The 104755-nt window shown below is 38.9% G+C and overlaps 2 protein-coding genes across 5 annotated transcripts; one reads left to right on the top strand and one right to left on the bottom strand.

Annotated features, from left to right (window-relative positions):
* Window positions 1-3343: 3343 nt before the first annotated feature.
* slc38a9 (solute carrier family 38 member 9) lies at window positions 3344-56575 on the bottom strand. Of its 2 annotated transcripts, XM_003216181.3 has the most exons (16): window positions 56448-56575; window positions 51952-52051; window positions 51212-51359; window positions 45403-45535; window positions 43759-43880; window positions 43562-43625; window positions 43352-43445; window positions 40887-41057; window positions 38799-38858; window positions 36219-36413; window positions 35290-35397; window positions 22479-22585; window positions 17379-17492; window positions 15256-15404; window positions 9037-9126; window positions 3344-7891 (listed from the first exon to the last, which is right to left on the bottom strand). In XM_003216181.3, the coding sequence occupies exons 3-16, from the start codon at window positions 51313-51315 to the stop codon at window positions 7726-7728; spliced, it is 1677 nt and encodes a 558-aa protein (XP_003216229.1). In that variant the 5' UTR covers window positions 51316-51359; window positions 51952-52051; window positions 56448-56575; the 3' UTR covers window positions 3344-7725. The 2 variants fall into 2 exon arrangements, with proteins under 2 accessions (XP_003216229.1, XP_008100989.1); XM_008102782.3 differs by lacking the exons at window positions 51212-51359; window positions 51952-52051; window positions 56448-56575 and adding an exon at window positions 49555-50430.
* Window positions 56576-65801: 9226 nt separating this feature from the next.
* On the top strand, window positions 65802-96856 carry ddx4 (DEAD-box helicase 4). 3 transcript variants are annotated; one of them, XM_008102851.3, is made up of 21 exons: window positions 65803-65959; window positions 66092-66223; window positions 67468-67522; window positions 71237-71323; window positions 73095-73136; window positions 74884-74937; window positions 76730-76816; window positions 77089-77169; window positions 77453-77491; window positions 77821-77868; window positions 77973-78017; window positions 78387-78529; window positions 82785-82937; window positions 83561-83715; window positions 85222-85351; window positions 86584-86750; window positions 89358-89503; window positions 90283-90382; window positions 91274-91544; window positions 91628-91735; window positions 96438-96856. In XM_008102851.3, exons 2-21 carry the CDS (start codon window positions 66128-66130, stop codon window positions 96516-96518), a joined length of 2088 nt encoding a protein of 695 aa, XP_008101058.2. In that variant the 5' UTR covers window positions 65803-65959; window positions 66092-66127; the 3' UTR covers window positions 96519-96856. The 3 variants fall into 3 exon arrangements, with proteins under 3 accessions (XP_062828473.1, XP_062828474.1, XP_008101058.2); XM_062972403.1 differs by lacking the exon at window positions 73095-73136 and having other exon boundaries at window positions 65802-65959; XM_062972404.1 differs by lacking the exons at window positions 71237-71323; window positions 73095-73136 and having other exon boundaries at window positions 65802-65959.
* The last annotated feature ends 7899 nt before the right edge of the window (window positions 96857-104755 follow it).

The raw sequence follows: 104755 nt of genomic DNA, 5'->3' as shown, positions 1-104755 counted from the left end.
TTACTTTAAAAATTATAATAATTGACATAGCCTCGTTGTCAGTGTAGATTCTAGCATTATAAGTGCATACTCATCCTATAATCTTTCAGCACTTTCATTGGCATTTATGAAATGATGTCTTTGAATTATTGCCATCCAGGAAAATGTAAAATCTTAATGTACAGACGACATAACCTGTCTATAGTTCTCTAGGGTTTCTTTCTTGGCCACACTGGCAATGCTGAGGATTGAACCTGGCACAGTCTACATAAGTATGCCTTATCCTAATCAGTTTCCTAATGGGGAAAGTCTACTGGTATTGCATATACAGTACAAGTAACAAAGGACAGAAAACCAATATTCTCCAATATTGCATCTTGCATCAAGTCATCAAAATGGTACAATCAAGTCCTCCACATTTGTGAGTTTAATGTTTTTGGATTTGATTAATTTGATTCCTCTGGGATCTCTAGGTCCTCCAGCATGATTCTATGATCAACGTCTGTTAGACATTTACCACAGGGTTGCCTCAGAGGTCTAAAGATTCCTAGAGAATATTCTCTCAGATTAAAAAAAAAGTTTTCCTACTTTCGCAGGGGTTCTGTAGGGGCTACTGTGCATGTTCTCTAAAAATGAGCCTTATCCTATCACTGTTGTGATTATGATCCAGTTCTTCTCTATTATTCATTCTGTTTTTAGCAGACTTCCAATCCCAACTTCTTTGCTTTCATTTAAAGGTCACATTCCTTCCAGCGTACTATATACGGGAACACACAAGAAGGGCAAACCACAGCAGAAGACAATATAGTCCCATCTTCTGGTTTACCCTCTCATCCTTCCTGAAATAATTAATTGGCTACATATCCCCACTGATAAGCTTAAAAGAAAATAGGATGAGATATATGTTCTGAATTATGGCTCATTTGTATTTAATTGCCAGACACCACAACTGAATTATTCTTAGCAAGAGCAGAAACTATGTAAGGAATTGTGTGAGAAACTGGAAATGTGTCAGAACACACTAAGGCTATATCCCCATCATCTGAGTATATACATTTTTTGTGATTCAAGTTTGAATCTGTAGCCTCCTCACCTCCACATATTATTTTCTTTTGGGCACTTAAGCTTCTCTCAATATCATATACTCCTAAAAGGAACTGAAGGTCCAACTTTGTACCTATTATCATCATCCTACCAACTGGCTTCCCAAATCCAGTTGCCATTTTAAATACAAAAACCAGATAGACGTGCAGCGTAAAAGTGTGTATTTCTACTTATAGTCAACACATGCAGCATCCATATATTTGCCACCAGAGCCTGAGAAATCAGAAGCAAAACATGTAGATGATGACATAAAGGAAACACAAGTTTGGTGACGTGATGGCTGTGTGTGTACAATCTAGATTGGGTGGCTTTGGGAGAAAGGTGTGGAACAAGTTCCTGATTGGTGTTGCCACTTTTTATATGTCCAGTGCTACTTGCTAGGATGCATGCTTCTGACATTAAAAATTCCTGTATTTTTGCACTGTGAAGCAATGTGGGTGGGAAGCAGGCAATGGTAAATCACTTTCTCCAGAATGGTTTGTTATTACCTTCCTCCCTCCTTTATTTTTGTGCTGGGAAGCATTGGAGCAGGGAAGATCCCTGACTCTTCCTTTCTGCTCAGATCTTCCAGCACAGCTTCAGCTTTCCTAGCCAAACCAACAGTCTTTTGGCAAAGCCCTGTTGGGGAACCCTCTTGCTCAGAACAAAGTGCACAGACACAAGATCAACAAGGAGGGAGTCCATCAGGTTACCTCCTTACCACTGATGACATGGCTGGACACATGGTTTTGACATCTAAGCAAGCAACGTCCCCACTAGGACTCTGCAGGGAAACTGTTTGGTCAGTAAGGCAGCAGCAGGCAGATCACTTTGGAGAAGAATAAAAATGGTTCTCATTTAAATCTGGGGTGTGTAGAGGAACAAAGTTTCAGTATGGTTTATTAAAGGTAGGTATGGCACGAAAGAGGTGAGTCTGAGGCAGCTTCAGGCCTGATTAATCTGAATTATAGGTGGGTTGTTTTGGTGATGTACGCAAGCACATAAAGAAACTGGTTAGACAGAGACATAATTATATATGAAGTATCAGAGAGCCAGCATGTAGTGGCTTGAGTATTAAACTATAACTCCAGGAAAAATTCACCCCGATCTAAGCAGTGAGAGCAGAACTTGGGGCCCATTCTATCCAGTGTCAGTTGCTGGTAAAAATCTTTAATTACTGGCTAAAGATTCTTCAAGTGGACCCAGGGAGACTTCCTAAACTCTGCCTAGAAGAACAGTTAGGTCTTCAGCAACCTAATCGCTGGGCATTCCAGATTTTCCAGCTAACGAACCACCTAGGCTTTTCACCTTCCCATCTACTTTCCCTAGGACATTTGGCCCAGGAAATATTCAAACAAAGAGTTCTGATGTCAGTGCACAAATGGATATAGCTTTGTTGCCCAGCTTCAAATCTCTAGACTGGTTAGCAAAAATAAAACAGTATTTGGCACAGAAAGGTATCTTAGGATGAACCTCACACAGGGACAGAGAATCACTTTTACCAGAGCTAGATTCAAGCAACTTAATTCTATGCCAAGAATAGGACAATTTCAAAAAATATCTTTCCAAGAAGGAATGCACATCTGTGGTTCACCAGCCATAGAGGTCATTGTGTATATTTTGTTTGATTGTTGACAATATGCCAAGGTGATTCTCTAATATTTTACAACCACTTTTGGATAGAACAATAAACTGGGATCCAATTGCCTAACTGTGCTATTTTCTCTCTGGGGAGGATCTACACTGAGTCCGCTGCATAGCCAAATTATTACAAAAGTTGCCCATGAGAGAGACCTTTTTCTCTCACAAAACGAAATCCCTTGTCATGGTGATGAACTTATCTAAATTCTCTGACAGATTATTTTTACACTTGCCACTCTACTCCCCTTTTCACTTGTAATTTAATCCAATTTTACCAACCTTATTATGTAATCACATTTTATAGTATTTTAATTTATTTTAGCAAACTATTATGAGCTTTAGGATAGTGAGTTGTATTTATTTGTCTGTGTATTCTTGTCTTTTGTCTTTTATTGTTGATATGGTCAGTGGGCTAATCAAACAAATCTATCAGTCTATCTGTAACTCCAGGAGACTAGGGTTCAAAATCCGACTTGGCCATGGAAACCTACTAGGTGACTGTGGGCAAGTCGCATTCTCTCAGAGGAAGGCAAAGGCAACCCTCTCTGAATACATTTTGTCAAGAAAACCCTGTGATATGTTCATCATGGGGACATCATAAGTCAGGGACAACTTGAAGGCACACAACAGAAACAATCGATTTTCTGGGTTATGTATTTTATTTCACATTGTTATCAAGATAACATTTCATCATAAAAAACTTTATAAAACAAGAATGTAGCTACTAACCTACGTAAAAAGATGAAGAGCAAATTCTAAAACATGTAGCATCTCATAGTGTTTAACTAGAACTTGCCAATGGTATTCACACAGACAAGACTGATCAGGTTCCATTGCTTACTAAACGAAGCTTCTTAAAATACATATAAAAATATAGATTCCAACAGTTGCAAAATACAAGGGATGAGCCAGCTATCAATGCCCTTGTCATGCACATTTCTAAATAAATGGCAGTGTGGCAAAGGCTAGAGTTTATGCATCTTTCACTTTGAAGTGTCAAAAATCTAAACCATATTGCAAGTGCAAGATAAAAGTACAGTTTTAAAACATTAAAATAGCACCAGTATTTGTTTTTCTCTTCTTCTTTACAGTTTTCTTTTCCACATTCTCATTTCATGTTTTATAAAAAGCTACATTTTACAAAGAAACACCAAAGCCAACCCAAGGAAGCAAATGCCAGTGGCACTAGACAGCTTGTCTCCAATGGCTGGCACTGCATGGGAATCCTAGATTAGTCAATTACACAAGAGCAGACACTAATCTCACTAATTAACCCCTGCTTTGGTTTAAAAGCTCCATGGTAACCAGAAAAGAAGGCAGCTGCTTGTTTAAGCCCCATGTTGCAGTAACTAGTCCCTCAGGATGGTGTCAATATCTAAACAAGGGAATTTTAGTGCAATGCTTTACTTCTGCTATGTGCATAGTAGCAGTGAGAGTGGGTTAAGACATGTTGCTTACAACTCTGGCAGCTTCTGGCACCAGTGTCAGTTGAGAACAGTTTTTAAATAGACAATCCAGATAGGGAGCAGGAGAGTGACAGAATCAGTTTCCCAATCTTGGGAAAGATCCAGATTGAGAAATTACACAGGAAGGAACCCATGGCTAGGTGTCCAAGAATGCTATCAAGTTGCAACACGTGTTCAACAATGGGACACACTCTTTTCAAAGTTCAACTCATATGATGAAAATACATCATATTAATATTCAGTCTAGTATACTGATTTACAGAATGTTATAGCAGTGTAAATTTCATTGAAACAAACAAGGCGGTATCTGCCCAGCAGAGTCCTTTATATATAAAGTATATCACAGCTCCAGGCTTTATTGGACTGAGGAGATTGTATGAATTCATTCCAATCTGTGTTCAGTTTATTGGACAGAGATGGCTTTGGTTGCCTTGGTGGTTGGCCTACACTAGACAAGGGATACATGTTTTAGCAGTATAACATGAAAAGGACCCTGGTATTACTGTATATCATAAATTGAACATGAGCCAGCCAAAAAAAAAAAAAGAGAGAGAAGAAAATGTGATTGCTATATTAGTCTACAATACCAGAAGTATAGTTTTAAATTAAGGGAAGTAATAGTCTCAGTATGTTCTACACTGTAAGGCCTCAACTGGAGTACTGCATTCAGTTCCAGGTGCTTAATCTTAAAATGGCTATAGACTAGTTGGAGCAAATTCAGAAAAGGGCAATGGAGATGAGGTATGGAAAGCAAAACATGAGGAGAGGCTGAAGACCTGTTCAGCTTGATGAAAAGACAGAGGGATGGCATGATTGCATTTTCTAAATACCTCAAGGGGTGTCACAGAGAGGAGACAGGCATGTTCTCTGTTGCTTAGTAGGACCAGGGCTACTAGTCTGAAATTAAAGGACGACAGATTTCACCTTGACATTAGAAGAAACTTCTTAACCAAAAGAGTGGTTCAAACAATGAAACCATTTACTTAGGAAGGTCTCATTCAAAGAAGTGGTTGGGCAGCTACCTGCTGGAGTCCCTGCACTGACTGGGAATTGGACGCAAAGTCCTATAAAACCCCTTCCAACTGCATGATTCTATAAGGCTTACTGTTGGTTATGCTGGGCCTCTTAGTGGTATTCAATATGAGCCTGGCATCCTTATGGGCTGTTTGGCTGACGTGAGAGGGAACTGAGTTGCAGAAAGCTTTCTCTCTTACTTGTTTCTGTCATGTCATTGAAATAATAGGGTTATTGGATCAGACCAAACAACCATGAATTGTCCTCTAACTTTTTCTCCCAAATGGGTTTTAATCAAGCCGTAGACTATCCCTGAATGTGGTGTCTAGCCACCCATAGCATTTGATAGATTTCTTCTCCTCCATGAATTTCATTAGTCTCTCATTGAAGCAGTTTCTGCAAGTAGCCATCACAATTTCTGGCAGATATGTGATCACAACCAACTATTCCAGTGCGGCAAGGAGTTTGAGCAAGACCAGTAGATCCTCTTCCTTGGCTTCCCAGGTTAAAATGTCAAGTTGCCACTCCCAGCCATGCTCTATCAAAGAACCAGTCATTCTGCATGGAAAGGGTTGGCAACCTGGCTCACTTCAGATCATAATTTGCATAAACCCCAAGCATCTTGTTAGTTTGATCAGAGATGGGGCAATTTGGTAATCCAAAACAGCTGAGAGGCAGCACACGTTTGTCTACCACTATTGCAGAAAGATAGTTTTGGAAATAGGAATTCACCTTGGATTCAGCTGCAGTTGGGATGGAAATACAAGGACCAGAATCGAGATGTATGGACATGAGGGGCTTAAAACCGGTGACCTTTCCTCTCTGTCTCCCTTGGACTGTGAAGAGGAAGGTTTCTCAGTGTGTGTAGAGGGGCTGCTAGGATGTATGAGTCAGTTGAGTTTGAAGGACAGAGAGAGAATGAGAAGTGGTGGTGGGATACTAAGTTTGCTGATATGCCACACAGTATGGTTGGCCTATGCAGAAATGTGGGAGGGGGTGGATTGGTTGGTGGGGAAAGGACAACAGAACTGGATGGCCCATGAACAGCTCAAACTGTTGGTCTATGAAATGTTCTTGCTTCATTTACATATACTCAGGATCTTTCCCCTTCCTATTATTTGGGGACACCCCCTTCTATTTGTGTGCGGTCCCCATGCCTCCGACCTAGAATTTGCATTCAGTTTTACTTTGCCAGCAATGCCAGTGAAGGCCTTTTCTCATCTCTTACAACAATGTGTTCTATGCCACAAGTTCCTCATGATGGCAGGGTAAGGGCATATACTGGCACTGCCTTGTGGGTTGTGATGTAAGGAGAGTCAACATGCTGCCTCTATGCTCAACCTTAACTGCACAGTCTTCGCCCAGTGGCAGCAATTCTAGGGATGTAGGGTGTGTTTTTATTGTGGGGTGTAGGGCGTAATCGCTCTTTAAACTGATTTCCTTTGAGTGCACATGGATAGTATTAAATAGGCTGAAACCTTTGAGCTGGTTAGATGTCATTCACAATGCTCCTGCTGCATAATCAACCTCATCCCTGCTGTTTCGTAATATCACCAAAATGGGAACCTGCTTCATAGTCTTCTTGAAGATAAGACATTGCATTTACATTTTAATTCGTTTATTTTTCCCTTTTTTCCTTGTTGGAGTGCATAAAAGGTTGAATGACTGCTATACTAGTACAGAGGCAAACTCTTATTGTGGCATAAAATAAGTATAGAATTTATTGCTCAGCTCAGACTTGAAAAACCACAGCAATACTTTTAATTGTGCCTCCACATGTATGAATTGTTCCATAGCTACATTTGCTAGAAGTAACGGGCAATTGCCATTCAATATGGGAATTTTTCCTTTTTAAATATGGACATTTAAAATCTAGTGTTTTGTTATTTCAAATTGCCATGCAAGACACAAAAATATTGTTTCTCAGGTAATTTCTGCATTTTTCACATGCCATACAAGTAGGGTGGGTGAAATATTCTTACACCATCCCTTACCAGCATCCCATCAAAAAAATAAGTAAGATTTTTAGTAAAATACATGTAATTACATTTTCTGAGTCATGGCAGAAGAAATTTTTAAAAATTACTAAAGTACTGTGATTTAATCTGTGTTACATTTCAACTGTAAATATACCTCTTTCAATATATAGCTTCATACCACTAGAGTGTATTCTAAAACCCATGTAGAAACATAAAATCAATAAACTCTCTTAATTTATGCTACAAAAAAGTCATACAGCTTACTACTGACCTTAAACCGAACTTCTCTATGTATTAAAAAAAATTCTTAGGTGGTCTTTTCCACATGACAATCATTTTAAGAAAGAATTATTACTCCTAATTTTGCTTGTTCTGTTTGCCATGGTGTACCATGTTCCTTTCGACATCATCCATTTTTTAAAAGTCTGTTAACAGTTGTTTTAAAATGTAGGCATTCTTTGGGACAAATTAACATCAATGGATGGGCAAACAACAGCTTTACAAGTACAGTTGCTCAATGTAGTCTTTTGCAACTCCAGTACCTCTTGCAAGGCAAGATTTATTCACATTAGAAACTGTGCAACCAGGTTAGCCACTCCTAAGAGGATTATAAAAATGTGAATAGATAGTCCCAACCATGTCAGCCGACCTTCTCGATGCAAAGAGATAATGTAGATGAGTGAAGGATACACAAACACAAATGCCAAGCCACAAGTTGCTCCAGAATATCTGGGGAGGAAAACAAAACAGAGATTCTACTTTAACTTTAATTGTGTAATATGTCTACTCAACCAGTTCAATAAAACTTGCTTTTAGATAACACACAGAAGAAACCTGCAATCTATTGAAAAAGTGAATTATCACTCCTGAGGTTTCTAGGAGAGGCTATTTACCTTGTCTCTTTATGCTAAAGTGAGGTAGCTCGGCAATTTTGAAGAATTATTGATATAAAAAAGAGCTCTGGAGAATTGTTGTTGTTGTTATTATTGACACAACAACATTGTATGACACAGCAAACAAGATAGATATGCTGGATTTCATATCACAAAATCACAAGTCGAACACTTCCCAAGTGTTTAGGACTATGTGATGTATTTTCGGATGATGCGTGCAGATCCCAGTAGGGTGGCCTTTTGCAGTTAGCAGATCGTAATTTTGGGTTGTTGTTATTATTATTATAATTATTATTGTATGACACAGCAAACAAGACAGATATGCTGGATTTCGTTTCACGAAATCACAAGTCGAACACTTCCCAAGTGTCTAGGACTGTGTGATGTTGTTGTTGTTGTTGCTATTATTATTATTATTATTATTATTATTATTATTATTATTATTATTATTATACCACTTTTTATCTTATAGAAGCTCAAAGCCTGGGGCCAAAATTTGCACATTTCAGTTAAGGGAAGAGAAATGATGTTAGGGAATCAACCATTCTTCCCCTCCACCTAAGAAAACACATATATATGTTTTGAAATTAGCATAATTGTAGATGAATTAATATAGTGTTCCATTTTACGACATGCTTTACTATGCATCCACAGCTAATCACTATATGACTACTTAGATGGATAGTCTGAATCAGAGCAGGAAATGGGGCTTAGTTAGAACTGGTCTCCATGCTGTGCTAAATATTACAGATTAAAGTGGTACAATCTACTCAACTAGTCTGTGATTCTTTTGCCCATATTCTGCTCAACAGGTAGACGAGTCATAGGGGTTATTAGTCTTCTCAGTTTGCCTTAATCAAACACCTAAATTGGCTTTAACCTTTGTATGGCTGAAATAAAACCATGTAAATAACCACCGCTACTTGAAGTTGTCTTTCAGTAAGCTATTTCAACTACAACAACTATTTCAAAAAACAGTACCTTATGATTCCTCCGATATTTGGATAGAATCTGGCCATCACAATGCCAACTCCTACTATGGCTAGGTTCAATATGAACACATGTAAAAAGCTGTCAGATGAAAGAAAGAGAGAGAAAGTAATCACATTCCAAATTGGTGAAAGAACGATCCATTTTACGAGTTTCAGTAAGCAACTGAAAATCTTTCCATTTCTATGACTCATCCACTAAAAAGGTAATTAATTTTACATATGAAAAATCTTGACATATAGAGTCTTGTAAAAAAAAAAACCTAAAAATATTGGACTTGAATGTTTGGACTCTCAGTTAATTCTCTGATGGGAGTATGTATGATCTGGCAATTCTTTTGAAAACAATGTAACTGGCAGAGTATGTTACCCTCCCGAATATTTTTTGGCAGGAAGCAGTTAAAAGGAAGAAGTTCCTCCCCAAAAACCAAAAAGTTCCACGCTCTAGAACACAACTCCCACATGAAAAACTGCTTTTTGGATCCAGGAAATGATCTGAGCAACGCAAGCAGACTAATTAATACCAGAGGAAGAATCTTCAGACGAGTGGAAAGCATTACACTAAATATATATACAAGCCAACCTTAAGCATTTTGATAGATTAAATAAACATTTATTTTTGCAAGACTGGTGTCTAGGAATAATTGTCATTGGACTAAAACTTTGGAGGACTAAAACAGGAAGGGGTTTTATACTCCAAGGGAATGTTCACATTATGCGCAAATCTCTTCCCATAATGCAAAAAAAGCAATAGCTTTGTTGAAATTCCAATCCAGAAACTTCTGGAGAACCTGGAAGGCCATAAGCCTACAAACAGTTATACATTGACATATAAATATATTTAAATAAATAAATAGCAAATCTTGGTCACTACGAAAGAACAGAAAGACCCTGAACCAGTAAAGCACATATTTTAACAGAAAAGACTTCCCTCTGTAATGTTTATTCTACTTTTGGGATTATGGCAATATAAATATTGGGTCATTAAACTCTTCCTTCTTAAAATGCTTAAAGTATCCGATTACCTTTGCTAATTGACTTTCACTTAAAGAAATGCACAATTTAATGGATAAGGAACAGGAGTGGCAAATCATAGTGTGCTGAGGCTCTTGTTTATCTTTCCTTTTTTATAAATGACTTAGGAAATTAGACACAACTGGCTGGAATGGAATTGAGCAATTTGTGAAATAAATGGATCAGCTAATGTTTAGTGAAAGTAAATAGCTCAGAGCCATAAATATGATGAATGATTAAAGAACTAGCAGTGACTGTACTAAGACAAGGACACTGCAAACTCACTGAATACATGGCCAATTTAACAAGACGTTATTACAACAGAAAATAAGGAATTCAATCAAATACTAAAGCTTAACTCATGAGTGAGAGATGACAATTTAGCAGGTACACTTCAGAAATATGTTTGTTTTACCTGATAGCCAGGTATAGTACTGTACTAGCCAGTCAAATTTTTCATACAGTATTTGAGAAAATGGTGGAAAATAATGACTGAAGATGAGGATAAGAGAGGATTTGCAGAAGTGACTCTAACACGGCAGGGACTTCTCCATAACATTAGTGAAAATGCTTTCCCCCCCCCCTTTTTTTATAATCATCTGTATAAGGTAAAGGTTTTCCCCTGGCATTGTCTAGTCATGTCCAACTGTGGGGTTGGTGCTCATGCCCATTTCTAAGCCAAAGAGCCGGCGTTGTCAGTAGACGCCTCCAAGGTCATGTGGTCAGCATGACTGCATGGAGCACTGTTACTTTCCCACCAGAGTGGTACTTATTGATCTACTCATATTTGCATGTTTTCGAACTGCTAGGTTGTCAGAAGCTGGGGCTAACAGCAGGAGCTCACCCTTTTAGTCAGCAAGTTCAGCAGCTCAGCGGTTTAATCCGCTGCACCACTCGGGGCTCCAATAATCTGTATAGGTTACAGAAAATAAAAAAAACAGCTTGTTCCAGTTACTGCATCTTAGGATTCTAATAAAATAAAATAAAATAAATCCCTTAAGTGTGTGCATTTCCAGTGTAATTAATGTAGCATCCCAGTACTAGAAGAGCTTTTTATTTTCTGTAACCTAATCATCAGTATAGGTTATGGAAAATAAAAAGCTCTTCTAATACTGGGATGCTACATTACGCTGGAAATGCACACACTTGATAGATTTATTTTATTTTATTAGAATCCTAAGATGTAATAATGGGAACAAGCTGAATAACACTTAATTTTTGAACAGAAATTTTTATGAGGCACTTTAACTCTGGTGGGATAGGAAAAAGAAAATGAAAAAGGAGGATGAGATCTACTCCACAGAGCACATAAAAACTGCATAACTAGGTTGCTGTGAGTTTTCCGGACTGTAAGACCATGTTCCAGAAGCATTCTCTCCTGTTTGAGAACTGAACTCAAACAGACAAGAATTCTTTTTCCCACTTAGGCCATTTCACAGATATATAAACCTCAATTGCCTAGTTTCCAACAGATTTCACAACCTCTAAGGATGCCTGCCATGGACTTGGGCAAAATGTCAGGAGAGAATGCTTCTGGAACATGGCCATACAGCCTGGAAAACTCACAACAACCCAGTGATTCTGGCCATGAATAACTTTGACAACAAATTGCAAAACTGTTTGTGGCTCATCACTGTTTTAAAAAAACATTAAATGCCTTCTGCCAACACACTGTAGAGGAATGACAATGACAATGACCCGCCCCTGCAGTTATAAGGCCATTCTCAAGCCCAACATAATTCCTGGTTCACAAAAAGGCTACTCTTGGACCTATAGGTTGCCTAAGCAAAACCTAGAGAAGCATTTTGATTTTTTTTAAAAAGCAAGCGGTATGGAAAGGAATGTCACCCATCCAAAGTCTAGCAAGGGACTCCATGATTCACTCTGTATTACAATGATAGGATTCTGCTGCCACTTGCTTAGAACACCAGAAGCGAATGGGCTTCACAGTCCATACACACAAAAATAAACTCGTATTTTTTTCTGAACTACCTTAATTTTTTTTGAAAGATAATTTTGCTGCTTTTCTTGTTAAACAATTGAAAATAAAAACGTCTATGATTGTGTTCCCAGATCTATTTTGTGCCCCTTCCTCCACTAAATTGACTTAACCAACTTTGGGCTCCGATTATTACATTAGATATATGTTGAGACACTGCAAAGCTGTAATAGCAGTATTTGGACTTTTGAAACCTGAGGGAAATACGAAGTGAACCAAAAGAAGAACATCTGGATTGTATGCAATCATTTTTAAAGCCTTTGGAAAAGGCCAATGTAAACACTGAGGGGACATGGAAAAACTTAGTTCAATTTCTAATTACTGGGTGGTCTTGCGTATGTTATTGGCCCTCATCCTTGCATTTGTTAATTAGTGACCTATCTCGGGAAATTATATTTAATGATTATTATAATGAGTATACACAGAGAGCTGCACCATGATATTGTTCTCTGGATAACAACTCACATCATTTAAAAAATTGGGAGATTCCACAGATTGTTTCTTAGCAAACATCCCTCCCTACCATCCTTTAAGAAACAATTGAAAACCTGGATGTTTGGGCTGGCCTTTGGAGAGACAGCCATTGGATGACCAGCCTCATTATAATTATAATTCTATTCTGAATGTTATTAGGTTCCTTTCACTGGGATATTTTAATCTAATGATTTTATCTTATATTGCTGCTATAGTCCCCCCACCTTTGAAGTTGACTGAATCGCATTGGTGGTTGTTTGATATTATTACTATTGATATTATTACTGTTGTTTAAATCTTTGTTTTAACTTGTTTTATCATCTTGTGTTTTAAACTGTGTGTATTGTTAATGTATTTGTGCTGTTACTTTTGTAACATTGTGAGCCGCCCCGAGTCCCCACGGGGAGATGGTGGCGGGGTATAAATAAAGTTTTATTATTATTATTATTATTATTATTATATTTTTGTCCTGCCAGAGTTTGGGTCACAGTAAAAATATTTGGTTCACAGATTTAGGGTGCAACTACACTGTAGAATTAATGCAGTTTGACACCACTTTAGATGCATTGCCTCAATGCTTTGGAATAATGGGAGATGTATTTTTACAAGGTCTTTAGGATCTATACCAAAGAGTCTTGGTGCCTCATCAAACTACACATGTGCTGGTGCTGTTATGGCCTGCCAGGGAGGAAAAATGCCACCTAAATAAACTAACGTGAGAGGAGAGTATCACTAAGTAGCAAACTGCAAAATAAATGGCTTCATTTCCCCTTAAATATATAAATATAACTAAGATTGATAGCAAATTAGTTGCCAATAGTGGCAACTAGTCTGTATTTTTCGTCCAATCTGGCTTTTATATATCTCTAGAATCCTGTTGCCAGGAACTATAAAAGCAGCAGTTTCCACATCTGTAGGTTTTGACTCTGAAAAAAAGTTGACACTGAATTTCAAAGATTACAAGATTCGGAGTAGAGAGTGCTGGAATAAGACTGCTAACGTTAAAGATGAAGACAGGAAAATTTATTGCAGAGTCCAGTAAGCAATGAAACATTTAACCAACCACATGAAATTTGAAGAAGCAAATTAAGTTTGAAACTCAATTGTTTTTTAAATGTTCATGCACATTTTAGGGAGGACTTGGTAGTTAAAATCTTGCCAAAATCATTCTCTCCGTCAAAAAGTTAACCTGATCATGAGTGAACTACATTTCTAGCCTTATTGTTTTGCAAGCCTAAGATTCCTTCCATTCTCCATCATAAGCAAGACATAACAAAACAAGGTATCTATGGCCTATTCTTTTTCTTATTCCAGTGACAACCAATTCTAGTTGTTCACAGCAATCGCTAGATGGTGAAAATGGTATAGGATAACTTTTTTTGCCACCATGTTTACCATTTAGACTTTGATAACGTAAAAAAAGGAGGGAAACAAATTAAAATAGTGACAGCTATTCGTTTCTGGTTGTAAACACCATTGCAGTTGCACCTGGATTGTTTTAGCTAAAAAGGGAAATAGAGTCATCTTACTGCAGGGCACCACTTTTCAAAACGTCAGAGTGTTGATGGCCATGGCTCAATGCTATGGAATCATGGGAGTTGTAGTTTGGTGAGGCAAAGAAGATTAAAGACCTTGTAAAACTACAACTCCCATGATTCCATAGCATTGAGTCTTAGCATTTAAAGAGGTCATCAAACTGCATTAATTCTACAGTGTTGATCAGGCATGGACAAACTTTGGCCCTCCAGGTGTTTTGGACTTCTACTCCCACAATTCCTAACAGCCAGTAGGCTCTTAGGAATTGTGGGAGTTGAAGTCCAAAACACCTGAAGGGCCAAAGTTTGCCCATGTCTATCCTATTCAATATAACATTTTGTTCACAAAATATCGAATTAGTAATTGTTGTCACTGTTGTTATTAATTTTATTTCTATCACAATTTCCCTCACAAAATCAGAATTCAAAGCTGCTTAACAATTAAAGTACAACAAAGTTGTAAACATTCAAAAGATTAATGTTAAAAGGGAGTTAAACTATCAATATTTGAAATAGTTTAAAATAGAAATGGAATTAAACTCTCAGTACAGTTTTAAAGCAATGTATATAATTAAAAATGGCAATAATTTTTTAAAAGTACAGTTAAAATAGTAAAGCATTCTCTTTCTTTAAAAATCTTCAATTTTCACAAAGCCTGCCAGAATAAAAAAAAAACTTTGCCTGCTGACAGAAGGGCGACAGGGAGGAGGCTATTCTAGGAAAAGAGTCCGAGGGCCCTTCCACACAGCCATATAACCCAGAATATCAAGGCAGAAAATTCCAAAATATCTGTTTTGAACTGGGTTATCCGAGTCCACACTGCCATATAACCCAGTTCAAAGAAGATGTGGGATTTTAAACAGCTGTGTGGTGTAGATGCCTGGTGTAGATGCACCCATAGTCTCCAGCATCTGATTATAGTCCAAGAAAGGCTACGGCCCCATCTACTTCCTAATCACTTGGCAACCTCAAATGCTTTGAAGCAGCCACTCCTAAGATGAAGCTGGCACGGATCACTTTCTTGAAACTCCCTGGATGTATTCTGCAATGCCTGAGTTGGAAAAGATTTTCAAACGGAGTTGCTATTACTCACTATTAAGGATTTGCTTTGACATCAAGAAGTAAACAATGACAGTTTGCCCTATAGGGTAAGGTAAGCGCAAAGGCATGCAAAGAGAGGAGACTTTACCTTGGGTAAACATTTCCAAAGATATGTCCTAAAAGCTGTACCCGTGCCAAATAGCCCAGCAGTGGATACACAGTAATCATCTGGAACAGCAGGAATATTCTTGCAAGAAACGACATGATGTCATTGCTGGGGAAATTGTCTAAAAAATTCTAACAAAGGGAAGACGAGTCAGACAGCAACAATGACAAGTCTGTTATATTGTGCATATTCTTCTTTCCATAATAGTCCACTCACAAAAAGATTCCTACATCAACAAAATCACCAATGGCATCATGATGCAGACAGATTATAGAGGATTTCCAAAACCCTACAATTGCTTCAACCAGATAGTATTTTGTTTTTCAATACTTGAGACAGTTCTTTGTGGAGTTAGATACAGCTATAGTCAAAACAGAAACAGACATTTGGGTGCCTGCATTTTCTATTATAATGAACAGAGAATCATTCTGTAAGAAATACAGTATGGTCCCAATATTTGAGTAATTCTATGTTCATTTTCCAGTGGAAATTCAGTTATGAAGGAAGACCTAGAAACTCCAGGAGAGGTGTTATCACAATAAAAAAGCAATTTCTTCATTTGCAGTTTCTCACATTCACGGGGCCCTGTGTCCCTAAGCACAGCAAATGTGGGGGCTGTATAGTATAAACTGCCTTGGTTTCTACTAGGAGAAAGGTGGGGTATACATTAAATAAACAAATAATGAAAAATAAACACAAGACAGGAGGGCAATAGTTTATGACATCAGTATGTTACTAATCATACTAAAGCAGACCCAACTGCTACTTAACAACTCATGGAATTTGAATTTATTCCTATTTTATTGAGCACATTATTTTATTAATGTCATGCAAATAAACTGGGAGACTTCAGTCCCTTTATTCTCTGCTAGTAACAAGTGTCAAATCTCGCAATCAAATCAGAACAAGGGGGCTCTCCTGATTCCTGGTTGCCATAAATCATACCGAGACATGCAACAGTTCTCCACTGATGCATCCTGCTATTTTTCCAGCTTTATATTAATTTTTCCAACTTTACATTATTATTTTGCATTTGTATCAATGTGGGCATGCACAGCAACACAGAAGTAAATAATACTCAGTTTATTACAGATAAAATGTGCTCTATTTTCATTTTTTTATCATGTCAGAAGCAAATTGAGAACATACTACAAGTTGCTTCTGGTGTGAGAGAATTGGCCATCTAAAGAGATGTTGCCCAGGGGAAGCCTGGATGTGTAACCATCCTTCTGGGAGGCTTCTCTCATGTCCCAAGCTAGAGCTGACAGACGGGAGCTCACCCTATCTCTCACATTCGAACTGGCAACTTTTAGGTCAGCAACCTAACCTTCAGGTCAGCAGTCCATCCAGCACAAGGGTTTAACCCATTGTGCCACCATGGTTCCTCTATTTTCACTGAACAGTCCAGTTGGCATCATATCCTATTTGTGGCCTTTTCATAGTCAACTGGTAGAGAGCAGACTAAACATTTGGATAAATTAGATAGCTTTCTATTTGGACCCAAGGAGACTGTAACTAATCATTTGTTGTGAGTTTCACCAAAACGAAAAAACTGTGGTTATAAGCTTTGCCACTTGTAACACTTGTAACATGAATCATGGTTTAAAATCCTGGTTTGTTCTGAAACCCAAAATCCAGATACATTGGTCTAGATGAAATGATAAACTGTGGTCCATTAGAGAGTCCCTTCTTTCCTTGCAACTTCTGGGCAAAAGCCTCATTCATATATTGACTCCTTAAGCCAACATATAATCATTGAAACTAGCCCACTCTTTTTGGAAAATTCAGGTAGTTTCCACATCAACAATTTCCCCACCAAATTCAATGCAGACATTATGAAGATTAGATAGCAATTTCCATTGGTGCCAACTTGCAGCGAATACCTAACTGCTGCCAACATACCCTTGTCTAGATCAAATCAATATTATTTATGTGTGGCACTGTGCACAATCCTGTCTTGGTGCCAAGACAGGAAAGCAAGCATGAGCACTGCCATATATCCAGGAGATGGCTGTCAATAAGAAATGTAGATATAAGAAAAACAGAATGCAACAGCATACATTCTAAGCTCATTAAAGAATATTTAGTGGACCATTTTCCTGTACCTGTTCTATGCACTCTTTGCTCAATGGTGGAGATGGAAAAGCAGCAAAAATTAGCACCCCGACATACAGATATGTTATGCCCACCAGAAAATAAGCAATGGAGAGATCTCTGACCTGTAATTAAAAACAAGAACAAAAACATCAATAAGAGAAATATATTAATAGTGAACTATAACACAATATTGTATCATAAGCTGCTTGAGCTTTGGGCCTATGGGCTATAAGGCAACCAATGAGCCAGCATGGTATAGTAGTTTGAGCACTGGACTTCGACAATAGAGACCAGGATTCGAATCCCCACTTGGTCATGAAAATCCACTGGATGTCGTTGGGCATGTCATACACTTTTAGCCTCAGAAAATTAAGTGACAGGCTCACTTTACAGACGCCATAAGTCAAAAATGACTTGAGGGCACACAAAAGCAACAACATTGAACACACAAGTATCCACCTTGAATGCACACAATTTTTTTTTAAAAAAAAATGTCCTTGGAAGTGTTGTATTGAGATGGACAACCCTGGTAGAATAGCTCATTTATCTATGTGTGACATTCCACATAAATCTCTTCACCTACTCTGCGGAGTTTAAAATTGCTTATTTAAAACTGTAGAATTTTATCATTAGTTCTTCAAGCTAGAGCTGTTGGAACCTGTTGGTCAAAAACATCTAGGAAGTAACAGTTGCCCACTGAGCTTTACTTTTGCCTCCTTGGCTCTTATTGCGAGGACTATGTCCCTAGCAATGTGTTTGCCAAGGAGACAAATTTTTAAAGCAATGGTTTTGTAATGCAGACTGCATGCCATTTCTGCTTTAAAGGATGCGGAATATTCAGACAGCCAGTGTGCTATAGCAGTTTGAGAGTTGGGACTTGGATTTTGGGAGACTAGGGTTCAAATCCACACTTGGCCATCAAAGCTCACTGGATTTAGGCTTTTTCAGCCTCTGAGGAAGGAAATGGCAATCTTCCTCTGAAGAAATCATGCCAAGAAATCTCTTATCGGTTCATCATAGAATGACTATAAATTACATTTAGGCAAATAGCAACAACACAGGAACATATGGTCCTCCAGATGCCATGATACTAAAATTTCCATTATTCACACAATTGCCTGTGCTGTTTATGCCCTGATGCAAGTTCCCATTCAACAGCACCTAAAGGCCCACATGTCCCCAACCAGGTCTAGGGTTATGATGCAAATCCTGATAAGGAAGAGCATGGAGATATATATTATATATCTGCAAAATAAAACTCATAATGAAACTGCTGGCATTTTTTTTAAAAGTAACTCCATAATTATGGGACAAACAGTTTTAAATACACCACGCTAACAAAAAAGAAAAATAAAGAAAAATTATAGTTTTAGATGAAACATGCTGAATGTACAGAATTTAATTCTTACACATTTTATATTTATATAGGAATTCTCATGAACATATAAAGCCTCCTCATAATAAGCTGCACCACTGATCCATGTTTGTTTTCCTCGTTGAGGCTCTTTTGGGGTCTCCCAGGGATCCTTAAACTGGAACTTTCAGGAATCATATTTAGGTCCTTCTAGGTATGAGGCAGATGGCCTGATATTGAAATATAAGGCATCCAATGCTTTCTGATAGGCATTTCTTAATTATTTGACAGCACAATGATTACACTTCCCACTTAGCCAGAAGCCATGGCAGTGTTTCAGATTTACTGTCAGAGATGCTATTGCCCACCTCTTGCTCTATTCACTTCACTTCCTTTCCCAACCAATTTTCCCTATGACGAACTGCTCGTTTTCTATGTGGCATTGTATATCCTGCTTGCAAAAACCTGCACTGTCCCCCAGTAGTGGGACAAATGGCAGAAATAGAAGTGGGGAAGACATGTATAGTATGGGGAGAAAACAAGGGTTTTCTCTGGAGGCTGTTGTTTTGCCACAGGCATCCAGCAACTGTTTAATTAGGACAAGAAAAACAAGATATGGGAAGCAGGAATCAAATTTGCTGACTGACCAGACCTTGACTGTAGTTATTAAAATGCATTGTGTCACTGTCTAGTACGCCAGACACAGATCAGCAGCCCACCATGTAAAGAACTGCACAAACACATCATAAAACGATGGCCAGGGTCCAAGACATTGTGTAAGCATTACACAGAGATGGAATCCAGAAAACTGAGGTGGTGGGATGGACGGCAGAATTAAGACAAATAGGCTTAAACTCTGGATGCCCACATGATGCTTGTCGAAGCTATGAAACACTCTCTCTTAATGCCTTGCACACATGCAAGTCTCCTTAGGGGAAAGAGGCATAATCTCGAGGTAAGATGAGAAATGGAACGAATGATCAAGGTAGTGGATGACACATTAAATATGTTGCTAAACTGAAGGTTCTGTTGCTTCGTGACAAGTACTGTAGCTGAAGAAGTTAGTCTGGACTCTAGCTTTTCCTCAGAAATCAAGACCAAAAACTTGCTTAATTAATTCAGGACATCTTTACAACCGCTATAGTAGAGCTTGGAAATGTTACGATTATCACCCAGCTTGTATGACCAATGGCTGTTTGGCTGCAGAATGATGAAAAATGTAGTAAGAAGAAAGAATTTTAAATTCTGCTGTGGAGATAAGCTTCCTAAACTATTGATGCTGCAGTTGCCCCTTTGTTTTAATCTTGTTAACTCCAGTATGAAACAAAGCAGTCGTTTTATATTCCCTATTTACTCATTCTAAGCCATTCATGATTTCATACGCTTCTATCATATCCCTTTTCAGTCACACATTTTCTGAGCTTGAGAACTCCAGTTGTCTTTAGCCTTGCCATGTAGGGAAGGCATTCCATCTCCCTGATGACTTTTGTTGCTCCGTTCAATCCTTTTTCCAGTTCCAGTCTCGAGGGGCTTTATGAGGTCATTGAAATTGGCAGAAAACAAAATAATTCTTTGTTGTAAAATCTCCTCATATGCATTTCAAACTTTGGAAGAGTATGACATTACAGCCCAAGTTGGATAAGCATGACATAATTTACTGAACCCCAAACATGTTAATGGGGGTTGGTTTTTACTTGTCATATACACTGATTAGACTTTTCGATATACATTTCACAAGCAGAAAGTTCAGAAAGAAAGACAGTTGGCTAAATCAGCCCTCCACATTATTATGCCAAGATCAAGCAGTATAATCAGTCAGGATTAGCAATTGGGGAGTTACTTGTCTATAGTCATACGACGAGCCAAATATTTCAGGCCAAATACAACATGGAGATATCTATTATTATGGTCTTTCTTCTAGATACCTATGAGCTCCTCAAAGGTGAGAAATCTTCCATTGGAACTTCCTCCGGAGCCTGCCTCCTTCCCTGAGGCACCTTCCCCGCTATCCGTCAGTTTTGGTTATCCGAGAATGGGCCCACCCGTTTTATCTCGGAAAACCGGAACTCTACTGTATATGCAGAAATAAATACTACCTGAAGATGCCATCTGTTATATTGTAATGACCTCCTATAAACTGGCACTGTAAGATAATAATTGTAGTTTATCATGTGTTTGGTTTAGGGGTGGTGGTACAAGTTTATAGTGTCTAGATCCAGAGACGTAATGCTCCCCCTCTATTCTGCCTTGGTCAGACCACACCTGGAATACTGTGTCCAATTCTGGGCAACTAAAATGATCAAAGGTCTGGAGAACAAGCCCTTTGAGGAGTGAATTAAAGAGCTGGGCATGTTTAGCCTGCAGAAGAGAAGGCTGAGAGGAGACATGATAGCCATGTATAAATATGTGAGGGGAAGTCATAGGGAGGAAGGAGGAAGCTTGTTTTCTGCTGCCCTGCAGACTAGGATGTGGAACAATGGCTTCAAACTACAGGAAAGAAGATTCCACCTGAACATCAGGAAGAACTTCCTCACTGTGAGAGCTGTTTGGCAGTGGAACTCTCTCCCCCGGACTGTGGTGGAGGCTCCTTCTTTTGGAGGCTTTTAAGCAGAGGCTGGATGGCCATCTGTTGGGGGTGCTTTGAATGCGATTTCCTGCTTCTTGGCAGGGGGTTGGGCTGGATAGCCCATAAGGTCTCTTCCAACTCTATTATTCTGTGATTACAATTCTATGATTCCAACCTAAGATGCCATGACTGTAGAGTATGCCCATTCACATTTGAAGTCCATACATTTTATGGCACTGATATCATTATGTAACACAATTTTTGTTCCTGGGTTTATAATGTCATTTCCTAATTGGTTCTATCATAAAAACATGTAAAAAGTTTATTAAACTGCAAAAACTTTGTTTTACGGGACATTTTGCAGCATATTTTTCTATAGTTTTTCAATGAATATCTTACAAAGTCTTAACCAATTCAACATAAGTTTGTGGCAGCCACAAAAACAATGTTTCTGAAGTATAACAACTATTTTAAAAGTAAGTACTGCACAATTGTTGGAAATAACACTTTAAAACCAGGCAAAGAATTTTTTTCCAAATATTGTTACATATATTTTAAACACAATATATGGTTGCCCTGCTTCCTTTTCCTAGGAAAGTTCCCACAGCCATTACACTGACATTAAACATCCGCAATTAGTTTTACAAATTAGTAGGATGTTGAAAGTTACTAAGTACCCGATCCTCACAGGACACACCTGCAATATGCATACAATTGTTGTATGCATGACTTTCCACCAATTCACAAGGCCAACAGGAATAGCAGGGCTGGAGAATTTATACCCTTCCAAATACTGATGAACTACTGTCCCGTTATCCCACACCATTAGCTGGGATGGGATGGGTGGGGCTGATGGGAACTGGAGGACATCATCAACTAGCAGGCCACAGTTGGCCCAGTGATAATAAACAGGATATACACGAGCAGTGCAGCCAAGAAGTGGGTGGGAGGCATGAGCAAACTTTGGCCTTCAAGGTGTTTTGGACTTCAACTCCCACAATTGAAGTCCAAAACACCTGGGGGGGGGGGGGCAAAGTTTGCATGCCCGGTCTAGGAGGTACAATCCTAGGGAAAGAAGGAAGAATATCAATCCTTTTATATTTATTTGTGTCACTATTAGTTTCAAAAAGCAGCTCAGATATGAGTGGTTCATATTTGTACATAATACTTTCTCATGCTGATACTTACATTGTTCTCCTGGTTCTTGTTATTCTTAAGCAACGTAATGATACAATTATGAATAAAGAAGGCCAGGGTCAGCACCCCTGTAAGCTGAGGAAATTTAAGTCTGAATTCTGGAGAAACAAAAGCAGAAGCATTATTATTAAAGCAACTTTTATTGCCATTATAATAAATACCAGTAGTAATCCATGTGTTTTGCATTCTATGTCGATACTATGGCCAACTCTATAGAGGCAGCACTATTTCAGAGGAAGGCAGTAGCAAACCACCTATGAGTATTCCTTTCCTAAAAAATTCTATGAAATTCATGGGGTCACATGAAGTAAATAGGCGACTTAAAGGCACCTATATACACATTGAGAGTTCAGATTGAAGAAGCTTTTATAGTTTATTCTTCCAATACATAGGGAAAGGTTTATAAAAAAATGTATAAACTTGGTAATGTAACATCCTTACCTGTCCTGTTTTTTGTTGAAGGCTTTCATGGTCAGAATCACAGGTTTGTTGTGTGTTTTCCAGGCTGTATACCTCACAACCTCTGAGGATGCCGGCCACAGATGTGGGCAAAACGTCAGGAGAGAATACTTCTGGAACATGGATATACAGCCTGGAAAACACACAACTGTCCTTTTTTTGTTTGGTTTCCCACAAAAGCCTCACTTTGACACCTCTATTTAATTGGTCTGATGGAGCTAACAGCTTCAGGATGGGATATGATCAATTTTAGGAAATTATAAGGAAATTGGATAAATGCCTTCTAATAGGATTAGCCTACTGGCTTTTGATATCGTTGACAAAAGATAACTGTTCAGCAGCAATGACTATGTTACTGTCTTTGCTCAAATATAATGAAACATTGTCCTGGTGCTCATTACTTGAATAGAATGTGGAAATAACTGGAGAAAATCATATTGACAATCTCAACTAAAGCAGACCCACCAAATCAATGGGATCTCCCAAGATGTTGTCTTCCCATTCAACAGGCCTTCTCTTGTTGGAGCAAATCAATGGGATTCAGACCCTTGTGTTACCTCAAATCGGTTACTTCCATTTTAAGACTTATTAAATAGTTAAATTTCAACAAGATTAAATAATTGTCCTCCCATTCAATATTTCCATATGTTATTCGGAAGTTTCATTAGGGATCTCTGGGTCATTTTAATTTATTTTTAAAATTTAAAACAAATGTATTACTACTCTGTCGATGTAATCAAAGGTCAAAGAATTCATTATATATACGTTGCACGAAAAAGGCTAACATTAATGTACCGGTTTCTAAATTAGTGTCAATAACATCAATGCAAATGTCTTCAAGATGTTGTCTTCGAAAATAAAATACAAGCCTGTTTCCAAGACGTTGGCTTTGGAGGTTTTCTTTCTCCTTCTTGATTACTAACAAACAGACAATGGAAAAATGTGTCTCATTTAGTCCATGTATGCTTTAATGGTCTGTCCTAACTAAAAATTATCTACAATGGCTTCATAACCACCAATTACAGCCTATGTTGTATTACTTTCTGCATAGTTTAATTCTCGGCAAAACTGCACAAATTCCAACTTCTGGATTCAAAGTTTAGAAACTGGGAGGCAAAGACAATGTGCTGATACTGAACATATTTTACTTGGATGTAAATCTCATCGAGAAGTTTATTCCAGATAATGTATTTATGATGAAAAAATAGGGCTCATTTTATACACTGTGTAAAGTATATTATCCCATCACGGAAGGTCTTCAAATATGCATGTTTTTTAATTAAAGGGAAGTATCTTCCCAAAGTAATACAATTTGCATTGGTACGTAGGACATGCCTACCACAAGTTTTCTAATGTGACTATGAGTAATATGCATGATTTGACCACATTAAGGGCCTTTCAGTTAGCATCAGCTGGTAAAAGGAAGACGAAAAACCACTGATGGATGAAAGATGCAAACCTTCTAATGGCCTTACAATGCAAATGTGTACAAATTGACTCAGAAGTAAGGTTTAATGAGTTTAAAAGAATTTGCTTTCAAATGAAATAGGATGGCAAGTCTTAAAATCTTCCAAAAATTGATTTTTCGAGTACTTCCCTTGTGTACGGATCAAGAAACACGTGTTCGCCTGACTTTTGGATAGTATAATGAAGGGTTAGCATTCCTGTAACATTTCTTTTGCTGTCTCTGCCCGTTCAAAAGATTGCATCTCACTTTCTGTCCCTTTGATAAATGGATTTTGAAAATATTGGGTTATTGTGGAAACTGAAACAAGGATTAGTGTGATGACTCATGGGCCATGTAGTCCCGTTCCTAGTACTATTGTGGCAGATGAAGAGGAAAACTTGGGTTTCCCACCGTTTCTGCCAGATTTAGAGCCCTTGCACCTGCAAGATGTTTGCCCACAAGAAGTCAGCCAAACAAGCCTTGAGCAGAAATCTCCCCCATTTTCTCGCCGGGATTATTATAATCAAGATAGAGGCGCTCGAGAGGCGACTCGCCGGAGCGCCAGAATAGCTGCCAGACAATTAGCTGATTAAGTCTGTTTCCCTTGGGAAACTTTAAGGAGTCATGCATCTGGACACAGTATAGGTTTCGTTTCTTGTTCCCCAGAGAAAGTGTTCCTTGGCGGGAAAACAAGATCCTATATAGGTGTTTGCCCGCAAAGAAATCCTTGCGGAGTCAATTCGTCGGCTTGAGGAGTGAGATCGTGTGTAGACTTCGTACTCCAGTTCCCAGTTCCCGGATCAAGTTTCCTGCTCAGCCTTGTACCATGGACTTCTATGGACTCAGTTCTTGATTCATGTTTGCCTTGTTTCCAGTTTGATCTTGCCAAGTTTCAAGTCTTGCTTTGCCTTGCATTTTAAACCACGGACCTTGCTTCTCAGTCTCAAGCCTTGTTTTCCAGTTTCCTTCGGATTTACCTTAAGCCTCAAAGACTATGGACAGTTCCCCACACTATTGCTTGCCAAATAGTGTGTGTTTCGGTGAAGTGGATTATAACTTTGGACTTTAATATCACATATTGGACATTGTTTTCCTGGACTATATTTGACCTTTCCTGAAAGGTCTACTTCTGAACTATATTCTACACTTATTTTTATTGACTTTATATATTTCCTTAATAAAGATATTAGATAGATTCTGGTCTCTGCGCATGGTTATTGGTGTTCTGCAGCCTGGGTCCTGACAGTTTGACTCCGCCACCCTAAGCACCAATTAACCTAAGACCAGAATGTCTACGGGAACCGGGGCGGAAGACCAACCGCTCAGCTACACCATTTCCAAGGATGAATTCGACAGGATCCGTGATAGTCTCCGAACACAGGAGGGTGAAATTCTGGGCTTGAAGGAATGTGGAGTGCGCCTCCCTGCCCTAGCGCTTCCAACCAAGTTTTCTGGAGAAGCCTCCAAGGTTCATGTTTTCCGTCGCCAGTGCCAGGCGTACATAGAAGCCCGCCAAGCTGAATTTCCCCACGAAGATGTCAAAGTGGCGTGGATTTATAGTCTTCTAGATGGGCCTGCGGCCAATTGGGCGACGGCGCTGTATGATGCAGGTTCCACGCACCTAAGCTCCGCGCAAGGGTTCTTGAACCATCTTAGGAGGACCTGGGGAATCGAGGACAACGAGGAGGCGGCCGGCCATAAACTCCGGCGACTCCTTCAAGGGGACAGGCCGTTGTCCCGGTACATAGCCGAGTTCCGGGTGCTGGCTCAGAACACCGGTTGGAACGATATCGCCCTCAGAGGGCAGTTTCGTGAGGGCCTTAACTTCGAGATGCAGGAAGAAATTTCTAAGGTGGATCCCCCAGAGACTCTTGAGAGACTCATTAATCATTGTCTACGAGCCGAAGTCCTGCTTGCCAACAAAAAACAGTGGCTCCGAGGTCAGAGTGGAAGAGCCGGGGTGAGACCCCCCGCTTCTACCAGTATTCAGCCACGACCAGTATGGAAATCTCCACCGCCAGCCCCAAACCCCATGGGAAGCGAGGAAGAACCGATGCAGTTGGGCAATGTGCGCCCCAGACTGGATGTTGCCGAAAAGGCCCGCCGCCAACGTTTGAATTTGTGTTGGTACTGCGGAAATGGGGGCCACCTCGCCAGAGAATGCCCAGCCAAAAGAAAGCCCGCCGCCCGCCTGGCAGCGGCGTCCACCGTGGAGCCGGAGTCGGCCGAGGCGGCTGGGGCCAAGCCGGCGGGGGAAGCCAGCGACCGGGCGTAGAGAGGCTCGCCAACCCGGTCAAAAACCCCACTCAAGAGCCGCAGACGGGTGTCCTATTTCTCCTAGTGGTCACGTTATGGTCAGCGAAAAAGGGACCCGTCATGATCCATGCCATGATAGACTCAGGAGCAACAAACAATTTCATTGATAGAGAGTATGCCGACTCTCTGGGATTACAATATCATGATTTCAAGAATGCCCGAGTGGTGCAGGCTATAGATGGTCGTCCCCTAAAGACGGGTCCAGTGAGCCAGTGGACCGAGCCCACCAGAATGTGGATAAGGGAACATATGGAAGAGATTTCCTTCTTCGTCACCGAGGTGCCCCACTTCCCTGTGATTTTGGGAATTCCATGGCTGACACTCCACGACCCAAGCATCTCCTGGACCAACAGAGAACTACAATTTGCTTCAAAGTATTGCCAAAACCATTGCCTAGTAGCCAAGGTCTGCCATGCCACAGACGCAGAGCCCATCATCACCTTGCCCAAGAAATATTCAGACTTCTGGGACGTTTCCAATGAAAAGGAAGCTGAGAAACTACCCCCACATAGACCCTACGACTGTGCCATTGACTTGGTGGAGGGGGCCCCGATCCCGCGAGGACACCTCTACTCCCTGACTGAACCAGAGCAAGAAGCTCTCAGGGAGTTCATAGAGTCAAATCTTCGCAAGGGATTCATCAGACCCTCTCAATCCCCAGCTGCTTCCCCGGTGATGTTTGTGAAAAAGAAGTCAGGGGACCTACGCTTGGTTGTGGACTATAGAGCATTGAATAATATCACGAAGCGGAACCGCTATCCCCTGCCTTTGATCTTGGACCTATTAGACCGGCTTAGAGGGGCCAAGGTTTACACCAAGCTGGATCTCCGGGGGGCTTACAATCTAGTTCGCATCAGGGAGGGGGACGAATGGAAAACTGCCTGCCAGACCAAATTCGGATTATTCGAGTCCCTGGTCATGAATTACGGATTATCCGGAGCTCCCGCAACATTCCAGCATTTTGTCAACGATATCTTTCAGGATTATCTAGATCGGTTCTTGATCATATACTTGGACGATTTTTTGGTGTTTTCTAGATCACAATCGGAGCACGAGAACCACGTCAGAATGGTGCTACAACGATTGCGGGATCATGGACTATATGCCAAGTTAGAAAAATGCGCCTTTGATCTGCAAGAAGTAGACTTCCTGGGGTACCGCGTCTCGCCACAAGGGCTCTCCATGGACCCGGCAAAGGTTTCAGCAGTATTGGAATGGCGGGCGCCAACCAACAAGAAGGAAGTGCAACGTTTCTTGGGGTTCGCGAACTACTACCGCAAATTCATCCCAGACTTTGCCCGCTGGTCTGACCCAATCACCAGCTGCATCCGTGGAAAACAGCCTTTCCGCTGGACGGAGCAAGCAGAGAAAGGGTTCCAACAATTAAAGAAGTTATTCACGACCCAGCCAATTCTACAGCACCCTGACCCTAAAACCCCTTTTGTTGTGCAGGCTGACGCCTCTGATGTGGCAATTGGGGCTATACTCATGCAACCAGTGGGGGAGCATCTTCATCCTTGTGCCTATTACTCCCGTCAACTAACAGCCCCAGAGAGAAATTACACTATTTGGGAGAAAGAACTCTTGGCCATAAAGGCAGCCTTTGAAAATTGGAGACATTGGTTGGAAGGGGCCAAATTTCCCATTGAGGTTCATACTGATCATCGAAATTTAGAGCACCTAAGGACCGCACAAAAGCTAAATCAAAGGCAGCAGCGCTGGGCTTTGTTCTTTGAACGTTTTGACTTCCAGATCCATTATGTGACCCCGGCACAGACCAAGCAAGCAGATGCTCTATCACGGAAACCAGAGTATGCTGCAGGACGCAAAGAGACCTCAGAATCCCGATTGCTGCAACCCGAAAACTTTGCCACGCTCACAGTGGGAAACACCAAATCCACTCCAATTGAACCAACTCCTTCCAACCCAGAACCCCTTTGCGCTCAAGAAATTAGAGCCAGCCAGCAGGCAGATGCCTGGGCTCAAGACCAGATTCGCAAAGGATTACGTTTCCCTTTCTCACTTAAGGATGGACTAATGTGCTACCGGAACCATGTTTACATCCCTCCAGGCCCCGGCAGAGAAAAGGCACTTCGTCTGTGTCATGACAGCAAGCCCGCAGGGCATTTTGGGCTCTTTAAAACCATGCACCTGATTCTACGAGATTTCTGGTGGCCCAAGATCCGCAAGGATGTAGAAAAATATGTCAATACTTGCCCGGTATGCCAGCGCTCCAAGACAAGAAGGGAAAAGCCCACAGGGCTACTGCATCCCCTTCCTACTCCATCTCGTCCATGGGAGATAATTTCTGCGGATTTTATCACTGATCTACCACCTTCCCTTGGATTCACCACGATCCTAGTGGTGGTTGACCTTTTTTCCAAGTTGGCCCATTTCATTCCCTGCGATGGCCTCCCCACGGCCAAAGAGACTGCAGATTTATTCCTTCAGCATATTTTCAGACTACATGGATTGCCCAAGAGTTTAGTCACGGACCGTGGATCTCAATTCACCTCTCGTTTTTGGAAAGCACTACAAAAACTATTGGGCATAGACTCTCGTTTATCTTCAGCTCACCATCCCCAAACGGATGGGCAAACTGAGCGCACCAATGCCACTTTGGAACAATACCTTCGCTGTTATGTAAACTACCAGCAGGACAATTGGGCTTCCCTGTTACCGCTATCGGAGTTTGCTTACAACAATGGTGTCCAGGCTTCAACTAAAGAAACCCCGTTCTTTGCAAACTACGGCTTCCACCCGCGTTTCTTCCCTTCTGTCATTGAAACTTCAGAAGTCCCTGCAGCAGAGGACTGGCTACAAGAACTTACAGCGGTGCAACAACTCTTGCACCAACAACTGGATCAAGCCAAGGAGGACTATAAACGCCACGCTGACGGCCATCGCCAGCCGGGCCCCGAGATCAAGGTAGGAGACCGGGTTCTATTGTCCACTCGTTTTTTGCCCTCCCACCGTCCTTGCCGGAAGCTAGATGCCCGTTTCATTGGTCCCTATCCAGTGGTGGCGCAACTTAACCCCGTAACTTTCAAACTCCAACTTCCGCGCTCCATGCGCATTCATCCGGTGTTTCATCGCTCCCTGCTCCTTCCGGCGGATGCAGACCGGCCGGCCCCCACCCCTGTTTTGGTGGACGGGGAGGAGGAATTTGAGGTTCAGGACATTTTGGATTCTCGCTTTCATCGCCGCCGCCTTCAGTATCTCATTGACTGGGTGGGTTTTGGCCCCGAAGAACGCTCTTGGGAAGACGCTTCCACAGTCCATGCCACCGATTTAGTCCGCCGCTTCCATCAGGCCTACCCTGCCAAGCCGCGGCCCCGCACCTCGGGAAGAGGGCCCATTTTTGAGGGGGGCCTTGAGGAGGGGGATAGTGTGATGACTCATGGGCCATGTAGTCCCGTTCCTAGTACTATTGTGGCAGATGAAGAGGAAAACTTGGGTTTCCCACCGTTTCTGCCAGATTTAGAGCCCTTGCACCTGCAAGATGTTTGCCCACAAGAAGTCAGCCAAACAAGCCTTGAGCAGAAATCTCCCCCATTTTCTCGCCGGGATTATTATAATCAAGATAGAGGCGCTCGAGAGGCGACTCGCCGGAGCGCCAGGATAGCTGCCAGACAATTAGCTGATTAAGTCTGTTTCCCTTGGGAAACTTTAAGGAGTCATGCATCTGGACACAGTATAGGTTTCGTTTCTTGTTCCCCAGAGAAAGTGTTCCTTGGCGGGAAAACAAGATCCTATATAGGTGTTTGCCCGCAAAGAAATCCTTGCGGAGTCAATTCGTCGGCTTGAGGAGTGAGATCGTGTGTAGACTTCGTACTCCAGTTCCCAGTTCCCGGATCAAGTTTCCTGCTCAGCCTTGTACCATGGACTTCTATGGACTCAGTTCTTGATTCATGTTTGCCTTGTTTCCAGTTTGATCTTGCCAAGTTTCAAGTCTTGCCTTGCCTTGCGTTTTAAACCACGGACCTTGCTTCTCAGTCTCAAGCCTTGTTTTCCAGTTTCCTTCGGATTTACCTTAAGCCTCAAAGACTATGGACAGTTCCCCACACTATTGCTTGCCAAATAGTGTGTGTTTCGGTGAAGTGGATTATAACTTTGGACTTTAATATCACATATTGGACATTGTTTTCCTGGACTATATTTGACCTTTCCTGAAAGGTCTACTTCTGAACTATATTCTACACTTATTTTTATTGACTTTATATATTTCCTTAATAAAGATATTAGATAGATTCTGGTCTCTGTGCATGGTTATTGGTGTTCTGCAGCCTGGGTCCTGACAATTAGTGATAAAGCTTGAGTGAAGACACCTTTTCCCATGATAACTCTTTCAGGAATAAATTTATGAGTTGTTTGTAAGTCGGATGTTTGGAACTTGAGGACTGCCTGTATAGGTAACCATACGGTGTAACTAACTTAAAAGATGGCAAATAAACTACCCACCCCCTAGACTAATATGCCAGAGCTGAACTTTTAGCATTTGGGTCTGGTCTGATTAAAGTTAAAATCTGGATTCACCCAGATGCCGCCCCACAACATCTGTTCAAATTCACAAACAATTCATCAAAGCCGCCTAATTCTCTACCACCCTCTTTTTCCTCTGCTCTGTTTGGATAACCGTGCAGACTATAAACATTCACAGATTAAGTGTGCCAGTAAACAGTAAAAATCTGCTCAGTGTTTCTGACGAAGGCCATGTGGAGGCCTGTTGTGGAACAGCTCCGCCTGGTGAGTTAGGTCAAGCCAAAGGAGCACAGAGAATGGATGTAATAGGCAGCAACATGTGAAATGATTGCCCGTGTAAACATTGCATTGGCACACTGTCACATAATATACTCGCTGCACGTACTGGCCCATTCACTGATATGGCTAAGATGCCAGCAGACTATGGTCTGGGCCAGTAATTTGCTATAGTGTCCACTCCATTTTCAAGATGCCTTTCTGTTTGGATCTTTCCCAAGAGCAATAAAGAAGAATGCATGTGCTTTAAGGCTCTCAAAACAAATGGATAACCCCAAAGTTTATTCCATTCCCTGCTATCAAGCCAAAGTTAAAAGCACACTGTTTCTTCATTTAGAAGCAAAATGTTTACCATAAAATCAATAATAATTGACAAGGAAACCCTTTTAGCACTGTTATTTACACTAATATAGTGGTTAAGAGAGCAGAGGAAATGTTTTATGAACTACAAGTCTTGAATCTTGGTGTGAACGCCTAACAAATTCCTCAGAATGACATGTGCTTTAGGTTACAGTAAACAGCAAAGCTTTTTCCCTGTTTAATCAAAATGACCTTAAGTATATGAAATTCATCAAGAGACTATTAAATCTCCAAAAGAAGAATAAAAAAAACTATACTGGGCTTTGCCAGTTTTATAAAAATAATGTAAGGTCATTGCGTGTGGGACTAAAATCCAGGGTCACCTTTTAAGTCCTTTGTTTTTCTTTATCATTTCAAAGGTCATTTCATGGAAAGCGCAACATGTTGGAACTTCAATTTCTCCAAGTACAACTTTCAAATTATCTTCTTACCAGTGATTCCAGCTTTCCCAACCTGGTACCTTCCAGATGTGCTAAATTATAACTCCCACAATCCCCAATACGCTGGGCAGCAACCAGAAAATATGCGAGTTTCACATACTATGACCATGGATGAGAAATATATGACCCACCAGTTGCTTTAGCAAGGACACTCAATGGTGTCATATTCCAGCAGTAGAAGATGCAATTAAAGGATATCTGGGGAGCCACGTGTTTCCCATTCCTCTGTAGACCAAATCCTCCTACTATAGGTCATATTACAAAGAGATTGTAAGTTTTGCTACCACTTTTAATATGCAAGGATGAGATGGTATGGGCTGTCGAGCCAATTACCCACTCTGAACTGAGAATTCAAACAAACAGCCACTGTGTTAAAACAGTTCTTGGAAGCTTACGAAGATGGCGACCCAATCTATGTAACATTGAACTCTTGAATTTTACCATTGTCTCCCTATCGCTGAAACCACAACGAGGAAACTGATGTGCTGGCATAACGATAAACGGCCCCATGAACTAAGTGACACTGATAACATGCAATCTGGTTCCTTTGAACAACAACTGGTATCAGTTGCTGTTGAGTTCATGTTTTTTATGATGATTTATGTGGTTAATGCCTTGTAATGCAAATGTATTTTATGGTGATATATTTTAATATTTGTTCCACTACTGGGCTGGTCTCCATGTAAGCCACCCCGAGTCCCTTCAGGGAGATGGGGTGGGATATAAGATTAAAGTTTTATCTTTTATCCTTAGTGGTTGATGTCTGTATCATTACCTCATTTGTCTGGATATTATGTGTTTTATTGTATGTTATGTTTTAATTGCTTATTTGATTTGATTATTGTATCATTGTTTTTAGCTTTTGACACTCGTTGCAACTGTTCTATTTTGGTTCTGTTCTGGGCTTGGCCCATGTTAGCCGCTCCAAGTCCCTTTGGGGAGATGGTGGTGGGATAGAAAAATAAAGTATTATTATTATTAAAATTCTTATTATTATTTGACAAAATTTCTCTGCATTAATACAATCCCTAATAAATGTTAAGCATCCTTCTTTTCTCCCTGACAACACAGGAAAAAGTGTTAAGCATTGTTCCAATTATGAAAGTTAAAATGAAGTATTTGTGGAACAATGTTTCTTCCACTCAACAGCTGCAGCCTTCTCCATAATCATCAGGGAACTGACGAAACTGCTTCTGTCTTGGCCAGCAGTCCAAATAAGCAAAGACTGGGTGGACCCTAGAGCATATCTTGTGGAACATATGCTTCATATCCTACTTTATGTCTCCGTTAGCATTTGAATTTAGCTAGAACACTGAAGAATGTGAATGGATGGGGGGGCATGGGAGAACAAAGGTGAGGCCATGCAAGTAAGCAAAGATTCCCCCTCTTTTCTCGAAGGACAGTTAGAAGCTCCTCTCCACAGTCAACATTTCACCTCTCTGTGCGGTCGCCATGGCCCTACAGCATTCACAGAACCCTGTGCCGCTGCCTTTCCTAGTGCCTTTTAATGTTTTGCCCTGATGCTGCACTCCAAACGGTTTGATTTAGACTGGATTTTGAAAAGTTACTTTTCTGAAGTTCCAAGCCACGTACCTAGCATGGCCAGCGTTTTCAGAAAGCTCATAACCTGGTGAAACAACAGAGCACTCTGAAAATTAAGAGATCTATCAGATCCATCAATCAGAAGTATCAATGCATTTAGACAAGCTCAACAACAAAGAAGGGGATCCTTCACAGGTTGCCTTACCCAAGGCCCCGCAAACCCATTACCGCCATCTTGCCATCCAGTTTGCTGCCACTATTAATAAGCAAGCAACTCTACTTCTTATTTGTCTGAAATGACAACAGAGAGAGCCAGTGTTCTGTGCATGTGCGTGTCTATATATATTTCCATGGCTGAGTGAGGATTCATATCTTGGTCTCCAAGAATCCTATTCCAACTAATACATACATACATACACACACTAGTTGGAATAGGACTCTAGGAGACCAAAATATGAATCCCCACTCAGCCATGGAAACCCACTGTGACCTTGAGCAAGTGCCAGAGGCATCCTTGAGAAAGGACAGAGCCAGCATCAGGCAACTCTCACTGGTTCATGTTCAGGGGCACATGGTCCCCTCCAGACCAGCATAACTGTGACCCTGGAGTTTATAGTGCAAAGTTTGGAGTAAATGGTAACTTCAATTTCATCCCATAACAGACCTTTTATCCACATTTAGCCTAAGTTAGGCAACTCAGAATTGGAAGCAGGAGTAATCCTAATTCAAAATGCATTTGTGTAGAAGTTTAGCCTAATACATAAACATTCTTCATCTCCAAAAGTGCATCTTTTTAAAAGGTTCCTTCTAATAAAAGGGATTACACAAGCTGCTTAAGAGTTCTATTTCAGGGATGAAATGACTCCCTTGTCATTGATAGTTGCCAACACTGCAGTGACATTCTACATATTGCTTTGAAAACAAAATCCCTGAATGAGTAGTTTCAGAACAGAAAGAGGAAGGACAAAAGAACAGAAGGACACTTTCAAAGCTTCTCACTAACAGAGCAATCCTTTGACAAGGCTGAAATGCTCCAAGCTTTTCCTGAGTCTTTCCATGCTCTTGTGGGCCAGATTGAGGGAAAGAAGATGCAGTGCTTGCTATTCTTTCTTCTTTCAAAACAGATATTTTTCCTTCAGTCAAGCAATTGGGGAGGGATGATATTAAAACGTAATGTCTATATATTTTTCTAAGTTGTAGGATAAGGCTACAAGGGGCCGGAAAGGTTTTGGATACAAGAGCACCAGAGCATTCCTCCTCCGCCTCCAGTATGCCCCCTTCCCAGTATTGGCATTAGGGAATGAAATGACAATTGAAAGATTCCCAGAGAAAGGAAAGTTGGAAATGTGGGGAATTCCAACTTCTCCTGCCTTGCAGGGAAAATATCCCGGAGAGATTAGGATTCAGTTCGAGTGTCTGATTAAATAAAAAACAGTCAACATTCTAGAAAGTTTGTTTTCTTAATAAAATTAAGTTTTACCTGGCACAAAATATTCACTTGTTTGAGACCAGTCAAATTCTAAATGAAATCCCAAGTGTGCTGCCTTTACTGTAACAAGGATGACGAGGTAAACAACTGAAACAGTACCTGAAAATAAAGAGAGAAAGAAAATGTTACATTACTTTAGTAGACTTATAAAATAAGGAATAATAAAGTTGTTCTATGGTTCCCAGGTGACATATACTTTGGCTGTTGCAAGCCCAGAAAAAGCAGATAAGTCTTTCCATTCCCTCTTCTTCTTTCTGCTATTTAATGCTTTTTCTTTTCCATGTGTATATCAAATTTGGAGATAACTGCTCTTACTATGAAGTTACCTTTTATCCAGTTTAAATATTAAGCCCTCCAGATGTTATTTGATAGTAACTCTCATCAGCCTTAGTCAACTCTGAAGGGATGAGAGCAGCTGGACTCCAACAACATCTGGAAGGACACAAACATTTTCCATTCCTGCTTTACATCATAAACAATCAGGAACAAACAAGGAGAAGAAACCCAGGATGGTGGACAGAGTAGCTGAGAAAATTATGTGAGCACCATGTTTATTGTTCTACAGATTTTCCTATAACAAACGTTTATACAGGATACTTCATAGGGAGAAAACTGAAGATCTTGGAAAAAATATCATTTTTACTACAGTTCCAAGAATCCCCAGACAAAATGTCTCAACTCCCACATTGATAAGCTTTGCGACTTCATGAAAGTTAATTGGGTCATTTAGTGGAGACCTTTTATGCAGTACATGATTTGTCCTTTGCCCAGCCTCCCCCAGTTAAATGGAAATATTAAAAAGGAACAGTACAGTAATGAAAAGGTTAAGACAAGATTTCTAAGGGAAAACATTTCAGGAAAGAGCTATACACCTTTCCAAATACATTACACATATAATCTCCAGGAATACTGTTTCATACCTAAGATGTTAAATTTGGCAAAGAAAGACGGAGACTTAAAATTCAATAATAGAAGAATGATAATCAGGTAAAATGGGACTGTTTTTGATTTGCTCCACCACTCTTCAAATTCTTCAAATCCTGCGTCACCGGTAGAAAGAAAGAGAGACGTTCTGTTTCCTGGAATTTCCTGGCCACCATCATTTGGACATATTACTATAAAAATTGTAACAAAAAAAGGGAAACAAAAGAATGGATTTAGTCCCAGCAAGGAATAAGGCATGTGTGTTCAAAATCAGGACATACATTGAGATTACTAAGAGCTTGATTGTGGTTGAAACAACAGGATGACTTAGGCGTTGGAATGGTGTGGTTCTAACTTCATCTCATCGTAAGACTTCCCCCATAATGGCCCAAACACCCACATGTCTTGGGAGTTTTCTGAACAGTTTCAGTTGACAAAGAAGGTCACTCACACAAAAAAGTATTGTAAAGCAACAATGATTCTGCTACTTTGCCCCATCTTTGCCTCCAACACACACACATCGCCTCTCATTGCCTCTGCCAAGGCAACAGACAGAGCAACACAAAACAATTATCATTTAGGAAACACAGTTGAACGTTTTGTTTGTTGAAGTTCTGCATGCTTGCTCTTTCCCTGCCTTCTGTGCTTGCAGAAAACAAGAGAGAAGCAAGACAGCAGCCAAAGGGCTGTCTCCTTCTTCTTCTTCTGTGTGTCACTGTTATGAAGGCATCTAGTCACACATTCTTTCCCTCCACATGGATGTGTTCAGTGTCTTGTTTGGAGGCTTTGTATCTTATCGCCTGGAGACAAGCGGCTGCCCACTTGTCTGCCATGAGTAATCCAGTTTCTAATTAGAAGGCAGTACTAGCACATTTACTAACAGAGCTAGATTCACATAATGAACACACACATATATTTGTAGTAGTCACATACTACTATCATCTTATCGGATAATAGAATCTGTATTAGTGGGGTACTTTTGTCTCTAGCCCCTAAATTCTGTACCCTAAAGGCATCAGATCCCACCTGATCTTGGAAACTAAGCAGGGTTACCTCTGGTTAGCACTTGGTTGGGAGATTACCAACAAAAAACAGATGCTGTAGGCTATATTTCAGAGGAAGGGATTGGTAAAACCACCTGTTTATTCCTTGGATCAGAAGACAGTATGAAGCCCCAGTCACCAACCAGAAATTCGGGGAGTTAAAGTACAAAACTACAGTAAAACCAAAGTTTGGGAACCACTGTCTTTCACTATACACTGTACTAAATGTTTTTATTGCAAGCAACCCTGGATATTATGATGTGGGCAGAACAGAAATATTGCAAATCAGTTTTTTAAAGCAGTGTTAGCCACAGTTAGTACAAAGTTACCAGTTTGGAGGTCAGATGCAAGCAGCTGTCAGCCATAAACAAGCATGTTTAATGCACAGTTTGTGATCTAACTATGTATTCTGTGGAACTTTCCTCTGAATTTTCTTTCATCTCATACTGGCATTGTGCCAGGCCATCCACAATGTTCTTAAACACAAGAGCTTCATGGAGCATTTGGTCATGTTTCTGAAAAGCTAATGAACGCAACTGAGTCATCAGGATTATTTTTGCCAGCCTGTTTGTTCTCCATTGTCTGTATACTAGCAGTGTTTGAGAGAAAATAAACAGTACTTCTGAAATGTACATGGGATTCTTCTGTGCAGAGAATTGAAGACAGCAGACAAATAGTTGAGTTCCCCCACAGAATTTAATGCATTAATTGGCATTAATTAAGTTTATATTTAACATATGCAAGAGTAAGACATTATTCAAAACCAGAATGCCTTTTAATATGATTCTTAAATACTGAGCCATGTCTTTGGTGATATTTTTTCTTTTCACCACATCTTTCTGTGCAAAAGCAAATACTGAATTCTGCTTTTAATACCATGTGATTTTGTAATATCTAATATATCTAGCAAATTATATTTTGTATTTCAAACTGTTAGGATAACTATTATTTTAACATGAATGTTTTTACTGTGTTGTTTTGAATATACACACACACACACACCACTGTAATAAAAGCTATTGTTGTTGAGTGCTAGAAGTATGATTTCTCTGGAGACAATTCCTCTGGATTTTTTGCTTCTTTCATTGGTTACTGCAATACCTTATCCTTTCTATTGAGTTATGCTTTTATAAACTTAAAAAATTCAATTCTTAAAAATGGCATAGCATCAACTCAGGGATACTGTATTATAATTTCCAAAGAAATTATAATCAATGCGCAGCTTGAGCATCTCTTATCTGGAATCCCCAAATTTGAAATATTCCCACAACTGTCCACATATAGGTGGCTAAGACCGTGACCCCTTTGCTTCCTGATAGTTCAATGTATACAAATTTTGTTTCGTGAATAAAATAATTAAAGATTATTGTATAAAATTGCATTCAATTGCATTGGGTCCTCATTATGCATGTATATGTTGATATTGTAGAGATATTTCAAAATCTGAAAAAAACCAAAATCTAAAATACTTCTGATCCCAACTACATTGTACAGTATGAGAACATCTGGGTGGTAAAAAACTGCAAAGCTTACCTCGATTGCTCCCATTTGTTCCAGGAACAATGTCTGTTATGTTAATATCATGAACATAATCTGAAAGAAATGACAAAAATGTATTAGGAACACCAGGTCCTGGCAGTTAACCTCTCCAAAAGTACATTTAGAAACAATTATTTGCTTTTTAAATTACGTATATTGACCACTTTTCTCCCAATACATGACCCAAGGCTACACAACATATGCCAAGGGTGACACACAGAAAGAAGCTTTCGTATTATTATAAAGAAGTCTACAACTGAACAAACCTTCCTGCTCTGCTGACTGGGAATTTATGTTTAGAGCTTACCTTTTTATGTTAAATTTCAAACATTTTACTGTCATATTTTATGCTACCCTGATTACAAGTCAGGTTTTATGCTGCCTTTACTATACACAATATTTCTTCATTTATGCATATCTAGTTAGCTATCTAAAAGCCATATTCTGGCGTAACTGCATTATTCCAAGCATATTTAAAGGAAGTCGAAGAATGGCCCATTAAAGCAGCCTATCATGGAAGTTACCAGGCTATACAGAAATGAGGTTAGGTTGTTTTTTTAAAAACTTCATTTTCAACAATAATTTAAACAGGGAGAGTTTGGTCTCAGTTGTCAATGCAATTGTTGTGACTGTTCTCCCCCCCTCCCTCCCTCCCTCCCTCCCTCTCTCTCTCTCTCTCTCTATCTCTCTCGTGCACTGCATTGCCATCTGCTGGAGAAATACCTCAAACTAATAAAGCTCTCATAACTGCAATAAAGTAACATGGTCTACTATTTAAAGCTCATTATGCCTATTTGGAGTTGTTGAAACCCAGTTGAGTGTTTCTCCCAAGTAAATATCTCCAGCATTAGGGCAAAAACTACCCTAGCACCAGAGCATTTAAATCAATTTAATAGTTTATTAAAATGCCATGATCATGATGAAATGTAAACATAAAAGCCCTTTGTTTACAATCAAACTATTATGTGTTTTATTGTAGAAAGATGTACAGAACTCAAAAGTGGCAGAAACAAAAGAACAGGCACATTCAAAAATGTTTCACCCAATTCTGGGACATCTGTGAAATCTCATTCCTGAATGTACATAATACCTGAGAAACATCATTCCTTTAATAATTAATTATATTATGATTTGATTAACAGACTTCTCAGTGCTGAGTGCGTGTTTTATAGTAGTCCTCCTACTAAGCAGAAAATGTGTTACCAATTTATTTATAATACGTTTGTGTGTTGCTACCCTTCAGTTATATACCATAGGCAGGCTACAAAAGGAATAAACAAATGCAGTAAGTTAATAAACCAAAGCCTGAAAAGAGTAAAAGCAAGATAAAGCAATAAATAGAATTAAAAATGCATCCAGAAAAAGCTTTACTCGGTGCAAAATGGACAATAAGATAGGAATTGATTTAATATGTCTGGGTATTACATTTCTCAACAGGGCTTCACAGGACACCTTTCTTTCCATCTCTTCAGAGGATGGAGTCAATCATAGGAGGCATTCTGTTGATGTTGGGAAGGAACATATGGTGACATCACCTAATCCTAAACCTTGAAGCATTTTCAAGATTAAAAATTTTCAATGCTTTAATTTGGGACTAGGAATGGAATGGGATGCTGAAGAGTTGTTATATGATCAATTCACCCAGTCCTAGTAAGTAGTGTATGAGCTGCATTCTGAAATAACTGCAGTTTTCAATTAGTCTTCAAAAGAGTTCCAGTTGTCAGAGCATGAAGAACTGATAGCCCAAAGACCGATAATTAAATTATGTTTCCAGTTCAACAGCAAGAAAATACTGCTTCCTTTACATTCTGCATTTTGCTTTTTTCAAAACCAGCAAGGGAAGGATCGGTTATTCGCAAACTGCTATCAAAACCTTAGGGTTAACCAAGGTTTCCCCCTTAAACAAGAACTGAAACTAAACTCTGAAACTGTAGAAGCTCTCAAGCTAAATACATCTCATACGAACAATATAAATTAGGGTAAACAGCAGGCAGTTTTGCTCTGGAGAGTAGAATGGATGCACAGTGAAATTATTTCTAACAGACACATTTATGAGATCAGGTAGGAAAAAAATGCACTTACTATAAATAAACTTTCCTGTGTTGAAAAGGAAATTGGACATGAGCACCCAGTAAACCACCATGGCTCCAATAAGAGACACCAGTGAAAATAAAAGACTAGACCATTGTCCAAAAGATCCAAAATAATACTTGCAAACATCTGGGAATTCCCAAGTTGAGGTATCTATTGAAGCTGAAAACACAAAAGTATTAGGGACATTAATAAAAGAAAGGTTAAGACTAAAGCTTATTCATCTAATACTATGCTAGTGAGCATTAGGTCTTCTAAAGTCAGATCACTAAGATTAAACATTAAGATTAAAGAAAGACTAATAAAACTGATTCCCTATATACTAATAATAGGGTAAAAATTGTGGGACATTAAATAACCAAGGAATTTCCACAAATTAAAATAAGTACTTGAAGTAACTGTCAAGAACACAGTGGTGATGTCTATGTAGAGCTTAAACTTGAATTCTATATAATTTAGTCCTATTTCCTTCAGCAAAATTTAAAATTAGCCTTCAACTAGACACAATATTTTAATGTTCCAAAATCATGGTTTTTTTTGCAACAGTCTCCCAGAACTAGATTTACAAGACAGACAGAGTCATATAAAGACTTGTCACAATCTTCACAATTTAGAGACCTATATAGGCCACCCATCATTTTTGCAATTCCAAACCATGGTACAGAGATTTGGCTAAAACCCTATTTTTATTTTTAAAATGTAGAGAACATTTGTTTTAAATTTGTGGTTGCAATTAACTTCCAAAACTGGGTGACAAGCCCCATAAAAACCTTTAAAACAATTATTTCCACATGTTATAAATATTTTTATTAACATATTGTGTGGAGCAGTTTGCTGGCAAATTATTTATTATGTATTTTATTTACTTCATTTCTACTCCGCCTTTCTCAACCACGAAGGGGACTCAAGGCGGCTTACAAATCCAGCAAAAATTCAATGCCGCACAGGTAAACAATGAAACACATCTGATCAAAATATAAACAATCTAAACATATAAGCAATAAAACACATAAGAGTTAAGGTACAATACTTACATTACCCAATGAATAAATGTACCCAGGATGTGAGGGTTGAATTTGAAATTGTGTATAAAGGGTATCTTTCTTAATTCCAAAACTACTTATACTGCCTGGAAGACACATTACATATGGTGCCTGGAAGCTGGAAAGTATATTGGTTTGTTTCCTCATGTGGATGCTTTGGTGGGAGGAAAGGTCTGCTAACTGGCAAAAGCTATTTCCACACTCCAGGCATTTATGCAGATTCTCTGTGTGGGTTCTGTTATGCCTAGTAAGGTACTCTTTCGCGTGGAAGCTCTTTCTGCACTCCAAGCATTTAAATTGTGGCAGCACTTCAACAATGGAGTGATGTGGTCTGTATCAGGTTCTGAGAATTAGCTCACAGAACCACCAAAATTGCCTGCCTTGACATATTACTCAATGTCTCTGTTATTTTGGATACATTTTGTTATGTGTTTTACTGTGTTTTATTGTATTGTATGTATTTTTCACTGCATGACCATATGCTTGTAAGCCACCATTTATTTATTTATTTATTTACAGTATTTACATTCCGCCCTTCTCACCCCGAAGGGGACTCAGGGCGGATCACATTGTACACATACAAGGCAAACATTCAATGTCAAATGAACACAGAGGCAGAGACAGACATAGAGGCAATTTAATCTTCTCCAGCTTCCTGGATTCTGGCCACAGGGGGAGCAGCTGCTTCATCATCCACTGTGAGCCGACTTCCTCATTCCTTTCCGCATGCTGGTGGCAGTTTTATGGTGTTAAATTAGTTAAATTAGCCTCCCCACATAGTGGTTTCTAAATTTCCTACTTGATAGATGCAACTATCTTTCAGGTTGCTAGGTCAGCAACGAGCAGGGGCTATTTTTTATTTTTAATTGACGGGTGCTCACCCCGCCACGGGCTGGCCTCGAACTCCTGACCTCATGGCCAGAGTGATTTATTGCAGCTGCTCAACAGCCTGCGCCACAGCCCCCAACTACTATGTGAGCTTTAGGATAGTGAGTTGTATTTATTTGTCTGTGTATTCTCATCTTTTGTCTTTTACTGTTGATATGGTCAGTGGGCTAATCAAAGAAATCTATCAATCTATCTATAACTCCAGGAGACTAGGGTTCTCAGAAGAAGGCAAAGGCAACCCTCTCTGAATACATTTTGTCAAGAAAACCCTGTGATATGTTCATCATGGGGTCACCATAAGTTAGGGACAACTTTTAATGTAAAATCACTAGTCAACATGAAGCTGACCTTTTGGCTGAATTTTAATTTTTAGATCACAAAAACACCAAATAAAGCAGACTGGAGTGCATGCAGTTTGCCTAGTCCTGCTTTGGAACATGCTTTGGCATTTTAAAGTGTACAAAAACATACAAATAAAGGATTTTATACAGCAGAACTCCATATTCTACTGGAACACATACTCACGTATCATTGTCCTTGATTTCACAACTCTGTAGCAGCAGTAAAGCGTCAATATGCCCATGAGCAGAATAATAATGATTCCAGTGGTAAACCCTGCCTGTTTTTCAAAAAATGAAGTTTAAAATCAAATATTTAAGCAAATTCTGGTGTTAATGGAAGATTTGTCATGCAAATATGTATTGCTCCTCGCATGCATGCACACACATGCCATACCTGCTTAATTCCCCAGGGAATACTTAATATTGATGTACCCATCATGGTATTCCAGATCATAAATCTGAGGGGGAAATAACATGTGGAAACACCATTAGTTGAAGACACTTTTTAAAAACATTACATTTAATATTATGAATTTACAAAAGAGAAATTCTAAAATAATGTAAGCCATGCAGAATATTTCTTTCACATACATTGTTACTAGGCTGGAGTTTTTGCCAGAGCCATCAGCACAGCTATCTACTTTGAAAGCCGTTCCCAATGGACTATATACATAGATTTCTTCTGCAGCAGGAAGTACGTGATCAGGAGCCACCTAACAAAAGATAAAAACAGAAAGGGTTATGTCTAAAAGGGTACAGCAGTGCAGTATTTACTCATAAAACTAAACAAGTGAGGTTTGGTCAGACCCAGAAATATACAGTAGAGTCTTGCTTATCCAACCTTTGCTCATCCAATGTTCTGTATCATCCAACACAGCCTGCCTTTTAGTAGTCAGTGTTTTAGTAGTCAATGTTTTCAATACATTGCAACACTTTGCACTAAATTTGTAAATACGGTAATTACTACATACCATTACCATGTACTGAACTGCTTTTTCTGTCGATCTGTTGTAAAACATAATGTTTTGATGCTTAATTTGTAAAATCATAATGTAATTTGACATTTAATAGGCTTTTCCTTAATCCCTCCTTATTATCCAACATTTTCGCTTAGCCAACATTCAGCCGGTCTGTTTGTTGGATAAGTAAGACTACTGTACTGTGAAGGTGGATATTTAGTGTGAATCACTTTTTTTATAATTGCTTTTCACATTGCAAGGCTAATGCCAGACACTGAAGATAGGGTTACAGCCCTGATTAATTCCTTCTTCAGATACTGCCTTTCCCAGTAGTTATCTATACAGCATTTAGCATTGGCCAAGGAGGTTGTTCGTGGTGCCCTGGAATAGCAGGCTCTATGAGCCTACCAGGTCATACATACTCATGTATTAGTTGACCTCATATATAAGGCAGTTTTTGCGTCAAAATTATGGATTTTGAAACCAATGTTTCCTTTAGGTTCTTCCAGGATTGACTGCACTCTTGTCATTTACCACGATACTCAGAAAAGGGGATGGTTCCTTTTTTGATAAGAGTTTAGATACAGTATTCACAGTAAAATGTGAATAAGTTGTCCCAATTCTGAGGGGTTGATTTTTTTAACTGAAAGTTCTACTTATATATGAGTATATAGAGGAGGCATGGGCAAACTTTGGCCCTCGAGGTATTTTGGACTTCAACTCCTACAATTCTTAACAGCCGTTAGGCTGTTAGGAATTGTGGGAGTTGGCATCCAAACACCTAGAGGGCCGAAGTTTGTCCATGCCTGGTATAAAGAATATCCATAATTTCAGAAACTTTGATTTTCCAGAATGTTGGGGGTTACTAATGCTTGTCATAATCTAATTTTAAAATACTAAACAAATACTGCACCTATTCCAGAATCCAGAACAATAAGACAATCACAACCATATGCACATCCATTTGGTTACCAATGCAAACTAATGCTGACCAGCTCCAAGGTGCTTTGAAGAGCTGGAAGCATATTAATTTTGAAAAAAAAAGTTATCCAAATTCTTCTCACTTGCTTACTAGAACTTAATACATCAACCAACTATCTTCTTGTCTTTGCATTTTTTTTCTGTCTGTGGAACAAAGAGTATTCAGCCAGATGAAAGGATAGATCTTACAATTTTATTCCAAAATTGTTCAGGCAAAACATTGCTATCATAGAACAAGTGGTGCAAAGGCAGGCATCAAGTAGACCGGCTCATAGTAATATGTCTTTTTTCTCACCAGTGCTCTGTCTGAAGGTGAAGAAAGCCTACTGTAGTAGTGTATCCGTTTATTCATTGCCGAAGCTTCTGCTGTAACCCTCTGCATGTCATCATTCACATTAACAATATTTGTAGGTTCTATGTGAAATGGCCTAAAAGAGCAACAAAAAATCAACATATGTTGATTGTGTAACAAATAGCTGTTTCTGAAAGGAATCTATTTGTAAACTATTTACATTTTATAATTACAAGTTAAATACCTATATAGGTTGAGTCTCTCTTATTTGGAAATCCAAACTACTCCAAACCCAAAAACATTTGTTGAAAGCTGCCCATTTCCACCATTGGAAAAAGGGGGCAGTCATACGCCCAGTATTCATTGAGTTTTTCCTCAAGGAGCCCTGATATACATTGCTTATACAAGGTTCCTATTTAAAGCAGACACCCTAGACCAGGGGTCCTCAAACTTTTAAAGCAGAGGGCCAGTCTACAATCCTTCAGACTGTTGAGGGGCCGAATTATCATTTGAAAAAAAAATACGAACAAATTCATATGCACACTGCATATGTCTTATTTGTAGTGCAATACAACAATAACAATTAAAGAACAATACAATATTTAAAAATGAAAACAATTTTAACCAAAATAAACCTATCAGGATTTTAATGGAAAGTGTGGGCCTGATATTGGCCAATGTGGTAGTCAAGTTAATTAGGATTGTTGTTGTTGTGTGCCTTCAAGTCATTTCAGACTTTGGGTGAGCCTAAGTCTAAAATATTTATTTATTTACTGCATTTATTTACTACATTTATATCCCACCCTTCTCACCCCAAAGGGGACTCAGAGCAGCTGTATGTACAAACAATATATTATATTATTAGCATAGCACAATATTAGCATTATATATTACTATATTGAACTATACCACTATACTGTCATATTATATGTTATATATAACATATAATTAATATTATTATATGGTATTATTATTAGTAAAATATTGTATAACATTATAATATTTTATTCATATTATATGTAATATAATATTATATTATTATAATATAATATTATATTACATATAATAATAATAATAATAATAATATATTATTATTATTATTATTATTATTATTATTATTATTATTATTATATTATTATTATAATATTATATGTAATATCCCCCCCCCCCCCAAAAAAAAGGTCTAACTGCCATTCTGGACCAGAATGAAGAAGACAGGGCCAAGAAGACTTCTTTCCACCATGTCTCCTGTATCAATTTAATGATATAATAATATATAATACTATTATACTATATTAATATTATAATATATTGTATATACATGTAATATTAATAATAATATTATGATGTAATACAATGTAGTAATAATTATAATTCACTATTATAATTGTATATTTATATTACATGCAATATTACTAATAATATCGCAATATTCGTCGTATAATATAATATATTATATGTATATATACTTGTAAACCACCCTGAGTCCCCTTCAGGGTGAGAAGGGCGGGATATAAATGTCGCAAATAAATAAATAAATAAATACAATATGTTATATTATTAAAACTGATATAAAAATATTATATTATAAAAATGAGGCCGGGGGCCAGGTAAATGACCTTGGAGGGCCGCATCCGGCCCCCGGGCCTTAGTTTGGGGACCCCTGCCCTAGACTCTCGCTGCACTTGCCTTCTGCTGGCCTGTGTACAGCAAGGTTGATGCTGTGGAAACAACTGTACGACAAGCATAGACTAACCCCATTGGTTGCTACCTGTGTCCAGGCCAAAGGGAATGAAAAATACTTATGGACAGGGAATTATTTCCCCCTTTGCTCAAACAGTAGAAAGTGTACTGACAGCCCTTGGGGGAAAACTCAAAAAGGCACTGGACATGCAACTATCCCTCTCCCCGTCCCCCATTTCCTTCATTCACTATTTATTAGGCTTGTACATTTTGGCTGAACCTTGATCAGTTTCTGCCGGCCAGATACCAGTAGACCCCCATATCCGTTTTTGCACACTTCCCGGAAATGGGTGCACAGCCGGATGGTGTTTTCAGACCACAACCAAAAAATACGGCTAGATCCGGGAATCCCCTTCCTGTCATCTTAGGCAATAGCATCGTTTGTCTTTATATCATTCATTAAGATCTGGATTAAAAAGCATCAGAGTTAAGATACTACTCTTTCTGCAATCCTTTCCCTTTGGTTTGTAGATGACACCTGGGTCAATGCTTCCTTAAAACTGTTTCTACTCTAGAGGAGACAGCTCTCTCCCTGTACACAGCTTTCCAAGGCACTTTAAGGAGGTTTCCCACTACCCAGGGAAGGAAGAGTGATAACCTGGACTTCCTTTTAAAAGTCCTCTTTTTTCTTGATTGCACTGCAGGCCCTGCCTGGAGTGGTGCCTGCCTTTTCCCCCCTCACGCCTTTCTGCTTCAGGTTTAATGCTTCCTTAAAGCTATTTCTGCTTTCTACTCTAGAGGAGAGGTAACTTCTCAGTAGTTTCTGAGAAGGAGGCTTTTCTTTTCGTTCACTGGGATTACTATTATTATTATTAATAATAAGTATTATCTTTTAGAAGTATTTTCTGAAGGAGAGGAGGGGAGGAGAAAAAGAAGCTAAAAGGGTGACTCTCCAAGTCTCCAAACACGCACATGCTCCCCACCCACCCACCCCGCACATTCCCAACTCTGTGAGTCCCACTAAATGAAAAGAATCAAGAAAATAAAGGAAAATCAAAAAGATTCAAAAGAGAGGCCAAGCCAGACGCCAAGCCAAAAAATACACTGAAGCCAGGATGCAACTGTGATGCCGAATAGGGGAGGAGGAGCTGTGATACACTGCCATGTGGTCCCGTTACAGACGGGAAAACATGATGGCTGGGCCCTTGTCGTTACGGCCATCTGGTAGAGCCGAAGAAGCGGGTTTGGCTGAAGTAAAATAGCTAAAAAGGATCCATGCACAAGTCTACTATGTATATGCAAATACAGGCATTCAAACAACTAAAAACAAATCCAAAAAACCTTCTCGTCGCAAACATTTCAGATAAGTGAGATTCAATCTAGGTACGACTGAGCAAAACAAGGCTTTCCCTGCTCAGCTTCAGCAAACAAAACATTTTATCTTTTTTCTTCTAACAGCAAAGCTTTCGGTCTCATATGTTGACCTCTCCAATGCACCTTGACCAGCGGCCACCTGACAGCAACATCCTTCAAGGCCCAAAGAAACTGATAAAAGGTTTTTTTGGGAAAGGGAACATGTTTACTTCATTCATTCTGATCATATGGTACATGAGTCATTCAGTGAAGAAACTGAGGTCAAATTGCAGGGAAATGTGTACGCCAAAAGCAGTAATAGAGGAAGAGGTTTGATGAACCTGGCCAAAGGCCTATCATTCAACATCCTAGTTCCCACAATAGCCAAGGAATTGTGGAGCTCTGAAGAGCTCACAAACAACTAGACTCTCCTGTTGTTGCTTCCTCTAGTAGTTGCCATGCATACTGCCCCTGAACCAGAAGCTCCATGTATCCATCTAATGATTAATTTTCCATGATTCAGTCTAGTACAGGCATGGGCAAATGATGATTTTAGGGCCAGGTGATTTGAATTGCAACTTTCATCAGCTTTCTGCTATTTAGATAGGGATGAGAAATGTTATCACTGGCAATGCCACTTCATTTGAAGAGACATATGTTGTCCAAACAAATATAATACCTAAAAAACACCTCATTTGTCAAAATTTAGAGGCATGTTTTCCTAAATCACCTTTAGGTATCAAATTGTTTTTCTCTAAAGGAGACCACATACATATTTCCCAACTAAGTATTTCCAAAATGCATTGCACTTAAAACAAAAACTTTGGATACATCCTGAAAATTCATTTCTCTTTTACAATGATTTCAGATCCTTTTGCTTTAAAAATAAAACCCCTGTACACAACAGCTTTAACTGAAAAACTCTACATTTATAGAAAGATAAATGTTTATAAGGAGCTTCAGAATAGTTTAGGAAAATATTTCCAAGTGGCCCTATAAAAATATCAAAACAATACAAACAAAACATTTCAATTAAACAAAGTAAAACAAATGTTTAAACAATATAAACAAAGCATTTAAAAGCCTTTCAGCACAGAATGAGAAGAACATACAGTTTACCTCCTGTATGTCTTTAAGGTAGAAGTGGAAAACATGTGGACTTTTAGGTGGTTTTTTCTGGCCTACAATTCCCTTTAGTTTCAAGTAGCACAGTCAGTAGTAAGAGATTAATGGAGATGCAGTCCAAAAAGATCTGAAGGTTCACAAGCGCCCATTTGCTTTAGAGGTTTGTTTATCCAATTAAACGATATTTTATACAGCTGCATTTGTGTCATTGATTGGGCAGAACAAGTGGAAAGGCCCTGAGAAGCTATGCCTTTCTTTGGGCCTGGGAACACAGAATTACACTTAGGCATCTCTACAGTTAATCAAATACAGTAAAGCTGTCTTACAGAAACACATATGATACACTCAAGATGCCTTTGTTTCAGGAAGGAAGGAGATAAGTGCTAACATAGATTAAATACAATGGCACAAACGTTATCTTGAAAGCCTTCCAAGACAAGAGACGTCTGTCTAATTCAAGGACTTCCTGTTAGTTGATTGACCTCACACTTTTCAATATTTGGCATATTTTTCCTTAAGCATATACAACACTCCAACATGCACTCAACAACACTAACTAGTTTGCAGGTTTCCAAGGAACTTTGCAAGGTCACAACCTCATTAAGGATTGCTCCTCAACAGCCTCACTTTCCTAACCTATCCCAGTCTGCTCTGCTGTGTTGTAGCGCTGATTCACATGTGCAGATACATAATCTAATCAACCACAACTGTTCTGAGTGTGGAAGTTTTATTTTGGGGGGGACTATAACTCCCAAATGAGTATACTGCCCCAGAAAATCTGGAGTTGATAGGTCCTTAAAGTAACTTTCCCAATCTCTGGAAGTGTAATCAAAGCCTTCCCCCAAGACAGTCATTTTACACAATCATATCATTCACTCCTAGTTGCTGCAGTCAATCAGTTACAAACACATACATACAGTTATGCTAAGTCTACATACAGAGACATACTCAGGATTTCAATCTTATAATATTTTTACTACTATTAAACAAGAACTCTCTTTGCTCTTACAATACTGAATCTTTGTAAGACGTACTTATGGAGAATTAGGGTTATTTTATCAGTACCCAAAATTATCCATAGTAACCTTTAAGAAGAGAGGTTTAGGGATAGAACATTCCAATTAATAACAGGTGCTGTAGACTATATTTCCAAGGAAGGAACTGACAAATGAATTAATGGGGTCACCATAAGTCAAAGGCTACTTGAAGACACCTATATACACACATAGGAAGTTGTTGACCTTCCCATACTTTGGACTACAATTCCCACAAACTCTTATTACTGACCATGCTAGCTATGGTTTCAGGAAGCTGGAATCTAAATCATCTAAAAGGACAATGTTTCCTGATTGCCGGTTTGTAGGAATTAACACTGCTGGGAAACCAAAGATTTCTAACTTCGGATCTGACCTGGAATGACATAAGAATGTGGTCAACTACCCTTCTAGATTTTACTGCTTATGCCACAATATGACTGACTATCCTTCTATATCACCATTTTTCACCTGTTAGAGATGAGATCCTGTGAAATTAAAGGATGAACAGAAAGAAATAACATCAAAATTACAATTATAAAAGACTAGTCCTAAAACCTGACAAAAGCTCACATACATGCCCATACATTTCCAGGTGCACTGAAAGTTTTCCTCACCTTTTGCACTTCAAGTCTTCTGGGTTAAACTGAATGTTCAGGACTCCAACGTCATTTTCATCACCTCCAACAGGGATGAGAAGGGGTTTACTATCTTCCTCCATATCGAAAGGATGCTTTTTTGTCTATCGTGGCAAGTTCTTTTAACCTTTAAGGTAAAATAGTGAAATCGCTGTGAGCTACTACCATTCCATTTCCTTTATATTATATTGCCTGGCAAAACCAAATATTTGATAACAGGAAATTAGGGTTGTGACAAAGAATTTATTTCCTCAGTTTTAATTTAAAATAATTTAATAACTTAATTTTACAAAGATTTTTAAAGTATGGCTACAAGAAGGATTACTAAATACTAACCTGGATTGTCACTAATGCTATAAACACCAACATTTTTAAAGGGCCATTGCCCATTGAACAAGAAGTAACAAGGTAGTGATAATAGTTTTTTTCTAATTCCCACCTGAAGTTTTTTTTTTTAATCGGTCTCTTCTCTTTGCCTTTGTAATCCTTGAAGCAGCCCAAACATTAGAGTAAAACACAACAGGCTGCAACATGGAAATAATCTCCATCCCACTTTTGCTGAATTTCACTGTTCATTTTGCAGAAGTCTAGTCCATCTTTGTCTCTTTCCTTGTCTTAAAACTTTCAATGAGACAAGCAAGTCATAACAGCCAGAGGGAAACAAATTGAATGTTGCTTAGCAATGTGAAGAAATATGTGTGTGTGTGTCAAATACTCACTGTAAAAAGGCGTCAGGGTGTAAATTTCTGTTTTTTAAAGGGTGCTGGAAGGCTAGACATAGAAATCCATGTTCTTCAGATTGGGCACAGACTGTTTTTACTGAGAAGAAAAACATAGACACCAGCAGATTAAATTAGTAGGAAAAACTCAAGAAGTCACAGGAAGTTTCAAGATAACAGTGCAAACAATGATGCTGACTCAGTTGCAAAAGTTATCACAGGCTTCTTTTTTAAGTCAATGGAGTCTTGTTTTCCAACATAATCCCTCTTATCTATCAGGGGTTTTGAGAAAAAGAAAATACCAGGACACTCTTATATATGTCTAGTCAAAACTAAGCCCCAGGTCATTCAGGTATGAAGTGTGGTATGGGAGATTTATCAACAAGGCCTCATCCACACTGACCATTTCATGAAGTTCGAAGATAGCTTCAAACCCAGACAACAAACTCCCAGAAAGGCACACAAATGTCCATCAGTGTTTTGTGGTTTGTGTCATCACCATCCGGACCTCAAATGGGTTCCAGGATTTTCTATGTAATCATCATCACAGCAGGAGCTGTGGTGGCACAATGGGTTAAACCCTTGTGCCGGCTGAACTGCTGACCTGAAGGTTGGCAGTTCGAATCCATGACAGGGTGAGCTCCTGTCTGTCAGCCCCAGCTTCCCATGTGGAGACATGAGAGAAGTCCCTACAGGATGTCCCCTGGGCAACATTTTTGTAGACGGCCAATTCTCTCACACATGAAGTGACTTGCAATATATTCTCAATCCGCTTCTGACACAAACAAATCATCACAGCAAAACTACTTTATTCAATATTGTTTTGAAAATGCATTAAATGATCAAAAGTTGGTATTAATATCTAGTTTGGTTGCTGTTGATGTATTCCTTTGTGGGGTTCAAAATATAAATAACACTAATTTCAAAACGGATTCTAGTCCCCTGTTGACTACTACATAAGTATCCATTTATTTCCACCGCAGGACTTGGAAGGTTTAGTCATCATAATTCAAAAGGCTGATGTCAACATCTCAGTTTGAGCAAATCTGAAACTCAGCTGTTTCAACAGGCTGAAGTTGCTGCTTAACTCAACATTACTGTACTTGGTCAGAAAACAAGAAACCTGAAAAATCCCAAGTTCTCGAACTTGTGCTCTCCAGATACAGCTTTAGAACACTTTAAATCAAGTATTTCTGTTGTTAGATTACTGGAGGTACTTTCACAGATGACACCCCAATTTATTTACGAACTAGGTGCTGACACCCCAAAATAAGACATAGATCATACAAACCATAATCCCCCACCTCCAGGTGACTATCCCATTTCCAAACATCTGACCATTGTGTTTGCCCCTAATCTTTGACTTCCTATGAAATATTATGGGGGACAGCATGATATGCCCCTGATTCCTTATCATCAATCTTTCCTTGCCTTGTCACTTGAGAAGAAGGAAAAAACAGGTTTTGTAATTCAGATTGTTTGGGACCACCACTCATCTGAAAGGCTGTTATTTTTTTAGCATTGCCTAATCATGACCATGATTATTTCAAAATAATTTTATACCACAAGCATGTAATTTCAGTGTATTGCTTAAACTGTTGTTGTGTATTGATTTTTGTTATGTATTGTTTTTGTTGTTTTAAATAGCACGTCTTAAATTGTTTTTCATCTTCCTGATGGGTTTAACTACATTTTAATATGACTCTATATTAGCCATACAGTTGGCCCCCTATATCCACGGATTTTGCATCCATCAATTCAACCATCTATGGCTTGAAAATATCACACACACACTTGATTTTCCATTTTAAATAAGAGATACACTTTTACTACACCGTTATATATAATGGAACTCCAGTATCCATGTATTTTGGTATTCACTGGAGGTTCTGGGACCAAACCCCAGCAGATACTTAGGTTGGATCTACACTGGCATGTAAAATGCAGATTATCTGCTTTGATAATCTGGATTACATGGCAGTGTAGACACATCCTAAGATCCCACTATATTGTGTTTAACTGCATCCTGGGTTCCGATATTCTATAAAACATAACAATAATTTTTGCTCTTCACAAACCTGACTAAATTACTGACAGTATTTTTTAAATCACTGTAGCTATTGTCACAACCTATAGACCCATTTTGGCTCTATAGCTTCTGCACTGCCATAAAATCCAGATTATCAAAGCAGATAATCCACATTATCTGTTTTGAACTGGATTATATGATTCTACACTACCATATAATCCGGTTCAAAGCATATAATCTGGATTTTATGTGGCTGTCTAGAAAGGGCCTGTGTATGTGTGAGCCTTTAAGTTGCCTTTTACTTAAGGCAACCCCATCAATTTCACAGGGTTTTTAGGCCCTTCCTACACCGCTATATAATCCAGATTATCTACTGGATTATCTGAGGTCTCTTCTACACTGTCATATAATCCATATTGTTAAAACAGATAATCCACATTCTCTGTTTTGAACTGGGTTATATGAGTCTACACTGCCACATAAACCAGTTTAAAGCAGATAATCTGGATTTTAGATGGGGGTGTCGAAGGGGCCTTAGGCAAGGAATGCCTAAAAGGTGGTTTTGCCAGTTCCTTCCCCTGAAACACAACCTACAGCAACAGCATCTTCATTTGGTATAATTACGTCTGCTCTTAGCCATAGCCTTGCTACCATTCATGTTCTTCTAAGTTCCCAATTAGATTAATGAAATGTCTTCTATGTGTGACTGCCTTTGTGTTTGATACAGAAGGTAGCACAGCTACCAAACTAATTTCGGGTTTTTACTGCCATCTTTCAAAACACTATTCAGGACCATCTTACTTAGAAAACCTGGGCTGTGGTGCAGGCTGGTGAGCAATCGGCTGCAGCCAGCTGCAACAAATCACTCTGACCAAGAGGTCATGAGTTCGAGGCCAGCTCGGAGCTGCGTTTGTCTCTGTCTTTGTTCTATGTTAAGGCATTGAATGTTTGCCTTATATGTGTAATGTGATCCGCCCTGAGTCCCCTTCGGGGTGAGAAGGGCGGAATATAAATACTGTAAATAAATAAATAAATAAAAACCATCTTATATTAAAAACGGGTTGTCAACCCCTGACATTGACAAAAATTCATTATTGCCCCTTCTAACTGATGCCCATCTTCCAATATCCATGAAGTTTTGGAAATGTGAAAATGTGAACTACTTAAACAGTCTTCCAGAAACTATCCCATGGCAGCTAATCATAAATGCTGCTCTTGGCTGTTGAAATGTCTTCAAACTATTCCAGAAGTGGCCTCATGAGCTCTTTGCAAACTATTCAGACCTTTGCTACACTACAATGTTTATAGTAATATACCACTAGTATAATAACCAGTAATATTATGGTGAAAATAATGTACTTAGACTAGAGCAGGCATGGGCAAAGTTGGGCCCTCCAGGTGTTTTGGACTTCAACTCCCTCTCGGCTGTTAGGAATGGTGGGAGTTGAAGTCCAAAACACCTGGAGGGTCCAATTTGCCTATGTCTGATCTAGAGCATGGGGTGTCTCTACACCAGTGATGGCCAACCTATGACACGCGTGTCAGCACTGACATGCCTAGCCATTTTTGATGACACGCTACTGCATGCAGATTGATTGGATGACTATGTCTTTTGTGGCCAAATTTGGTGTGATTTGTCCAGTGGTTTTGTTGTTTACTCCATGGGAATTATGCACATTACATTTTTATATATATATATATATATATATATATATATATATATATATATATAATTTTATTATTATTGTAGTATATTATCATGTTATTATTATTATATTATTCATTATTCATGACTACATTGAAACTAGAATGGAGAGAAATCAGCATGGAAACGGCAAGAGGTACCATAGATTGTTGTACATGGAAATAATGGTAGTAAATAGTTTTTGATTTATTGAATACAGTTATATATTACAATTATATATTTTTGTTATTTAAACTATACATATTGCGAAATTATGGTTTTTTTCTCACCACCCAAGTCATGCTAGGTTTTTTAGTGAATTTTGACACACCAAGTGCAAAAGGTTGCCCATCATTGCTCTACACAGTGGATAAAATGCGGTTTGATCCCACTTTAACTGCCTTTAATCACTGCTATTGAATCATGGGATTTTGTAGTTTGGTGGGACAACAGCACTCATTGGCCAAGGAGGCGAACGACTTTGCAGAACTAAAACATAATCCCACAGTGTTAAAGTGGTATCAAACCGAATTAATTTTGCAATGTTGATGACCCTTAGATTCATAATTCCATGACGGTCGAGCCAAAACGCTCGAAAAAGCGTGCACTAAATTTGATCAGCTGTGGTCCAGGTAGGATTTGTATGTTTATTAGGAAGTGATATTATACCCAGAAGGATTTGCTCCTAGGCAGAGTCTAAAACACAGATCCCAAAGCGTGATACAACGAAGGCAATGCAAATAGTGAAAGCAATCGAATTACAAGTAGTGGAAAGACTCTTACTTGTAAAGGTTCCAGCCTGGCCATGCTTTTCCCCGGGATGCGGGTCGGATCCCTCCCTCCCGGCCAAAGAAACATCAACAGGAAGGAGGGCGATGCTGCTTCCAGCACGCCTTGCACCATAGAGATACCTGCAAATAGAGTGAACTCAGCTTCTGGGCATAGGCTTAACAAGGGGAAACATAGAGCTAGAACATTGTAGAACACCCCATACTATGTGTTGTCGAAGGCTTTCATGGCCGGAATCACTGGCTTGCTATAAGTTTTCTGGACTGTATGGCCATATTCCAGAAGCATTCTCTCCTGACGTTCACCCACATCTATGGCAGGCGTCCTCAGAGGTTGTGAGATCTTTTGGAAACTAGACAAGGGAAGTTTGTATATCTATGGAAGGTCCAGGGTGGGAGAAAGAACTCTTGTTCTTTGGCTTTGCAATGCCAATCGAGGTGATTGCAGTAGAGTCTCACTTATCCAACGTTCTGGATTATCCAACGCATTTTTGTAGTCAATGTTTTCAATACATCGTGATATTTTGGTGCTAAATTCGTAAATACAGTAATTACTACATAGCATTACTGCGCATTGAACTGCTTTTTCTGTCAAATTTGTTGTATAACATGATGTGTTACTTCATTGTGCTTAATTTGTAAAATCCTTTGGTGGGAGGTGTTAGCCGGCCCTGATTGTTTCTCTTGTCTGTTGGAGGCAAGTATAAATGTTGCAATTAATCACCTCAATTGGCATTGCAAAGCCTTGCAGCTTCAAGGCCTGGCAAATTCCTACCTGGGGGAATCCTTTGTTGGGAGGTGTTAGCCGGCCCTGATTGTTTCTCTTGTCTGTTGGAGGCAAGTGTGAATGTTGCAATTAATCACCTCGAATGGCATTCCCCCAGGTAGGAATTTGCCAGGCCTTGAAGCTGCAAGGCTTTGCAATGCCAATCGAGGTGATTAATTGCAACATTTATACTTGCCTCCAACAGACAAGAGAAACAATCAGGGCCGGCTAACACCTCCCACCAAAGGATTCCCCTAGGTAGGAATTAGCCAGGCCTTGAAGCTGCAAGGCTTTGCAATGCCATTCGAGGTGATTAATTGCAACATTCACACTTGCCTCCAACAGACAAGAGAAACAATCAGGGCCGGCTAACATCTCCCACCAAAGGATTTCCCCAGGTAGGAATTAGCCAGGCCTTGAAGCTGCAAGGCTTTGCAATGCCAATCGAGGTGATTCATTGCAACATTCATGCTTGCCTCCAACAGACAAGACAAACAATCAGGGCCGGCTAACACCTCCCACCAAAGGATTTCCCCAGGTAAGAATTAGCCAGGCCTTGAAGCTGCAAGGCTTTTCAATGCCAATCGAGGTGATTAATTGTAACATTCACATCTGCCTCCAACAGACAAGAGTACTTCCTCTCGCCCTGGACCTTCCACAGATATATAAACCTCCCTTGCCTAGTTTCCAATATACTTCACAACCTCTGATGCCTGGCTAATTCCTGCCTGGGGGAATCCTTTGGTGGGAGGTGTTGGCTGGCCCTGATAGTTTCTCCTGTCTGTTGGAGGCAAGCGTGAACGTTGCAATTAATTACCTTGATTGGCATTGCAAAGCTAATTTGTAGTTTTCCAACAAACAAGAGCTCTTTCTCCCACCCTGGACCTCCCACAGATATATAAACCTCCCTTGCCGAGTTTCCAATATGCCTCACAACCTCTGAGGGTGCCTGCCACAGATGTGGGCAAAACGTCAGGAGAGAATGCTTCTGGAACATGTCCATACAGCCCGGAAAACTCACAACAACCCACCCCATACTAGTTTTTTCCTTTCGCTTTACCCATAACAGCCTTCAAATCTATGGCTCCTTCTACACTGCGACAGAGAATCTAGATTATCGCTTTTGAACTGCCTTATATGGCAGTGTAGACTCAAGGCCCTTCCACACAGCCATATATCCCAGAATATCAAGACAGATATTCCCACAAAATCTGCTTTGAACTGGGTTATCTGAGTTCACACTCAGATGTGGGATTTTCTGCCTTAGTATTCTGGGATATAGGGCTGTGTGGAAGGACCCTATGTTATTTGAGTTCACACTGCCATATAACCCTGGTCAAAGCAGATAATGTGGATTATCTGATTTGATAACCTGGATTCTATGGCAGTGTAGACGGAGCCTGAGGCCCCTTCCACTCTGCTGTGTAAAATCCACATTGAACTAGAATATATGGCAGGGTGGACTCAGATAACACAGTTCAAAGCAGATATTGTGGATTATCTGAATTGATAATCTGGATTCTATGGCAGAGTAGAAGGAGCCGGAGGCTCAGGACTGAAAAAAAAAAAAAAAAAGGTAAATGAAGCTTTGATTGTGAGGAAAGGGACTGAGGACCCTTCTCCAGGCTTGTATAAAATCCAGATTACAGTAGAGTCTCACTTATCCAACACTCGCTTATCCAACGTTCTGGATTATCCAACGCATTTTTGTAGTCAATGCTTTCAATATATCGTGATAATTTGGTGCTAAATTCATAAATCCAGTAATTTCTACATAGAATTACTGCGTATTGAACTACTTTTTCTTCCAAATTTGTTGTCTAACATGATGTTTTGGTCCTTAATTTGTGAAATCATAACTTAATTTGATGTTTAATAGGCTTATCCTTAATCCCTCCTTATTATCCAACATATTCGCTTATCCAACATTCTGCCGGCCCGTTTATGTTGGATAAGTGAGACTCTACTGTATCTGCTTTGATAACCTGGATTTTCTTGCAGTGTAGAAGGGGGAAAGGGAGGAAAAATGTATGTACTGGGACTGATTATCTTCGAGCCCTTTCATACAGCCCTATTTTCCAAAATATCAAGGCAGAAAATCCCATAATATCATCTTTGAACTGGGTTATCTGAGTCCAGATTGCAATATATTCCAGTTCAGAGCAGATAATGTGGAATTTTTTTCAGCTGTGTGGAAGGGGCCTTACTTACACACAAAAGTTTGAGATATTAGAGAGCCGAGGTTAGTAAAACATGGTAAAGAACAGCAGAGGACAGAAGTTGTAAAACAAAATGTAGAGAATGTAAATATTGAACTAGATTTCTTCAGTCCCTGCGGTTTAGGGTGTATCTATACTGTACATATAATGCACTTTGGCACCACTTTGCCATGGCTCAATGCAATGGAATTCTGGGAGCTGTAGTTTTGCAAATTCTTTAGCCTTCTCTATCAAGGAATGCTGATGGTTACCAAATCTAAAATCTCAGAGTTCTGTATCCCTGAGCCATGGAAGTTAAGTGGTGTCAAACTGAATTGTTTCTATGCACGCACAAGAGGTTGCAGCAGTTTCCTTTTGTCTGAGGTGCCTTCCACACAGCTGAATAAAATCCCACATTATCTGCTTTGAACTGGAATATGGCAGTGTGGACTCTGATAAACCAGTTCAGAGAAGATATTGTGGATTATCTGCCTTGATATTCTGGGTTATATGGCTGTGTGGAAGTGCCCTGAGAATACTGGGAAGGGCAAGGTTCTGCTCTCCTCCATCTTGATGAGTTAATTGAATTTAAACTATTTAGGCACTTGGAACTATAATTACACGATAGTTTGAGTTTCTATGGCCCCTTACATACAACCATATAATGTAGAATATCGGCAGAAAATCCCACAATATCTGCTTTGAACTGGGTTATCCAAGTCCATACTGCCATATATTCCAGTTCAAAGCAGATAATGTGGGATTATATTCAGTTTTGTGAAAGGGACCTAACTCCACACTGCCATATAATCCAGTTCAATGTGGATTTTATACAGCTGTGTGGAAGGGGTCATAGAAACTAAAATGTTCAGCTGAGTTGACCCTTGAAAGCACTACAAATAGACCCACTTCAGAGAGCTGAAAAGCAAACATGCAAATTCCATGCATTATACCTAATCAAAGACTATTGCTTTTTGAAAAACATTGCCAGGTGAACCTCTTAGACAAACAATGGGGTTTTTTAAAAATTTAAATTCTTAACATTTTGGTTCATAGTTGCAAGAACTGTTTGTTGCATTAACCAAGAAGCTGTTGTTTTGCTGAGTTGCACAAAAAAATTGCTAACTTTTATCTTCCTCAAAATATCTGTATTCTCAACTATTACACAACTGGCATCTTTTTTGCATGACAATACTACTAATTTAGCTAATTTGTTTCCTGTCGTGCTTTTGTTTAAAGAAAAAGGACCTTCAGTAAGGCCTTCGAGAAAGTCCCCCACGACCTTCTGGCAAACAAACTAGTAAAATGTGGGCTAGACAAAACTACGGTTAGGTGGATCTGTAATTGGCTAAGCGAACGAACCCAAAGGGTGCTCACCAATGCGTCGTCTTCATCATGGAAAGAAGTGACAAGTGGAGTGCCGCAGGGCTCCGTCCTGGGCCCGGTTCTGTTCAACATCTTTATTAACGACTTAAACGAAGGGTTAGAAGGCACGATCATCAAGTTTGCAGACGACACAAAACTGGGAGGGATAGCTAACACTCCAGAAGACAGGAGCAGAATTCAAAACGATCTTGACAGACTAGAGAGATGGGCCAAAACTAACAAAATGAAGTTCAACAGGGACAAATGCAAGATACTTCACTTCGGCAGAAAAAATGGAAATCAAAGATACAGAATGGGGGACGCCTGGCTTGACAGCAGTGTGTGCGAAAAAGACCTTGGAGTCCTCGTGGACAACAAGTTAAACATGAGCCAACAATGTGATGCGGCTGCTAAAAAAGCCAATGGGATTCTGGTCTGCATCAATAGGGGAATAGCGTCTAGATCCAGGGAAGTTATGCTCCCCCTCTATTCTGCCTTGGTCAGACCACACCTGGAATACTGTGTCCAATTTTGGGCACCACAGTTGAAGGGAGATGTTGACGAGCTGGAGGAGGGCGACTAAAATGATTAAGGGTCTGGAGAACAAGCCCTATGAGGAGCGGCTTAAAGAGCTGGTCATGTTTAGCCTGCAGAAGAGAAGGCTGAGAGGAGACATGATAGCCATGTACAAATACGTGAAGGGAAGTCATAGGGAGGAGGGAGCAAGCTTGTTTTCTGCTGCCCTGCAGACTAGGACACGGAACAATGGCTTCAAACTACAGGAAAGGAGATTCCACCTGAACATCAGGAAGAACTTCCTCACTGTGAGGGCTGTTCAGCCGTGGAACTCTCTCCCCTGGACTGTGGTGGAGGCTCCTTCTTTGGAGGCTTTTAAGCAGAGGCTGGATGGCCATCTGTCGGGGGTGCTTTGAATGCGATTTCCTGCTTCTTAGCAGGGGGTTGGACTGGATGGCCCATGTGGTCTCTTCCAACTCTACTATTCTATGATTCTATGATTCTATGACCTAACCAGAAGAAGAAGTGTCCAGATGTCGATGGCTTCAGATAAGGTGTGTCTCGTGTTGTTCAGAAAGTGCATTGCACAGCTCAGTTTCAGGCTGGATCTACACTGCCCTGTATTGCAGGATCAGATCCCAGATTATCTATTTATCCCAGATTATCTGGCACTGCAGTGTGGACTCATATAATCCAGTTCATCCCTTCTACACAACCATGTAATCCAGATTATCAACAGATAATCCACACCATCTGTTTTTAATTAGATTATATGAGTCTACATCACCATATTATCCAGTTCAAAGTACATAATCTGGATTTTATATGGCAGGGAGTCTTCAAAGCAAATAATCTGGGATATAGAGCAGTGCAGATCCAGCCTCAGGGCCCTTCCACACAGCCATACAACCCAGAATATCAAATCAGATAATCCACATTATATGTCTTGAATTGGATTATATTTATTTATTTACAGCATTTATATTCCGCCCTTTTCACCCCGAAGGGGACTCAGGGTGGATCACACTGCACAAATAAAGGCAAACATTCAATGCCATGACACAGAACAGAGACAGAGACAAGACGCAGGCACCGGGCTGGCCTCAAACTCATGACCTCTTGGTCAGAGTGATTTGTTGATTTGTTGCAGCTGGCTTGCTTTCCAGCCTGCGCCACAGCCCGCTTCATACTGCCATATATTCCAGGTCAAAGCAGCTAATATGGGATTTGATTCAGCTGTGTGGAAGGGGCCCTAGATGATGCAGTTCTTGCCAGTCCTAGGCAACAAAGTACGTGGCAAGAACGATATGTTTTTTAATGAATTGATATACAGGCAGTCCCCGAGATACAAACATCCGACTTACAAATGACTCACAGTTAAGAACGGAGGTGAGACAACAGGAAGTGAGAGACATCTACCCCTCGGAAATTTACTCCTGAAAGAGTTATTATGGGGAAAGGGTGCTTACACTGAAGCTTTCTCACCAATCATTTGTTCCACAAGCCAAATTTCTCAAAGTCAAGTTATTAGAGGAATAGAAAGTGAGATGGGGGGGAGGGGAAGCAAAACAAAACCACAGGTGTCTTAACCCTTCTCTGTGCTATCCAAAACGATCTCTGTGTGTGTGTAAGAACAAACCTACTGAAGCTATCTCGTTTGTAACTATCTAAAATAAATATGTACAAGTGGGAACGCCATCACTCAATAAAACAACAGAAAAAATAACAATAGGATGTAAATAAATAAACCAGCGCAGCACTCCTAATTCCAGTTTCATCAATAATTAAATTCACATGAAGAAACTTTCAGTATGTTCCAGATTTTTTTTGTCAACAGTTATGAATGTTTATATGCAAAAAATCATTCCAAAGTCCAAGATGATACAGAGATGGTTGTTTCCATATGGACTGTTTTTTTTTCCAAGAAAAGCGTCCTTGTTTGTTTGTCCTTTGTAATTCTTATATTGTCTGACGATTTTGCTAGTACTGTATCTAGGAACTCTATAGACCATGCATGGCAGTCTTATGCTGTTAATGAAAAAACACAGTAGGTTGCTTTTATTATTTTAAAGTGTGCTGTAAGACTAAGGCCAGAAAGTAGGTGATTTGTAGCTGATCGGAAGGGATTTCTAGTTCCTGATAGGGCAAATTTACCACGTGCTAAATAATTAAGAAAGTTAGAGACAAGTAACAGTGGATTATTATGTGAAAGGACTTGCAGCTCTGCTCAGTTCTGTGATAGCAAAGCCTAACTTCTGAGTTCTTTAATTCTGACGTATTTGCTATTTGTTTTTAATTTGATGTCTTTTGAATTTTGGTTTTAAAAAAGCGCAAGAAGCAATCTCATAAATCTGATGTCTGGTAGATATCAGAATTTAATCAGAAACAAATCTGGAATTTATTATGCCATTATGCAAGCCTAATTAGTATGGAGAACATTAATAGTTAGGTCTGTTTTTAATAGTAGTTCTTATGTAACCAGAAACTAGTTATCTGGCACCTATCAATCCCCATAGGGATAACAGAGGGCCCTTCCACACAGCCCTATATCCCAGAATGTCAAGGCATAAAATCCCACAATATCTGCTTCGAACTGTGTTGAGTCCACACTCAAGATGTGGGATTTTCTGCCTTGATATTCTGGGTTATATGACTGTGTATATATATGGCTGCCCCTATATCCCATGATCTGATCCTAGATTATGTTTATACCAAGTTATTGTTAATCCAATTTAAAGCAAATAATTTGGTATAAAATCCTGGGAAATAGTGTAGAAGAGGCCAAGAGCTACACTGCCATATAATGCAGTTTGGAACTACATAAGTTTATAGGAGACTCAGTGTAGATAATTCAGTTCAAACTGCAAAAAAAATGGCTCTTTGCAGTTCAATATACAGTAGAGTCTCACTTATCCAACATAAACGGGCCGGCAGAATGTTGGATAAGCAAATATGTTGGATAATAAGGAGGGATTAAGGAAAAGCCTATTACACATCAAATTAGGTTATGATTTTACAAATTAAGCACCAAAACATCATGTTAGACAACAAATTTGACATGAAAAATAGTTAAATATGCAGTAATGTTATGTTGTAATTACTGTATTTACGAATTTAGTACCAAAATATCACGATGTATTGAAAACATTGACTACAGAAATGCATTGGATAATCCAGAATGTTGGGTAAGCGAGACTCTACTGTAATAGTTCAATCTGCAATTGTATGGCAGTATAGATCCACCCAAAGAAAATCAACCGTGGGCCCTTCCACACAGCCATAAAAACCAGAATAACCCATAATTTCTGCTTTGAACTGGGAACTGGGTTATCTATGTGTGTGTTAACTACTGTTTTAAACCATTGTTTTATGTTTTGTTGTTATGCTGGGCTTGTCCCTGTTGTAAGCTGCCCCGAGTCCCTTTGGGGAGATGGTGGCGGGAAACAATAAAGTTATTACAGTAGAGTCTCACTTATCCAAGCTAAACGGGCCAGCAGAAGCTTGGATAAGCGAATATCTTGGATAATAAGGAGGGATCAAGGAAAAGCCTATTAAACATCAAATTAGGTTATGATTTTACAAATTAAGCACCAAAACATCATGTTATACAACAAATTTGACAGAAAAAGTAGTTCAATACGCAGTAATGTTATGCTGTAATTACTGTATTTACGAATTTAGCACCAAAATATCATTATACAGAAGTCTCACTTATCCAACACTCGCTTATCCAACATTCTGGATTATCCAACGCATTTTTGTAGCCAATGTTTTAATAAATGATATTTTGGTGCTAAATTCGTAAATACAGTAATTACAACATAACATTACTGCGTATTGAACTACTTTTTCTGTCAAATTTGTTGTATAACATGATGTTTTGGTGCTTAATTTGTAAAATCATAACCTAATTTGATGTTTAATAGGCTTTTCCTTAATCTCTCCTAATTATCCAACGTTCTGCCGGCCTGTTTATGTTGGATAAGTGAGACTCTACTGTATATTGAAAACATTGACTACAAAAATGGCTTGGATTATCCAGAAGCTAGGATAAGCGAGGCTTGGATAAGTGAGACTCTACTGTATTATTATCTGAGTTCCCGCTGCCATATAATCAAATTCAAAGGAGATAATGTGGGATTTGATTCAGTTGTGTGGAAGGAGTTGGTGAAGCCTAAGAATATGCTGCCTTGGGCCCCTTCCATACAGCTGAATTCAAAGCATATATTGTATGCTTTGAACCGAGTCAAGATATTCTAGTCCTAAAGCAGATTTTGTGGGATTATCCGCCTTGATATTCTGGGTTATATGGCTGAGTCTGTGGAAGAGACCTGAGTTTGCTTTAATGATGCAATCGGAGACCAAAGTCCTTCTTCTCTGTCTCTCTTTCCTGTTTTGCTCGGACTGCTACGCCACGCCCAGCGGCCTCGCGCCACACACTTCTTCGCGCGCCAAGCCTCACCCTGGGAGGAGAGAGAGAGCGAGGCAGGCAGTCAGGCAGGCGCGCGCCCGCCCACCGAGGCACCACCCCCTTTTTCCCTTCTTCTTATCTTGCCTGCGATTGGTTGGTGGGGAAAGTTTTTTTTAAAAAGCAGCAAGGCGAGGAGCACGTGACCCAAGCCGTGCGCTCTGTGGAAGGCTGTGGAAGCTTCAGCGGAAGAGGTGAGGGAGCGTCGGTTGGCGCGGCGGCGACAGTTGCAGCCGCCGCACGTGTTGGTTGCGCGCGCGAGGGAGGAAGGGAGGGGCCCTCGCCCTCTCTTTTTATTATATGAGGTGCTTTCCTCTCACCCACAGCTTCCAGAAACAAGGAGGAAGGTGCTTTGCCACGCCATGGACGACGAGGATTGGGACATGGAGATCCACGGGAAAGAAGGGGCTGCTGCTGCTGTTACTTTGCCGGCTTTCCAGCCCAGCTTCCAGAAAAGGGTGGGTGGCTGAGAGGCCTGAGGCCCTTCCACACAGCCATACTACCCGAGACATCATGACATATAATCCACAGTATCCGTAGATTATCTTTCTATTGACGCCCCTTCCATATACTTGAATAAAACCCCACATTATCTTCTTTGAACTGGGATATAGGGCAGTGTGCCTAGGGGCCCTTCCACACAACGTATAACTCAGAATATCAAAGCAGAAAATCCCACAATATCTGCTTTGAACCGGGATATCCGAGTCCACACTGCCATATACAATGTGATGCAGCAGCTTAAAAAAGCCAATGGGATTTGGCCTTATTATCCAAGATACTCGCTTATCCAAGCTTCTGCCGGCCCGTTTAGCTTGGATAAGTGAGACTCTACTGTATAACCAATGTGTTACAAACACACATACATTCATAGAAAGCAAAACTCTTATATTAAGGGTTTGTGAGTCCAATGACAACCAGAGTTCATGTTCCACATTGTAACACATTGATTATATTTTGGTTTAGTGATGTGTATTTTGAAGCATTTAGTATATTTATCCCTGAATATCAAGGCAGATGATCACAGTATCTGCTTTCAACTGAAGCCCTTAATATATCTTACATCGCTTTTGTTGCTTAGGGCTGCCAAGAACAGCATAATCTGGGGCCCTTTCCACACAGCTGAATAAAACCCAACTGGGAGTTTACTGTATATACTTATGTGACAGAACACTTATAAAACTGTCTAGATCAGTAGTTCTCAGCCTGTGGGTCCCCAGATGTTTTGGCCTTCAACTCCCAGAAATCCTAACAGCTGGAAATCCTAACAGCTGGGCTTTCTGGGAGTTGTAGGCCAAAACACTTAGGGACCCACAGGTTGAGAATCACTGCTCTAGATCCTCCAGTGCACCTTTGTGGTTTACCTCTGCCATTCTAAAAAAGATAGTGATTGGGTGATATTTCAGGGATTATTTGTTCTAAAATGACACACTTGATTTGACCAGCTCTTTTTAAAAGGAGAAATTGAATTATTGATAACACTGGGTTTTACATCCATAATAATAACTTTATTTTTCTATTCTGCCTCCATCTCCCCGAAAGGAGTCGGCACAGCTTACATGGGGACAAGCCCGATCCAAGAAAAATTAAAACCAAACATAGATTAAAACATATCTCTATAGAATAGAATGCATTGTAGCTAGAAACCATTTTAACTCACATTCATGTAGTAATTTCAGTGAGTCCCTTTTCATTGTTTTAGGGGGTGTTATCTGGAAGAGTAAATGAAACAACATCCAGCTTCAGTAAGATACCAGGTATGTGTGAATGAATTTTATGCACATATATATTTAGAAAAACATGGCTACAACATTTTCATGATAAGGGATCAAGTGATTATGTCAAGTTTGATAAATTGAGTTCTTGAATATCGTTGTGAAATATGTGGAATCTCCCCTTGGATTGAATTGATGGAATGTAGTAAACTTCATTTGATGAATTGAAAAGCATATCTATTTGAACCATCAACATAGGGAAAATAATTGGAATATCATTGCTTCATAACTTTATTAATGAATGTACATAAAGCAAAATGAATGGTCACATGTGTGCCAGCATGCACTGGTCTTAGGCATTTTCTGTTGTGAGAGACGAGGATTGCCTTTTCAAAATAACATGCCAGTTATCAGTGCTTCAGAATGAGGAAAATCAGATTAAGTGTTTCAAAGCAAAAGATCTCTTGGTTGAAACACATTTATCTGATTTAGACAGATAATTCAATCTATCAGCCTCGCAGTGAATATCACCGCCAGGATGGATGGAATTTGATTTCTGAAGCTATTGTTTGTTAAATGACGATATGTAAAAAGCCTGAGTTTTGAGTTGTGTGTCTATATTTTCTGTGGCAAATGAATTCTTAGGCTTGATTAGTAGGAATCCACGGTGAAGACACGGAACAATGGCTTCAAACTACAGGAAAGGAGATTCCACCTGAACATCAGGAAGAACTTCCTCACTGTGAGAGCTGTTCGACAGTGGAAGTCTCTCCCCGGGGCTGTGGTGGAGGCTCCTTCCTTGGAGGCTTTTAAGCAGAGGCTGGATGGCCATCTGTCGGGGGTGCTTTGAATGCGATTTCCTGCTTCTTAGCAGGGGGTTGGACTAGATGGCCCATGTGGTCTCTTCCAACTCTACTATTCTATGATTCTATGAATCCCTTATCCTCACTGAGGTAAAGGTTATGGCCAATAGTATCTCAGGTTGCATCTACACTGTACACATAAAAGTACAAATTTATTTAAAAAATCTTAATAAAGACTAGATTTTGCGCATTCTGGAAAGATGAAGCTTAGTAACACACACAACCTTAGAAATGAACAACAGTTGTTGCAATATCTTTCTTCTAAACAGTCAGTTTTGCTTGCATTAAGTTGGCGAGAACTAACTTAATGCATTTCACTGCACTTTAACTTTGATTCTGTGCTATGGTAGTTTAATGAGTCAAAAGCACTCCTTGGTGGGGAAGGCTGAAGACCTTATAAAACTACATCTCCCATGGTTCCATAGCATTGGTCCATGGCAGTTAAAGTGGTGTCAAACTGCATTGTAGGTGCACACTCAGTGCCACGTTGGTAAGTAGAACTGTATTTGTGTTCTGTTCATTAACTTTCTCTGTAGGTATATAAAGGTGCTGTGGATTGTGATATAAAATGTTGAGCTAAGTAGTCTTTTTGTCTGATCTGATAGGGCTCTGAGAGCCGTATGTCATGTTCCTGTATTACCCTAGAATGGATAAGATGGAAGGAAATCAATATGGACAAGTTACAAACAAATTTAGTACACAGTCTAGCCCTCAGTTTTGTAAAAAATGGGAAATGCTTCTAAGAATTGTGCCTTTTCCACCTAACTATATTCTGTTGGTAGCTCCAGATTTGATTGGTGGTAGTACGTTGTGGTATAGGCATGTGCAAACTTCGACCCTCCAGATGTTTTGGACTTCCACCTCCTACGATTCCTAACAGTTGGTAAGCTGGCTGGGATTTCTGCAAGTTGAAGTTCAAAACACCTGGAGGGCCAAAACTTGCTCATGTCTTGTGGTACACAGCTGAAAGTGGTGAAAAGGAAACCTCAAGTCACTAATTATAATTTTAGGATAGGATAGAGTGGATGTTTTATGATCTTACAACTACTTCTTGATTCAAGTCCTTTTGAATGTAGTACACTTTTTGAGTAAAAATTAATGTTATGCTTCACATTTAACTGTAGTCTAAAGAACAATGTATGTTTGAAAGTTGAGTGTGCTTTGTGATTTTAATTTTGGTTGTACTTAAATTTTTTCCAAGATACTAAAACAGCTACTTGTACCTGAAATTACACATATATGCATATGATGAAGTGGACTACATTACATTAGTTAAATCTTTAGGTTATATTAGGATTTTTTTGCACACTTTAATCACAAGTAGTTGAGTACTTTTAAATGATTTTTCTCTGCATTAATTACAAAGACATCTATCAATTTAGTGACTTTTAATTTGTTCTGTCACCAGTATGTATTAATTCTCAGAGAGTTTGTCCTTTATACAAGTTTTAAATTGAGCCCCAATTTAAGTAATTAACAGGCAAATACTGTACATATTGGGATCATTAGCCACATATATTCTAGAGTCTAGAAGACTGTTCTGTTTTGATCTGTGGTCTGTTAGAAGTTTTATGCTTTTGTCATCAATGGCAAAGATGAACATTATGTTGATTGTGTCCTGTGGTGGAGAAGGATGTCCTTGGGTGGGTTTAGCTAATTCTAGAGGGGTTTTTTTTTCCTGGAACCTTCAGAGGTGAATTATCCATATCTACAAAGAGAACCTGTTTTCTTTCAGGGAAAAATGTGGTATTTCTCACATTGAAACTGCAAGCACAGATCTTTGCAAAGGAAGTTTTTTCCCTATAATTGCTAAAACCTGAGCAGGCTGCTTCCTTTTGTGATATGGTAGAAAATCTGCTATGATTATTCAACAAAATATGTGAATGAATTAGTGCTCCCTCTCTCTTGCATGTCCACATAGAAGCTTTGGAGTAGAGGCCAAGGCTTCTAATTAAGAGTTGCTTCTTTCCATGAGTAAAGAAAAGGGTTCAGAATAAGTGATAAGAGGCCTTACCTGTTTTCATTAGGCAGTGGTTTCATAGTCTGTTTGTACTAGGGCCTCTCTTCTTTGAAGAGAAGGTATTTCAGAGAACAAAGATTTGAACTATGAAGACTTCTATTAAAGCTTATTGATTTTTTTTTAAAAAAAAATACCACTGACCTTTGGTAATTACTGAGGTTTACTTCCAGGACAACTCACTGATAGATACAAAATCTTGGTTAGATGAATTGGAAGAGATCACAAAAGCCAAAAGAAACATCTATTCTGCTTCTGTCAGACTACTTGGAATAATGTGTGCAGTTCTGGGCACCACAATTCAAAAAGCATATTAATAAGCTAGGATGTGTCCAGAAAAGGGCGAACAGTATGACAAACTGTTTGGAAGTCAAGCTCTATGAAGAGCAACTTAGGGAGCTGGTATGTTTAGCTTGAAGACAAGAAAGCTGAGAGGGGAGTCTCCTTCCCTTAAGCAGAGTTTGAATGGCTATCTGTCAGAAGTGCTTTGATTTTGTGTTCCTGCATGGCAAGGGGTTGGGTTGGATGGCTTTTGTGATCTCTTCCGATTCTGTGATTCTAACAAGAGAGGATACTGCTGTTAGCTAATTTGTAGGACCACTTTGCAGTTTAACCAAGTGGTTGAGAGCCTCACTTTTTAGGATGTAGATATCACTGTGTCTTAACAATTTTTGTTTACTGATAGGGAAGATTACTGCTGTAGGTAATTAAAGGGGTGTCTATTGCATACATATACATACATACATTAAATTTTTCAAAATACCTTTTAAAGTATGTCAACTGCATATATACTGAGATACTGTTCACTAGCTAACAATAGTAATGATTATTATAAACAAGTTTCAGCTGATAATCACATTTCTTACAACATCTTAGGTGTTGATGGAACACCAAACAGAGATGAGAAACCAACAGGTGGATTTGGGGGTGGATTTGGAGGTGGAAGGATATTTGCAAACAGAGGTAATTTTTTATACTTGCATTTTTCAATTAGGGATGTCAATTCAGGATCACTTATGTCTTCTAAAAAATTATCATAATTATAAAACAGGTAGGCAACTAGCAGAATTGAGAATACAGCAGGCCTGATAAAACAAGCCCACAATTCTGTAGTGTGTGATTTAAAAAAGAGTTCATGCTGAATTCAAAGACATAGATATGTTAATATGGATCAGTATACAAAGGGATTTTGTAGCACCTTTGAGACTAATTGAGGGAAACCCAGATGCCACTTCTACCCTCACATCTACTGAGGAAGTGTCACAATGGGGCCTAATCACATCGCTCATAAAATTAGAGGTACTTTCACTTGTTTATCCGTTGATACGTGTCTGTCAACATTGCCCTTCAGCACCCTACATTGGGCAAACGGCAATATCTGTGCCTTTGGATGAATGGAAATCAACTGATTTAGAAAATGAAATAAACAAAACCCATTTGCAGAACATGTCAGTCTTCCAGAACATTTAATCTCAGACCTCAAAACAGCAGTCCTTAAACAGAAACACACTAAGGAAGATTGGAAAGAGAAATAGCAGAATTGGAATATAATCCAATAACCCCAGTCCATCAACAGTGAGTTGAACGTAGACAGTAATTTCCTGGCATATAACACAAAAGTGGTTTCCAGTTTTATCCACCATTCATATGGTTTATCTTAATGGTGTCTGTGAAATCACACATACGGGTTTACTTTTTGCATGTGCAGTTTAGAATCTTCTAGATCTTTCCTATTGAAACATTTTGATAGTAGCCCCGCTTACTCTTCTAGAGAGTATATACTGTATGCCCAAAAGCGGAGCTACAGCCTCAGATCTTTTTCCCGTGCTGACTGCAGCTAAGAACCTTTGGTTTGTGCCTTTATTAACTTTTCTGACGGTTTCTGACTGCACTGGGCTTGGTTTTTGCTGTCTTTCTCTATTCCTGACACCATGTACTATGTTTTTTATGTTTGGGGGAGGGCATATGCCGGTTGTTTGGGCCTGTGCCATCTTCCAGGCCTTTATCCCCAAGCAAGGCGCACAAGAGAATCCAGCTTAAAAGCGCTCTTATACGAGCAAGCTGTGGCATCAACTGCAGCACGCTAAGCCAAATGCCCGGCGCCAGACTGTTTTACCCTGAAGGACATGCCCTTGCAAGTATCGGGCCCTCTCCACCCTCCCATAGGTCAGAAGGCTTGGGGGAACAAGCTTTGGTGCTAACAGAAGTGTGCCCGGCGTCAGACAGTTCTGCCCTGGAGGGCATGCCCCTGCAAGGATTGGCCCCTCTCCACCCTCCCGTGACTGTTTATGGACAATGGCTATGTCTTTGTGTGGTCTTCACTCCATGCATTTGATGAAGTAGACTTAAGACTCCAAAAACGTATTTTTCTCAGTCTCGAAAGGTGCTGCAAAATCCCTTTGTGTTCATGCTGAATGTAAATCATAATGATAGAATTCAGTGTAATGCTAAATAAGCCAATTTTAATGTAGAGAAGTGGTTGCTGATTTTTTTATATTTCCCTGTGTGTAAAATGTGCACGTGACAAAGCTATGGAATATTCTCTCTCATTTTGAATATGTTCTAACACAGATTATGAGACTAATAGAACTGAGTGACACTGCTGATATGGATAGTCAAAGTAAAGTAGGAATGTTTTCCAGTGGTGTTTAGAAAGTTCATACATATTGTGAAAACTATGCATACAGAATTGTAAAATATTTGTCATATAATAGCCATTATATGTCTAAACCAGGAAACAGGTATGAAGAAAGACAGAGTTTTGATTCAGAAAGAGGTAAGATTGCCTTGCAATTCTCCCAGGGAACTTTAGCAACCTATGCTGTGGACAAATGCAAAGAATTTTGAGCATCATTTGTTTCTTTTATTTACTTTTCAAGGCAGCTAATAACCACACACTTTGGTTAATTTAAAACAAAGCAAATCCAAAAATTAAAGAATTAAATGGCACTGTGTATGTTAGATTAAATGCAGTTAAAATACGATAAATACAATTAAAATGGATTAAAAACCAACAAATCTCCCCCAAATCCCACCCACAACCTTCCCAGCAATGTGTCCCTTATACTTCTCCAAATGCCTCCTGACAGAGAAAGGTTTTGACTTACTTGCAGAGCTATGTGTCTTATATTACAACAAACTGCTGCATCTCATCTAGAAAAGTATGGATTGTAGTAGCAGGTACATTTTGTTGTTCATGACCATGATGTTCATAGTAAGTAGGACACACAAATATACTTTTAGTATATACTCAGAGGATGCAGGATAAATATTCTGGCTTCTTTTGTTTCTGTACACAGTCCCATGAATTATATATTGTGAGTTCCTTGTTTTTCAGTGGTCAAAGTACATTTGCTAGTTAAAAAATCTTAGGTTTCACTTTTCAACCAATTTTGTTTCCTGACAGTATTCTGGCCCCTAGTCCCTCAGATAAGCAGGGACTTTCTATTATGGACCCTTTGTTCTTTGCCATAGTATTTTATCCACATAAATGAGTTATTTGTGCAGGGCACTGTCTGGGACATTCAAGAGCTGTTATACAAGCTTTTTGGTGGAAACCCAACCTTGCTAACCCTCAGTTCCCACCTAAATCTTCAGTTTCTTCTCATTTGCCATATCAATAGCTTTGGGATCAAGTGCCCATTGTAAGACCTTCACACTCAAGGCTTGGAAGAACTATGAATCCAGACTAACGCCCTTGGCTCCAGCCCCTGCCACAATATTAGTGTTGGTTCTGACCATCCTTAGTTCTTCTGTTTTTCTGTCTTACTGAAAAACACACTCTTTGAATCTGAGATGAGATTGGGGCTGTTGAAGGGGGAAACTGTTCGGCTTCCATTTTGGCTGTTGACCCTTCATGCCCAGCTGGGGATTCAGCAGTCTCTTCAAAGACTAAACTTTCTGATCTTGCTAGCACGGTTGTCCATCCTGATGTACTAGCTGTTCCAGGGCACTTATGTGGATAAGCTTTGGCTGAACTTATAAATATAACAAGGAGTTGAATATACTTTACTAAGGATCTGTAATGATTATAAGCTTATAAATTGCAAAATCAAACCTTCAAAGTAAAGGTACTTCAATAATTCAAATGTAACATAGGACAAACATTTGTGCAGAACTGTTAACTGCAGTGAATGAAAAGTAGTTGAACAAGCTTCATTGATGAACTGCAGTTCTGGTGACAAAATTTGCTAAAGAACAGTAGTAGCAATTATAGGCTGACATTCCCTTATCCAATAAAGTTAGGACCATAAAGTTTTTTGCTTTCTGTATAGCATGCTAACAAGAGTGGACTGCAACTATTTTTTTTTCAAATTTGCCATTTGTTTTGAAAATCTAATCCCTTTTAAACTGATTTGATTGCTGAAATAAATTTTAATTGGTATAGTTTTATTTTTACTGATGCAATTTAATGTATTTTTCAATTAATTTCATGTTTGTATTTAAATTAAAGTAAAAAAGTATTAAAGTATTAAATGCATGTTGATACGCAAAAGTAACTATTTGTAATTTTCTCATGGAAGAATTTGGTGATAATGAAGACAGTCAGTCAGACAGAAGAGGTCTAAGGAGAGGAGGTAAGAGTCTTACTGGCCTCATAAAATACTGGCCTCAAGACACTTCTTCAAAAGAATACAGAAAATTAAATCATGAATTTATGTTTGTGCAGTGAATTGTGTTTAATAGAGTAAACTAGAATTATAACCTTTGGAAAAGCAGACAGGGCATGTACTGATACTGTATTTAGTAAATCTGCTTGTTCCTCCACAGAGCTAAAGGTATTCAAATTTTTCAGAAGACGTCTAAAGTAAATTACAGTGAATGATAATAATTTACTGGAGACAACATAGCAATCGTCATAACATGCAAGAGTTGTCCCTCAACCCATGTGTTGTGCTTACCATGGCTTGCAACTTCTCATTTCCTTCTATTATATTCTATTACTTTACATTGTAATATTATATTATACATGTTGAAAGTATTATAATGTTTGCAAAATTATATAGTTCATGTTTAGCCAGTAGGTCTGTACCTTTAAATGGTAGTATGCTTGTATTTTGAGCTTTATCAATCAGATACAGGTGGAGCTATGTTTTTCATTTATATATTCTCTGCATTCTGCCTGTATTTTCTCTGAGTTTTTTGTTCCTGTATTATGCTTCTGTTACAGCAATAAAGTAAGATGACTTTATGCTACAATGTAGCTTCTTATTTGACCACATTACTTTGGGGCTTTGTTTTTGCTGCAGCTTTACTATATTTTTCTTTTGATACTCTGCAACCTAAGGTTTTTACCTTTGCTGACAATACAGCTCTATCTTCCATGGGATACGTTCCAAGAACCCCTGTGAATTCCTCAAACTGCAAATAATAGTGAATTCAATATTTAGATTATACTTGAGCTGGAGGTATTCCATAAAATAGCAGTGGAGGACCTAGGGAAATGCACAGACACTTTGGGGGAAATATGTTTGGAGCATGAATATGTATATCGTGAATATTGAGTCCCAAAGTAAGAATACTCCCGAAGTGAAAATAAAAAAGCATATACAGGGGGCCATTTTTTTATTCTGACTAAAGTTAGCTTACAACATTTCAATATAAGTAAATGTTCACAGTAAACAAAAGTTAAAAATGATTGAACTACCTGAAATTGAAACTAGATTAACAATGATGAAAACAGCAGACAGCCTAGCAAAAATGTAAGGGGAATTTCTTCTAAGCAATCAAAGACCTGCTGAAACAAATAGGTCTTTACCTGCCTGTGGAAAGATAATAAGGAGGGTACCACTGTAATGTCTCTGGTAAGCATTTTATAGATCAGATGTGGGCAAACTTTTTTGCCTTGGGGCCACATTATGGGGCCGGCCGAGGGGGCCAAGCCGAAAGGAAGATGACCTGGGAGAGAGCGGGGCCAAGAGGGGGAGGCAGGACTCAGGTCATCCTCAGGTTGTCCTCCTGGCATAATGAAAGGGATCCTCATTGCTCACCCTATCCTTATGCTGGGAGGAAAACGAGACTTGCGGCAATTGCCCTGATCCTCCTCCCCAATCGATCTTGGGACTGTCCCCTCAGCATTGTGCTGGGAGGAGGTGAGGGAAGCAACATCCAAGAGCACTCCGGAGAGGTCTCAACTGCTGCGTGCCTTCCTTGAGCCGTCCTTCTGACATAAGTACAGGAAATTTTTGGGAGATGACCATCCATTCTCTTTGGTTGTGTATTTCTACATGGCAGTGGGATGGACTGGGTGGCCCTTTATGGTCTTTTCCAACTCTGTGTTTCCACGATTCTTATGTTTTGATTAGTCTCAGTTGATGGGACTGCTATTAGCTTTTGATGTTACTGATGAAATAATATTTTTCACTTCAGGTTTTCAAGGAATGAGTGACAATGGTGCTCGTAGGGGTGGAAGAGGACCATTTCAAGGTGGCAAAGGAGGATATGGGCAATTTGCAAGTATGTGCTACAGTTCAAGTTGAATTAGATTATCAGTGAATTATTTAATTACTGTCTAAAAACATGATTTTGCTTGAGAAGCATTTTTGTGCCATACATATATGTATTTGTTTGAAAACCCCTTTGTGAGCTTTTCAGACTTAGGTTCATGTAGGCTGAATTATGTTTTCTTAAAAATAAACATTTCATTGTTTGAATTTCAATTCTATTTTTCCATGAAACAATTCTGGTTCATGTAAAAATAAGTGTTTGTGTGGATTGTTTTATAACAGATGATGAAAATGAGAGGCAGGATATAAGATCAGGTTCTGACAGCTTTGGCTTTAGAAGAGGAGGTTTCGGTGCTCCAGCAGGTAAGAATTAAGAATGAAATGCAGTTACTTGTGGTTAATTAGTCTCTTCCATGTATATTGGTGCTGATCTAATTTGGAAACTGTCGAAAGGGATATTGACAGTTGATGTATCAACAATGGTGGCACAAAGATGACCATCCTTTTACAACCTTCTGGTACCTATACACTTCACCTTTTTAAAAAAACCATATGAGACACGTTGAATCTTTGCTGATAAATAAAATGTGGTAGTTTATTTATGCTGATCATTCACAGTTCCATTATTATTAAAATTATTTTTCAGGTGACTTTGATAATAGAGGAAGAGGATTTGGAGGCAGAGGTAAAATCTTTGCAGTGTTATTGTATAGGAAAAATGAACAGCATACTAAAATGTGTTAGACGCTTTTGTGTCATGATTTTTAAGGCCATAAGAATTCTTTTAAACTTTTCCCATATAATTGCTACAAGCATTTTAGTATTTCAAAACAGTCTTGTCTAATTTTGGTTATTGCTTTTCTTGCTGCCCTTTAATCTGGTTCATGTCAACTAGGACCATCTCCACTTTTAGCTTTCTCCCAGACAGCCATAACATACCTGGCAGTTCCATTTCATTGTATTGTTACAACTGCATCATTTAATGCCATACAACTTCACTATAACTTTTAACAGGGGGATACAAAGGAAATGATGAAGAAATAATAGGTGGCTCTGAAAGAAGTAAGTGTTTAGAAATATTTAACTGCAAGATTTTTTAATTCTTTATTTTTTTCATCTAGTAATGTGCTTTTTGTCTTGTTAATAAAATATTTATTTCACTTAAGGTATGTGGAGATCAGATGGAGACCCAGAAAAAGGTGATGGTGGAGGTACGTTCAACTAAAACAAACGAGATACCAAGAGTGACCATGCTGTATAACCTGTGAAAGCTTTCATTATGCAAATTATATTCTGGGAGCATAATATGCTTAGCGCTTTTGATTTTTTTCATAGTTGTGGATTAATTAATTTGAAGATCTAGTTAATTGTACAGTGCTGCCAAAGTTCAACTAGGAGAAGTTCTCTACTCCAAACATAGAAAGCAAGCTAAAACTGTTGTGGTTGTTAGTCACCTTGGGGAGAAAGGCGGGGTATAAATAAAGTAGTACCGTAGTAGTACTACTACTAATAATAATAAAAATTATTTGCAGAGTTACTTCTCAGTAGCAGAACTTATGTATCTATGTTTGTATTTGCAGGTCCAAAGGTGACATACATACCACCTCCACCACCAGATGCTGAATCTGCTATCTTTGCACGTTACCAGACAGGGATAAATTTTGACAAATACGATAATATTCTTGTGGAGGTTTCGGGACTTGATCCCCCATCAGCAATACTGGTTAGTTAATGCTGCCTTCAAATACAGTAGAGTCTCACTTATCCAACATAAATGGGCTGTCAGAAAGTTGGATAAGCGAAAATGCTGAATAATAAGGAGAGATTAAGGGAAAAGCCTATTAAATGTCAAATCATGTTATGGTTTTACAAATTAAGCACCAAAACATCTTATTTAAAATCCAAAACACCTGGAAGACTGGAGTTGGGAACACACTGATATACTGTAGATGAATCATCTCTAGAATCCCATATTGAGCACAGAGGAATGGCAACACTGGAAAACCAAAGTTTGCTAAACACTGGTATTGGTCAACTGTTTCCAGAATCTCATCTGGAGCTGGGTGGCTCTGGGTTGGGAGGGCTTCACTTGTGTCTTTCCAGCTTAGCAGAATGGGGCTGGACTAGATAGCCTCTTAAGGGAGGGGATCTCTTGCATTCCTATGATTCTATGCATCTAATTATCCTTGCCTGGGTTAGAAGAGAAGGAGGAAGAGAAGGCCAGAAGTGCAAGTTGCTGCAAGGCTGTCAGAGGTAATAGAGGGAAGAGGAGGAGGTAGAAGAGAGAGCTCCTGGGGGAGAAAAAGGAAGGGAGAGGGTGGGGGATCTGGAGCAAAGTGTGTGTGTGTGTGTGCACGCAGGAAGAAGGGGGGGCTTTGCCCACCCAGCCAGATAAGGTGATGACAGAAGGCAGCCCGCTCGCCGGCATACAACCAACTCTTTGGTGGGCACTCCTTCCTGGTGGGCAGGTCAGCCAACTCCTTTGCTGAGTCTTCCTTCTTTTTTCCAGGCTGCATGTGCGTAAAATAGCCAGAGGCTACAGTATTTTACGCACAAGCAGCCTGGGAAAAAAACGTAGGACTTGGCAAGGGAGACGTGCTGACAGCCCACTTAGGGCAAAGCCAGAGAAGTGTCTGCAGGTGTCTATGACCCATACATGCTTACAAATGACCCCTTAGAAGACGATTTATCCCCCTTGCTCCCTTCCCTTTGGAGATGTGCTTTCCTCCTCCCAGTTTTTGCACAAGGGAAAGAGAGCCACCCGTTCTCTCCTTGGATTGAATGAAGGATCACATATCAAAAGGTGCAATGTTTCCAGTCAGCCACATGATGGCGTTGGATTATACGGAGTTTCAGATAAGCGAAGGTTGGATAAGCGAGACTACAGTAGAGTCTCGCTTATCCAAGGTTATGTATTCTCCAACGTAGTTTGCCTTTTAATAGTCAATGTTTTTGTAGTCAATTTTTCAATAAAATGTGAAATTTTGGTGCTAAATTCATAAATACAGTAATTATTACATAACGTTACTGTGTATTAAACTGCTTTTTCAATCCATTTGTTGTAAAGCATAATGTTTTGGTGCTTAATTTGTAAAATCATAACATGATTTGATGTTTAATAGGCTTTTACTTAATCCCTCCTTATTATCCAACATTTTCGCTTATCCAGTGTTTTGCCAGCCCGTTTATGTTGGATAAGTGAGACTCTGCTGTACTTCTAATTTAAACATCTAATAGAAAACAACTAGCTGTGCCCGGCCACGCGTTGCTGTGGCGAAGTCTGGTGGTATGGGAAATAAAGTATTGAGGAATTGATGGTAGTTAAGGTAAAGGGTAAAGGTTTTCCCCTGACATTAAGTCCAGTCGTGTCTGACTCTGGGGGTTGGTGCTCATCTCCATTTCTAAGCCGAAGAGCCGGCGTTGTCCGTAGACTCCTCCAAGGTCATGTGGGATGACTACATGGAGCGGCGTTACCTTCCCGCCGGAGCAGTACCTATTGATGCACTCATATTTGCATGTTTTCAAACTTCTGGGTTGGCAGAAGCTGGAGCTAACAGTGGGGGCTCTCTCCGCTCCCCCAATTCAAACCTGCGGCCTTTCGGTCCAGAAGTTCAGCAGCTCAGCGCTTTAACACACTGTGCCATCAGGGGATATTATTTCCTAAAGGTTGTGAATATACAATATTTCTGATTGGTTTTTTTTGTTTGTTGGAGGCAAGTATGAATGCTGCAATTAGGAAAAATGATTAGGATGTAATGGCCTTGCAGCTTTAAAGCCTGGCTGTTTCCTCCCTGAGTGAATTTTTTGTTGGGAGGTGTTAGCTGGCCCTGATTGTTTCCTGTCTGGAATTCCCTTGTTTTCAGAGTGGTGTTGTTTGCGATATTTTATGTGCTTCTACTGTCTGTGGCCCTGAGAAAACAGAGGATTTGCCAGACTTTGATGATGGGAATACTTTGTTGGGAGGTGTTAGCTGGCCCTGATTGTTTCCTGTGTGGATTTCCACTGTTTATTTACTGTCCTGGTTTTAGAGATTATATTGTTCTGCATTATTCTATCCCAGTAATTATTTCATATTAAAGAAGAATCTCACTTATCCAACATTCGCTTATACAATGTTCTGGATTATCCAACGCAGTCTGCCTTTTCATAATCAATGTTTTTGTAGTCAGTGTTTTAAATTCCTTGTGATATTTTAGTGGTAAATTTGTAAATACAGTACAGTAGAGTCTCACTTATCCAACATAAACGGGCCAGCAGAAAGTTGGATAAGCGAATATGTTGGATAATAAGGAGGGATTAAGGATAAGCCTATTAAACATCAAATTAAGTTATGATTTTACAAATTAAGCACCAAAACATCATGTTAGACAACAAATTTGGCAGAAAAAGTAGTTCAGTACACAGTAATGCTATATAGTAATTACTGTATTTATGAATTTAGCACCAAAATATCACGATATATTGAAAGCATTGACTACAAAAATGCGTTGGATAATCCAGAACGTTGGATAAGCGAGTGTTGGATAAGTGAGACTCTACTGTAAATACTACATAGCATTACTGCGCATGGAACTACTTTTTCTGTCAAATTTGTTGTATAATATGATGTTTTGGTGCTTAATTTGTATAACGATTACCTAATTTGATGTTTAATTGGCTTTTCCTGAATCCCTTCTTATTATCCAACATATTCACTTATCCTGCCGGCCTGTTTACGTTGGATAAGTGAGACTCTACTGTATATTTCTAATCTTATATTATCTGCTCAGAACTGGATTATATGAGGCTCCTTCTTCACAGCTGTATAAAATGCACGCTGAAGTGGATTATATGGTAGTGTGGAGTCAAGATAATCCAGTGCAAAGCAGATAATATAAGATTATAAATGGGTTATATAGCTGTGTGGAAGGGCCTTGAGTCTACACTGCCATATAATCCAGTGCAAATTAGATAATCTGTGGAAGAAGACTCAGTGAGGCCTAAATCTGCCTGTCCCCTAACTGAAACCTGGCTGTCCCTTGGTTGCTAGGCAACCAAGTGGGCAGAGATTAGCCCTCTAAACTGGCAGCAATTGGATAAAAACAATTATTGCTCTCCCTCTAATTAGGACTTTATTTTTCTTTTCTTTTTGTTGTATCAACCTTGAGGCATGGATGATGGGTTGTGTTGTCAAATTTTGAGGTTGGGGGGCCTGTACTTTTGTTGTTTTGTGAATTGCCGTGATGCCATCACTCTTTTATATATATAGATAGAGAAAAGAAAAGTGGAATTTTCTCCATTTCATTTTTGAATATAAAATGACAGATTGCTTTTTGAAATCCCCCTTTAAAACATATGAGTGCGGCTTTTAAAAGGCAGTTTCATAAAAAGTTGAAACAACTACCTAAAGTCACTTGAATATGGATTTGCATATTCTTAAGGATTTTATATGGATTTATGCAGAAACTTGATTTTCTTATGTAACTAGATCTTGTCATTGATCATAATATAGGTTTTATACAATTTTCCTTTTATGTGTGAAGAAGTATGCCAAGATTAATGGTGAAGGGCGCATCCTATGCTATTTTATATCCTGCCACTGCCCAGACTAGACTAGAGACAGATAATTTATTAGGTAATTTATTAGATAATTCCTTTCTCCTAGCTTTGTCCCCAATTCCTAATCATAACTGAATGGGAATGTAAATAGGAATTGATTACAGGATAAAGAGGAGAATACATTGAAGAGACATTGTAGCATCAGCTACAATTCTGTCAATCTATCAGTCCAACTATCTATAGATTTCCTGCATGGGATTTAAATTTGATACTCAATGCTCCGACAAGGCCACCTTTTCAGCCACTTAAGGAGACATTATTGAGGTTGATAAATTTTAAAGTTGTATTTCTACTAGCCATTATCAGATGCTAGCAGACCTACTAAGTTGCATTCTTGGTTTACTCATTGAATTTTCATATGTAATGTGCAAATTTTTTAGACATTTGATGAAGCTAATCTGTGCCAAATATTAATGGAGAACATTGCTAGAGCTGGATATTTTAAACTTACTCCGGTGCAGAAACACAGTATTCCGATTGTGCTGGCAGGACGTGATTTAATGGCATGTGCTCAAACGGGATCTGGGAAAACAGTAAGTATAAATGCAAATTTCCTCTGGAGTAACTTAAGTTGATTTTTAGGGTTTTGAGCAGTGAGTCTTCAAGGGCACTGACAACCCTGCTGAAATGGTTGAAGCTTTCACTATTTTTAAGAAGCAATTCATTTCACATATTTCATTGGGCTGATACTGTTTTTCCCCCTATTTTTAGTTTATCGGTGACTATAACATTTTATTAAAAATGGTGGATGCAGTATAGAGAAACGCTTCAAAACAATTAGTTGAAATATTTGTGTATAATATAGTGAAATGTCTTAAGATAGCTCTCTTGATTTTTTTTTTATATATATTTGTATCTGTACTGTTTTGAGATATTATTACACAAACATGTTATTTCTCTGTTTGGCGGTAATGGATATTGTTTTTCTCCAGTGATAGAATACACTAGGTTACTTGCTTCACTTTGAAAAATTACACTAAAATCATTCTGCTTCCTGCAAACTAGATTCTGGACCAAAAAACACATGCTGTTTTGTGTTTTATAACTTTTTAAAGGCTTGTGTAAGATGAGATTGTTGTCTTTAAAAATCAGACATGTTCGTATTTTAAAGCGGAGAAATTCCTAAATCTGATCCTAATTTTCATTTGTTCTTTAGGCAGCTTTTCTTATTCCAATTTTGGCTCATATGTTACGCGATGGAATTACTGCTACTCACTTCAAAGAACAACAAGAACCAGAATGTATTATTGTAGCTCCAACTAGAGAACTGATAAATCAGATATTTTTGGAATCAAGAAAATTTTCATATGGGTGAGGATTGGGCAAATTACCTGTACCATTTTACTTCTAACACCCACCCATTCTGTTAATACTATATGTCCACTAAATAGCAGAATTTAGTTTGATAATGCCTTTAAAAAAATCAAAAGTCTTTTCATATTGGCCAAGCTGATAGCAAATTGTCTCACTAAGGTGAATGTGGTGAATATCGTGGCACGTAGTTCTTTCAAATATGATAAATATTTATTTGTTTATTTATTTACTTTTTGTGTATATATATATACCGCTCTTCTCCCCCAGGGGGAGAAATATGTGAAAATTGACTGAAATTTTTCAGAAGTAATGCTGGTAATGGATTTCTATGTCACAATTACAAAAGAATATGCCCACAATTGGGGCACAGTGATGAAAAAGGACGTCTATGGATGTTACAATTGCTGTATTTGTTGTTAAGGCTAGTATGAATCAATGGCTTTGGATTAATCTCTACTATGAAAGAGCTAAATCCACCCTGCCACTGCATTAAATAAGAGAAAACTGGTTATATTGATCTCTTGTCATTTCACATTCAGTGTATTACCATGGTGATTGAGGTCCTCTTATTGTTGTTTCATCATTGTGGAATTAGACTATATTAGATGCCAAAACATACTTGGCAGAAAGAAAAACTATATCTGAAGTATAACCACAATGGGCATAATGATGCATAATGATAACTATTCATAAACTTTTGCAAATGAGTACTAACAGGGGGAGAAAGATTTGGAGAGTAGTTGGATCTGAGTTGCAGCAGGAATTAATATTGGGGACTGGAATATACTCCAGATGCCATTCTTGTGAAGTTAGTTTTTATAATTACCTATCTAATGTAATAACATCAACATTAAAATAGTCTCAGTTTGTTTTAATGTGTAAACTTGGAGTCTTTTCTTGAGCTGAGATCAACATTATATCGGCATATATGAGCCACTACAAGATAACTTTCTTCTTACTCGTGCAGCTTTCTGTGTTGCTTGAGAATTGAAGTAACTTGGGGTTATATGTACAGAGGGAGCGGAATTGCCTTTCCCAGGTTCTTAAAAAAAAAAAAACATCCAGAAGGGTCCTGGCGAATCTCATTTCAGTAAAATGCTCTTTCTAATTCTAGATAGAATAATACTCATATGTGAATACATAATTTTGATCCATTCCGTCAAATACCACAGCTCTGCACAACCTGTGCTTTTTAGTATGTTTCATACTTGAGTTCATGCTTGAATAAAATATAAAATAGGCATATTTTTAGTGTTACAGCTATAGAATTTTGTTTTTGGCAACTATTTTGAATGTTAAGGGGCTGCAAACAGGCAGTGCCATTTCACTTAAACATTCTTTTCAAAAGGAAAGTAAACACAACTTTAGATCTATTACTGTTTTGTTGTATTATGTATACACTTTTATTGAATCTATGCAGTCAAATTTATGTGTATATGAGTACTGATTTATTTACTGTTATCATTAAATGAGAAATGTAATTTGGATTCTCTTGTTGACTAGAACATGTGTAAGGCCAGTTGTCATTTATGGAGGTATACAAATGGGACATACAATTCATCAGATAATGCAAGGGTGTAATATACTGTGTGCTACTCCAGGAAGGCTTTTGGATATCATAAACAGAGGAAAGGTAGGCTCTGTGTGAATAATTTCTTAAATGTTAAGGCTCTTCTAGATTTTAAATACTTAAAACTGCCTCATTGAAAGGGATTAGGCATATAGATGCAAAATATGATATGGGATGGTAATCCAGCTTCAAAAACAAGGATGCTCCATATCATCAAGCAAGGGCAAAGATGTTAGGACTATTTTCTTCTTTGTTATTAAGTCCATAAGAATGGAAGAATGAACTCTTGACCAACACAGCAAACTGCTCCATTTTCTGTATCTTAGGAAATATGAGCTGCCCTATTGACTTACACCAGTGTCCAATTAACCAAAAATGGTGAACCTAGTTTAAATTTTAAAAACTTTTTAAGTCATTAGTGCATTTTAATATAGGGTGGGGTGTAAACATTATAAAAACATTGTCTACTATGGCAGTGACTCTTCCAAGCTCTTGGGAGATGGGTTTTACATGCCCTTTAATTAAACACAGGACATTGATTTCAAATATTGGGCATTTCAGTGTACTTTTTTTGCTACTGAGCAATGAGGAGAACTGGATTGCAGTACACTGCTTCTTAAACTGTGGGTCCCAACCACAGATGGGGTCCCCAATGTCACAATGAATTTGGCAACAGTAAAAGGTTTCTGAATGCCACCCATTTACACAGTGGACTCTTTAGAAGATGCTTCAGATGTAGTCCACAAAAAGGAAAATCAGTCTGTTTAGCAAGCCTTACAAATGTTTGATTTTTATACCTATTTTTGTACCTATCTACCGGGGTCACATAAAGGTTTCTCAGGTGGAAAGGGGTCGCAAGTGCGAAAAGGTTAAGCCCTGCTGTATACTATACACTAGAGACAGGCAGAAAAAAAGCATCTAAATTGCTGAATGGAAGAAGTTTTGGATGATCATACCATGAATTTATTTTAAGGCCATGCAAAACGTAAATGCAGACGAATATGAGCACAGTTACCTTTTCTTTGGATACAATAAGTGTAAAAAGGACCAGGTGTACTTCAGTTGAGCATTTGGAAGGCATACCGTTACAGTTAAGTGGTGATTAAGTCAAAGAAGTCTATTAGCTGCTACTGATTTATATGAAGTTTATGCTCAAGTTCATAGCCAATGGATGGGAACATAAAATGTTGTAGATGATCTTCATTATATGCCGTACTCCTTTGAATTTGTACAACTATTGTGATTAACAATGTGCATGCATCTTTTATTGTTGAACTAAATTTTGTTCATTTCAGATTGGGCTGACCAAATTAAAATATTTGGTGTTAGATGAAGCAGACCGTATGCTGGACATGGGATTTGGTCCTGATATGAAGAAGTTGATTTCAAGTCCAGGCATGCCCTCAAAGGATCAACGGCAGACGCTTATGTTTAGTGCTACTTTTCCTGAGGAAATCCAGAGGTCTGTACTCAAAATTGTTGATAAAAGCACAAATCATTAATTCAAAATTTAGATTACCTAATTAGGGTGATAACCTTCATACAGAAGTATGTTTTTCAAACAGTTAAGAGCTAAATGAAGGAACCCTATCTCAGGGTTGTTGTATGTTTTCTGGGCTGTATGGCCATGTTCTAGAAGTATTCTGTCCTGATGTACTGTGCCATAGATGTGGGTGAAACATCGGGAGAGAATACTTCTAGAACATGGCCATACAGCCCGGAAAACATACAACAACCCTGTGATCCCGGCCGTGAAAGCCTTTGACAACACATTGAACCCTATCTCATCTGATCTTGGAAGCTTAGTGGGGTCAGCCCTGGTTGGTACTTGGGAGACTATTCAGAGGAGTGCAGTGGTAAATAACTTCTGATATTTTGCCTGAGAAGATGCTATGATATCCATTAAGGCATCATAAGGACTGTTGATTTGAAGGTGCATGTATATTTACATTCTCTGGTGTGAGAGGGCATCCAAAATAATAGATGTCATTTCATCAATATGTAAGGCAAGAATGTTTATAAAGATGTTTATACAATGCGATGTTTGTAATTTGGGGTCGGTCCTCTAGCTCATCCTCAATTTCATACCTGTCTTAGCCCGGGCCAGACTTTTTTCCCCCCTCCTCTATTTTGAGCTCTTTTTGTAACCAAGTAATTATGATTTCAAGTCTTGTGCTTGGTCTGTCTCTACAGTTTCATTCCTTTTACATTTCATCCATTTTCATTCCGCTTTTGCTGTTAAAAACCCCAAATTTCCTGGACACCTAACAAACATATGAGCAGGGAGTTCCTGTTTCTGTCAAAAGATAAGATGGCACCAGATCCCACTTTTGGTTCATCTTGCTCTGTGAGTACGGTGCTTGCAGCCTAGTTCAAAACCCCTCAGTTCCTAGGCTGCAGCTACAGACTATTAAAACCTGAGGTGGCATGAACCCTGTGCGGGGAGGATGGGCGGGTGTTGTGTGAATTTGCAGATGACTGTTCAAAGAAGTAATTACAGGTAAGTGACCTGTCTTTCATGGTCTTTGTGAATCACACAACTGGATGACTAGCAAGCACAAGTCATCGGATGGGGGAGTCATGACACACAGCAGACCATCGCCTTTGGTACAAACAATAGGTTCATTCTATTGGAGTTCAACCCCACACTGCTCAAGTCTGCAGTCCTCAATGAGAAGTATTTAAGTTAGCTTAAAATAAGCTGAGGGAAATCCCTTCCCCCATCTCCTGAATGACAGTTTGAATGTATCTATTTCTTCTCTTCTCGCTGTTTCTGCTCTCATTCAAGTTGGTTGTGTAGAATGGATACTTCGCAGATGCACACTTTTTGTCTTTGCTACTTTTACATCTTTGTATGTACTGTGTGTTTTGAGATCTCTCTCTCTCTCTGCTTGTGTGTCAGGAGAGATGTAGTGAGCTGTGATTTTTCCCCCTCTTTGAACACCTAGAAAACCCTAACATTCACCATAAACGGTATACTTGTAACCAATCATTCTATCAAGAATCAATAAAATAATATACAGTTTATCATCCAAATGATGTTTGAAGTGACGGTTCCTGAAACCAGCTGTAGTGCAGATGAAAGGAACTTAGGGGTTTTAGTAGCAACTGGGCCTTATATAGCTGCGGGATGGTGAGTGGGGATACCGCCAAAACCTTTCTGCCTAGTTGATTCTAGAAGGTTCCAAACAGTGCTCTGTGTAAATGCAGAATACCCCAGTTGGGGGAATTCACATATGACCACTCAAAGAAATACAGTTACAGGTGCAAGCAACCTGTCCCTCAGAGAAAGGAACCGGCAAACAACCTCTGAATATTCCTTTCCTAAGAAAATTCTGAGAAATTCATAGCACTGCCATAAATTCACAAGTAACTTGAAGAAACATAAACACACATACGTTTCCCCTGCTTTATTTAATAGTTCTTTGTAATTCCAAATTGCTTATGAGTGAGTGGGTCATACTCATTTAATACTCTGCTCATTCTCCACATCTCCACAACTTGATACGAAAATTGAAATTGGAGGATATTGATCTTCGATCCAGATGAATATATTTTTCATACTGTTCTGAAGAATGTCCATGAAATAGCAGTTTTAGACTGTCTCATCCTTAATATGTAATTTTCATGGAGTGGAAGTAGATTATGCTCTGCTTCTACTCACGTTGCTGCTAATCATTTTTGGAGTTGGGGGAAGATGGATTAAGTGGACATTCAATTCTGCCACCAGCAAAGTAAAATTGCTACTCACTACAGTTTCACTCAAAATTCAGAATTAATTTAAGATCTTCATTCCTGTCTTATTCAGAATTCAAAATTATGCACTTTTTATATGCTTGGCATATAAAATAGAATTTAGGCTTGTCAAATTAATTCTGAGATGAAGTAATAATTTGGTATAAAATTTATATTAAGAAATGTGTTTGTAGAACTAGCCTGGTAGTACATTTTTTTTTACTAACAATCTCTTTTTCTATATTTTTGTCTTTCAAAAATACCTTTTTTTATTGCAGTTCGCCACCTAGCCATTAGTTGTTATCGTTAAGTAACTTTTTTGTCCATTTTAAAGGCTCGCTGGAGAATTTTTGAAGGTAGACTACTTATTTGTTGTTGTTGGACAAGTGGGCGGCGCCTGCAGTGATGTTGAACAGACTATACTTCAAGTAAATCAATATGACAAGAGGGAGAAGCTTCTGGAAATTCTCAATGCCATAGGTAAAACAACCTATATATCATTAGCCTCTTCTCCTAAATGACGTATACAGTAGACTCTCAGTTAACCGATATTCATGGGGATAGGTAGATGCCAGATAAATGTTGTTTCTGTGTCTTGCATAGCCTGATATATGCTCAGTGAGTTCTAGTTATGAATATGAAACATAGTCTTCAGATAGAATGTCTCACACAATAAGTTGTAGAATTCCTGAAGACATCTGGTTGTGAGCAAACAAAACTGGACAATATGAATGTTTAGTATGCTCTGGCAATCTTTCTTGTTTGATAGTAGGTTATAGTCAGTGGGTACTGGCTTTATTCCAGGCCCATTAAGAGGCACACTTTTATGACCTATGCATTTGGTAAAAATATTACATTCTGAAGTAGGTATAATAAAGATACTGTAAAGAACCAACTAATAAAAATGCAGCAGGAAATGCCTACACATCAGCGTAGTCCTTGGCACACTACTTTCAAGATCTTTAAAGTATCTATTTTTTAATCTGTGGATGCAGAACCAGTGGATACAGAAGACTGGCTGTGTAACAGCATTTTAAGGTGAACTCATTCATAAAAATTTGCCAAATGTTTCAAAAATAATCACTAAAAAATAAAACATGCCAATGTAAGTAGATCAATAGGTACCGCTCTGGTGGGAAGTGTATATATTTAGATTCATGAACCAATGTATTTGGCATACTTTTAAAACATTGATTACTTTATGTGATTAACTGTGTTCCTATGCTAAGACACAGCTTTCTGTTAATATTTTTTTATAGGTAAGGAACGAACAATGGTGTTTGTGGAAACTAAGAAAAAAGCAGACTTCATTGCAACTTTTCTTTGTCAGGAATACATACCAACGACAAGCATTCATGGGTAAGCATTTGTAAAAGGGATGGTGAATCTTTTTCCACCTGTGACTGATATCTTTATTGAATTCACTATTCCCCATCACACTTCCAAAGTCCAGCTTAATTCTCTGCATACATGCTGTGAATTGCAGTCCAGGCCATAGATTGCTGCTACCTAATTGAAACCATTTGTTGGAGCAAAATATGATTTAATGCACAAGATACAGCATGAAAATGCAAATGATTCCTTGATAGCGCCTTATTGGCCAAGAAAGTTCTCAAAGCTGATACAGATGTCAGTGCAGCCATTCATGGCATCTCTAAAGGTCCTGGATTTGTTAGCACAAGGTCCAGTACATCACTAGGACATAAATTGGTTGAATTTGACTGTGTGGGCATTAAAAGAATAAGTTTGAGAAAATACAGATCTTCAGAAGTAGTAATTGACACAATTTTGGCACCAAGGAAAAGTTTGACTCAAAATATATATACAATATGATATGGAAGTTGTTTGTGAGATCATGTAGTGCCAAAATAATATGTTTCGAATAAGGAACTGAGACCTAATGTGCCTAAAAGTGGTATCTACTATTCTGAAATCTGAAAGGGACCCAATAGCAGCAAATTTCCAATATTCTATAGGTTCCCAATTTGGGATCTAAATTAGGTATTGAATAAATGGGCAAGCATGCCATTTGTACCTTTAAAGTCTATGATGCTGAGACACTTGGTGATAAAGATTACACTTTTGGTTGCAATCACATCTGTAAGCATTTTAACTTGATAAATGGGTATTTGAAAGTAAAAGTACTGTCAACTTTATCAGTATCACTTGCCTACTTGTGATAATTATTAATATTAAAATTGTTATCTGGGTGCATCTTTTAAAAAGTGGTAACTACTTTCTTTGTTCCAGTGATCGAGAGCAGAGAGAGAGAGAAGAAGCTCTTCAGTGTTTTCGTTCTGGAAAATGCCCTGTGCTTGTTGCGACTTCAGTTGCAGCAAGGGGCCTGGATATTGAAAATGTTCAACATGTTATAAATTTTGATCTTCCTTCTGCAATTGATGAATATGTTCATAGAATTGGACGAACTGGACGTTGTGGAAATACAGGAAAAGCAATTTCTTTCTTTGATCCTCGTTCAGACAGTTCTATTGCACAGCCTCTAGTCAAAGTGCTAGCAGATGTAAGCTGCCTTTTGTTTTTTATTTCAGTTTATTACTAAATTACAAATAGCAAAATAAATTATTTATAATGTGTTTTTTAAAGGCTCAACAAGAAGTTCCAGCATGGCTAGAAGAAATTGCTTGTAGTTCTTGTGGAACTAACTTTAGCATTCCAAGGGGAAATACATTTGCATCTGTTGATTCTCGAAAGGTAAATTTTAAAAATAAATACAAATGCTATGAATGATAAATAAACAATGTTTGGAAACTAGAAAGTATTGTAATACTGAAAGAACTTTTGGTCTTGGAACAGTGTTAAAAATAACAAGCTAAAGGATACTGCTTAAGTGAAATGTACCACAGTGGGATCATTATAGAAACTTCTCTGAAAATATTCTGCTTAATGGTGTCAATCCAAGATTGTTGTTTTCTGCCTTCATTTCCAACTTATGCTGACCCTAAGGTGAATCCATTGGGGGTTTCTTGGAAAGATTTGTTAAGAGGGGTTTTTGTATAAGGCAGTTCTGATCTCATTGGCAATATATTTCTCATAGGAAAAAGAAGAATATACAGTATTATAATATTTTACAGTGTCAGGCTAAACAGCAGCCCCTCCTATCCACTTGACACAGAGGAATGTTTTTTATGTAGTAGTATTCGCCCCGGTGGCGAAGTGTGTTAAAGCACTGAGCTGCTGAACTTGCAGACCAAAAGGTCCCAGGTTCAAACCCCGCTGTTAGCTCCAGCTTCTGCCAACCTAGCAGTTCGAAAACATACCAATGTGAGCAGAGGCGGTTCACCCGTCAGGCAAAGGAGACATTTGCCTGTGGCGCCATCTTGTGGAGGGCGCCACAGGCAAATCCTGGCTCCGCTAGGAAGGTGTTCTGTGTTTTGAAGACCTGCCGAAAAGGAAGCCCTTTCTCGGAGCTTTGCAGCCCATAGGAGCGGATGCCTGCTTCTATGGGCTGGAAAGCTCCCAGAAACTGCTTCCCGACGAAAAGGAAGCCCTTTCTCTGAGTTTTCCAGCCCATAGGAGCGGATGCCTGCTTCTATGGGCTGGAAAGTTCCCAGAAACTGCTTCCCGACGAAAAGGAAGCCCTTTCTCTGAGATTTGCAGCCCATAGGAGCGGATGCCTGCTTGCTCCCTCCTCCCTATGACTTCCCCTTACATCTTTATACATGGCTGTCATGTCTCCTCTCAGTCCTCTCTTCTGCAGGCTAAACATGCCCAGCTCTGAATTATATGGCAGTGTGGAATCCAGTTCAAAGCTGATATTGTGGATTATCTGCTTTGATATTCTGGGTTATACAGCTGGGTGGAAGAGTAGGCAAGGATTAAAATCACCGCATTGCAGCCAAGGCTAGCAGAGCATGGGTCACTTAAAACCAACAGACAGGTTTGTAGCAAAACTTATCATTAAACATACCTGATTATTAAACATGACTTCTCTCATTGTACAGAGACACACAGCATCTTTCAAAAACCAGTTTATCCATCCCTTCTGCCTCTTCTTTCTTTCTCTCTCTCTTTGGGGACATCTACACTGTAGGATTAATGCAGTTTGATCCCATTTTAACTGCTGTGGCTCAATGCTATGGAATCAATGGAGCTGTGGTTTGATGAGATCCCAGTACTCTTTGGCAGAAAATAATAATAATAATAATAATAATAATAATAATGTGTTGTCAAAGGCTTTCATGGCCAGAATCACTGGGTTGCTGTGAGTTTTCCGAGCTGTATGGCCATGTTCCAGAAGCATTCTCTCCTGACGTTTCGCCCACATCTATGGCAGGCATCTTCAGAGGTTGAGGTCTGTTGGAGACTGGGGAAGAACCTACAGCCCGAAAAACCTACAGCAATCCAAAAAATACACTGCTTTCTCAAAATGTTAATTCCCCCCATTAGTGTTTCTTTGTATTGACTCTGGCTTTCTAAACTTTTAATTTGTATTTATTTTACTCTTGGTAATTGAGGGTGATATATACATTTTAGGACCTAAGTACCGTAAAAGTACCAACTCACATCTGATTTTGGAAGCTAAGCAGAGTCAGCCATAGTTAGTACAGTAGAGTCTTGCTTATCCAACCTTCACTTATCCAACGTTCTGGATTATCCAACACAGTCGGCCTCCCGCCCGGATCCACAGATATTTCTTTAGGCAGCAAGGACTGAAGTTTTTACGGATTTAACTTCTGACAATGTTGTTACTGCAAGTTTATTTTATGCAATTCTATCTTTATTTGCAGTCAATTTGTTAATAGCCAATGTTTTTGTAGTCAATGTTTTCAATACATTGCAATGTTTGGTGCAAAATTCGTAAATACAGTAATTACTATATAACATTACCATGTATTGAACTGCTTTTTCTGTCAATTTGTTGTAAAACATGATGTTTGGGTGCTTAATTTGTAAAAATCATAATGTAATTTGGCACTTAATAGGCTTTTTCTTAATCCTTCCTTATTATCCAACACTTTTGCTTATCCAACACTTTTATTTTTCAGTAATTAGTTTGGGGGGGGGCAGGACACTTATATTTTCTCTATATATACTCATATACACTCTGTCTATCTAGTATGTCCACAGATGTAGTCCCACATATTGCTATTGATACACATATAGACATTCTATATCTACACACATTATATATCCACACACACATGTAGACCCACATGCACACATGTGCATACTGTGTTAATAATAATAGTGTATTATTGTAAATAATAATATATTATTCATAATTGTCTCATGTACTGTTATTAGTATTATGAATATGAATATAGTACTACTATTAGTGATAATATATTATGAATGTGTTAATAATAATTGTATATTGTTGTTGTGATATATTATTAATATTTGTCTGTGCACATATTAGTTTTATTATATTTTTTTTTGAGTGATTGGTTTGGGGGGAGGCACCAAAATTCGGGGGGGGGGCGCCAAAATTCTGTTCGCCTACTCTTGAAAATTACCTAGGGCCGGCTCTGAATGTGAGTAGATCAATAGGTACCGCTCTGGCGGGAAGGTAACGGCGCTCCACGCAGTTATGCCAGCCACATGACCTTGGAGGTGTCTACGGACAACGCCGGCTCTTTGGCTTAGAAATGGAGATGAGCACCAACCCCCAGAGTCAGACATGACTGGACTTAACGTCAGGGGAACCTTTACCTTTTATTGTGAAAGGTTGTTGAGTTATATCACAAATTTAAACCTGCAAAATAACTGTGGTCCTCAAGATGTCAGACTCTAGCTCTTATGGTGGCACATCAGCAAACTGACAGGGATTGCTAGGAATTACAATCCAGAAATAAGTGGCAGATTGCAATTGTTCAATCATGGTCTAGTGCAGGCTTATACAACCTGTGGCCCCCTAGTTGTTTGGGTCTCCAACTCCTAGACACCCTAACCAACTTATCCAGTGGTCAGGAATTCTTTGAGGAGACATTCAAAACATCCATAGGTTGTGCAGATCTGGTCTAGCGTAATATGAATAATTTCTATACCTTTGTTCTTTAATTGTGAGTGCCTATATTTATCAAGTATGGTCTACCAACTTCTTGTTGCATACCATTTTTTTTACTTCTCTAACTAGGAGTTCAAAGATTTTTGTTAATCTGCCAAAAGTTGTGTTTTCCAAAAAAAATTAATATGAGAATGACTTTAATTTAATTAAAACTGTATTAGACTCAACAGAGATGACTTATTCTAATATTGTCAGTTGTTCAGTCTTAAATTATATATTTACTGTAGTATTTTATTTATCAGTTTTATATCCTGCCTTTTCTCAGAATGAGAAAAGAACCTATCCTGTGTTCATATGTCAAATGCCATGTTCTTTCTTTCATACTACAGAGGTACATTCTTTGTCCAAGGATGACAAAAAGGGGGAATTGGAACTTCCATGTGTTGATAACTGTTATTAAAGAATGGCTTTCTTGCTGAGCTTTCTGTGTAACAATATAGCCTCTGTGTGGTCACTGCTCTATCTCACAATAGTAATACTACAGTGGAACAGGAAGTGTAAATGCTGACACCCGAGTCATAGTAGTGTGAATACTCTGCTGGAAGTAATCCAGGAGCTTCACAGATGACTTGTAACATTTGCAATGGCTAGCAAAAAGGTAGCAGGTTGCAGATGGTGATAAGCAGTCTTGTTTCTGACAACTCCACAACTGAAAGTATCATTCAAGATTTCTTGATCCTGAGTTCTGATACAGAATGGTGCTACTCTCAAGACCAGGGATCCCCAAACTAAGGCCCAGGGGCCACATGCAGCCCATCGAAGCCATTTATCCGGCCCCCACGGCCATGGCTCCCTCCTCCACCGAGGAAGGCGCATGCAGCCTGGTGCGTGCCTTCCAAAGCTTTGCTTGTCTATAATGGTATTTTAATTATTATTTAATTAATTATTAAGGGGTGCTTTGCTAGTGCTTTTGGTGCACAAAGGCAGAAGGGGGTTGGACTAAATGGCCCAAGGGTCTCTTCCAACCCTCCTCCTCCTCCTCCTCATCATCATTATTATTATTATTAACTTTGAGGCTGTATTTGTTCCCATTTTGTCTGGTTTTTTTACTTCAAAATAAGATCTGTGCAGTGTGCATGGGAATTTGTTCATAGTTTAAAAAAAAAACTATAGTCTGGCCCTCCAACGGTCTGAGAGACTGTGAACTGGCCCCCTGTTTAAAAAGTTTGGGGACCCCTGCTCAAGACTGTCAGCAAACAAGACTGATTAGTGAGCAAAGATTAAAGTAGAAATGTTCAGTACTTACTTTCTGCCAACCTTTAGGCATCCAGCATGAAGTAGGTACTTCATAATACATCAAATAAGAGAAGTAGCCACATGATATTCATTCTTACATCAGTACCTTGTTTATTCTAACTGAGAATCTGCTTGATTTTATTTGTGTAGGTTTTCCATGCCAAGGAGAATCAGCACAGTGGAGAATCTGCAGCATCAAATATAAGTGCTGCTGATGAATCATGGGAGTAGGGCTACCTTTGGTTCAGAACAAAGTTTTCAATTTCCTATACTGAATTTTCCAAATAATATAATTGAGATGGTATGGAGGGAATTAGGTGAATATAATTCGTTTTCAGTTCTTGTGATTTCAATGGGACTTACTTCCAAGTAAGTGTGCTTAGATTGTGAACCTAAAATGTTTTAAAAAATGTTTTATGTTACTACTCCCTTGTGTTGAGGATATACATATAAGCATATCAGAGTAAGAATTTAGTTGGTATGCTTAATGGTTGTGTGAAGTAACACCACTTTGTTGTACAGAACTGTTTTAGTTTATTGTAAAAATTCAAATAAAAATTAAAAAATCATATTCTGTACTGTGTATTTATCTGAAACCTGAAGAACAATACTCAGAGGGAAAAAAATTACATTAAACACCCATTGCAAAGAAATTGGATATGAATCCCAGAGCTTTCTAACTGTAATGCATTGCAGAATGTACTATTTTAGCTTTTTAATGCAGCAATTTTGTTAGAAACATATGTTCTTCTACAGGATGTTCTGGGAGTGTTAACTGTTACGATACTAAACAGAAAATTACTGATATGGTCCACCTTTGCGGTATGTCAGAGGGACACATTAAACATATGTTCATACATACAAAAGTGTAGCAGTTAGCATCACCAAACTAATGTACTAAATGTCCCTGCCAAGGCATTCCGTGTGAAGCTTTAACTGGCAGTCTTATTTCAGCTTTGAATTTCATTCTTCAGTAGTGCCACATTACTGTTTTTGGTAAGTCTCTTTGTAACATTTGCAGCTTCAAGACCACTGTTTTAATCTGCTGTTTCATTTTAGATGATCAGTAGGGGAAAATAGCCTGATTGAGATTTTAAGTGCAAAAGCATTTTCATTTCCTATTGTAGGCAGAAGCTGCTTTTGATTACGTTTCCTACAATATTGCCACGCATGGCCAGGGAAAGAAATATTGCATAATTTTTTTGGATCTTTAAATTAGAAGTGGGCCCTGCATGTGAAAAGCAGCCCTGAGCTTTAGATAACTGCAGAAGCCACTAGCTACTATTATATGTTTTGTAAAGGTATTTATTAATCACATTTATATGTAAACATTGCATTGTACTGATAGCTAATAGGATAGAATAGTTTGAAAGGATAAGTAAAGGGAGAGAGTGAATTCTTCCCAACATTTCAGTTAGAGCAAACTATAAATCAGTACTTCGTGTTTTGGAGTTTTACTCCCTTTGTGCCAAGAATTGACACCAAATTGGTGCCAATTGACTACAACTGTTTTTCTGAAAAGTTGTCACCTGTAGGTTCACACCAACACAAACTGGTATCAGCCTGTGGACAGCCACCTCAAGTTGAATTGCTGTAAACAGCTGTTAAGTGCTAATATTTAATAGAAAGGCCAGGAAATAGGCATTGGCCACATGTTCACATGAGATCTCTCGTAATTTCACATTATGGGTCCTAATGCATTGTTCTAATGTTGCATAGGAAATTGAAGTAGAATTCTGGGAAAATTACCTTTTATTTTTGTTTCCTTCTTCCTAACGAAAGTGGGTGCTTTCTGATGGATATTCCTAGCATTGGTACTCAAGGAATATTCTTCAACTTTTCTATCTTCCGGTTATCCTATGGCAAGAAAAAGAACAAACGACGAGAAACAGGATGGTTACAAACAAAACGTGACATTAAGAGGCCCTGCAATATTTATTAAATGAGGCATGGTGATTGTAAAATGAAATTAATATGGAAGGACCATCATCAATAACAGTCCTGCAAAGCTGAGATGATAAAAGCTTTTTAAAATGTATGCTACTTTTATAAGAATTTGATGTTCTATGTTCCAAAATTATCTGACTAGTTCCATTGTGTACATTTTTCACAGCTTCCTTTTGACATTCTTATTTTTGACAGTAACATGTATTTGAAGAGTAAACAGAAATGCTGGAGTCTCTTAATGGACTTTCAAAACACTTAAATTTGTTGATGAAAAACAGATTAGTTCAAAAAAACTAAAAGAAATTATTGGAACATCAGCATCTGCACATAGTCAAAACTCAGCAACAACTGAATTTATAAAAATGTGTAAAAGAACAGTGATGATACAATATATTATTGTTTTTCAGCACCACAATGCATTAAAAATCACCTCAACATTGAAAAAAGTTTTTTTGTTGCCGGTTGGTGTGATTACATTTTTACATTTCCTGCATTTTGAGTATAATCTCTACTAAGATACCTCAGAATCTTAAATCGATTCTCTTGAATTCCAGGGGCCAAATGCAACTGTGAGGCAGTGCATGGTCTCCAAAGTCTTTTTGCCACTCTTGACTCCTTCAGATTTCCAAGGCTGCTGCTTTTCTGGCCAAAAAGTGGGAACATTGTTTCCTAGAACTTTGTGAACAATTCATGTTTTCAATTAGTTTCACTGATAAAAAAACTCCACGTTTTCAAAGCCTGAAGTTGACTTCCTAGTAATTCATTTTTTTCTTCTGCTTTTGTTATTGTGTTGTTAGGAGCCTCTGGTGACCTAGGGGATAAAAGCCTTGTGACTTGAAGGTTGGGTTGCTGACCTGAAGGCTGCCAGGTTCGAATCCCGCCCGGGGAGAGCGCAGATGAGCTCCCTCCATCAGCTCCAGCTCCATGCGGGGACATGAGAGAAGCCTCCCACAAAGATGGTAAAACATCAAAACATCCGGGCGTCGCCTGGGCAACGTCCTTGCAGACGGCCAATTCTCTCACTCCAGAAGCAACTCCGGTTGCTCCTGACACGAAAAAAAATTGTGTTGTTAATTTTAGCCGTCAGTGCAGTTCCTATGGCTCACAAAGGCCCTTAATCAGAGCCACTTGCATAAATGTAGCATGCTCTTATAGCAAGAGTATTTCAGACATGGGTACCACATTAGTTCGAACATGAATTTGGGGATCAATTTTTTTCTCTTGGCATATATATGAATGGTGATAGATCCACTCTTACAACCTTCTACATCTTAAGGTGCAAGTAACAAATAAGATTATGTAGGTACACAGCAGCAGCAACCATAAACATTTTCTTATTAGAATAACAAAAATGCTTGTGTTGTTATTATTATTCAGCTTTTTCTCAGGGCGATACAGAAGCCACAAGAGACAACAGTAATTAAAAATTAAGAAGCACCTATTTAAACACACTGGGAGGACAACTGGCTTGAATCAGTGGAGGAGTTTCCAGCAATCCAGTGTAGATATCCGTAGAGCTGGCTTGCCAAGTTATATTTTTAAAATACTGATTTGATATGTTTGCACAAGAGCAAAAACTACTTTTATTTAGACTCATGGTTTTGTTCAGGTGCTTTTCACAAACAACTCCAAGCTGCAGTTATACAGTACTAATTCATAAGAAAACTTTTAGGGCAAAACATAATGTCCTAGTGGTTCTTAACCTTTGGTGGTTCAGATGTTTTAAATTCAGCTCCCACCATTCCTAACAGCTGGTAAACTGAAATTTCTGGGAGCTGAAGTCCAAAACACCAGGAGAGCCAAAGGTTGAGAACTACTAGTAAAGTATGTAATAATTGTATTGTGCAAGCCCAAGGCTACGACAAAAAGGCACAAGATGCACAGAATAGTACCCTCAGAGCAAACAGGAAACAAAAGATACCAAAAAGGCGATCATCATTCTCTCACAAAGAGGAAAAACAATATAAATTATCAGTCATTACAGATACATTGGAGTCCCCGGTGGCGCAGCAGGTTAAACCGCTGCTGAACTTGTGGACTGAAAGGTCAGCTGTTCGAATCTGGGGAGTGGAGTGAGCAGGTGCAGTTAGCCCCAGCTTCTGCCAACCTAGTAGTTCAAAAACACGCGAATGTGAGTAGATCAATTGGTACCACTCCAGCGGGAAGGTAACGGTGTTTCATGCAGTCATGCTGGCCACATGACCTAGGAGGTGTCTACGGACAATGCCGACTCTTTGCTTTAGAAATTGAGATGAGCAACAACCCCGAGTCTGACACAACTAGACTTAGTATCAGGGGGAAATATTTTATCTACCTACAGACACATTTGGGAGGGCGAGGGGGTCAATTTAGCTGCAACCACAACTTAACATACAGCTTGGTGTCCACTTCATTTTGTAAAATTAGAACTTTTCAACCCGAAGAAGACTTGGTTAAAGTTGAAACTGGTCGTGGAAGTTCTCTATAAGAAAGCGAAGGACTTCCATAAGGAAGAATAGAGGAAAATCTGTATATACAAACTTGGTTGGAAATTTTGTTCTACACGGAGGAAAAAGATACTACTACTTTAAAGAGGAAATCTGCTTAAAGAAGCTTTTATTGGAAATTCCCTCCTACAAGAAAGAAATAGCAATCAGTATTGTGAATACAACAAATTTATGTTTCATTGTCTATTACTGTTTGTTGCATCCTTTATAAGTTGTGGAAACAAGTATATGTTTGTGATCACTTTATTATTGTAATAGTTGATTATTGTTTTGCTGTTCGTATCTAAGCCCCAGATTTCTGCACCATAAAGCATCTGTGCCAACACTTTGTTACGGAAATTTTTGAGAGCAGGTTTAATCAGATGGCCACCCTGAGTATAGTAAAATTTCATAAGAGCTCCTATTGTTTCTCGGCTTTCAGCTTTTCTGCTTCCCTGTGGCATTTCCAAGAAAAAGATTCCCAGATATTTGAATAAGTGGATTTGCGCTATGGCATGTTGGTCTAGAGTCCATTTTATACCTGAGGCAGTGTCTACTAAAGCCATAAACCTGATCTTGGAAAGAATTCATTGACATATATTCCTCTTGGCAGTAGGTATCGAAAGTCTTCAAAATATTAAGGCCCATTCGAGAGAGAGAGATGAGCACTAAATCATCTGCATACATAAGGATTAAAATCTTTCCATTCCTAATTACTGGTGAAGGATAGTCAATTTTATCTAAACTAGGCACGAAATCATTCACATAAATGTTAAAAAAGAGTAGGAGCCAGGAATTTTTACTCCCCATGTTGTTGGAAAAGCTTTGTCAGAACCATTTCTGCAAGCTCATCCTCATTCCTGTGCTTGTCTGCGATTGAGATCAGAATTCTGTAACTTTCCCCATGATCTCCTTAGTATATTTTCTTATGATATGATTTAGTGTGAAGCATTGATCTATGGCGCTATACCCACTTCTGAACTCTGCCTGTTCTTCATATATAAATAGTTTTTGTTGTAGCCAGTCTGTCAGTTTTACAAGTAAGTGTTGAGCTTTGTACTAGTAAAATAAGAAAGCCCGAGTTCTCATCCTACTCAATGGTCTATGAAAGGAGATCAAAATTCAATGTGATAAATGATTTTCTGTTTCATGATAATTTTAATACTGGAAATATTCAGATTCTGTTGTATATATTCAAGTGTCTATCACACACACAAAAAAACATCATTGCGGCAAATATGCATCCATTTAAAGTCTTAGTATACTTTGTTAAGGAGCCCCAAGTAGTGCAGTGGGTTAAACTGCTGAGCTGCTGAACTTGCTGATGGAAAGGTTAGTGGTTCAAATTTGAGGAGTGGGGTGAGCTCCCGCTGTTAGCCCCAGCTTCTGCCAACCTAACAGTTCGAAAACATGCAAATGTGAGTAGATCAATAGGTACCACTCCGGCAGGAAGGTAATGGCGCTCCATGCAGTCATGCTGGCCACATGACCTTGGAGGCATCCATGGACAGCTTTGGCTCTTCAGCACCACCTCCACAGTCGGACATGACTAGACTTAATGTCAAGGGGAAACCTTTACCTTTTATACTTTCTTAAATCCTTGCTTCTTTACATGGCTCTATCCTGTACAAAGAACAAAAAACACAACAAAAGTATTGCTAGAATAGGAATTAAAACTTACAAGGGGTTTTAAAAATCTGCATTTTAACAAGAAATAGAATGCTACAGTTAATTGTCATATATTTCATTAACTGAGCTAAAAAAATTAGAACTTCACTTTTCATGCCATTACTTCTGTAAATAATGATATATTACATAAAATGTTCATGAACTATTTACAGCATTCTAGTGAGATACAATTATTTCCTGACAGCAATTTGCTGTTGTTCACTTTAAAACAATCACTTTCACCGGAAACTAAGATAAGTGTCTGTATCCTGCTTCTGAGAAGAAGGAACAAGCTCCCAAGCTTCTCTGTCTTCCCAAAGGAAATGCAAGGGCATTAAACAGGTTGAGGTAATTTTTATGGCAAATGCGCAGCAAAATATCTATGGCCTCATCTACACTGCCTTATAATGCACTTTCAGAATGCAGTTTAACTGCATTGAACTGAATTATAGGAGTCCACACTGCCATATAATGCAGTTAAATTGTATCCTGAAACTGCATACTATATCAATGTAGATGGAGCCTATGTACAGAACTGAAAATTTCCTTAGCAAATCCAAATGTAGTATAACTATCAGAACAGGAAAATTGATATGTTTACTAAAAAAACCTTCACAAGCCATAGAAAAAAGTGTGAATGCAAGTTTACAGTTGAATATTAAGAAAGCAAAAATAATCATAGATATAACTTTAAAGCAGATGAGGAAGATGTTGAAATACTGTAGTTATTTTGAATCAGTTATTAGTCAGAATGGAGACTGCAGTCAAGATATCAGAAAACTAGGACTTGGAAGGGGAAGTAGAAACGAACTAGGCAAGATCCTGATATCAAAAGATACATATAACAGAATACTAAAGTTAGGATTGCCGTGCTGTCATATTTCTATGTATGGTTGTGAAAACTGAACAGTAGGAAGAAAATTAATCAACAAATTTGAAACATGGTTTTCAAAAAATTGTTTTGATATTGTAGACTGCTAGAAAAACAAATAAATGGGTCATAGAGCAAATTAATCCTGACCTACTTTGGCCTTTTCATGAGAAAACATGACTCACTAGAAAAGACAATGGCTGGCGGTAGGAAAAGAGGAAGAGACTGCGTTATGGATGCTTAGACTCAAGCAAGGAAACTATAGATGCCGTGAGTTTGCTAGAACTAAGCAAGGATCTTGAGGATAGGATGACTGAGAGGTCTCTCATTCATGAGTTGAAGTCGATTTGGCCACTTAACAACAAAAAGGCTCTTCATGTCCTTTATTTATATCGTAGGTTTGTGACAAAAAGCCCCCTTTCCCCACATTAGCATAGCTATTTTTAATGTATGTGTTTTGAGAGCACAATAAAAATTCAAAGCACAGTTTTTTCACAAATGTCACCACTAATTTCTATACGGATTTCATTCATCTCATAACATAGAAATGTAAAAACAAGTAGAAGGAGATGTTGCACTTTGTGCTGTACGCAATGGAGTAAATCTGAGCTAAACGTTTGGATTCAGACCACCAAATTCCTTTAAAAAACCCAACTTTTTAATGGTCCTCAGTGTTGCCGGGTCGGAAACATGGTGTTACTTATTTATCTGGAATCCCCTTGAGAATTTAAAAAGATATCAGGGCTGGCCAAAAACATTGAAAAATCAGATATTCTACACAAAAATCTATCTCGGAAAGTTTTAAAAGAAATACAATCCATCTTGGGGACAAAACTGGAGGGAAAGAGGCTAAAATACCTCTATCTATCTATCTATCTATCTATCTATCTATCTATCTATCTATCTATCTATTTACATTATTTATATTCCACCCTTCTCATCCTCAAGGAGACTTAGAGCGGATCACAGAACACATATATGGCAAACATTCAATGACGATTATAATAATGACAACACAGACAACAGATAGAGGTATATGTAGGCTTTCCCATCTTTCAGCATCTTTGGAAAATGTGCTCAGTTCTGACCACTGGGGGTGCTGTCGCTCCATCTCCCTGTTGAAGAGCTTTCTTTGTTCGTAAACTTCCTCCTTTTTCTGCTCGAAACGCCGAGCCTAAATAAATACCTCCCCAATTTGATGTGGTTCCTATTTATCTGCTCATATTTGTTTTGGAACTACTAGGTAGGCAGGAGCTGGGCTAAAGGTCAGGAGCTCACCCTGTTCTGGGCTTTGAACTCTCAACCTTCCGGTTGGCAAGATTCATCACAACTTGCTAATTAACCTGCTGAGCTAAAGCCCAGCAGGTTATATACTTGCAGGTATATATATCTCTACAAATGTAAATAATATAACACAAATAAATGACAACCTACTATGGAAAAAAGTCAATAGGCAAATACACAATTGGAAAATATGGAACTGGGGTATTTAAAATAGAATCAAGATAATAAAGATG

The sequence above is a fragment of the Anolis carolinensis genome, chromosome 2 (assembly GCF_035594765.1).
Source record: "Anolis carolinensis isolate JA03-04 chromosome 2, rAnoCar3.1.pri, whole genome shotgun sequence".
NCBI lineage: Eukaryota > Metazoa > Chordata > Lepidosauria > Squamata > Dactyloidae > Anolis > Anolis carolinensis.
This window is presented reverse-complemented; position numbering and strand designations above follow the sequence as displayed.

Bases quoted from the DNA above. Each gene is read 5' to 3' on its own strand.
- slc38a9 (XM_003216181.3), bottom strand. From the start codon at position 51,315: ATGGAGGAAGATAGTAAACCCCTTCTCATCCCTGTTGGAGGTGATGAA. The intron at 22,586-35,289 runs GTAAAACTTAAT...TTGTTTCTCCAG, and splicing joins AAGTGAATATTTTGTGCCAG to AATTCAGACTTAAATTTCCT. The intron at 7,892-9,036 runs GTACTGTTTTTT...TTTCCTCCCCAG, and splicing joins AATATCGGAGGAATCATAAG to ATATTCTGGAGCAACTTGTG.
- ddx4 (XM_008102851.3), top strand. From the start codon at position 66,128: ATGGACGACGAGGATTGGGACATGGAGATCCACGGGAAAGAAGGGGCT. The intron at 83,716-85,221 runs GTGAGGATTGGG...CTTGTTGACTAG, and splicing joins TCAAGAAAATTTTCATATGG to AACATGTGTAAGGCCAGTTG. The intron at 91,545-91,627 runs GTAAGCTGCCTT...TGTTTTTTAAAG, and splicing joins TAGTCAAAGTGCTAGCAGAT to GCTCAACAAGAAGTTCCAGC.